Here is a 144179-nt window from a genome sequence, read left to right as displayed (position 1 = left end):
ACAATAGCACATGACATGAAAGTTTTTGGAATATCAATTTTCCTATTATTTCATTATTGAATTTCGGCTTTTCCAACTTGTAAGATCCCTAAAGCTTTACAAGGTTAAAATTCAATCATAATTTTTTTTAAAAGGTAGAATATTTCAGCTATGCAGAACAATGAATTCTGGAGATCTAAATTACAGCATGATGACCATAGTTAATATTGTACTGTATACTTGAAATTTGTTAAGTAGATCTTAAATGCTCTCACCACACCAGAACAAATGGTAACAATGTGAAGGCATGGATATGTTAATTAGCTTTATTGTGTTAATCATTTCACAACGTATACATCTATCAAAACACCACATTGTATGACTTAAATTTTTATTTGTCATGTATACCTCAATACAGTGGAAAAATACATAAAAAAAAAAAAAGACTTTTGAAAAATTGTTTACCGTAAAATGGAAGCCAGAGAAGTATTGCAGAGGTTTCCAAGAGAAGACATTAGAGAACTACCTCATCATAATTTTGTAATTTATGCATTTTGATCATAATAAAATCATCACAAACCTTGTTATGCAAAGAATAATAATAAAATAGGATCATGGCTAGGCGAATACGTCATTTAGAAATACTCTAAGTAGCTTGTTTTTTAAGAGAATATTATCAAGATGCTTAAAGTCATATCTAAAATCTAAATATTTAAAATGCATGCAGTTCATCTTACATTACTTTTAAATATAAATTTATGTATAATCTAATAAAGCTAGTACACATGACTGTGTGATTTACTTTTTACTAATATTGGAAATAATATATAGTTCATTGTGAGTTATTATGTGAGTTGCTGTGAATATGCATACAGATCTAATTTTTTTTTCTTTTTAACATTTTCCTGCTTTTAAAAAATCATGCGTGGAACATGTTGATATTTACTTTCCTCCTGAGTTTTGAGTAAAATCTTAAACCAGTCATTCTGAAAAGACAGATGTATTTAGGATTTCCAGCATTACTGTCAATATTATCTCTATTCATACAAGTTGCAAATAAGCATGTTTCCTCAGATCTATATTTTCTGAGGGATAAGATATGAATAGATGTGGCACTCATAAGAATTATTACCTTGCTAAGAAGCAGCACGTTATGTGGATGGAGACGTGAGTTGCCTGCACAGGAGCTCGAGTGGCAGCTGAACTGGCCACCTTCACAGAGATTCTCTCAATCCAGCTGCGACGATGCTGGTCTGCAACAGGCCAGGAGAGGTCACAGGCCTGTGACCCTCTGCTCTTTGCCCTACTCTGTTTGGGGAGTGTTAGTTGGGACTGCAGAGCAAAATCTAAGAAATGAAGTTCTCAGAAGGTAGCACTCACTGTACCATTCGCCTCCAAGAGCTCTTGCCTCAGAGGACCATTCTTCATAACACAAGATACCACACTCTGGCAGAAGGTAGGCAAGCAACAGCCAAGACAGGAAAAATATTTTAGGAAAGCAAGTGGAAAAAGTACACAGTGGAAGAAAACTTTAAAAAAATGATGAAGAATTGTAAACAAAGAAAACAAAAGTGGAAAATGTTTAACAGGATAGAGCAAGAATTGGGTGAAGGACAAGAAAGGTATAAGACATAAGAAGTATAGTGAACAGTGGAAAATAGAAATAAAAATAGAGGGCAAGTATGTGAAATGTAATGAAAATTGTGCAGTAGAAATAAAAATGGGTGACAATCATTCATTTATTTTGCATTATTTTGGTGAACTCCCTTGTTTTCGATTATACTCAGGTAGATGTGGATTGAGGAAAATATTTTCAGGGCAACATCCATTGTTTTTGTCATGAGAAATGAAAAGACTTGAATTTACCTTCTCTAATTTTGAGAATAACAATATCTGCCAGCTATCGATGACTTATAGAATAGACACTCTTTTATGCTTCATGCGTAATAACTCATATATTATGCATGTGTTCATCACAACAATCCTTTGAATGCCTGTCCATATGTTACAGATGAGGACACTGAATTCTTGACAGTATAACTAAGTTGCTAAATATCACACAACTTTTAAGTGTCAAAATCAGAGTTTGCCCTGGCAATCTAGCTTCAGAAATTATGTTCTTTACACATATTACATACTAAAATAACAGGCTGTCTTTGAAGAAGTAGTCATTTGTACACACCTGTAATTTTCTTGTCACTACCTCATTGTTACACAGTTAACAATTGTTTTACCAAGTTTAAAATTGCCAACTGTCTCCCGAAATATATATTTTACATTTGCAAATATTGGCACATGCAATGTCCAAAGATTAAACACTGTTAAATATTAAAGTTTGAATAAATAGATTTTAAATGGACATTTCAGTAATTTTCTTACGGAAGTCCACTGTTAATAATTCCCACTGGCAAATCTACATCAGCAAGTACTGGATTTTATTTCTTTAAATTTCACCAATTTTGAGTGGATTCTAAAGAGGAAAGAAGCGGGGTTTTTTTGTTTCTTTTTTTCTTTTTGGTATCCATTATTTGAAGAAAAGTCTTTATCATCATTGTAAGATCTGTCAAAAACAGCCTGTGTTGTGTGTTTAAAATACTTTGTTCTCTTTAACAGGGGCAGATTTTGAGCTACTAATGTATAAAGTCTTATTTTTTTAAATCCATCATTTTTATTTTGTAATTTTCAATTTTGATATAATTTCAAACTTACAGAAAATTTTGCAGAAGTAGTACAGGAACCCCACATACTCTTTACCCAGAGTCATGAACTGTTTACATTTTGCCTTGTTTGCTTTAGTATTTTATGAACACACACACACACTGTTATGTAAGTATACGGATATATACGTATACATAAAATATATGTTTTTAAACTTAGTGAAAGAAAGGTAGAAATATTATATTCCATTACTTTTAAAAATTTCAGTGTATATTTTCTAAGAAAGAGGACATTCCTTTACTTAACCACAGTATAGCTATCAAAATTAACAATTTAAAAATGTTACAATGCTAATAGCTAATCCAGAGTTCCTTCGCAAATTTCATCATTCTTTTCAGCTTAATATCCAGACCAGGATCACATAATTCATTAAATTGTCATGATACTTTAATCTCCTTTAAATTGAAAAAGTCACTCAGATTTTCTTTGTATTTCTTGAAAATTATATATATATATAAATATAATTTTGTTGTTGTTGACAGAATAGACCGGTAATTTTATAGAACAATAGAACAATTTTGGGTTATTCTGCTTGTCTTCATGATTAGAATCAGGTCAGGTGCTTTGGCAAGAATACCACCGAAGGGATATTTTGTCCTTCTTACTGAACCTTCTCCAGAGGTGCCTGATTTAGGTTTGTCCCAATATTGATGATGCTGGTTTAGATCATTCAGATGATCTAAGTATCGGTCAGGTTTCACCATTGTATAGTGACTGTTTTTTTTTTTGTTTGTTTGTTTGTTTTCTCATTTTCAATATTAAGTATTTTGTTGGGGTATACTGCAAGACTATGTACACATCCCGGTTTTCATCAAACTTTTATCCACTGGCTTTAGCGTCTATTCTTTTCAGTCATTCACTCCTTCCATATTTATTAGGTTGCATTGCATCACTATCGCGTCTGCCATTGGCTGACCCAAACAGCCCTTGCCTTGCTTTCAGTCTCTTCCTTGGTGTCCCTTCTGGTGGGCTGGCGGATTGCCCAGATTCTTCTTTCCCCGGTCCCCATTGAGAGGAGACGGAGGAAGAGAGCCGTGAAGAGAGGTGAGCACAGCCGCCGGCCCCAACCAGCCCGTGAAACAACACTCAGACTCGTCGGGGGGTTCTGTCGAGCAGTTCCGTTTAATACCACAGAAGCATTTGTTTTTATAAACATATGGCAAAGGGGGGGGGCGAAGGGGATTTCCTATCTGTAGCCTATCATTTTAAAGGTTAAGCCATCATGAGCCTGGATCCAATGCTTTGCTGTAGCGATCGCCTAGTGAGCACGAGCAAGGATGCGCGTATTTGGCCAATAAGGGCTAAGGCAAAGTTACCACGTACACTCCCACGCTACTTCCTCCAGGCGCCATCTTAGGCTGCCACGTTAAAACGCCCTTGTGGGCCCATAATGGCGCCACTTGTAATGTCACTTAAGGTGGCGTTAGTTTTTAAGGCCCGACACATCACAAGGAAGAACTTTCTTTTCTTCTATCGGTATAAAAACATGGATTCTTATTTTATTTAGTGAGCTGTGATCATTGTTCAATAATTTAACTATAGTATTCAAATATTTTACTCGAAATTGTAAACACTATTATCATAATTTGTTTTAATGCTCACATTGTGCCAGATTTGGCCAGTGCCCCTTTAATCAGCTTCAATGTCCAATTCTCATATCCCTGTGATTCTTCAGGCATTTCCTAATTTTCTGGCACAGCACAATACACTTGGCTCATCTTTTACTTTCCCTGCCCCAGCCTTTTAATCACTCATGTTTCCAGAGAGCCTTGGTTACTTTCAGTAATGAACAGTTTTTAGAAAACAAGATTTGGGTGCTAAATGTGTTCAATGTAACTGGCATTTCCTTGTTCCTAAGTACTTTCAGTGGAAAGAGCTGATATATACATACATATATCAATCACAGCACTTATATTACATAAAATGGCCACAAACACTGGATTAGCCAATACTGAACCATTGCTTCTAGGTGAAATACAGGATTAGGTTCCTGCGAACTTCTGGTTACATTTTCGTCAACTGTTTAAACATTTTCACCCTGGTTTAAATATGTGTTTCTGTTTAAAGACAACTTATTTTACACATATAGTCCTTATAAATACATTCACATGTAGCTTAAAGATGGAAATTTATTCTGAGAAATGCGTCATTAGGCAATTTCCTTGTTCTACAAACATCATAGGGTGTACTTACGGCAACCTAGATGGTGCCTCCTATGCACCTAGGGTGAATGGTATAGCCTATTGCTCTTAGGCTATGAACCTGTACAGCATGTTACTGTACTGAATACTGTAGGTAATTGTTCTAAACACCATTGTATATGTGGTCTGTCACTGATGGAAATGTTGTTATGCGGGGCATGACTGTAATTAATTCTATGCGGTATTTTTTGATAATGAAATATTAGCCAAGAAGGGTTTAACATTTTTCTGACCTTGCATAATATGGACCTTCAGTCTAACAACAACGTTGTCCACTAAGTTCTTTCTTGCTTGTCATCTCATGAATGCATGGATTTAGCTGCCATCATTTCCACAGCTTTATTCATCATACACTATAGATGTTACTTTAGCATTTTCCAGAGGGGCTTCATGTGCATATTGACAAATTTCCTTTTCCTTTTTCTAAATGTACTATGTAGTTGATTCACTAACGTTGAACCCACGGCCAACAGAACTATAATTTATGTCTGAAAGAAGCTTATCTTACTGGTGTATTGTCTCAGGAAGGCATATATAACAGTCTTCTTGTGCTTAGGCACACTACAGAGCACTTCAACACTACATTTGGGGGCCATTAAACAGTAAAATCACCAATAAAAAACACACAATGTCAAAAAACATGGCACTACACAGTCCGTGGAAAGGACACTTGACTGTATGAGCACTTAAACAAAAGCACACACTTACTCAACCTCAGCTGGAACATGTGCCTTTGGCAATTCAAATTTTTCACCACTTTGCACTTGGCCACAAATGACCTTGAAAGCATTACTAATGTTGATTTGCGGGTTGCAAATATATTTTAGCAAGTAGGTGAACTGGAAAATAGAGAAGCCCTGAATAATGAGGATATATGTATGAGTATGTTGTAAAATATAAAGCATATGATATAAACATATAAGAAATATATCAAATACATACACATAAATATGTAATGCATAAATATAAAATATGTAAAATAATCATCTTAAAAATGCATAAATGTATAAAATAAAATAATTTTGATAATATATTATTTGTTTTATAAAATTCATGTAATTTATTTGGAGGGAGACACATATACACACATCTCTCTATGTAAGTTTTTCTCTCCCTCTCTCTAAATTTCCATATATGTGTATAGATCGATCAATGTAGATGTATCGATATAGATATAGGTACAGATATAGATGACACAGTGATACCTCCAATTCCAACCCAACACCAAAGGATACATTCTAGTCCTCACTCCTGTTTGCAATGCTCTTTACAAACTGAAAATACGGCTCCCACTATCTTCAATGTATTAATTCACTCGCTCGAGTCTAAAATATACAGAAAGTAGTTTCAATATTGCTAACATAAAGCACTGCGTAAAAACACCTACTTATTAGAGTTTAATATCCATCTACAATTTTATTGTAGGTGCATATGCATGAACTTAAATGCACAAACTAAGATATTTAAAGTGAGAATTCCAAGAATGTGGAAAAAGCAGACATTTACCATTTCTTAATGACTATGCTTCCTATAATAAACTTTCAAATGGTCTTCTACATCTAAACTCTTCTGAAATTTAAATAAATAATAATAAAATAAGGCTAACTGAAAAGTGATTCCTAAAAAGACGCAACGTCTTTTAAAATTGGTGCTGGAATGGTATAGAAGGACAATTAAGTGAACTAATGTGTTAGCACTATCAAACTTTAAAAGGCCAACCATTATAAAAAAGAGAGAAAAAAGCTTGAAACTAATAGTACCCTTATCACTACAAGTAAAATTTAGGTTTGAATTTTTATTTTGAAAGAGAGAGACAACGTTTATTTTCTTCTGAAATAAAATGTAATATTTAAAAATTAAGGAAAATTTAGGAAATTGGAAAAAAAATCAAAACCATAATATCATCCTTATTTCTCACAGAGATGCTCACTGCTAACATGTAACCTTGCAGCTTATTGTCAAGGAGAATGGATGTTTAAGTCAGAACTGAATTCATATTTCAACACAACTATCTGTTAGCAATGTAATGTTAGGCTTATTATTTAATCTCTACAAACCATGGTTTTCTAATCTACAAAAAGTCATTATTTTAATTGCATAATTGTATTAATTAAGAAGGCATTTTTAATATACACAAAGTACATTTTCTATATAGCAGTACTCAGTGAAAGGTAGCTTAATATAGAAAATCATGGTCTTAATGTATATGTAGTATTATATCCTGGAATTTTGCCCATTATTATATAATAAAAATTTCCCTGTGTTATGAAAAATATTTGAAACATGATTTTTGTGGCTAAATATTTCAATATATGGATATACTATAATTTATTCAATTTCTGTCATAACTAGGAAAATAAGATTTTCACTATTATAATGATTCAGTGTATAGCTCAGTATATTCATTCTTTCATTCCATAAATGTGGAATGAGTATCCATGTGTACTGAGCTTGGTGCTAGATGTGCAATTGATGTAAAAAGAACAAAATCCCCGCCTTCATAAGGCTCACAGTCTACTGGAGAAGATATAAATAAAGAAACAAACATGTAGTTACAAAATTTGATATGCCATATAAAAATAAAGGAAGTACTAATGGGTCTCTCTCTCTCTCTCTCTCTCTTTCTCTCTTTCTCTCTCTCCCTCTCTCAATCTATGTGACAAGTGCTAGGAAAAGATATTTCCAGAGGCCTGAGCTCTAACTTGATACTGAATTCTCAGAAGGGGCTATCCATGCAAGTGATCAGGGAAAGAATATTCCCAGCAGAAGAAACAATATGTGCAAATATCCCTCTGTAAGAAAAAGTTTGATGTATTTTAGGAACCGAAAGAAGGCTTCCCACATGCCGAAGCATATTGAAAGGTCAGGTTGGAGAACTAACCAAGGGTTACGCAGTCATAACAGCCATCTTAAACAAGCATGGAACAATATTTAGGTTAATGTTAAATTTTCTTACTTCCTCCAGATCAGGCTGCTTCTGACTGGGAGCCTGCAATTACTGCAGGCTTCCTTCCAATTTGAAAGAGAGGTGTGATCGGATAATCGTGCGATCTATCACCAACTGCCCATCTGCATACATACCCTTTACCAATAATACTCTTTTCCGCAATGTTTGTCCTTTGTCCTGGGTATCCCTCAGTGCCTCCCATATTCTCTGTCCTCAGATTCCAGGCTTTTTCTATTAGGTGTCTCAAGACTACCCTGCTATGACTCTTTCTCCAAAATGGCACACACCTTCTTTCCTGGCAACACTCACTAGCTCTTGACCCTACAGTCTCTAAGATACTGTGTAGGTGCTTCTGCACAATTCTGACTGCCAAAAGGACAGTCAGCCCTGTGCTTGCTTTCTAGACTTCTAAAGCTAGCATTTATATCCATTGCTACAGTCTATCTAAACCCAAGATATAAACTATGTTTTCCCCAAGCCTCAGACAAAGCAAACACAATTTTCTTCCTTCTGTGTTTAAGAAAGGTAAATGACAACATTTCCACTAGCATCACTGGGTACTGTCCTTGGTGCTCTTTTCCCCTTTATCCTTCATTATGTCTGTACGGTCAGCCTCTCACAAACATTCACTCACACCACTGATATCTAGTTTCTGCCAACATCCTTCTTCCTCTGGATCAGCACAAGAGCCTCCTAATTAGTCCGTATCTATCAGTTTTGCTGTCATCTTATACTATTTCTTCTCTTTGCTACTGGAGTGATTTTTTTTTTTTAATTCAAATCTATTGTATTTTCCAATGTCTCTTCACTCCATACAATATAAAATACAACCTCCTTAACATAGCCTTCAGCTTAATTCTCATTACTTATTTTCTTCATTATCACATGTATGTGCACACACACATACACTGACACCTCCTAGCTGTGGGCTATCTGGTAAGACTACTGATTGAACTGTTTTCAGTCCCTCTGTGTTGCTGTATTTTCTGACCTAAATACCCCATCCCCTTCTTGCCAGTTGTATGGCTAACTCCTCCTCACACTTTAATCTTGACTTAGACTAGAAAACTCTGCCTGACCTTAAGTTATGCCATGTTCTCACAGCTACCTTTCACTTCAGTCTGATTCTCCTACCATGCACTTAAGCCAAATTTTTATATTTGCTTCTTTATGAGTTAATATTCCTTAATAAGACATCACATTCTCAACTGTAAGGAATATGCCTCATTCTCATCATGGTACCAAAGTATACAATACAATTATTGGCAAATAGTAAGTGTTAACAAAAATGTTTGGAATAAATTAATAAGTAGATGAATAAATGTGGAGGTGTATGTTTGACCAAAAACTCTTTCACAAGAGCTTTTTCTTTACCAAGATTCCAGTCCCAACACCCAGCCTCTAACCTCTTCAGTCCTGAGTCTAGGGGAAAAGAATTTGATGGGTTCATTTTAGGTCCAATATGTAGTTTCCAGTTAAGAAGGAATTAATTAAATCCAATTAAGAAGGAGCATGTGGATCATTTCTCCATGCACCAGAAGAAGGCAGTCCTCTTTCTGTGCATAGCACAGCCATGGCTCGTGGTTCCAAGAACCATCCGAAGCAGGTAGCAGCTCCAAAGCATTGGATGCTGGATAAATTGACTGGTATATTTGCTCCCCATCTGTCCACCGGTTGCCATAAGCTGAGAGAATATATCCTTCTCATCATTTTCCCAAGGAACAGACTTAAATATGCCTTGATAGGAGATGAAGTAAAGATTTGCATGCACTGGTCCATTAAGGTTGATGACAAGGTCCGAACTGATATAACCTACTCTGCTGGTTTTATGGATGCCATCAGCATTGATAAGACTGAAGAGAATTTCCATCCGATCTATGACAAAAAGCATCACTTTTCTGTTCACTGTATTATGCCTGAGGAGGCCAAGAATGACTTGAGCAAAATGAGAAGGATCTTTGTGGTCACAAAAGGAATCTCTCCTTTGGTGACCTATGATGTACGTACCATCTGCTACCTTGATCTCCTCATCAAAGTGAATGACACCATTCAGATTGATTTGGAGACTGGCAAGATCACCAGTTTCATCATCTTTGACACTGGTAGCCTGTGTATGGTGACTGGAGGGCTAACTTGGGAAGAACTGGCAAGATCACCAACAGAGAGAGACATCCTGGATCTTTCAATGTGGTTCATGTGAAAGATGCCAACTGCAACAGCTTTGCCTCCTAGTTCTCCAACATTTTCGTTATTGGCAAAGGCAACAAACCATGGATTTCTCTTCCCCAAGGAAAAGGTAGCCACCTCACCGTTGCTGAAGAGAGAGATAAGAGAATGGCGGCCAAGCGGAGCAGTAGTCTCTGGGTGACGTGTTAGAAATGTCTGTATTCTTAATTAAAGATAATACAACAAAGGTACTGCCATCTTAGATGTATGGCTTGCAAATATTTGCTTCCCTTCCCTCATTTTAATTCCAGTTTTGGCCACCCTATTTTTTCAAGCATTTTTAACTTATTTATTTATAAATTTTAAAATTGAAATGGAAGAATATTCTAGGTGTCTTCTGTAATTCTCTCTGAGAGAATAATGAAGCTTTGCTGTATAAATATAATTTAATTTTGTTTTTGCTTTTAATTGAAAGTAGATAAAGATAATTTTTTTCAATTATTTGTATATTGGTATTCTCCTGAGGTTTCCTCATTTTTTTCTAAATATTTTTGTGCCATGTAAAATGACATTAAGATTTACTAGGCAAAATTTTAACTTTTTAAAAATTTTACTAGATTTTAATAATGGAAATCATTGGCATTCAGTTATTTTCAATTTTTTTTCCATTGTAAGAACCTTATAACATTAATATATTGCTGATACTAAATTATAAATTAAAATAATCCTGACATCTCTGATATTTAAAGAATTTTTATAATATTTATAAATTAAATATAGAAACTTGCTACAAAGTGGAAATTTTAAAAAATAGCAACCTTTGAAAATCCGGTGACTGAAGATAATAATTTCTACTACATAGTCATGTCAACCAAAATATCTTTGACCCAATTACTCACGATCAAATTGTTTTTGACCCATCCTCCTGCAGCTGTTCAAGTCAGTCCCTGCACCTGTGCTTTGGATTTCAGAATTTTTTGCTTCCTCAGAGACTTGCATCATTTTCTCCATTCTCTTTTATGACAGGAAAATATCTAAGTTTGAGAAGAGAGGGTAAACATAAGTGCAGTGAGCAACACATATGAGTTTAAACATATATTTACTGCTGTCTTCGATGTTATGTTCTTCACAGGCGGACAAATCCCACAGGAGGGGATGAATAAAGGGGCTGAATTTCTTGATAATTTCCTATCTGTTTGCTTCAACATTTCTTTCTTTCTTTTTTCTTCCATACTAGTGGATTACTATTGTTACTGGCTTTTACATTATTTGGTTCATTTCGTAGAATTCATGCTAACTCTGTTGGGTTCTCAGTGTGAAAAATCTGTTAGAGTTTAGGAAAAGATATTGAAAGGACCTAGGTAAACAAAAGTAAATAGGTATTCTCTCCTAATTCTGGACCATTATTCTGAATTTGCATTTATGCTCAATCATAGTTTTGCATGTTTATTGAATATTATCCTTTTAAATAGCCTTCTCTTGTATGTGTTATACAAGTTGCCATTGCGCAATACTTCTGCCAACTATTTAAATAGCTTCTTTTGTTCTTATGCTTGCTTTTTAACCAACACATGTTAGAGTTTTTCTATCCTTTGATTTTATGACCCCCTAGTTATTCCCTCACATGATCTTCTCAAAAGATAAGTGTATATGTCCAAGTCCAATTCTTCATCTCTCAATCCATCTTTATCCCTTTGAAACCTGGCTTCCATCTTTAACACTCCATTTAGATTTTTTCTCCTCTTGTGAGTACCACAAGGAATACTCTCTTGATATCCTTTCTTGTGAATCATCCCAGACATTTTCTCTTTACAAGTACTTTGACCTCTATCATCTCCTTAACTTACTTCTCTAAATAGTGTTTCTTTATCAGGGGTCATGGGCACCTGAAGGGTGACTATCAGATAATCTCTCAAAATCATTTGTAAAATATTTTTCTTATGAATATTTCAAGACAAATGACAAAAATATATATTTTTATTTTTATCCCATGACGTTAATAACCATCGTCTTAAAAGTTCTTGTGACAGATAGAATTATTTCTTTACATTAGGGTACATGTAACTACAACCTAGGTATGCTTTGAATATTCACAATTACGTAAATCTTAGCAGATTCTAAACTGGATTTATCACCTCTCAACTAAAACTTTTGGTAACTCCAATACCAGATTGCAAAAGCACCATCTATTCCAATGTTCATAGAAAAGATCAAGTATATCTCTATATTATTTAACACATCCCCAGCTTCAAATTACCAACTCATGAACCCTTTAGATATACATCTTAAATAGCTCTCTCTACACAAATCCAGCTGTGTTTCTATGCACCAGCAATAAACAATCCAAAAAGAAAATTAAGAAAACATTTTTACTTGCAATAGTCTCCAATAGAATAAAATATTTAGTAATAAATTTAACTAAAGAGATGAAAGACACTGATAACTACAAAGCATTGCTGAAAGAAATTAATGAAGACCTAAATAAATGAAAAGACATCTTATGTTCATGGATTGGAAGATTTAATATTATTAAGATGGCTATACTACTCAAGGTTATCTATAGATTTAATCAAGTGACTTTTAAGATTGGAAACTTATCCATATCCTAAGTGTTCTTATCACTATTTCCTCCTTTGTAATTTATAGTTCTTTAGCACCAAATAATTCTGGAAGATGTATCCTATTCTCTGATGCCTTTGACTTTAGTGACAATGACTTCTTTAATTTCTTTTTCATCTTTTGTTAATATGAATCGCCTCTACTTGTCTAAGAATCAGCTTTTTCCTCATCTCCAGCTTCTCCAAAACATCTAAGTGCACCCTTTTCATTCCTGTACTCTTTGTATTTAGTTGTATTGTTGCATTTTATACATTCTGTAGAAATTACATTTTCATATGCTTGTTCTCCCTCAGGCAGAAGGATGCTAAGTTGTAGGGTTTGTTTTTATCATTATAATACTTCAAGCATCTAGCCCTTAGACCCTTAAATTTGTTTGTTAAAGTATCTTGTTTGTTATTCTGGGTTTACATTTATTTGTATGGGTTTATATCGTGTATATTTTTACATCTTGTATATTTCTCTATTACCTCTTCTATTTCATAGTTTGAGTTTTCAGTAACTAAACATTTTTATCTCAACAACCAGTAGCACACATATTGTTTGAAGATCAGAAATCACATTGAAACCACAAACTTATAATTACTCAGCAATACAAACCTAATTCTTTCCAAAGGAAACCAGAAAACCATTTCCTTTGATAAAGTACAAGGTTATTTCTTCTATTAGCATTGCTAGGACTTTAAAGGCAGGGATTCTTGAAACTTATTACATTACCTCCCAAGTTTTCTTCTAAAATATTAACTGAAAATGGGAAAGGGAGAAAATCTTCACTCAGACTTTCTTAGAGTTAGTCTTAGCCCTCAAATCTTGCACAGTTACCACCTTTGCAGCGATTGCAGTTATTCAGTAATGACAGCATAATAGATGTATGGCAAAAGTTACAATAAAGTAGTAGCTTTCTATTTTTTACCAGTTTTAAAACTAACATGATCTCTAAGTTAGTAGCACAAATTAGTTTCACAACTACAAGTGAATCTTAATATATGAATATATCCTTCTGTAAGCTATCATTATTAACAATAAAGTACAAACAGGAGACAGTTATTTATCTTTTACCCTAGCAAGGAATGGATATGAATTTTTATACAACCCTATAATCATCAGAATAAATGAGTAAAAAAGCTGCCATGTGCCTGAAAATGTCAACACTCTTAACACTTATATCTGAAAATTCAACAGAACTGCTAGTGCCTCAGCTCTGACATTAAAAAAAGCCAGTTTATGAGAATTTAGAAAATCTTATACTTTTTACACTGGTTATAATTGCATATTTACCTTTTAAGGTTGTCAGATTCTCTGAGCAACAATTCCAGTGCTCTAGGTTACAGACAAGTTGGAGATGCGGTTAGAACATAGAGAAGAGAATAAAAAACAAATTGAAAGTGTTTTCTAAGACATCAACTGTTCCTGACAAAAATCATACACTGAGCTGAATAATTCTGAATTTGGAACCACCACTTTTCGTGCCATGCCAGAATTAATTTTTTCCCCCTCAGAGCATATATCAAGGTTTTTCAAAATGCAGTATATATTCAGACACAGACAACTATGTGATATAACTACAGTAAAGCCAATTAAAAGTCAAGAGAAATAACAAAATTTCAGATTTTGTTAATCATTCAAAAACAAAACATTGTTCTTAGGAAACATGTTCTCAAATATTTTGAATTGTATATGTATATGGCATAAAGAACTGATTATAGCAGAACTGTGTCATAGGAAGTGTTTTTCTTTACTCACCTTCTTCTATATCTTACCATTCTTGTGCTATTACTCTATTTGTCATTCTCTTTTTTTTTTTTTCTGCAGTATGTACCTAAAGCAAGTGTCTTATTTTTAAAGTGTGGCTTTCTTACTGATGCGTAGTATGTATACATCCTTTCCTCTCTATAGATACAGAACTATCATTAGAGAGGTCATCAGGGACAGAACAGGAATTCTAATATTTCTGTTTAAAGTCCATACTCTATCTCATAATATTCCTCTCTATATCATAAGCTTACTTCTTCGAAGGCCTTTCAAAGCAACACAGTGTTAAACTAGTAAAACATTCTATGCTCACTCAGAAAGCCAGAAAAGATACAGGCATTTCACCCTTGCACTGAGAAACAGACAATTGGCATGTTTGCTTATTTCTGATAGTTAAGAGATGGGTAAAATACTTAGCAGAATCAGCAAAGTTTCTGTGTTTGTTTTAGGTACCCATTTTCACAAATTTGGTTTTATTAGTACAACTTGGAAAAAGCTTGATCTCAGACTACCTCAAATATACATTTATATTTATACCATAATTCAATTTCAATTTTAAATTGAGACATAAACAACTGACAAATTAATCAAAGTGCAAATCTTGCTTAGTTAATGATTTTGTAATGCATATTTAAAACATACAGGAAAGCAAAGAGAATAGTTTAATGAGTACCCATATCCAACATCAACAAGATTTAGCAACTGCTAAAATTTTGCCATATTTGATCCATCTTGTCATGCTTTTACTGAAGTATTTTAGAATAAGTTATAATTATAAACCAAACCAGACATAAATAATTCCGTTAGCATCCATACAGAATAAGGCCATTTTCCCAATATAACCATTATGTCATTATCAGACCTAACACAATAAATAATTCCCTAATATCTAAAATCTGGCTCTACTCACATTAACTCAGGTATTCACCAAATATCTTTTATGTTTGTTTCAAGAAATCAGTATTCATCACAACCATACATTACATTTGGTTATTAGATCTTTTAAGTCACTTTAATCTAAAAGACAAGACCCATGCAAAGAAACGCACATGACAAAACATACATGCTTTTTTTTCCTTCCACGGTACTAACTTGCTGAGGAGCTCCTAGAATGTTGCACCTCTTGGATTTAAGTGTTCTCGCATTCATTGTTCATTCTGAGAAGTTAGATCTAAGATCAAATAGACTCAGTTTAAATAATTTTTGCAAAAGCACTGTAGAGGTGGTGCTATAAATTTATGTTGGAAGAGGTCGGGAGGTATATATTATGTGTTTGAGTGAAAGTTAGACGGATCGCTGAGATGGGGTAATAAAAGTTGGCTCCATCCATTATTAAAGAGTAATCTTTGGAGCGATACTTTAGTATGTCACAAATACATGGTATCTCATCAATCTTTCAGTCAATGGTTTTACCATCATTGATTATTGTCTGAATCAGTGCTTTCACTGGAGATGACAAAATGGTGATTTTCTGTTTCTATCATTCTTTCTAAATTTAATAGTCATTCTTCTGTTAAAAAGATCATTTTTCTCACCAGCTAGAACTTATACCTTCCATACTCTAAAACAGGGTCAATTGTAAATCCTTTCTTTTATTAATTTCAAGAGTAAGTGGTTGGTGTTATAGTTACTTACTTAAAATTGTGGCAAATAAGGTTTTTGTTTTTGTTTTTTGTTACTGTTACTTTAAATATAATTATGGACTAACGGATTCCAACATGCAAAACGTGTTTCCTTTAATAAGTCTTTCTTGTATGTGCTTCTCAATTTAACTCACATTTTGTCAGTGAACCCAAATTTAAACTGGCTTCTTTGTCCTTTTTACACAGTTCTATTCATTTTCTTATTTTCTGGTACATCAGAATGTTTCAGATTCACATTGTAACTTCCCTACTCCAGACCTGGAATCAAATATTCCTCCAAGTAGCTCCAGTAACTTTAAGACACAAATTAGAAAAAAAAATATGTATTCTAAGTTTTCTTTTAAACATCTTTACAAGCAATGTCTACTGACTTTTTAGGGGTTCATATTAAATAATCTCGGTGGAATTTATTGGATCTCTTATGCTAACTGTTGATTAAGCATCTTTAAAACAAAAGCTATAACTGTTCAGATTACTGAGGAAGCCAGGTTTTTGCACATTTGCTCCTTATGAGTTTTCTTTCTAAAATTGGACGATGTGGTTTGCATTAGTTCTCTCACCATTTTTTTCTATCCAGTTTTTTTTTTTTTTTTTTAACACCAACAGTATAAGAATATGTGTTTTCTCCATTTTTGCCAATACTAATTTTTTAACAACTTTTTTTAGGTATCGTTGACATAACTGTACATATTGAAGTGTACTCTTTGATTGGTTTTGACATATGTATATACATATATGTGAAATCATTCCGGTGAATGATAAGGAGGGAGGATTTTCCTACATCACTGTAAATCCCCTGGAATTCAGTCTTGGGTAAGGCTAACAATAGGCTTACTCAGGGTGAACTATGATAGGAGAGGAAATTGGTAACCTTTGCACTTTTTGAATGTCAAGGGGCTCTCACTGAAAATCCCAATGGGTTCTTACTGACAGAGATCTTAACCCTGTTTCTTCTCACCAACACCAATAAAAGCATGGAATACCATTTTGAACAGATATAAACTACAGATGTACAAGAAAGTTGTGAAATCATAAATTTTCCTCACGGAAGAAGCAGATATAACTTAATGAGAAACCAAACTAAAAACTAATTCTATTCATCTTTTCTTCAACTTCGGTGTCAGACAGATCTTCCTGTTTCTCGTTACTTTGGGTAAATTACATGGGTTATTTCTACGTCTCATGTTTCTTCTTTGTAAACTGGGTGTGTTAAAAGTACCTAATTCACACACTATTATGATTTAATGAGATGATTTAAGCAAAAATTTTGGCACAATGACTGAACAGTTGTTGTGCCACATGCATGTGTGTATTGAGAAGAAGTAGCAGAAAGTAAGGTGACAGAGATGGAATAGACAGTCTTTTCATTCCAAGAGGTTTAAGATCCCTAGAGATCCAACAATCAAGTAATAAACTATAAATGCACATGGGATTGGAAAGAGAGTGTGAGGTAAGTAAGTGCTCATTAGAAGTCACAAAGTGAGCCCCAAAACCTCTATGCTAAAATCCAGGTTAACAACATTGAAACCGTAGGGTATTTAGTGGTGGTGGGGAGTGGGAAAGTTTAACACAATGTATCAGTCTCTGAGCTAATACTGCCTTTCATTTTTTTGTACTATTATAAATTATTAATATGATTCTGCTCTTGTTAGTGCATGGTAGAGGAAATATGGCTTATCTCAGTGAAAGAAAACGATCTGATGTCCAGAGAAAACAGTAAAATAGCCTTAACAATCTTATCCTGAAATAAATAAAAGAATCAATATAGGGGCTTCATTCAATGAAGTCTAATTATCATATATTTGTAATTTCTCAAAGATCTACAGTTTTTCCTGCCTCACTTTAAATGGTAATGAGAAATAAGACCTCATACATAAGGCAGTTTAGGAAAGAAACTAAAGCTGTTTTTGTGTCTCATGTTCACCAATGGTTATAACTTCCTACTTTTTGCCTCCATATTCATCAGAGAACAGTTCTGCTTTCTGACAAACAAATCTGGTCACATGTTACTGATGAAAATCAGAAATAAACTACCCGATATTTAAGAAATATCTAGTTGTTTTTAGTTTTTCTTTACTAAATACTTGTTGATAAATCATGTATTCTAATATATTTAAAAATAACTTTTTTGCTACAATTTCTGATTTTTGTTCCTATGATCAAGGAGCCTTCCAATATCAAATCCTTAACATTTTTAATGTGTCAACAATATCATGTTAAATGAAGTGATTTAGCTGAACTTTTCAAAATGGTTTACATGTGATTTTCTCTAAAATTACTTAGTTCTTCATGTTATTACACTATTTTCATCCACTCCTTACTACAAAATATGTTTTTAATCATATTGTATAAGTTCTGCTTGAAGTTCTGTTAGAAAATAATAGTAATTACCATTACTTTAAATATTATTCTTATATTTCAGATTGTGTTTATCACTCAGTATTATTAATAGAATAAAAATTTAAATGATAAACTGAATTATTTGTGCACCTTGATTAAGGTTTTTTCTTTATGTTTTCTGTAAATTAATTACTAAAACAAATAACCTATTAATATATACCTACTAATGGAGATGAAAATAGAAACATAAACACTCAAAGATATTTTTATAATAAATCATGATAATTTTAAATAATTTAAATACTTTTTAACAATTACCTATACCTAGAAATTCATAGGACTTATTAATATCTGAATTGGGTTTGAATTTGTCAATATTAATTTTTTTTTTTTAGTGAAAATAATTTTAGAAACTAAGTATAGATTATAAAAGAAAAGAAAACTATTAGGGCTCACTACCTGAAATCATCTTGTTTTTGTTGTTATTTTTTTGCAATTTTGACTTTTAATTGGAGCATTCATTTACTTTTATGTAATTACTAAAATATTATATATGTCTATCATTTTGATAATTATTTTCTGTTGTCCTGTTTGTTCTTGTACATTTATTTACTGTTTCCACTTTTCTTTTGAAATAATCAAATATTTTTATTCTGTCTTCTTTACCAGCTTTTACTTATTATGTGTAGAATTTATACAGTGTGCTATCTTATTTATTCTGGAACTATCACTGGGTATTAGGAGTGGCCAGACCTTCAAAATGGAGTTCTGAGATTCATTTGTTAACATATTTGAGGAGTGAATAGGTTACTTACTTGTGGAGGGAGATGGGATACTGGTAATGTATAGAATGAGGTAGCATCATAGTTGGTGATTACAAAGATTGTGGCTTATGAGGCTGGTGCTGAGGTTTCTTGAGAGTATAAACAAGTACAAGGTCAAAGTGAAAACCTTAAAAGTGCAACTCAGCACATTGATATAAAATCAGAAATCCTCTATGCCAGCTTTGATGGAGTCTCTTTTCTCTAGTTGAAAGAGAGAGAGTTCAGATTCAAACCTAGGGCCTGATTCTAAACGTTGAATATCAGTAAACTGCATAAATCCACTGGGGTGATTTTCCATAGAAATCCCGCAGCCACACTGGTAGAAAACTTGGTGCATATTCAGCAAGCTGACACACTGGCCACACGAACGTACATACATGTCCAGTCGACTGGTGCCTGCAGCCATAATACTATGGGCAAAAAGACAAAAAGTTTATTGGCACCAATAGAGGGAGTTCTTGTCCCTCTGGCAGAATACTTGCCAGCTTACCATTCTGGAAAAAATGGCTGCAGGAACAGGTGCTGCAGCTTTATGCAACAGAGCCTCCACAGACCCTGCAAAAGCAGGCCCTCTCATTTACATTCAAGATCCTGACTGTCAGCCATAACTGCCATATCCACTCCTTCAGGGATGGGGATTGGGCATATAGCCTTAGTCCCTTTTTCAGATGACCAGTGTACCTTTCAATCATTCCCACTGGCTGGGGATGATATGGCACATGTAACTTCCACTGAATGGACAACTGAGAAGCCCACTTCTGTACTTCATGTCCAGTAAAGTGGGTTCCATTATCACTTTCTGTGACCAGGAGCCAGTCATACATGGCCATAAGGCTATTCAGTGACTTAACAGTGTTTACGTGGTCTGGGCCCTTACAAGGCTACACAAACAGAAGACCATTAGCCATATCAATGACTGTGAAGATATACCTGTACTTCTCTGACTTTGGCAGTAATCCTACAAGATCCACCTGCCACTATGTTAGGAGTATCTTCCTCTTGGGTTTTCTGCCTGTATCTGCATGAGGCACCTGTTGAGCCATCCAGGGTAGATCTGCATTCTTTCTTGGGTTTATTTGGTACCTGGTGAGCCACTGATCACACAGTCTTGCAGCCAGCATGCTGCATTCTCCAATGTAGACCCCCAGCTACATCAGCTGCTGGAGTTCTTTCCAGCCACCTTACTTTTGCCAGTGCATCTGCTTCATCATTGCCTGGACTGGCTAAGGGGAAATGTCCTGTGACATGGAAAAGAGTTACTTCATTTCAGTGTCCTAATTCCCATAACTCTTGCCACATGGCTTGTCCCCACAGGGGTCAGTAACCTATCAGCCGCTGCTGATATTTCCAAGTACGTATCCAAAGGGTAAGACCCTCATATACGGCCCACTCATATTGTTCCAAATGGCCTAGCAGCATTGGAGCTGCCTTGGTTTAATCTGCAAGAGAATCAGAGGTTAATAAGACATCGTCTGTGTAATGTAACATTGCAACTGTGCTGGGCCTAGTCTACCTGGCTAGGTCCCCAGCTACTAAACCATGACAGATGGTTGGGCTATACAGGTAGCCTTGGGGCAACACTTAAAAAGTCCATTGCTTTCCTTCCCAGGTGAAGGAAAATTGATCTTGGCTATCAGCCAAGATCAGGATAGAGAAAAAAGTATTTGCAAGTCTAGTAAGTTTTTAGCTGAGTCATCAGCTAATCCATCGAGTCATGAACTGAAGGCACAGCTACATGCAAAGGAGGCACTTCTTTGTTCAGTTCGTGATAATCCACAGTCATTCTCCAGATACCATCAGGCTTTTTTTTCACTGGCCATACCTTAGGCTCAGGACAAATGATGCCAACCTTTTCTAACTCCAATATAGTGGCACCTATCTCCACACGTCCTCCCAGCAAGTGATACTGTTTCGTATTGACCACATGCATTGGCATGGGTAACACCTGTGGATCATACTTAACTTGTCCCTGCAGGACAGGCTTTACTGTCTGTATCCGCAGCTGGAATTTGCCAACTGTTATTCACAGGTGTAACCCATAAAGTACATCTATACCCAAGATGTGTTTGGATACAGGAGATACATACATAGGATACACACGAGGGGACAATTGTTCAATGCTCAGTGGCAAAGACACAGCTTTGACTTTAATAGTCTGTCCTCCATAACCATCAACATTCACTGTGGCCCCTGGAAACTTATCAGGGTTGCTGTGCATCAGCTACCTTCTGCACCAGTATCCAATAATGCTAACACACACTGTACATTTGCTATCCACCCCTAGGTCCTACAACTGTAGGAGCCAAGCAGCTAGGGGGTTGCCAGTTTCTGGTGCAGAACAGGTCATGAAGGAGACACACAGGTTCTCCCAACTCACCCTCAGGGTCGTCATCATCCTCAACCTCAGGAACGGGGTTGACATGTCACTGTACTTCATTCTCCAGCATGTCTGCCTTTTGCCGTGCTGCCTCATGGAGTGCCCAATCCATACTGGCTCGCAGTATAGCAAGCCACAACCAGCCCATCTGGACAGCCATTCTCCAGGACTCCTCAACTCTCACCATGGAGCTCAATACCTTGAGAGCTTCCTCTATGCTCCCGGGGGACCCACCTACTTGGTCCCATGTTTCCAGTGGAGCCCAAGTCCACAGGAATGCTGACACCAGGTACCACATACTTGAGGGCAGCCATATCTCCTCCCCTTCCTGAGGGGCTCATGGCTCCCTTTCCTGCTCATCCTGCCAGACTATGCCAATAGTCAGGCTGGATCACAGACACTTCTACTCCATCCTGTCCAGGTCCTGAGCCAGGTAGTCAAAGAAAAACTGAGTGCAACCAACAAAGTGGACATCTTTATTTTTAGACGTGAGCTCCACCAACCAGTGTTTCAGAGCTGCTGCCTTCCATACCAAAGTACACAAAAACAGCAACAAGCCGAGGGGTACACTGGCACACATGCACACTAACTCTACTCCTACGTGACTTGTTTACAAAGGATATACTGAACCATACCCAGCCAGATTTAGGCAAGGGGGCCTGACTCTACTCCACTTTCCTCACACATATTATGGCTAGATTTCTTATGTTAGTTAGGGAAACATCTGCAGAAGGAGGGAAACCTTGAGATATGGGGTGGGGACATTTGGGCAAATAAAAACAATGGTAGCTATTTGAGCCCATAAATCCTCTTGCCAGCTTTTTTGCTGGCAGTATCAGCCTCCTTTCCCAGTGAAGGGGTCAGTCTTTCTCTGCATAAAAGCCTTTTGGTGGTTACCATTTGCCTCACAAGGAGATGCCGTTATCCTCAGGATCCTCCTCCCCATTCTTCTAGAGTCTAAATGTGTAGGGAGAGACAGATCTCAAAACAGCCCGTAGGTACAAGTCTACTCGAGGATAAGTTAGTTGAGAAAAGGAAAGGGCTGCTGGTTCATTTTAACAGGAATCTGAGGAGCATAAAAACGCTTGAATTTAAAAAGTTCTGTACTGGCTCCAAGGCACCCACGCCGGAGCAGGTAGGTGCTGCCCTGGGAATCCCAGCCCCAGCTAGAGTGCATCGCCCAGAGAGGTCCTAAAGCTGCCAGGCCCACAGGGCCTGGAACCACCCACGTCTGAATAGGTAGGTGCTGCTGCAGGACTCCCAGCCCAGGCCAGTCCCTGCAGCCCTGAGAGGCCCCAGCCTCCCACCCATAGGCACTGAAGCAGCTATGCCAAATTGACAGTCCTTGCAGGATCCTAGCCAGACATTAGGGTTGAACAAGTGGACTGTGAAATCCCCTGCCACAATGACTAAATGCAAAAGGAAAGATACCAGAAATATTAAAAATCAAGAAAGTACACCACCACCAAAGGATGATAATAACTAGTCCTTGAAATGACTGACAAGGAATTTCGAGCAACAATTCTAAGGAAACTAAATGAGATACAAGAAAACTCAGTTAGACAACACGATGAAATGAGAAAAAGTATACAGGACCTGAAAGAAGTAGTGTACAAAGAAATCAATGCCCTGAAAAAGAATGTAGCAGAGATTGTAGAGCTGAAGAATTAATTCAATGAAATAAAAAACATAATAGAGAGTTTAACCAGCAGGCTAGAACAAACAGAAGAGAGAATTTCTGACCTTGAAGATGGGCTGTTGGAAATAATACAGGCAGACAAAAAAAAAGAAAGAAAGAAAGAGAAAAAGAAAAGAAAAGAAAAAAGAAAAAAAAATTAAAAACATTGAAGAAAATCTAAGAGAGATGACAGAAGACAACCTTAAGTGCTCAAATATGTGAATCATGGGTATTCCAGAAGGGGAGGAAAAGGAAATGGAATCGAAAATATACTCAATGAAATAATGGCAGAAATAATCCAAGGTATAGGGAAAGACAGATATCTTCAGATTCAGGAGGCTCAAAGATCCCCAAACATATTCAACCCAAACGGTGCTTTCCAAGACATGTTATAGTCAAATAGGCAAAACTTGAAGACAAAGAGAGAATCTTAAAAGCTGCAAGAGAGAAGCATCAAGTCACCTACAAGACAGCCCCAATTAGACTAACATCAGACGTTTCATCAGAAACCCTAAAAGCCAGAAAAGAATGGGATGAGATATTCAAAATACTAAAAGACAAAGATTGCCAGCCAAGAATACTTTACCCAGCAAGACTATCCTTCTGAAATGAAGGACAAATTGTATATTTCTCAGACAAACAAAAACTGTGGGAGTCCACTACGACACAACCAGCCTTACAAGAAATTCTCAAGGGAGCACTGGGTTTGGTATCTGAAAAACAACCACCACTGCCATAAATACTCAGGAGAAAACAAACCCACTGGTAAAACAAAAATGCTAACCATAAAGAGAAAAAAAATGTATCTACCACTCTAAGAAACCAACAAATATAGAAGACAAACAGCGAATCAGAAAGAAAGGAACAAAAGATACTTAAGACATCCAAACAAAAATCAATAAAATGCTAGGAGTAAATCAACAACTTTCAATAACAACTCTTAATGTAAAAGGATTAAATTCCCCATTCAAAAGACACAGAATGACTGGATTAAAAAGATGGACCCAACTACATACTGCCTTCAAGAGCCTCACCTCACCTATAAAGACACACATAGACTGAGAGTGAAAGGATGGAAAAAGAAATACCATGCAAATAGAAATGAAAAATGAGCTGGAGTAGCTATTCTTATAGCTGATAAAATAGACTTAAAACCAAAAACTGTAAAAAGAGATAAAGAATGCCACTATATAATGATAAAAGGATCTATTCATCAAGAAGACATAACAATCATAAATATATAGGCACCCAATATCTGAGCAGCCAGATTTATAAAGCAAACACTATTAGATCTGAAGAATGAGATAGACACTAATACCATAATAACAGGGGACCTGAGTACCCCACTCTCAATATTGGACAGATCTTCTAGGCAAAGAATCAGCAGAGAAACACAAGATCTAAACAACACTGTAGACCAATTGGACTTGGCATATATCTACAGAAGATTCCATCCAACAACCTCAGAATATTCATTCTTCTCAACAGCACATGGAACATTCTCCAGGATAGATCACATGTTTGCCCACAAAGCAAGTCTCAACAAATTCAAAAAAATTGGAATTATTCCATATATTTTTTCAGATCAAAATGGATTAAAATTAGAAATCAATAACATATGAAACTCTGGAAACTATACAAACACATGGAAATTAAACAGAATTCTACTTAATGACATATGGGTCAAAGAAGAAATTAAACAGGAAATCAAAAAATTTCTTGAAACTAATGAAAATAATGACACATCATTCCAAAACCTGTGGAATACTACAAAAGCATTACTAAGGGGGAAACTCATCACATTAAATGCTTACTTCAGAAGAATGGAAAGATGGCAAGTAAACAACCTAACACTTCATCTTAAAGAACTAAAAAAACAAGAACAATCCAAACCCAAAGTTAGCAGATGGAAAGAAATAATTAAGATCAGAGCAGAACTTAATGAAATAGAAACCCATAAAAAGAAACAAAAGATAAATGAAACAAAAGTTGGTGTTTTGAAAAGATAAATAAAATTGACAAACCATTAGCAAGGCTAACTGAAAAAAGAAGAGAGAAGACCCAAATAACGAAAATTAGAAATGAAAAAGGTGATATTACAACTGATACCTCAGAAATACCAGAAATCATTAGAGAGTACTATAAACAACAATATGCCAACAAATTTGAAAATCTGGAGGAAATGGATAAATTTCTGGACACACACAAACTATCAAAATTGAGCCAAGAATATGTAGAAACTCTGAACAGACCAATAACAATAAAAGAGATTAAAACTGTTATCAGAAGGCTCCCAGCAAAGAAAAGCCCAGGACCAGATGGGTTCACTGCAGAATTCTACCAAACCTTCAAAGAGGAATTAATACCAATTCTCTATGAGCTATTCCAAAAGACTGAAACAGAGGCCATCTTCCCAAACTAATTCTATGAAGCAAACATGACCCTGATACCAAAACCAGACAATGATACAACAACAACAAACCAAACTACAGGCCAATATCCTTGATGAATATAGATGCAAAAATCTTCCATAAAATACTAGCTAACAGAATACAGCAACACATACCCAGAATTATCCACCGTGGTCAAGTGGGACTCATCCCAGTGATGCAAAGTTGGTTCAACATACACAAATCAATAAATGTGATACACTACATCAATAAAAGCAAAGACAAAAATCATATGATAATCTCTAAAGATGCTAAAAAAGTATTTGACAAAATTCAACATTTGTTCATGATAAAGACTCTGTACAAGTTAGGTGTAGATGGAAAGTATCTCAACAAATTAAAGCCATATGTGATAAGCCCACTGCCAATATCACTCTGAACTAGACAAGGATGCCCACTCTCACCACTCTTATTTAGTGTTGGAAGTACTGGCCAGAGCAATCAGAGAAGAGAAGGCAAGAAAGGGCATCCAGATTGGAAAAGATGAAGTCAAACTGTCCCTGTTTGCAGATGACATGATCTTATATATTGAACAGCCTAAAGCCTCTACAAAAAAACTCTTAAAGTTGATAAATGATTTCAGCAAAGTTGCAGGATACAAAATCAACACACAAAAATCAGTAGTATTTCTATACTCCAACAGCAAACATGCAGAAAAAGAAATCAAGAAAGCTAGCCTATTTACAATAGCCACCAAAAAAATAAAGTATTTAGAAATAAAGATACCAAGGATGTGAAAAATCTCTATGAAGAGAACTATAAACCACTGTTGAGAGAAATTAAAGAGGACACAAGAAGATGGAAAGATATTCACGCTCTAGGATTGGAAGAATTAACACTGTGAAAATGTCCACACTACCCAAAGTGATCTAGAAATTCAATGCAATCCCCATCAAAATTCCAAAGACATTTTTCTCTGAATTGGAAAAAAAACTATCCTAACATTTATGTGTAATAATAAAAGACCACAAATAGCCAAAGCAATTCTGAGAAAAAAATATAAAGCTGGAGGTATAACACTACCTGACTTTAAACTACACTACAAAGCAATAATGACTAAAACAGCATGGTACTAGCACAAAACAGATACACAGATCAGTGGAATAGAATAGAGAATCCAGAAATCAACCCATGCACCTACTGCCATCTGATCTTTGACAAAGGCACCAAGTCTACACACTGGGGATGAGACTGCCTCTTCAGCAAATGGTGCTGGGAAAACTGGATATCCATATGCAGGGGAATGAAACTAGACCCATACCTCTCACCATATACCTAAATCAACTCAAAATGGATTAAAGAATTAAATATACATCCTGAAACAATAAAATTCCTTAAAGAAAACATAGGGGAAACACTCCAGGAAGTAGGATTGCATACAGACTTCTTGAATATGACCCCAAAAGCATAGGCAACCATAGAAAAAATAGACAAATGGTATTATATCAATGAAAAACCTTCTGCACAACAAAATAAACAATTAACAGAATTAAAAAACAATCAACAGAGTGGGAGAAAATATTTGCAAAATATATATCTGACAAAGTATTAATATCCAGAATAATACAAGGAACTCAAACAACTTTACAGCAAAAAAAACAAATAACCTAATTAAAAAATGGGCAAAGGAGCTGAATAGGCACTTCTCAAAGGAAGATATACAAATGGCCAACAGACACATGAAAAAATGCTCAATATCAATCAGCATTTGGGAAATGCAAATCAAAACCCCACTGAAATGCCATCTTACTCCAGATAGGATGGCTAATATCCAAAAGACTGAGAATGATAAATGCTGACGAGGTTGTGGAGAAAAAGGAACTCTCCTACACTGTTGGTGGGACTGCAAAGTGGTGCAGTCTTTATGGAAAATGGTTTGGAAGTTCCTCAAACAATTACAGATAGATCTACCATATGAGCCAGCTATTCTACTCCTGGGATTATACCCAGAGGAATGGAAATCATCATGTTGAAGGGATACCTGTACTCCAGTGTTTACTGCAGCACCATTTACAATAGCCAAGAGTTGGAATCAGCCCAAATGTCCATCATCATATGAGTGCATAATGAAACTGTGGTATATGTACACAATGGAATACTACTCTGCTATAAAAAGAATGAAATACTACCATTTGCAGCAATATGGATGGACTTAGAGAAAATTATATTAAGTGAAATAAGTCAGGCACAGAAAGAGAAATACCACATGTTCTCACTAACTTGTGGGAGCTAAAATAAATAAATAGACAAATACACAAACAAGTGGAGGGGTGGGGAAGAAGACACAACAATCACAATTCATTGAACTTTTTAAGACAAGAGAACAGATATGATGCTAATGAGTATAGAAGGACTGAAAGGAAAAGGAAACATGATTGACTTATCTTTTTCCTGTACCAATAGGTTCAGCATAAATCATTGGCTAATATAGAATAACAGAACTAGTGAGATATGATAGGTTCCTTGGTGTAGAGCTAGGGCTGGGTCTGGAGCTTACAGACCCCTCAAGCCTATTGTCCAGACTGGGTAACAAACCCTTCACATGCAAGTCTATGAGCTAGGTAACAGGAGAAAGGTCCTTGGAACCTTGGTTGAAGAGATAATAGTCTTTATTCAGCACACACACATCTAAGAGCTAGGCAGTTCAAAGAGAAACTGAGCAGTTGCAAGCCAAGTCTGAAGAAAAACTGAGCAGCTGCCAGCAAAGTTAATATGCTCTATTTTTAGATGCATGCTCTGCTGAGCTGCTGCTTCCCACACTGAAGAACACACAAGAATCGCAACAAGCTAAAAGTATCCCACGGGGCATGCACTAACTCCATCCTCACACAACTTGTTTACAAAGAATGTGCTGCACCACCTCCAACTGGACCTGAGGCAAGGGGGTCTGACTAAACTACTCTATTTTCCCCAAACTTGGGCATTTTTGTTTCTTACAACTCCATTGCTTTCTTTCTGCATGTGAAAGGAAATTACAGCTGATTGCCAATGAGCCAATTTTTTCAGTTGTAGCTGTAGCACCCTTACCTTGTACTGGGAGTGCAGTCTCACTGAACTCCCATGCATAATGGGTCCACCAGAAGTCTGTTCTTATAGGGCATTGCAAACATTGTATGAAAGTGGAAAGACCAAGAACAGCTGCAAGTATGCATGTTATGCATGTCTCCTCTGCTCATATGTATACTCTGTTGTCTCATCAGATTTACTCCAAACATAATTGCAGAGATAAAATTACTAACATTTCAAGATGGCAACAGCAAAACATTAAGTGTTGGAGTGTTCTGAGTTCAGGGCCCAGAGTGACCCAGAATGGGTCACATATCTGTAACGCTATCACTTTTCTACATGCCTTTTCAAGTGATCTTTGGTTATTTACCACAGTATCTGTGCACTGATTTGTAGGATATATCTAAGTCTTTCTGCAAATATTAGGAACTGGATATACAAAATGAAACTGTATTCTACTCATTATGTTTGGATCTGGGGATTGAAAGTTGATGATATAAGGATCTTGGCCTCAATCCATCTCACAGAGGTTACTGTGGGACTATGCTACAGTTTCTGATTATTTTTCTAGCCCCAGAGTTTTTAGTAGAAGTGAATATCGTTATTAAATGAGAATTCTCACACTGACTCCTTGATCTGTGAAGTGGGGACTATTTTGATAGGAAGAGCAAAGTGAAAATCCTTGGAGCAGTTTCTCTCCCCCACCCCCAGCAAGATAGTGAACCAGACAGATGCTATATTTTTCAGAGAACTGCAAGAATGAGAGCATAAAATATGTAAAAGATGTAGGGTTGGTGGTTCTTAAAACATACTCACTTAAATCATTTGTTTGGCCAGTGCCAAAGCCAAAATGACTAAAGATTGGTGCAAATTTCATCAGGTGGGATACCAATTGTTCCTACAGTTCTGGATATGATATCAATACTAGAACTAGCAGAACATGATATCAACTCTAGACCTAGAAGAACAATACACTACCTAGCACCTGATATGCATTATTGATCCAGCATACACTTTCAATCAAAACAAACAAACAAAAATTGAGGGAGTTTGCTTTTGTATAGACATGCAGTGTCAACAGTACATGTTTAAGGTTGCTACTCAGGGCAATGGCAATTCTCCTGTTTTCTGTCACAGTATATTCTGGAGAGAACTGATTATCTTGATATTCTACGGTGACTGAGAAAAAAATGACTTTCTCTCACTAAACCTGGCTTTGTTATTTTCTTTTTTTTTTAAATTTTATTTTGTCGATATACATTGTGGCTGATTATTGCTCCCCATCACCAAAACCTCCCTCCCTTCTCCCTCCCCCTCTCCCCGCCAACAATGTCCTTTCGGTTTGCTTGTTGTATCAACTTCAAGTAGTTGTGGTTGTTATATCTTCTCCCCCCCCCAGTTTGTGTGTGTGTGTGTGTGTGTGTGTGTGTGTGTGTGTGTGAATTTATATATTAATTTTTAGCTCCCACCAATAAGTGAGAACATGTGCTATTTCTCTTTCTGTGCCTGACTTGTTTCACTTAAGATAATTCTCTCAAGGTCCATCCATGTTGTTGCAAATGGCAGTATTTCATTCGTTTTTATAGCTGAGTAGTATTCCATTGTGTAGATGTACCACATTTTCCATATCCACTCATCTGATGATGGACATTTGGGCTGGTTCCAACTCTTGGCTATTGTAAAGAGTGCTGCAATGAACATTGGGGAACAGGTATACCTTCGACTTGATGATTTCCATTCCTCTGGGTATATTCCCAACAGTGGGATGGCTGGGTCGTATGGTAGATCTATCTGCAATTGTTTGAGGAACCTCCATACCATTTTCCATAGAGGCTGCACCATTTTGCAGTCCCACCAACAATGTATGAGAGTTCCTTTTTCTCCGCAACCTCGCCAGCATTTATCGTTCAGAGTCTTTTGGATTTTAGCCATCCTAACTGGGGTTAGATGGTATCTCAATGTGGTTTTGATTTGCATTTCCCGGATGCTGAGTGATGTTGAGCATTTTTTCATATGTCTGTTGGCCATTTGGATATCTTCCTTAGAGAAATGCCTACTTAGCTCTTTTGCCCATTTTTTAATTGGGTTGCTTGTTTTCTTCTTGTAAAGTTGTTCGAGTTCCTTATATATTCTGGATATTAATCCTTTGTCAGATGTATATTTTGCAAATATTTTCTCCCACTCTGTTGGTTGTCTTTTAACTCTGTTCATTGTTTCTTTTGCTGTGCAGAAGCTTTTTAGTTTGATATAGTCCCATTTGTTTATTTTTCCTTTGGTTGCCGTGCTTTTGGGGTCGTATTCATGAAGTCTGTGCCCAGTCCTATTTCCTGAAGTGTTTCTCCTATGTTTTCTTTAAGAAGTTTTATTGTTTCGGGGTGTATATTTAAATCCTTAATCCATTTTGAGTTGATTTTAGTATACGGTGAGAGGTATGGATCTAGTTTCATTCCCCTGCATATGGATATCCAGTTATCCCAGCACCATTTGCTGAAGAGGCAGTCCCTTCCCCAGTGAATAGGCTTGGTGCCTTTGTCAAAGATCAGATGGCAGTAAGTGTGTGGGTTGATTTCTGGATTCTCTATTCTATTCCATTGGTCAGTGTGTCTGTTTTTATGCCAGTACCATACTGTTTTGGTTATTATAGCTTTGTAGTATAGCTTAAAGTCAGGTAGTGTTATGCCTCCAGCTTTATTTTTTTTGCTCAGCATTGCTTTGGCTATGCGTGGTCTTTTATTGTTCCATATAAATGTCTGGATAGTTTTTTCCATTTCTGAGAAAAATGTCTTTGGAATTTTGATGGGGATTGCATTGAATTTGTATATCACTTTGTGTAGTATGGACATTTTCACTATGTTGATTCTTCCAATCCAAGAGCATGGGATATCTTTCCATCTTCTTGTATCCTCTCTAATTTCTCTCAGCAGTGGTTTGTAGTTCTTATTATAGAGATTTTTCACCTCCTTGGTTAACTCAATTCCTAAGTATTTTATTTTTTTGGTGGCTATTGTAAGTGGGCAGGCTTTCTTGATTTCTTGTTCTGCATGTTCACTATCGGAGAAAAGAAATGCTACTGATTTTTGTGTGTTGATTTTGTATCCTGCTACTGTGCTGAAATCATTTATCAATTTCAACAGTTTTTTTGTAGAGGTTTTAGGCTGTTTGATATATAAGATCATGTCATCTGCAAACAGGGACAGTTTGACTTCATCTTTTCCAATCTGGATGCCCTTTCTTGCCTTCTCTTCTCTGATTGCTCTGGCTAGTATTTCCAACACTATGTTGAATAGGAGTGGTGAGAGTGGGCATCCTTGTCTAGTTCCTGTTCTTAAAGGAAAAGCTTTCAGCTTTTCCCCATTCAGGATGATATTGGTTTTGTTATTTTCTAATAAATGCTCAGTTTACCAACAGAAGATATCGAACCTAAGTCCAGAGCAGAGGCAAACTTCTCCTCTTTAAGACATTTGGTGTCAGGTAGATTACATTGGGCTATTTCCATCATAAAAGATGATACAGCTTATCCTTTAAGAAAAAGATACATTTCAAAGATATACATTTGCCTCTTCTACAGTTCTGTCAGCATCATTTGTGGACTTAGAGATTTACTCATTGACTTGCAATCTACACACTATCTTCTCTAATTAGAACACTCATCATGGCCATGGGTATGTGTCCAGAGAATTCACTAGTCTTACAAAGTACACAACCAACCAGAAGTTTCTGGCATGATTAAACAATAGATAAGCCTGATAAAACTTGGTGCCAGGTGGGAAAGAAAAGCATTTCACGTTGGATTCTTATTATACAGGATTAAATATAAGACTCAAAGAAGTGGCCAGTATATAGGACCATCTTCTCCGTAGCCCAAATCCACAGGGTCATGGAGAAAGTGATATGGTTTTACCAAATACCATATTTAAGGAATTTTTATTCCCTGCCCCTGCCAATTTTAGTAGTTCTAGTACCCAAAGGAGAAATGTTTAACCTAGTAAATAAAGTAATGGCTTAATTAAATTAGAAAATGTGACACTTCTCCCTCACCATTTTATGCTCCATATGCCACTGAACCCACAGAAGGAAAAGAAGATTACTCTACTGGCCCAGGAAGTTGCTCCTAATTATTGCTACACAATAGCTAGGAGGAGTTTTGTATTAAGAGTACTGGGTAATTTACTAGGACACCATTTAGTACTCTCTTGTCTAATAGTCCTGGTCATTTGAAAGTTTTAGCAATTTAGTAAAGTCAGAATCACCAAGGACTTAAATCATATAAAAATGAAAGTTTAGGTCATTCTACAAGGTCAAAATCTTGTCCAGCTAAGGTTCTAGAAGAAGGTAAGGGAAAACTGGAAGGAGTGCTTGAAGAAGAAACTCTAATAATTATCCTCCTAACCAGATTCAGAACGAGAGATTGTACTATGTTTTGCTAATTATTCTTTCTCCACCCACATGTTTTCCTTCGCATATGAAGTACAACAAGGGTGGACATTATTTAGGGTTTCAAGTGTGATGGTGAATGAATTAACATCACCCCATGACAAGATAGCAGTTGTGATTTTCTGTTTTTTTATTTTTTATTTTATTTTTTTCTGTTGAGGACCAAGCATTGTATATACAAAAGACAGTAATGAATGCTGAGAAACAAAATGTAGTCTAGTCTTGATATACTCTTTTGCCTCTCCAAATCTACTTGCCTCCCTTCCCTACTTTGCTTTATGACCCATGAAGCTGTTTTTTTGTGGACTCTGTCAGGTGGGTTACCCTGCCATCCAGCTTTTAGTTGGGATTGGTTAATGTGAGTCACCTGCAGAAAATCAGAGAGCTGGGCAGAGCAATGTTGGGGTACTTATCCCACTCTGCCTCTCAGAGACATAATGAAGGTTGACTGCATCCCTCTACTAAAAACTCTGGCACCCTTTGGGGGACCGCTTCCTACTGGTCAAACTACTATCTCTGAGGGCCTTTAATCATTTCCTCCTGTCCCCTCAGGTGTAAGGATTGTAAGTTTCCCTGCTCCTCTTGGTGCCTGACCACATCATTGATATCAGTCCCTTCATCAAATTATAATCATTTTTTGGTTCCTTTGTTTGATTGTGATATGAACTTTAGGCCAAAATCCCAACCGATTTTGAATTTTATTGAATTCAAAGGTAAATACATGATGCAGAACCATTTTATAGAAGCATTATTTCGTTTCTTTAATGTGACAAAGAACGGGTAACATATAATAAAATTACTTAGAATGCATTTAAATTTTAAAACAATTTTTTTTTAAAAAAAGCGATATTCCTAGTAGAATTTCAAAGACAATTACACAATACATTATTATTTTGTGTCACATGCTGAGATTATGATTAAAGTTAATCTATATTTTATTTTTTAAATATTTTAAAAGTATTAAAAAACTTAAAAAATTTTATAATATAGATATTTTAATACATTTTATTCCATTTCTTTTTAAGTAAAACATCTTAAGAATATTTCCTATTCTGAAGGAAATTATACCTGCTTGTTTTATTTCTCATACTTCTTTTTTCTGTCTTTAAAAAATAGATATAAGAAAATGACCATTTTAAAAGAATGCATATTAAACATATAGGTTATCCAATGATTTCCAAAATATCTAATTTTTAAATTCTTATTTAAAATAAAGTAAATGTGGAGACTAAGTCTGATACCTTCATTGTTTCTTCCTTTTAAGGAATAGCTATAGCAGTGAAGCTGTTTCCTTTATATTGACATGCATTGAAAACCCCTGAGTAGACAATACCAGGGTGTTCACACATCCTGCATGTCTGGCACAGACACAGGTCATGCATTTCCCCATGTAGTTATTAACAGGGCACTTTCAAAATGATTGGTTTGGATGATAAATTATGTGGTTGCTCAAGACAGTCCTATACACAGCAATTTTTACTTGCCGGTCTTTGTTCTTCATTTTATTTCTTTTCAGGGTTTTTAAACATCCATATTCAAGAAACTACTTTTTATAATACCTGTTAGTTTATCAATGCTTTCTCTGAAACCTATTTAACATTTAGAGGGAAATCAAATAAAAGTTCTTGCAATCCCCAATGACTCACTGTCTAACTCTGACTTTCAAAGGAATTAGCCCTTATAATTCTCTGTTCATGAATGCCTGAAGAATTAGTATGGAGCATTAGCTGGGAAAAGCTTAATGATAAACACCCCGCACACTAATACAGAGAGGAAACAAAAGGTTGTTATTTTTTCACAGATTTAAAAAGAACATGTTCTAAGGAATCCAATTCATATCTATGTGGTCTAGAGCAGTATTGACTTGCAAGATTTTAAAATAAAAATACTTAATAAAATAAATGTATGTGGATGAATTTTTAATTATGTAAAATATGATTTGAAAGAACATCACACCTGCAGCATGTCAAAAAAGACCAAGTAAAACAAAGCAAACTAAGCAATACATCCTTACCTTATTTTCTTTCCCATATATATTCCCAAGCATTCTTTTTAGTACCAATCTAAGTCTGAAATGAATATTTAACATTTAATTAATCTATGTTTCCCTCTTGGACGATACATATTTGGATAATCTTCATGTAAACATCCATATTATGTCACTGTACTCAACACATTGATTATAATCTTTATTTATTCAAATTATGATTATTTATCTTCAATTATATTTAATGAGTATTAGTTGAGTGCCTACTACAAGGTAACACTAATCTCTTAGAGCATTGAAGAAATAAATAACAATTAATTTTGATAAAGTTAAAATAACACACACACACCAGGTTAGTGACTTATATAAGCTTATTTGATTTAAAATTCTGTAACCATAGAGTCAAAGTACATATCCAAGTGGATGAAATGAAATAAAATGAATGCTTTCCCAATTTTCCCTTGTGTCAGTGATGAATAAGAAAGAATGGTGAAAACCCTTGGCTCTCGGCAGCCCAAATCTTTCCTACAACAGAGGGAATGCCTTATCTAACACAAAGTTCACTGTTATATCAGCATCTGGACTATCTTTAGCGGTTTCTTTCTCCCTATTTCCCTGTTGTTAGGAATTAATTAGTAAAGGGCATGATTTAGTGGAGCTGTGCATATCCTATTGCATTAAGCATGAGTCATGATTCATGGTTATTCAATTTTTAATAATGATAAAATTGATCAGTGCATTCACTAGATGCCAGTGTTAGTTTTCTTTTATTATTTATACATTTAGTTTTTGCATTTATTAATGGTCATTGTATGTATCCATTATTCCATTAGGCTTTCAAATAATGACTTTCTTATTCTATCATTCCTTCTGTAGTTACTGACTAAAATGTTTTTGTAAATAACTTTTCTTCTCAGCTATGTGATTATACTGGAATATCATCGATAAGGGAAAGACATGATATGTCCTTTATTTTTTCCCTTTATTTATCAATTTACTGCAATCTGTCAGTACCCTAACATTATCAGGAAAGACAAAAAAGAATGATTTCAGTCCTTCAGTTTACTTATAGACTGGAGCTCTAGTCCCTAAAAATGAAAACATGAAATCTACACTAATCAGAGGACACTGGTGACCCCAATCAGATTTGAAGATGTTATCTTTCTTCCCTCAAAAGTTTAAAAGTGCACAGTGAATAGAATTATTAACTTTTATCTTTGAAGACCTAAGAGGTCTGATTATGATATCCATAAGTAAAAGAAAGTACATTAATTACCAGAGGTGAAACAAATTGAAAGAACTGAAAATTGAAGAAAAACCTTTTTACCTTTTGTTCAGTCAAAATATTTATATTTATATTTAGACTAAGGTTTCCAATTATTTAATTAGCATTTTAGTTAAGATTAACATTGAAAACAAAATTACTGTTTTACTTTAAATGGGGAATAACAAAGTAGGAGAAAGATCATATAATTTTATTCCTAGAATATAAAGTCTATAGCGGAGGAGCTTTTCAATTTTGTTCTTTGATGCGTTAACAGCACCTGCCTGATGTTAGCAGTTGCTTAATAAATACTTGCTGAATAAGTAAATAACTTCACATAATTGTCTTCAAAGTGATCTGAGAGTGAAGGCAACCATGGAGTTTTATTCACAAATGAAGAAGGCATTTTAGCCTAATGAACTAAAATCAGAATTGATTGGATGTTTTTTTCTTAGCTCAAAATTTCTACCCTTGTTTCTTAATTGCAAAGAAATAGATAGGAGATATAACACTGCATATATTAAGATATGTCCAATAGCTGAATAAAAAGAAACACATAATAATTTAATGAATTTTAATCTCTCTCATAGTGGTTGGGGTTATCCTTAAAAATGTAATATTAACATCAGTGTTTGTTTTTTCTTTCATCACAGGAAAAGCTTATAAAATTTGATTTGTGTCCAACTTTAAATGACATTTGATTCTCTATAATGTGTACAGTCAATTTGCTAGCCTTTGACATTTTGTAGAAAACCCTTAGGCTTAAAAGTGCATGTATTTAATATTAATATTTTCTAACCACCGATTCTAAATTTCAAATTTCTGAAGTAGTTAACTGTCTTGCAATTCTTTACCTAGGAAAATTGGTTATATTTAAAAGGTATAGGTTTATGCTTCAAATACAGAAAGATGGAATGCTTATTACCTTTTATATAGCACAAGTTGTATCGTTGCTCTTTTTATTGTTACTGAAGTTTTTTTCTTGTTTTGTTTAAGCCAAAGACAAACCTTATACTCTGAGAAATATTCCAATGAAGTAATAAAATAGAAAGAAACTTTTGTCAAACTTCAGTACATATTTATTAAGGGTCTATTAATACAATTAAAAACTTCATAGGCACAAATAAATTTTTTTTTAATTTTTGGCAAAACACACTCATAGAATAAATATAACAAAGTATGTTTTTTACTTATATATTTAAATATCCTTTGTTGCTTAATTTATAAAATGTTCCAAACATTTCCACAGGTTACTACAAAAAAGATATTTAGTAGTAGAGATTTCATTAAATGATGTTCCATATATTGGCATTGAGTTGGCAGATTTATAAGTTAAAAGAGTATTTTTTAGTACTAAGAGAAAAACGATTGTTTTTTTTTTAGAAGTTTAATACTAATTGTAGCTATTGTTATGCACTTATGAGCCAAGCATTGTATAAGCACTCCATATGCATTTTTGTCAATTTTCAAAACAATTATATTAAGTAATAGCTATTTTTATCCCCATTTTACAGAGTACATGTCTGAGCTGAGTGGAATCAAATGATATAAGTTTCTAAGATGTGAAGTGATAATTTCTGTAAGGATTTTGGATTTTTCCAACAGCTTTTTTTTAATGTTGAAAAGACTATATGGAAGTTCACTTTTTTAATATGAAAATTTAAATCATTAAATTTTTAAAAAACTTTTTAAGTCTTTAAGTTCAGCATATAGATTTTGTTTTGTTTTTACAATTAGTGAGTATTAACAATCACTTTTTGTTGGTTTTGAGTAATAACTAATCCAATTTGCATACTTAATTAAGAATCTTAAAATATCATAACTGCTTTTTAAAATTAATATATTTTATTTTCTTCATAAGTACTTCAATTGTCTGACTTAGCAAACAGACCTTTTCTGAATAAAAACCAGTCCTCAATGTTTAATAAATTAAACATATAAATATGGGTAAATTAAAATTCTCTTAAATGCTGTAATACTATACAAAATTTGTAGGATTTCAATTTGATAGCAAAAGTACAAATCACTTAGTTACACTCTTTAAGTTGAAGTTATAAGGTTATCACTCAGACCAAATTTGTTGCACTTCTTATATAAAATATTACTGTATTTTTTTTCAAAGTAGACTCTACAGTGAATTCTAAATTTTCCTGAGTTGAAAGATATTTATTCACAAAGAAAAGGTTATCATCCTCATTACCTGAGATTACTGAAGACTAATTATTTTTGGTCTTGTGTGAAACTTGGACCTGCAGACATCCAGAGTTTTTCTCACTATTAATAAAGAAAGCCATTATACCTTCCTGAGTAATTTTAGGAATGCCTTTTTCAGTACTCTTGAATTACTACAAATAATGGATATTGACTGATGTGCTTACTAGATTTGTGTAGGTGACATTGGTGCTTCACATAAAATCCTATTTAAAGAGTTTTTTTGTTAAAGATTTAAGCACACCAAGGATAGATTCATATAGTTCAACTCCTGTGACTAAGAATATAAACATCAATAGATTCTTTTCTACTTACAGAATCTGTAAATCCTACCAAATTTGATCATTAAGCTGGAATTTGCATTTCTATGGCTAAGATATATGTATCCTCTTTTTTTCCCCTCATATTCTAAAAGCGTTTGAATTTAATAATATTCTAAAATACATAAGTATATTTTCTGTGTAATGATAAAGAGCTGAAACTTTATGAACTCTTGCATTCTTTCATGTTTATTAGCTACAACAACTCTTACAAATATTTAAAAGATAAATAAGTTTGACTTTTGGCTATCTTTCATGACTTTGCTAAACAGTGGCCCAATTTATAAAGATAATGCTACTGACACTTGCAAGAGACATACATTTCCCTGGATAATCAGAAAATTTTAAATTTTCACTAACTCTCAGAATTGAAAACATGGTTTCTTGTATTTAAGGCTGTTCCTATCTCTCAGCATTATTTTCTATAGTTTAGTTTAAGGTCATATGTATTCTCTTCAAAGTTGTAAAGATACATCTTATTTTTCTACATTGAACTGATTTGAAACCATATATGTGCTCCTCAATTGAATTTTTGCAATACAATAATTTCTAACTCAAGAACTTTTGTAGATCTGAGTATAAAATATTTTGAGACATTGAAAGTGAAAAAAAGAAAAAAAGAGTCAGAGGAGAGAAGGGAAGAGTTGAAGAAATAGACATTTTAATAGCATCACCTATATGTCATGCACTCAATGAGATAATACATTTATCTCATTTAGTTCTCATAGCAGTACTTCATGAGAGATATTATGTTATGATTGATACAGATGAAAAAACTGAGTTAGGCTGAAAACTCAGATTTGTCTCCAAGCAAAAGTACTTCCCGCTGAAATCACCTCACTGCAGCACCACTTTAGAGATGATCTATAGACTCAACCTTTTTATATAGAGGATTCAACTTAGTCCTGCAGCTTAAAGTGCCTTGCACAGATTCATTTACAGTAAGGAATACACCCTAGTGTTCTTGAAATTGTATAATACTTTTTGCTTTCTATCACGCTAACCCTTTCACCCACTCAACAGATCGTTTTTAGTATTAAATATAAGAAAGCCCCTCTTGAAAAATAGTGGCTTCCTCCAAAATATGAAATAAAAAATTTCTAAAAGTGTGCTAATTTGTTGTAGAGCTAACTACATGCTTACTAGATCAAATATCAGATATCTTGAATGAATATTCCAGGGAACTGGGGAGGAGTAGAAACCTCTATTAACAGAGTTCTCTAAACAAACCCTACAATGAAGATATTGAATGAAGGTGTAACTTGAAAAGAGTTCTTTTAGGTGTGATGTTTTGACATTTTAATTGTTTTATCTAAAATATATTAAGTAATTAGAAGTCATCCACTAAAAACACCTGAAATAGAGCATGATGGCATGCTCTTTCATAGCATACTGATAAATTTTTGTCAGCTTCATCCTAAAAACAGCCTCCAGAAAGCATTTCCTTATTTGTCTTTAACAATTTTGCTTGCTTTTATTTGGTTTGAGAAAGGGTCTGCAATTACAATAACCGAGAGCCCCTTCTTAGGATTAATTTTTTTTAAGGAAGGAAATTATTTTTATGTATTTTATATAATTATCAGGAAAATAAAACTGTTCTCTGTATTCAAAAGCTCCAAATTATGACAATGAAATTACTCACATGTATTGAAGACAGTATGTGGGATTCAGTATCTAAATTTTTTATATCCCTTATAAAATTTTATTACTTATGAGTATTGAAAAGTTACTGGAAAATCATTCAGCATTGCTGAGCTGTCACTCGATGATCCTAAACTTGGTAATATTGTAAAAGAAGCATAAAATGCCAACATGAAATAAAAGGAGGTTAAAAAAAGAGCAATAGTAAAAACTACAGTGCAGGATATTAATTGTGTTGGATCGTGTGAGTTTCTGACAGATAATAAACCAGTGATTGATGTGATCTCTAAAATTGCATGTGTATCATGTGCTGAACCCTCCTTCTAATGTAGGGTCATTGGATTTTACAATCTCATAAGCTTCCAGGACTTTGCCTGGCACATCAAAACAACTGCTTAATGTGCGATAAATTCTACAGCTAGCCATCTGCTTACCCTCTTGACCTTTCAAATTTTATAGAAACCCAAGTCCATAATTTCTCACTTCATGAACCACCAGATTTTTGGAATATGCTCATTTCCAGGGTTACTTTTTGATGAAACAAAAGAGACTTAATATATTGGATAATATTTGGCAGCAACATGCCTTTTCCACTGAAATCGCTGTAAGAGCAATCACCAGAGTTAATAAAATTTATGCTATTTCTACCCATTGTGTAGTTGGATATGCTCATTTAAACAAATTGTGTGCTAGTGATGGAGATTAAACTAAACAATAGTGCAAACTACAGTAACGACTCTAAAAAAGTTAAAATATCAGAAAGTTAATTCCAAAATATTTATTTTCATTGATGATATATAACTTTGTATTTGCATGAATATTCTATTATTTTTACATTTTTGGTTTAGCTCATGAACAATTTACCTAATCTAGTGATGGAGAATTTCTCATTGAAGAGGCATAACAATATATTATGCACTTTAACAAACATTTAAGGAACTTCTCTAGTTTTGAGATTATAAACCCTTAGGGTCAGAGGATTAGAAATCTGAGACAAAAGCAGATCATGTAATTCACTCTAGTTTCCATAATTAGTGGCGGAGCTGAGAAAGATCGCAGAGCTTCTAATCCCTTTTTCAAAACCCCTACTGTGTGCTGAGCAAGGCCCACCTCTTAGCTTTGAGAAGATGATGAAAAAAATGAAGACAAATGTTTAATGAACAGAAATCTAGGTGCTAAAGAGCCTTTAGCCTTTAGGGATTTCTCTAAGAATCCTTTTTTATCAAGTCACTTATGACGGTTATATGTTTTCATATATGATTTGGGGATCCTGGAACAATCAAAAAATCACAAGGCCTTGGTCACTCCAGACACACCCCCTCTCCAGCCAGCTTCCCTCCCTCTTCTCTCTCATCTTCTTCTGGAATGGCCTTTCTCCCCTTATTTTCAGCAATGCAGTTCTGTCACCTTCCGGTCTCCTCACGGTTTAACTTTTTCTTTAAGCAAGCTTCCCAGTAATTTCTACTGAACAAATATAATATTTGGATACAAGGAAATGACATGAAGTGGTTAAGTCTGAGAGATCTGAAATGAGAAAGATTGGGTTCAAATCCCAGTTGTTAGTTGTGGGATAAAAGAACACCTCTCTCTATGGTGGCTTGCCTATGCCCTCTGTAAAATAATGATGAAAATAATTTATAACCTCATAGGGACTATATATGTAGTCTCATTAATCCTTTCAAATATTAAAGTTCATGTTTTTTGTGTTAGTTTGTTTTTTGTTACTTAGAATACCTAAAACTGGGTAATTTATAAAGAAATGAAATTTATTCTTAGAGTTTTGGAGACCAGTAAGTCCAGGTGACACTTCTGGTGAGGGCTTCCTTCTGGGTTGGAACTCTCTACACTGTTTTGTGGTGACACAGACAATCACATGGTAAGGATGGCAAGGTCTCTTTTATGTGCTCTCCTTATAAAACCACCAGTCCACACCCACGACAAACCATTAAACGATCAACCATTACTCCATAAATGAATGAATTCCTTCACAAGGGCTCAGGTCTCATGATCCAGTCACTCAAAGGCCACACCCTCGAAGAGCATAATCGGATTTCCCACCCTCTTAACACATCTGACCCATAGCATTTTTTATTAAAGTAATATTAATTAATTTATTTTTGTTAGAGTTTTAGTGTGAAATCTCTTACCTCATTACAAAACTGGTAATTTTTTTTCAACTCAACGAATGCCAGGTAGATAAAATGGATAGACACCGTTTATTGAATGATCCCTCTATGTTTTGCAAGATGTATTTCACTTAAATTTCACAACTTTACATTTTTTAAGTATTCATGCATTGTCACCTATATGTATATACACACACGCACACACACAATCACCTATACACATGCACACACATATAAATGAGAATAGAAAAATATACATTGGTATATTATTTTATAAGTTCTGGCTTTGGAGATAAAATATAGAGGCTGAGGTTGATAATTTTAATAAACCTGAAATTTGGTCCAGGCTGATGCATAAAGAACAAATAAGAGATAACCTCCCAATTTCTTATCCACTGCTTTATGATTACTCTGTGCTTTGGACTGAAAAATGTCCATTGGGATTTGCAAAGATATTATCATGACACAGCCAATTCCAAAACCAAGAAATATAAGACGTGGTCTTCTTTTCTTCCTTCCTTCCTTCTTTCCTCCCTTCCGTTTCCTTCTTTCTTCCCTTCCTTTTCCTTCTTTCTTCTCTTCCTCTTTCTTTCTCTCCTTTACTTTCTCTCTTTTACTTAATCAAAGAGAAAATCAATTTTTCTCCCAAGGAAAACATTGAACAAATTTTGAGAGGATGAGAAATTTTTTTTTCACTTTCTCAAGCAATTCCAATTCTGCCAATCATTGCATGTATTTCAAAAATTTAAAAGGAAATTCTTTAGACACTTAGGTAAGTGTGAAAGCAAGTAAAATCCAAGGAACTTCATATATTTAGTCTGTTATCATGAGATAGTTTCTCATAGAGTTATAACATCTGACACCTATCCTAAACTGATATGGTATATTATTTACTCTTTTAAGAAAAATGTCTTCTTTACAAAACTGTCAATTGTTGGTGGCTCTTGTCTATAGTGTATGAAAAATTCTGTAAGTGCAAAGCACTTGCAAAGCTTTAGAAATATTTTTCACAGCAAAGGGAAGTAACATTTAACTGAAACAGTGAAGCAAAACTGAGAATCCTTCATATTTAAACAACTGAAAATATGGGTTCAATTATTGCTTATTAACATTTCCCAGCTATCATTTGTCATACACACAGAAACACATAAACATACCTACACACACACGAATATATGTAGACCTAGCACTGCCTTCTTTTGTTAAAATCATTCCTATAAATAAATAAATGGGTATTACTGGGCAACAGGCTTGGAGAAATATTATGCATTGTATTCCTGCTTTAATTTTTAAGTATTTTTCTCCCATTTGATTAAAGGCTCTGACTACTTTTCTTGGAATGTACAAGGCTGAAAGAAGTTTAAAATCAATTATTCTTGAGAGAACTTGCAGTGACCAAGAAAGGCATCCACTGCATACTCACTAGATACCAACCTGGAATTCAGAGAATACACCATCTTTTTGGAAAAAGGAGTCCTATGCTGTGATAAAGAATCCAGAGAAACTCAGAGAACCTCAGAAACTATCACTGAAAATAGCCTTACTTCATCTTTATGTAAATAAACATGTTCTATTTCAAGTTACTTTAATATTCCACAATTACAGAAAAGCCGTGGAGGAAGGCACTGCAATGATCTCTAACCAGGCATAAAATAACTCATTTTCCAATCAAGTTCTGCAAGACAAGAAAGTAAAAGGAGAGAAACATTCTTCTGTTTTGTGTGTGTGTGTGGGGGGGTGCGCTTATGTATCAAGTGAAGAATAAGATATAAGGTAAATCTATTTTCAAATAAATAACCCAAATTTATAAATGCTACCTCACAAATTCAGTAGTGAAGCCTAAACATTGTACTGAGAAATTACTTGTGTTTAACATGTCATCATGTAGATAAGCATTACAAGATGTCATCAGGCAGTAAAACAGTAAGATTTATAAATAATTGTCCTTTACAAGGAAAACATGTCTAAATGTTTCAACTCAATACTATAATTGATTAGAATTTGGTGCACTAATTTTTGCTTTGACATTTTATGTATTTCTAAACCAGTTTTTAAAAAAGTGTATATTTGTTTCTGCCCGTCATAATATCAGAAATATTTCAGATAGTCAATGTCTGTTAGTTTCATTCATTCACCCATGGATTCATTCAAAATTCCACATTACCTATACACAGGGAAGGTATTGTGCTAAATGGAAAAAGTGTTCCTTCTCAAAAGCAATATTTGTAAACCCATCCAGTTAATGTTAAAAGGTGCTATATGTAATTGTGGTAGGCAGGGTACTCTAGTGCAAATAGCATGAGTTTGGGATCCAGACAAAACTAAATTTAAATTTGGGATGGGGAAGGAAGTGCAGATTTCAGCCTCTCTGTGTCTTGAGAATTGTAATTGGAATGACAATATGGATAGTGATTTTGTTCAAGATTATTCAAACAAAAGGTCTAGCATATGGTAAACTTCCAGTATATATTCAATAATAGGGAGATCAAAAAGAAAGCATGAAAGGCAGACCTCAACCATTTGTTCAATTCAGACTATAAAAAAGACTATATATTCTTAGAAAGTTAGTGTCTATTAGTGTCAGACTTCTTGCATTTTATTTGTATATAGAACACTATTGTACTATCACTACAAGGAAGATCAAGCACCGTTTCAAACAACTTAATTGTAATTATAAATTGCTTTTGTCTCTCTATTGTTTTGGACAGCCTCATCAAAGATGTTCTTAAATGCATAATAATAGAAGTCTAGGAGTTTCTCTCAACTGTGACATTTAAATAAGAACATAATAAAGAAAGGGAAGAAAATACTATATGCAAAATATGTGATATATACTAGGTGATTTTAATATGTTATCTCAATAAACACACCCACAAACTCACTAATTTAAGTATTTTTAAGTCAAGAAAATAAACCACCAAAAGTAAAGTAATTTGCACAGTGTCTGCTATTATTTCAGGTGTTGTTGGTTGTCTGTGTATTCTCCTGTCTTACCATGTTCCCCCTCCCTCACTACCATTTTTTAACACACCATAGTGTAGTTTTCCATGAGGATCTTTGAAACTGCTATTCCTCCAGATTAGAATTTTCTTTCTCTAGAACTTCCTAAGGCTTATGCTCTCACTTCTCACATCATTTAAGTCTGAGAAAATGCCATCTCCTTAAATAGGCCCCTTCTGACCATCCTATCTGAAGTAGCCTTTCTGCTTAACGTCCTCTCATTTTATACTATTATTTTAATTTTTTCTGTATAAAACTTATCATTGCATGAAATTATAATATATGTTTGTTTCCTTGTTACTAACAGTCTTTTTCACTAGAGGGCAAGTTCAACAAGGGTAGAATCTTGCTGGCTTTTTCTGAAGAGTCCCCAGTGCCAGAAATAAGATGTAGCATATTGAAGTCCAAAGTTTATATTAAATATTTGTTCAATAGGTAAACAAATTGATAAATCAATGCTTAGATTAAATAATAACACCAAAAATGGACAGGAGGAAATAATTAATGAAAAGATACAAGAAAAAAATATCAAACAGCTAAGGTTTAGGAAATTGAAAACTCAGGCAGTGGGAGCTCAGCAGACATGCATAGACTCTTTTCTCATGCCCCGCTGTTTCTGTGAGGCTGCAAATTGGCTTCTTTTTCCTAATCTGAGATTTCAAGCTCCCCTTAGAGAGAAGTTGATTGGCTCAGCCTAGGTCAGTTAACTACAGCTAGATTAAACCACTACAGCCAGGGTGGCAGAGTCACAATATATAGGTGCCATCATTAAAGGCCCATTTTTGTATTTTGTTGCTATTCTTAGAGAAGAGAGAAAGCTGTGAGCTCAACAGACAACCAAAGAAAAGAGTGTCACTTAATTATCATAAGAAATGAATGTATTTTCAAAATTTCTCTATTTATAATAGTTTTTTCCATGACTGAGTGAGAAAACATTTTAAATTTCAACTTAGTTTAACAATTTTCTCTATTACTAAATCTTTATTCTTTAGAAGGTTTGGAGATTAGCCATTTATTCCTTAGTCAAAATTCTGTCAAACAGTTTTATTAACTCGAGAATTTGAGGGAAGTAAATATTGTTGAAAGAGAAATGAGTGTATACTTTAGTACCTTTTGTTGATTATAAGAAAGAGGAGAAAAACAGTTTGAGATAATAAAGCATAGTATAAGAAGTTTAACATCACATAATGTGTTTCATAAGGCAGAAGAGGTATGTGAAGGGTTTTTGTTTTTCTTGTTAACTTGATTCAACTGAAAGAGTTCACATGCTCTTGACATCAATGTATACTGCATCAGTGTCTCCATGCCCTTTCCAGCATGGCTCCATGAAGTTTAACGTACAACAGAAAAGCTATTTACTTATTTTGAATTTTTGCCATAGCTTAACCAGTTTAGTTTTATTATGTAGCTCAGCCTCTACTTTTATTGTAAAATTGTTAGACGTATAAAATGAGTAGTGAAACATTGATGAAAATTTACATTTTCTATTTGTTTATTTTATTTTATTATTTTTTAAAAATTTATCAATATACAGTGTCGTTGACTTTTGTGAAAATTTAAAAAGACAGGGCACAATATTATTATGTTGAAGTGGATAATGACATGGAATTGAAATTGGATAGAAGTGGGTTTGAATCTTTGCCCTATCTGTGTAGAATTTGGACCTGGAGAGTCTCAAGCCCATAAGTAGGTAATTACTTAAATCTCTGAGTCTGTAAATACTATGTATAAAATGAGAAGAATAATACCTCATAGAAATATCTGAAAATTTTAAGAGATGATATATTGAAAATACCACCAAATTTTCATAAAATACTGTTTAAATATCATAAAAAAATAAACAATGGTACTTAAATGTAACTGACTATCCTATAGCCACTGGAAAGAACACAGAAGTTCCTTATGAAACGATACAATGTTAGATGGACAAAAGCAAGAGAGAATAGTGTCCATTTTATGCCTTGTTTGTTTGAAAAGCTGGAGGATATATTTTACATATATAATATGCTATATCATACATATAATATATGCTAGGGTACTTCAAAATTTTGCTGAAAATGAAATTTAAACATAATATGAATCTTTCCATGAACTTTTTGAAGACTTCTCATAGTGTATTACATGTATTTATTATGTATATGTAATAAGTACAAAACTAGCTTGGAAAAGATACATGAGAAACTGATATTGCTGGTGGACTCTGGGGAGAAGAATTGAATGAATTTGCCAAGAATGAGAAAAAGAATCTTCTTTGCATAAATTTGTGTCCTCTTTGGATTATGAGCCATTGGAACGTATTCTCAATACAAAGAGGAAAAGATGACGTTGAAAGTTACATTTTTCTTTCTGACCATTTAGAGAGACTACAGGTATAGAACATTTAATGCACAAGTAAAAAAGTCTTGGCAGCTAAGATTGATTATTTTAAAAATATCAAGTATTGAATAAAGTCAATTATTTTAGATTATAAAAACACTTTTTCATCTTCACTATTTAGTCCCTTTTGATTTGGGTTAGGATTAAAGTGTTAAGTTGATTGTTAATGAAACCATACTCAGCTGAAAATTGTCTATTTTTTACTGTTATTATATATTAGCCTACCTGAAAAACTAAAAATACTAGGAAAAATATGTGTACTATATAAAATGTTTTTATCATATAAATATAATCGCTATATGCTTTGATCTTTACATTTAATGAATATGTGGGAAAAAGGGTTTTTCTATTCTCTCACTAAGCAACCATCACCATCAACACAGAAGACCCGACTTTTGTGGCCAAATATGTAGGTATTTTTCCCCCACACACCAAGCAAGTAATCAGTTTCACAGGGGACACCAGCTGGGTGTCCTGTACTTCAATTCAATTTCAAAACGATCTACCTGGAGGTAGCATCAGATCAGGGAAACACGTATTTATGTTTACCGGCTTACTGTAAAGGATACTACAAGGGATACAGATGAAGAGATGCAGAGGGTGCCCTGTGGGGGAAGGGGCACGGAGCTTCCACACCCGCCCCAGGTGCGCCACCTTCCAGCAACCTCCATGTGTTCAGCTACCGGGAAGTTCTCCAAACCCCGTGCTCTTGGGTTTTTATGGAAGCTTCATTACTAGGCATGACTGAAGCACGGACAGCCACGTAGAAATGTGACTGAACAAAGAGGATATGATCTAACATTAACAGACTGGGTGGGGAAACCCAGCCGGGCCTGTTTGTTCAGATCCTTCTTGTCCTCTCTGGTCAGCATGCCTTGCTCCCTGGTACGGGGCAGGTCCCCTCCTGAAATAGGGGTCTTATGACCTCCACATGACCTACAGTCAGAGGAGGTAAGTCAGAGAATTTCTTCATGGCCAGCTCCAACACAGAAAGGTGTGGGAAGGTTAGAACAAACTAGGAACTGTGGATGAAAACCAGCATATACATTTCGTAATACCATGAGTCTTGTGTTTACCCTATCTTTACTTAATCTTATTATTGGCATAAATATTCATTTCTGAAACAGTTCAGAAAATTAGGAAAAACAAATATTAAGCATGTTCTAGTTTATTCTCTAGCAAGTACCTACTGCTCTATACCTGTTAAACCTTTTATCTACATACTAGTCACATTTCTTTTGAAAGCAAATGTGCCAGATACTCGGGTTAATCTTTGCATGTTAAAAAATATATATATATTCTTCAGGATATTGCTTCCTATATGTCAAATAATTTTAAAACAATTATTCAAAATGAGGAGGCAGGGAAAATTCATTTTAGGATGTTGTGAACTGAAGTGCAATAGTATTTTTAGTTATAAAATAATAACACCTCCTACCTGTGTGGTGCTCTACAGCTTCATGTGCAACATCTGATTTGATGTGTGCATCTTTATATGGAGTATGGATCTTTAACAATGCCAATAGTGATTCATTGTTTTCCCATTGCTGAACATGATATAGGATAAAAATAAACTTTGTCATGAACAAAACATGCAATTCAGTAGAACATGGAGTTTAAAACAGATATTTTCCCCCTACTAAAAATCAAATCTGCCACAGACTTTATGGCATATTGCCCAAAGGGTAGTGTTAGAAATCCTATGCAAAGTTAAAAATTATGTCTATGTTTTACTGGCACTTATTTCAAGTATACTTGTCTTATCACATTTTAAAACCGGCAAAATTCCATTATGACAGATGGACAGAAGCAATAAGTGCCAATTCTCAGTGTGGCAGAATCATTTACAAAAAGCTTGAGAAGAAGGTGAAGAGAACAGAAGAAGTGTTCTAAAATTCATCTTTTCCTTATTAAAAATAAAACATTGTTACTTCGGTTAAGGTTTTTGGCATTTAGGATGACCAGCAATCATACCTTCACCATTATGGCAATTATGGCTAACAATAATAACAAAAGCTGCATTGATTAGAAGAATGCAGGGATGGAATAAGATGCTTTAGAATATAGACAGTGTTACAAAAGAGAGAGCAGAAACAAATTGAAAAAGATGCTGAGGAAGGGATAAAAGCACTAAAGGTATTGTTAGATAACTTAGAGTCTTATTCAATGCTGCAGTTCAGTCTACATTACTTATTTCTTTCTCTGCAATTTTATAGGCAATGGGTAGAACCAAATGAAACCTTCATGTAATCCCTAAAGTGATTTGGCATTCTAAAGGTGCAAAGGATGACTTCAATTTGATTTAGGCTTTTATTCAAAAAATAGACATCCGCTGATTTTCATTAGAAATATGTAGACTTCAGGGGGATTTTTGCAATGGGCAAATTAATGCCTAAGAAATTAAAGCCACATTAATTGGGGTAATACAACAGTGTAGCATTTTTTGGCTATACTTCAAGCACTATTTGATTAAAGATAATATATGTGGACTTTCAGCATCCTAGATGTGTTAGTTTCTATTTCTGTTGCTGTAATAACAAATTACGACAAACTTAGTGGTTTAAAATGAGAACAGTTCTGTAGGTTAGAAGTTGCACACAGATCTCACCGAGCTAAAATCAAAGTGTTGGCAGAGCAGCATTGTTTCCTGGTGGCTCTCGGGAAGAATCTGTTTCCTGGCTTTTCCTGGCTTCTAGAGACAGCCCACATTCGTTGGCTCATGGCCTCCTTCCTCTATCTGCAAAGCCAGCAACTTTGCATCCCTTATTCCTCTATATCCCGTTTCCCTCTCACTTTCTTCTTTTGTCTCCCTCTTTCACTTTTAAGTAGCCTGTGATTACATTAAACCCTCCTAGATAATCCATGCAATTTTCCTACTTTTAGGTCGATTTATTAGCAACCTTAATTCTATCAACCTTAATTCCTCTTTGTCAGGTAATTTAGCATATTCACAGGTTCCAGGGATTTAGATGCAAACACCTTATGTGGGGGACACTACTGTGCATCTCACAGTATGCCATTAACTGCTCACCGAGGTGTCCAAAAAGTCTTAACCCATTAGAGCATAAACTCAAAGTCCAAAATCTAGTGTTCATCTCATTAGCTAAAAAATTCTAAATTCTATTATCTAAATCATCTACATTTGGTTTGGGTGAGGGTTTGTATATAATTCATCCTACAGCAAAATTTTTTTCTACCTGTGGACCTGGAAAACTAGAAAACATGTTATCTGCTTCTAAAATACAGTGGTGAGAATGGCATAGGATAACAGTGAAACATATTCTCATTTAAAAAGGGAGAAAAGGGAAGGAAAAAAAGAAATTGCCAGTCCCAAGCATTATTGAAATCCAGCTGAGCAAACTCCATTTGATTCCAAAGCCTGGGAATAAGGTGGGACTCTGCCCTCTGAGCTCCCCGGCTCTACTCTCTGAGCTGTTCTTTCCTTTTTGTGAAACATAGCCCATGTTTGCAATTAAGTAGTTTTACCAGATTCTCCTGTCTTTAAACTTTTGGGGGTCTAACACATTTTTTTTTTTTTTGCTTTGTTCTCTCTGTCCGTTCAGGTTCAAAATAACAACATTCCTGCTGGTATAAAATTCTCAAGAATTTTGTGGCTGTCCTGTATAAATGTCAGGGCAATTCATTCCACTATACAAAAGGCTCCTTCACAAATTGTTCTTAGATAACTCCGTATCTATTTATGGCTCTGCTGAGATGGTTGTGAGGATCTATGAATTGCACACAATCTCTTCAAATTGTCTTTTCCATGACTAAGTGTTCTGCCTTTTTGCTCTTTCTGAGATATTAGCAAAAGGTTGTGAGGAGTCTGGCTATAGGCCACCATCCTATATGGAATCTTTGGGTACAATCATAGGCAATTATAGGCTTTGCCTGGCTCGCCGCATGAGGGTAAGCTATTCTCCCACACTCGACTTGGTGCACAGCAAAAGCATTGCATCTTCTGGAGAGAGTTGCAGTCAAGTACTCAATTCTGACCTCCCTTTCCCCAAGCCCACCATGCTCATATGCATATCTACTTTGCAAACCCAGGCGGCTCTATTCAGAAGATTCCTTGTTAGGAGGCTTGGCTGAGTAAATTCCCAGACACCTCTGCCAACATCTCATTATTATAGGCTTCGACTGAGGCACTTTTCTCAATGTTGTCTCAGTATCTTTCCACTCCTAGCCCTTCCCTCTCTACTCACTTTCTAGCCCACAGTTCAGAAATGGGCAGTAATCTTTTGTTCAGGGATCTTGAGGTAATTTCCCCTGTCTATTATGTATCCACTTAATTCTCTCTCAGTGTTGTTTCATGGAGAAAAATAGAACATTAGCAAGCCAGTGCCTCCTTATTACTCTTGTTTTCATTGTCACAGTAGTGAATAAAGGTTTAATTGCTACTTTGAGTTTGACTTGTTGTTCAAATTGACCACCTCATCTGTGACTGCTCACAGGTTCTACCAGCACATCTTCATCATTTTCGTCACATCTTCATCATTAGGAGATTAAGAGTAAAAATCTTTAATTCTTTCCTATCTGGGAAGGCTGAAAATTTCCCAAATCATCAAGTTTTGCTTTCCTTTTGTTTAACAGCTCTTCCGCTAATCTATCCTTTTTTCTCTCTCATTTTATTATGAGCAGTAAGAAGAAAACAGGTCCTACTTTTAACACTTTGCTTGCAATTCTTTCAGCTAAATGTCTATTTTCCTCACTTACAAGTTTAGCTTTTCATATAACTGTGGGACATGATTCCTCAAATTTCCTGTAACATGTTCCCCGTTTCCTTTGGAACCCTTACTTATTAGGCTTTTAGATATCAAATTCATAAAAATGAATATTGCACCCAGCAGTAAAGCAAGCAATGCTTTATTTTAAAAGAGAAGATAGACTTATGTATAAGGGCAATAGCTACAGAGAAGTTAGCTCTCTGAGGGTTGCTGTTCAGGGTCCTTTATAGGGCAAGGGGACACATGCTGAGTTGGAGCTTTGGTCCTTGTACCTCCTCAGTAGTCCAAGATGGTGGTGTTGCTCATTATCACCACCACAGGAAGGTCCTTGCAGCAGTCACCTTTAAGCTTTGTGTGCATGCAGGAGCTGGGCTAGCTGCCTAGGGAAAGTTCAGGAAGGGATTTTTTTTAAAGGCAAGCAGTTCCTCAATTGATGTCAGAATCATGCTTTTAGAATTTCTGGTATTTTTATGGTTGTTATGAGGCAGGTTGGTTCTAGGAGCATCTTGCAAGTAACTCCTAAAGAGGTCTCAAGGTTAATCTATAACTTAACTTTTATCATTATGGGAAAAGAAAGAATGGGTAGTTAATGATAAGTTTTAAACAAAGCTAACAGTTATATTTAAACAAGCTTTGTTTGGAGAAGGGGTTTTGCAACTCAGTAAATATATGTTCCCCTCTTATCTCAGTTTATCAGGGCAGTTATGCCCAACTGGTTTCTTTAGGTCACTTTTATCAGGACCATGAGGTAACTATGTGCCCTGGGGGTCTAATTACTGAGGAGTGGAAAAGTAACAAAATGTCCTCTGCAGGGAAAATGGAGTCAGTTTTGTTCACTGGCCGAGGCCTATCCTATTTCATTACTAACAATGCCTTTAATGTCCATATTTCTATAGTCCACTCACTACTGCTGAGGAAATATCTTTTTCTAAATCTTCCCTAGCAGCATTGTTAACAGCCGTATCACTACTAAATATCTGCTCAAAGCAACCTAGGCTTTTCGTATCATGCTCCTCAAAATTCTTCCAGCTTCTTTTCAGTGCTCAATTCTAAAGCAATTTCCACATTTTTAGGTATTTATTACAACAGCTAACCTCTTCTAGGTACCAAAAACTTAAATATTTTTCTGTAGCTATTGTAGCAAATTACCACAAGTCTAGTGCTTAAAATAGCATAAATGTATTGTATTACAGCTCTGTAGGTGAGAAGTCCAACATGGTTCTTATGGGGCTCAATTCAAGGTGTCAGCAAGACTACACTCTCTTTTGAAGACTCTGTCAGGGTCTGGGGGATCCATTTTTTTTTGTCCAGCTTAGAGTCCACCTGCATTCACTGGAGCATAGCCTCCTTCCTCATCTTCCAAGCCAGCAATGTTGCATTTCTCCGACAATTGTTCATGGTTAAATCTCCCCCGTTTCTCTTCTTCTGTCTCCTACTGTCACTTTTAAGAAAACTTGTCATTACATTGGGCCCATCTAGATAATCTAGGAGAATCTCCTTATTTCGTGATTAGCTGATTAGCAATCTCAATGCCATTTGCAACCTTAATTCCCCATTGCCATATAACCAAACTTATTCACAGGTTCCAGGAATTAGGATGTGGACATCTCTGGCAGGTTATTTTTCTGCTTTCCACACTAGGATTAAGAAAAACATCATAAATTAATTTATATTGACTATAAGAAAAACAGAGTCACATGCTAAAATTCATGACATTTCAGCAAAATGGTACATATGCGGGAGACTTTTTTAATGCCCGTACACAGAAATTCTTATTCTTTCATTGTAAGGTGGGATGAATAAAATGGTATTAAAAAAATCTTTTCATACGGTAATTATGATCAGCCAAGTTTGCACTGAAATTTTAAGGTCTTAATCAATCTGAGATATCCAGTGACATATTCTCTCTTAGAACTCATAAACACTGCCAGAAAAAAGCAATCCAAATATAACCTGGATGTCAATCCAGATGCCTAGGTTTCAGGTTGGTTTATATCATTACAAGTATATAAAACCTGTCCAGTCCGCCGCCGGCAGACCCGAACAGCTCTAGCCTCGTTCCTTTTGGTGGGCGAGCGAATGGCTCGGATTCCTCTTTCCCTCTGGTCCCCATTAGGAGGAGACAGGGGAAAAGAGCTGTGAAGAGAGGTGAGCACACTGCCGGCCCCAACCAGCCTGGTTAAAGGACACTCAGACGCGGCGGGGGTTCTGTTCTGTTTATTATCACACAAGCACTTGCTTTTAAAGGCAAATGGGGAAGGGAGATTTTTTTACATAATCCTATCAGCTTAAAGGTCAAGAGCTTGCATCCTGTCTCAATGCCTAGCTATTGCAATCACGCAGTGTTCACGAGCCGGAAGGGCGTATTTGGCCAATAAGGGCTAAGGCAAGATTCCCGCAGACACTCCCACCCTACTTCCTCCTGGCTCCCTCTTAGGCTGCCACGTTAATACACCCTTCTGGGCCCATAATGGCGCTGCTTGTAATGTCACTTAAGGTGGCGTTAGTTTTTAAGGTCCGACAAAAACCTTGATTTCTCTGACATAAATTTTATTGTCTGAAATGTGGAGAATCTTCAATAAGACACTGACTAAAGTGTTTTGCTAACGAATTTTTTTTATTATGTCTCTCTTTTAAACAAGAGAAGTTCAAAATTTAACAGCATGAACTTCTTTCAAAAATGACTGCCATTGTGTTTATTCTGGCCTCACAACATATCCACAATGATGCTGAAATGGTCTTCAGTCTAATTTTTATCAACCAGCTAATGCTTCATGCTTTTATTAAATTTTTGGAGTTGGGGTAAAGATAATTAAATTATGCTTTAAATACATCCTTTTCTTAACTATAAAGACACCTTGTCCTAATCTCAGAGATACTTTCCCAGATCTAAGGGTGTTCAATTTTAGGAGCAGACATTGAAATTATTTATTGCTTTAAGTGTGTTCTTACACTAGATGAATAATATCGTGATACTTGTTTATTTATTTGCTTTTGATTCAGTAGATGTACTTGCTTTAAATGTGACATAATTGCTGTATTATTACCAACTGCTATTTTCTGTTATTAAGGTCTACAATCAAATATATTATATCCATATATAAAGAATTTTTTTTAACACAAATGGATTTTCATCCACAAAAACCAAAAAACAAAACAACAAAAAAATTAGCAATAAAATATAAAATTATTTTATAACAATAACTTAGACAGTTATATATTTAGTTATTTACCATGAGCTAGACACAAAATGTCACCAAATAAGCAAAAGAACCAGCAAACTAATTTACCGACAGATTCCCTGATCGCTATCTTGCATTTCACCCTGGGTGCTAATGGTTTGCACTATCCGTCTCTCTTCCCCAATTAACATTTGAAATTAAGCTTCTCTCAGAGGAAAGAAAAGTCAAGAAGTAAGACACCTTCAAATTCAATCTTGGTAATTATTCTAGCTGAATTTAGCGGGTATAAAATCCCTTTCAATATCTTCCCAGTGTTGCCGAACCACATGGAGTTCACTTGCCCGCACAAGGGAAAGCCAAATACCACAGCACAGGCGGGTCTTTACAGCAGAAAAAAAATGGTTTATTCACAGGATGGCCATGTGAGAACACAGGAGATATATATCTCAAATCCATCTCGTCCACATTGGGAAAAGACGTATACTTATAGGGAAGTGGTAATGGGTTGTGCGAGGCGTGGGGGCAGGCTAAATGGTTTGAGGGAGTTCGCCAGTGATCTGCACAACAGCAAGCCCTCTGCATGTCTCTGCATATCCAGAAAATGGCAGACTGAGCAGAATCTGGAGGTGGAGTCTTCAGCCTTCTGACCTCAAAAGGCCGCCCATCAGACATTTGCGCAGGCTCGGCAGAGAGGTCGGCTCACTCAGCCAGCCTAGTCCTGTGGGTGCTGTGCCCAGCCAACTCCAAGGATCCTGAAAAACACCTTAGGCACACAGCTAGTGACTTCTACGTCAGGCGTTGTCTTAAAAAGGCAGATAGGAAGAAACACAATGAGAGGTTAGTTATGACATTTTACTGAAAGAATGAGCAGTTTATACAGGGAATTAATTTTAAGTGAAAAGCCATGGCTACACCAGGGCCAAATTTGATGTAAAAACTAAAATGCCAATACTATAATATAATTATTATACTATTTACTTTTGGTGTAATCATATATCATTCACAGACTTTGAAACCTTTTTTGAAAGATGTGAATATTAATAAACATTCAGCCCTCTGTATCCCTGGGTTCCCCATCCACGGATTCAACCAACCACAGATAGAAAATATTTGGCCGGGGGTGTGTGTGGGGGAACAAAGCAAAAAACAGAAAACAAAAACCGTAATACTATGATGGAGCTAATACAAATAAAAATACATTACAATACAACACCTAGTAACACGGCATTTACATTCTATTATAAGTTATTATAAGTAATCTACAGATGATTTAAAGTATAGGGGAGGATGTGCACAGGTTATATGCAAAGAGTAGGCCATTTTATATAAGTGACTTGAGCATCTGAGGATTTGGGTATCGGAGGGCGGTTCTGGAACCAATCCTCTTCTCCCTTGTGGATACTAAGTAACAACTGTATTGTATTTTTAGGAAGACCTTTTTTGTGATCTGTTCTCAAAAAACATTTAAGAAATAATAATTATTCTTGCCTACCCAGGGATGCAAAAAAAAAAAAAGAAAGAAAAGAAAAAAATGATTAAAATATTTTATCTAAAAATTAGCATTTAATAAAAATAAACTGTTGTTGTCATTCCTCTGAGATTGGTGAAAAGAGATTGACAATCATATACAGAGGGGTTAAACGATTTCCGATATTCCAGAGTGACACTGCAATGTAAGAAGCTCAGAGTCAGTTCAAAACTTTTTCTAATATAGGAGCTCTAATCCTTGCTTTAAGAAAAAATGATAATTAATCATATAATCAAATATTATAATAAGACACACAAAAACCTTAAATAGTTATGAAATAAATTCAGGATTTAAACAAAAACTAATTCTTTTCTTCAAAGCTTCCTTTCAAGAATCATAGGACTGAAACACAAAAAGAGAGAATGAACTTTGTTTGAACTCTGCAGACTAACGTTTTTTATTGTTGTTAATATTTTTCACTTACATTAACAGATCTCTATGAGTTCCCTCTTCTGGCTAATCTAAAATATAAAAAAGCCCGTTTTCTTCATTTACCTATGATGGCACTGCATTAGAGAGATAAAATGCAATAACTGCCAGCTATATGAGAGATTTGTGTTTCAAATTCTTTTCTGGAGTAGTTTCTTAAATCTGTTGATGATTAAAATACATATTTCATGCCACTTTTATAGGAAGAAATATATCTTCACCAATTATTTTTCCTAGTTATTTCCAAACATATCAGAAGAATTGTAAACTAAATTATAACTCAAATATTGTCCCAGGAAATAATAAAATGTTTTCTATGTATATACAAATACAGAACATGCATGAAGCATTGTCTCAACAGGGAAATACTGTTATAAGTCTTTTGTCTTCCATGAATATTTTGGGGACTTAAAATAGCCTCTTTTTTATGCTTTAGAGTTTTCGCTTGTGTGTCCTCATAAACATTTTATCTCTACCATTCGTACTGCATGATTTTCTATCTTATAATACAGTCATTTGTGTTCATGTTTAGTTTATCTTTGTTAATGTATTGTAATCATCTTGAAAATAAGACATGTCTGATTTAACTCTGCACATCCTTCAAACTTTTGGTCCAGTGCCCTAATAAAAAGTAAAGTAAATAATGATGAATTCTCATAATGATGAGTTTTATTGAATATGTAATTACGGCTATTTGAATAATTATGAGTAATACAAACATATTCAATTAAAAACAGGCAGATTGTCTATATTTATAAAATAATTTGATAAAATACTTTTATTTACTTTTTATTTACATTTAAAACTGGTGATTTGCTATCATATGTATAGAAATGTCATAATAGGTCAATAATCTGTTAAGTTGCTGCACTAGACTAAATATGAGGCTTCCTTAAGATAAAAACGAACTATGAATTATGACTTCTAAGAATTACAAACTCATAGGTTGTTAGCAAAAGCTATGTTGATTAGACATTAGTGTAGATTATTGAGATTTAAATAATGCAATTTTCTCTTGGAAGATTATTTCAAAATAATAGTTTCTCTAATACTAATAAATATTTATTTTATCAACATTAATACTGGCCTTCATTAGCAGATTAAATCTATGCATAGCATGTCCTTAGTACAAATGTCTGTCACTCAATTGACCTGTTCCAAATAGACACGTTTTGTTGATTGATTGCTGTGCTTGTGTTTTCATCACTAAAGTTTACGGACTGATGGAACAGAAATTTATTTCTTACACTTCTGGAGACTGGAAGTCTGAGATCAGAATGCCAGCATAGTCAGGTTCTGTTTAAGGTCATCTTTTGGGTCTCAGACGATAATCCTTATTTTTTTATTTTTAATTATTTATTTATTTATTACGAATATTTATGAGATACAAAGCTGGTGTCCCCACTCCTGCCCATGGTGTGAGGGCCAGATTCATACTGGGGGCATACCCATTACCAGAAATTACTTTTGTACCCTTTGTCCACTCCCAATTGTCCGCAAACCTCCCTCCCCCACCCCCTCTCCTCTCTACTTTAATTTGTAGCACAGGAATGTTCCCTCCCTCTGTTGGATCACAGCACTACTGTGGTCTTTCTTTCCTGCCTTCCTTTCTTTCTTAGTTCCCACATGAGTGAGCACATGTGGTATTTATCCATCTGTTCTTTGCTCATTTCACTTAACATAAGTTTCTCCAGGTTCATCCATTTTGTTGCAAATGGGAGAATTTCATGCTTTTATATGGCAGAGTAGTATTCCATAGTGTATATATACCACAGTTTCCTTATCCAGTCATCTATTAATGGACATTTAGATTGGTTCCATATCTTGGCTCTTGTAAACAGAGCTGCAGTAAACATGGTAGTGCAGGTATCTCTTCAACATGATGATTTCCATTCCTCTGGATATATACCCAGAAGAGGCATTGCTGGATCATATGGAAGATCTTTCTGTAGTTGTTTGAGAAAAATCCAAATTGTTTTCCAAAATGGTTGTACTAATTTACAGTACCACCAAAATTGCAGGAGTGTTCCCTTCTCTCCACACTTTCACTAGCATTTGTTATTCACCATCTTTTTGATCATAGCCAGTCTAACTGGAGTGAGGTGGTATCTCAATGTGGTTTAAATTTGTATTTCCCTGATGACCAGTGATGTTGAGCATTTTTTTAAGTATCTTTTGGCCATTTGTATGTCTTCCTTCGAAAAATGTCTGTTAAGCTCCTTTGCCCATTTTTTAATTGGGTCGTTTATTTTTTTACGGTATAATTGCTTAAGTTCTATGTAAATCCAGGATATTAGTCCCTTGTCAGATGCATAGTAAGCAAAAATTATCTCCCACTCTGTAGGTTGTCTTTTCACTCTGTTGATTGTTTCCTTTGCTGTGCAGAAACTTTTTAGCTTGATATAGTTGCATATGTTTATTTTTTCTTCTGCTGCTTGTGCTTTCAGGCTCATGTTCATAAAGCCTGTGCCCACACCTAATTGCTGAAGTGTTTCACCTATAGTTAACCTTAGTGATTTTACAGTTTCACGTCTTATACCTAGGTCTTTAATCCATTTTGAGGTGATTTTAATGTATGGTGAGAGATGCATATCTAGTTCCATTCTTCTGCATATGGATATCCAGTTTACCCAGCACCACTTGTTGAAGAGGCAATCTTTTCCCTAATGTAGGTTTTTGTTGCCTTTGTCTACTAGCAGAAGGCTGTAAGCCTGGGGGTGACTTCTGGGCTCTCTATTCTACTTCACGGGTCAGAATGTCTACTTTTGTACCAGTACCATGCTGTTTTGGTTACAAAGGCTTTGTAGTATAATTTGAAGTCAGGCAGAATTATGCCTCTGGCTTTATTATTTTTTTTATTATTATTATTTTTTTTTTTGCTCAGGATTGCCTTGGCTGTTTGGGGTCTTTTATTTTTCAATATGAAAGGTAAGATTGTTTTTTCCATTTCTGTGAAGAATGTCATTGGTATTTTGATGGGGATTGCATCGAATCTGTAGATGGCATTGGGTAGTATAGACATTTTCACAATGTTAATTATTCCAATCCAAGAGCATGGAATATCTTTCCATCTTTTTGTGTCTTCTTTAATTCTTTCAGAAGTGGTTTGTAATTCTCATTGTAGAGGTCTTTCACCTCCATGGTTAAATTGATCCCTACGTATCATATTTTTTTGGTGACAACTGTAAATGGGCTTACTTTCCTTATTTCTCATTCTGCTAATTCATTATTTGAGTATATAAATGCTACTGATTTGGGGCATTTATTTTGTATTCTGCAACTTTACTGAATTTATTGACCAGCTCTAGGACTTTTTAGATAGAGTCTTTAGGTTTTTTCTACATATAGTATCATGTCATCTGCAAACAGGGACTGTTTGACTTCATCTTTTCCAATCTGGATGCCCTTTATTTCTTTCCCTTACCTGATTGCTCTAGCTAGTACCTCCAGTTCTATTTTGAATAGAAGTGGTGAAGGTGGACATCCTGTCTTGTTCCTGTCCTTAAGGGGAAGGCCTTCGGTTTTTCCCCATTCAGAATAATACTAGTGGTGGGCTTGTCATAAATTGCTTTTATTGTTTTAAGATATTTTCCTTCTATACCTACTTGGTTGAGAGTCTTTATCATGAAGGAATGTTGAATTTTGTCAAATGCTTTTTCAGCATCTATTGAGATAATCATATGGTTTTTGTCTGTGAGCTTGTTGATGTGATGTGTCACATTTATTGACTTTCATATGTTGAACCATCCTTGCATCCCTGGGATGAATCCCACTTGATCATAGTGTATAATTTTTTTTAATATGTTGCTGTATTCTAATTGCTGGTATTTTGTTGAGGATTTTAGCATCTAGGTTCATCAAGGATATTGGCGTGTAATATTCTTTTTTTGTTTTGTCTTTATCTGGTTTTGTATCAGAATTATGTTGGCCTCATAGAATGAGTTTGGAAGAGTAGTGTCTGTTTCAAATGTTGGGATAAGTTTCATGTGAATTAGTATTAACTCCTCTTTAAAAGTTTGATAGAATTCAGCTGTAAAGCCATCTATGCCACACTTTTTTTTTGATGGAAGACTGTAATTACCACTCTATTCTCCTTGCTTGTTATAGGTCTGTTAAGATTTTCAAACTCTTTGGTTCAGTCTTGGTAATTTACATGTGTCTAGAACCTTATTCATACCTTCCAAATTTTTTAATTTGTTGTCATACAGTTGTTTATAATAGTCTCTAATGATTCTTTGTATTTCTGTGATATCACTTGTAATGTCTCCCTTTTCATTTTTGATTTTTGTTATTTGGGTCTTCTCTCTCCTTTTTTTGTTAATCTAGCTAATGGCTGTCTATTTTGTTTATTTTCTCAAAAAACCAATTTTTTTTTTGTTGTTGTTGATATTTTCTATTGTTTTTTGGGTCTCTATTTCATTTAGTTTTGCTCTATTTCTTTCTGTCTACTTCCTTTAGGTTTAGATTGTTGTTGTTTTTTAAGTTCTTTTAGGCATAGTGTTAGGTCATTTATTTGAAGTCTTTCCATTTTTTTTTTTTTGATATAAGCATTTACTGCAATAAGTTTGCCTTTTAGTACTGCTTTTGCAGTATCCCACAAGTTTTAGTATGATGTATCTTGATTTTCATTAGTTTCTAGAAATTTTTTGATGTCCTGTTTAATTTCTTCCTGGACCCATATGTCATTCAGGAGCCTATTGTTTATTTTCCATGTACTTGTATAGCTTCTAGTGTTTTGCTTATTGTTTATCTCCAGTTTAGTCCATTGTGGTCTGAAAAGATTGTTGGAATCATTTCAATTTTTAAAAATTTGCTGAGTCTAGATTTGTGACCTCATATGTGGTCTATCCTGGAGAATGTACCATGAGCTGATTAGAAGAAAGTGTATTCTTTAGTTGTTGGGTGAAATGTTCTGCATATTTCTGCCAAGTCCAGTTGGTCTAGGGGGTAGATTAAATCTTGTGTCTCTTTGTTGACTTGTTGCCTGGAAATCCTGTCCCATATGGAGAGACAAATGTTCAGACCACCCACTATTAATGTATTAGGTCCTATATCCTTCTTTAGCTCTAAGAGTGTTTACTTAATATATCTGGGTGCTCCGGTATTGGGTACATACATATTTATGATTCCTATGTCTTTTAGCTGGATAGTTCCCGTTATCATTATTTAGTGGCCTTCTTTGTCTTTTTTTAATGTTTTTTGGTGTAAAGTCTATTTTGTCTGATGTGAGAATAGCTACTTCTGCTTATTTTGGGATTCCTTTTGCATGGTATATCTTTTTCCATCCCTTCACTTTTAATCTATGAGTGTCTTTACAGGTGAGGTGGATCTTTTGTAGACAGCATATACTGGGATCTATCTTTTTAATCCTGTCAGTTAGTCTGTGTCTTTTAAATGAGGAGTTTAGTCTATTCACATTTAGAGTAGTTATTGAGAAGTTTTGTTTCATTCCTGTCATTTAATTGCTACTTGTTTAGGTGGGTTATGTATCTTTTAATCATTATTTCCCCTTTTATTTCTCTTCTTCAATGTGAGTTGGGAATTTAAGGAGGAATGATTTAGCTTCTTTCTCTTTCTTGCTGGCATTTTTGTGTTAACTGTGAGTTTTGCTCTTTCTTGTGTACTCATGATGGTTGTCACCATTATTCAGATTCCAGATGAATGACTCCCTTCAGAATTTCTTGCAGGATTGGTCATATGGTGGTGAACTTCCACAACTTTGTTTGCCTGGGAAATACACTATTTCTCCCTCATTTCTAAAGGAGAGACATGCTGGGTAAAGAATTCTTGGCTGGTAGTTTTTTTCTTTTATTATTTTGAATATATCCTTCCACTTTCTTCTGGCCTGTAGGGTTTCAGTTGAGAAGTCTGCTGTTAGTTTGATGGGGGTTCCCTATAAGTGACCTGATGCTTTTCTCTTGCTGCCTATAGAATTCTCTCTTTGTCTTTGAGCTTTGCAAATTTAACTCTAATATGCCTTGGGGAGGATCTTTTGGGTTTTCATCTGTTTGGGGACCTTTGAGCTTCCTGGATCTAAAGGTCTGTATCTTGTCCTATCCCTGGGAAGTTTTCTGTTACTATTTCCTTGAGTAGGTTTTCAAAACCTTTTCCTTTCTCCTGCCCTTCAGGAATACCCACAATTCAGATGTTAGAGTGCTTGAGGTTGTCTGCTATCTCTCTTATGTTTTCCTCATTATTTTGAATTCTTTTTTCCTTTTTTTTTTTTTTTTTTTTTTGTCTGTCTGGGCTATTTCAAAAAGACCATCTTGTAGTTCTGAAATTCTTTCTTCTGCTTTCTCTACCCTGCTGCTCCTAGCTCTCTGTTGTGTTTTTTATTTCACTGAGTGAATCTTTCATTTCTAGAAATTCTGCTTCACTCTTTTTTATGGTACTATTCTCTTTGCAGATTTCCTCCTTCATATTCTGGGTGTTTTTCCTTGTTTCATTGTGTTTTCTAATTGAGTCTTCCTTTATTTCTTCAATTTTTCTTATGATCATTGCTCGAAATTCTTTTTCAGACATTTGAAGGATTCCCTGTTCCATGGAGTCTGACTTTGGGGCATTACTGTATCCTTTTGGTGGTTTCACTTCTTCTCGATTGTTTGTACTTCTAGTATTTTTTGCTGATGCTTGGTCATTTGATAGGGGGTTTACTTCTACTATTATACTGAGGTTGGCTGTGTAGTGGCCCTGGTTGCTACTGTGGGGGGTGAATTGTGTTTTCTTGACTGTAGGTGTGGTGGTGGGTATGTTAGACCACCTGGGTTCCCTTTCGAGACTCTGTTGTCACTGAATGAGCCCCTAGCTCCATGGAGTTCTGCTGGGCCAAACTCAGTGGGTCAGATCCATTGGCTGGTGATCCCCACTGAGTCTGAGGCAGGGTGAGGGGGCCACGTGGAGCCGCACAGTTCTGCTTGCTGGGGCTGGTGTTGCTGCCGGCCACTACTGGTGGGCTCACCTGCGCTATGTCAGTTCAGGGTGTGGGGGTGGGTTCTGGAGATACCCCCGGCCTGGGTCTAAGGTGGCAGGGTGAGGTTGCTGTGTCGAGCTGTGCAGTTCCACTGGCTGGTATGGAGGGGCTCACTTGTGTGATGCTGGTTCAGAGCACGGGAGCGTTGCCTGGAGCTCCCCACCTGCCTGGGTCCCAGTCAGTGGGGTGAAGGAGCCATGAGGAGCAACAAGGTTCTGCTGCCTGGTACCAGCGGGCTCACCTGCACAATGCCGGTTCAGAGCACAGAGGCAGGGCCTGGAGCTCCGCCCCCCTGCCTGGGTCCGAGGCTGCGGGTTGATGGAGCCATGAGGAGCTCCACAGTTCTGCTGGCTGGTAGGATAGTTTTTAAAGAGACATTATTTTTGTGAACAATAGTGATACACACTTGCAGAGGGGAATAGTCATATTGTGCCTTGGTGTGAATCCCTGGGACATCTGCTAACTTTCTTGAGGTCCAAGTCAAATTTATTTTGTACAACATTAAGAACATTTTTACAAGTGAAATTAGGAAAATTTTGTTTTTGTTAAAGCGAAAAGGTGCAACATGAGACCTATGTTTTTCTTTCTTTCTTCTATTGTTATTGGATACGTTCTATGTATCAGAGCCTGTGTTCAGCATCAGAGATGAAATACTAAAGCAAAGAGATATGGTATCAGCCATCACTGGGCTTATGCTTTATTGTAAAAACTATCACACTATAATAGAGCACTATTATTACAAGTGTGTAAGTAACATAAAAGAAAATTTCATAAAAGGGGATTAGGTCATGGTTAATTAACACAACAGAAAAGGCTCTTGGATGTTAGAGAGTGAAGAGTAGTCCCAAAGGAGGCCCTAGTGGCAGAGTTCTCATCTCTGACTGAACATAGCAATTGTCTGGATAGGCCCCATGCCCAGAGATTCTATTTAAATGGTCTGGGGTAGGGCCTTGATATCAATAGTTTTTAAAAGCACCCTGGTGATTTTTCTGTACAAACATATTTGAAAGCCTCGGGTGTAGATTTCAGCATGGTTCCAATGATATAGGTTTTGCTAAGGATTGAAATTCATACTTAGACAGGTCAAAATCATCACAGATTTTAAGCAGGGCAGCCATATATTCTCATTTGGTTGCTGTATGAGGAGTAAATTATGTAGAAGAAAGAGTGGAAATGAAAAGCCAGCCAGAGAAGAACTGGTCCCAAAGAGAGAAAACAGTAGTCTAGAGTAGTTTGACAGCAGAGGACAAAAAGCAAAATATAGGCAGTTAACGCAGTGGTTAAGGTAAAGACTCCTGAGCCACTTCTGCTCCACCCTTAGTAGCAGTATGACCTAAGTGGCTACTTTCCTCTATAAGCCTCTGCTTTATTATTTATAAAATGGGAGTGGTAATGTTAAATTCAGTGTGTAGCTATTAGAATTAAATGAATTAACCTAGTAAGATGTTGTGCCATATAGAATACGGGCTACTATATATTAGCTATTATTCTCTTTAACTGGACTGGCTTGGGAGAGAATTTGGACAACAGTGATACTATAATAATAGTATCCTATAACAACTGTTAAGGATATTGGAATAAAAACATAGTCATGCCCCGCATAATGATATTCTGATTGATGACAGACCATGTATGTGATGGCGGTCTCACAAGATTACCTGTAATGGTTGCACCATATAGCCTAGGTGTGTAGTAAGTACACTCTGTGATGTTCATATATGTTTCTCAGAACGTATCCCTATTGTTAAACCACTCATGACTGTAATAATCTTGTTACAGTTTTCGTCCTGACTTGGAATTTTTCTCCCTTGACTTCTATAAATTCACTTTTTACTTTTAAAACAGCAATAAATTATATATTATCAAAATAATTTATTGGAAAATTAAAGAGTTAAGAGTTAGCGCCCTCTGTCCGTGGGTCCCACATCCCCAGATGCAACCAACCACTGACCGAAAATATTGCGGGAAAAAAAAAATGCAAATATTACAAATAAAAATACAGTACAACTATTTACATAGCACTTGCATTGTATTATGTATTGTAAGTAATCTAGAGATAATTTAAGGTATATGAGAGGAGATGCATAGGTTATATGCAAATACTACATCATTTTATTTTATATAAGGGATTTGAGCCTCTATGGACTTTAGTATTAGCAGGGGTCTGGGAACCAATCCCCTTCTCCCTTGTGGATACTGAGCAACAACTGTATTTCATTTCTAGGAAGACTTTTTGTGATCTATTCTCAAAAGACATTTTAAGAACTAATAATTATTTGCACCTACTCAAGACATTTAGGAGATAATAATTAGTTGCATCCACCCAAGGATGCAAAAAAAAAAAAAAAAAAAGAAGAAGAGGAAAGAAAGAAAGGCGATTAAAACATTTTACCTAAAAATTGGTATTTAATTAAATTAAATGGGCTATACATTCAAAATCAATCAGATAATGTCAACAATTATTCTAATAGGCTCTCAATAAACTAGTTCTTGTTATTTAATGAATATCCAGAGTCCTCAAAATATGTCTAAGTATTTGTTGAATAAAGAACATTGTCATTGCATTAATAAAAATTCAAATTATTTTTAGTTTCAGGTTATATTGTTTCATTGCTTTCACCACTAGCACAGGTATATGTATATACATTCACATGTTTCTAAATTTATGACATATTTGTTGAGGACTTATTATATATAAGGTACTATTCTAGGATTTGGGAATACAACAGTGATATATATATATGTGTGTGTGTATATATATATTTTTTTTAATGAAAAATAAAACAAGAACCTATACCCATGAAACTTACATTCTAGTCACAAATGAATGACAATATGAAACGGTAATAAGTAAAAGTCTTAAAGTGGAACGTTACTCTACCTGACTTTTTTGATTACAAGGACTTATATTCTGATGATTTGGCTAGTCAGCCCCGCTGTTGAAAGCATTCTATCAATTGCCCAGTGTAATCATGTTCTCCATACTCTGCATGGACCTTTCAGGAAAACCTATGATAAACATTTAGTAACAATAAATAGTTATAGATATAGTTTTTTTTTTTTCCTTCAGGTTGTGAGTGCATGTCTTAAATTAATAATCAATCTCTATCAATTTCAATGGTTAATATAATTAACACAATTAACATTAATTATTATAACGTACCACAGAAAGTTATTTTTGATAAAGGTGCATAGAAACTTAACTCCAGCCCTTTTTACATGTTGCAACTATTGTGTGCAATATACTACTGAAATTTATTGCTAGATAACTCTCTTTGTGGTTACTAATACTTAACTCCCTTATCTCTCTTAGATCTTATATCTAGTCATTTAATAGGAATGTCTAATTGAGCACCAAACATTCCTATGATCAATCTAATGATCTTCTTCTCCTTGGCCAAAGCTCTAGATCATTGCTATCCCTATTTTGTATTAGAAATCATTAAATTTTCTCCCCAGCTTCTCTCTGTCTTACTTTACAGCTTCTTTTAAGAGGAATTATCAAACCCTTTGGCTTTGCTCATGTGTCGGGCCTTAAACACTAATGCCACCTTAAGTGACATTGCAAGCGGTGCCATTATAGGCCCACAAGGGCGTATTAATGTGGCAGCCTAAGATGGCGCCAGGAGGAAGTAGGGTGGGGGTGTCTGCAGGAACCTTGCCTTAGCCCTTATTGGCCAAATACTTGCTTCTGCGCTCGTGAACACTGCGTGGTTGCAATAGCTAGGCATTGAGACAGGATGCATGCCCTTGACCTTTAAGCTGATAGGATTATGTAAAAACCTCCCCTCCCCATCTGCCTATAAAAGCAAGTGCTTGTGTGATAATAAATGGAACTGCTTGACAGAACCCCCGCTGCGTCTGAGTGTCCTTTAACTGGGCTGGGTTGGGGCCGGCGGTGTGCTCACCTCTCTTCACGGCTCTCTTCCCCCATCTCCTTCCAAAGGGGACAGGAGGGAAAGAGGAATCCTGGGCTGTTCGCTCACCCACTGAAAAGAACGAGGCTAGGGCTGTTCGGGTCGGCCGGCAGCGAACCCGACAGAGTGGTGCCCCGTGTGAGGCACGAACTCACGACCTTCAGATTAAAAAACTCGTGAGTGAAAGGCGAGCGAGTGAGGCCCCCGGCTGCTCGGTCCTGAAAGAAAGTCGGCGAAGGGTGATCAACCAGCGGAGTGGTCCCCGCAACCGCGGTAGTCGCCGTGAAGTAATCCGCCTGCCTGTCAGGGTGAGTACCATAACAGGAGGAAGTCCCTGCACTTCTCTGCCCTGTTGCTCCCTTTGTCCCTTCCTCACGGGCAACATGGGAGGTGTGTGTGGAAAGAGTGACAAGACAGCCAGCAAGGCTCTAAAGTACATGTTAAAAAGCAGAGACCTAGAAATATCTGACTCCACGGCCACCAATGCCTGGCGTCATGTGGTGAAGGTAGCCCCTTGGGCACCTTTGTCCAACTTGTTCTCGTATGAGACTCGGGACCGGGTTCAGACCCTGGCCAGATAGAATGAGATTAGTCACGGGCTAGACCCCCCCCCTTAGGGTTCTGCCCAACCATCTCTGCCCTAAACTTTGCTTCTGTCCCGAGCATCAGGAAGGGGCAGAAAGGGATTGGGCGCAGTTCGATGAGGAGAGAAAAAAGGAAGCAAAGCTGCCAATGCAAGGCCTTGAGCAAAGTTCAGCCCAAGGAGAGAAAGTGGCACCTGAAGAAGTGGAGGAGGCTGGTCCACCTTTAAAAACATCCCCGGCAGAGCCGCAGGTTTTTCTTGTCATGGCTCGCTGGGAATGCCCAGCCGTCTGCAGCCCAAGAGGTGGAAGCGGCCCCTCAGGCCTATCTGGTCAACGTTGTAAAAGGGAAAAAAAAAAAAATGGCTGTTGAGGCCAGGACTTTATCCTCAGCCTTGCAGGCTCAGACACAAAACTCAACCGAAGCCTTCAAGGCGTTTACCGCCCTAATCCTCTGAGGAAACAATACTTCCTCACCCTTCATGGGACAATGTTCTGGTTGCGGAAGACAAGGTCATTTTAAAAGCCAATGTACCAAGGCTAAAGGCAAAAAAACCCCCTTCATGCTCCCACCCGAGTGCCATCAATATCAAAACCGGCTGGCACTGGCTCTAGAAAGGTATCTTGGGGTTGTTGATTGCCACTATGGCAATAATACATGGGTCTCTGCCTTCAAAGAGCTGTCATGGACTAACCCACAGCTTTTTGTCACCAAACCCCTGGTAGACGCCTACAATGTCTTCATGGACGGTGGCAAATCAAAGGCTGCTGTAATTATTTACAACCCCCCATGCACCACATCACAGGCGGCCCCCGCTACTCATCTTCACCCCTGTGATGGGTCAGCACAATACAAAGAGCTGCTCGCTATACTCCTTGCCCTGCAAAAGGTGCCAGACCCCATGAACCTTTTTACAGACAGCTTATATGCGGCCAATCTTCTCCCTGGCCTCAGGGAGCCCACATTCGCTTAGATTGTAATCCCATCTCCTCCCTTATGATACAAGTAAGGAGTACCTTACAAGGCCGCAATAACCCTATTTTTGTTCAACACCTTCAGGGTCATCAAGGGATGCCAGGATTTCTAGCCACTGGAAATGCCCAGGCAGACACTCTTGCCTCTCAGGGCCCTAAAATATATACAATAGATAGTGCCAGCCAACTGCACACTTTAACTCATGTAAACTGGCAAGGTCTACATGCCAGGTTTCCAAATATACCTATTTCACAGATAAAAAGGATTGTACACACATGCAAGTCATGCCTTCCTTATCTGCAAGTACCCCCCTTACAACCGCCAGGGGTCAATCCTAGGGGACTCAAGCCTAATGTGCTGTGGCAAACTGATGTAACTCACTTCCCACCTTTTGGGAAACTCAAATATATTTTTGTGTCCGTTGACACCTATTCACACGCGTGTTGGGCCACAGCACACGCAGGTGAAGCTGCCAAGCATGCAAAAAATCACCTGCTGCAGTGTTTTGCCACCTTAGGGCTGCCAGCACAAATTAAAACAGATAATGGCCCTTGTTTTTCTAGCAAAGCCTTACAAGAATTCTTAATACAATGGAACATTAAACATACTACAGGAATTCCCTATAACCCCCAAGGACAAGCCATTGTTGAACGGCATCACCAATGCCTAAAAAATCAATTATTAAAACAAAAAGGGGGAGTCACCAGCCCTCATCAGCAGTTGGGGCAGGCATTCCTAACTTTAAACATCCTAAATTTTTCCAAAAATAAACCCCTGTCTGCCTTCCAGAAACAGTGGTCCGCTCAACCACCATGCCTGGAAGTCCAAGTGTGGTGGAAAGACCCCTTAACAGGCCAGTGGAGGGGCCCTGACCCATTTCTAACTATGGGTCGAGGGTTTGGTTGTGTCTTCCCCCTCAGTGAGTCAACCCCTATATGGGTCCCAGCCAAAAATCTTAAATTCTTGCCAGACACCCAGGGTACTGAGGACCCTGAGGAGTTTATTGTTTGTATGTTTCAGACTGCATTATGAACCCTTTGTGGATGCTCCAAGTGGCCGCCCTCCTCGGGTCAACAAGGACAAGGGCCTCTGCCACCGGGGGAGGTCCCCACGAGCCAGCCAACCAAACCTGGGAGGTCATACAAGCCACTACAGAACCGATGCGGATTGGATCTGCTATTTCTACAACAAGGAGGGCTATGTGCCGCCCTCAAAGAAGAGTGCTGCTTCTACGCCGACCACTCTGGAGTGGTCAAAGATTCCGTAGCTAAGCTTAGAGAAGGATTAGAAAAGCGCAAAAAAAGAACGTGAAACTAATAGTAATTGGTTCCAAAGCTGGCTTTCAGGTTCCCCGTGGCTCACCACCCTCCTGTCCTCCCTGGCAGGCGCCCTAGCATCTTGGGGCCTTACGCCATTTGCCAGGTTGTGTCCCTTATAAGGCGCAACACCACTTCTCTCATAATGCTCACCCAGGTGGTAGAGGAGGTGGCCCATAGTGAAAGCCCTGACAGCCCTTGGGTCAATATGGCCCTTCAAGAAATCAATGCCAATCTCTAAGGCTCCGCCCCGCCCCCGCTTGGCTGGATAGTCAATGACGGGTAAGATTTCCAGAGGGAAACAACCTAAGACAGGCACAGCCACCAGAGGGAATGGAGGCGAGGCTGGGAAGGTTAGCCACCTTCAGCTGCCTTATTAAAACAAAAAAGGGGGAATTGTCGGGCCTTAAAAACTAACGGCCACCTTAAGTGACATTGCAAGTGGTGCCATTATAGGCCCACAAGGCTGTATTAATGTGGCAGCCTAAGATGGCGCCAGGAGGAAGTAGGGTGGGGGTGTCTGCGGGAAACTTGCCTTAGCCCTTATTGGCCAAATACTTGCTTCTGCGCTCGTGAACACTGCGTGGTTGCAATAGCTAGGCATTGAGACAGGATGCATGCCCTTGACCTTTAAGTTGATAGGATTATGTTAAAACCTCCCCTCCCCATCTGCCTATAAAAGCAAGTGCTTGTGTGATAATAAATGGAACTGCTTGACAGAACCCCTGCCACATCTGAGTGTCCTTTAACCGGGCTGTTTTTGGGGGGCCAGTGGTGTGCTCACCTCTCTTCACGGCTCTCTTCCCCCGTCTCCTTCCAAAGGGGACAGGAGGGAAAGAGGAATCTGGGCCATTTGCTCACCCACCAAAAGGAACGAGGCTAAGGGCTGTTCGGGTCAGCTAGCAGCGGACCCGACACTCATGGTGCAAACTTAAGTTTCCATAAGAGCTGATATCATAAGTAGTTATGTTTATCTAATAGAAATGGCCATTGATTTTAAAGCAATTGTGTTATAAATTTTTCATCATTGTTAAAAAATGGCAAGTTATGCATATTAATCTCGATTTTTCAATGTCTCTTAGTCTCTTAGTATCTTGGTCCCTCTCTTTCTCTTTGGAGTCCAATCTGGGAAATAGTAAGTAGTTCAGTTAATCCTGGGAACTGCAGCTAAAACATGTATAGATAGAAGCCATCAGGTACATTAGAGGTCACAAATATAACCTGATCAAAGCAATGAAAAAAATAGAAGCTATGTGCAAAAAGAAAAGATGGTATAGAAAAGATACAGGGTTTATAAACAATCATCCAGCAAATTAACCGAAAAAATGAGACTGAAGAAAATGGGTGTACTAGAGAAGATCTATATCCTCTTTCTACTGAGGTTTTCCGAGTTGCCCATATTTCTCAGTCTCCACAAGACCTTCTTCCACTGCCATCCTTGTTCATCCTTTTCTATGAGATTCTTTTCCCTTTTGCTGCTGGATGTTTATCTCTACAATTACATTCCCTCCCCTTGTTTGAGTTGATGTCAGGAACTATCTATTCCTTATAATCTAGAAGGTCTGGCTAGAACACCACAGTCCAAATTGCAGCCAGAGCCCCCATCTTTTAATAATACTAATCTCAACCTGTGTGTTCCATAGCATGACTTACAAGCCCTACATGATATGACTCAGACTATCAAACCTGACTTCTGAACCCTTGCACTCTGTACTCTAGTCACACTATACTTCCTTGTCCTGCTTTTTCATCTGTTACATTCTCATTAATTTGTCAAGTATCAAATTATGTAACACTATCTCTGGAAATTTCTACTTAATTCATGACAAAAAAATCTGCATCATGTGTTCCTTTTATATATTTATGTAGGTTCCTGAGCTTTTCCCCTTAAAATTTATCACTTTTTAAATTGTAGTCTACTGTTTACTTGTCTATGTAAGGATCTGCAGAGTTTTATGCATGAGAATTCTAGTAGGTCTGTTCCTCAGACTCAGGAAAAGTGTATAGTCAGAAATGACCTTATACTACACTTTCCTGGATGCTATGCAGGCAAATAGCCATTTGCATGGGCATGGGGATTTTGAAAAGGAGCAGTGAGTGAATAGAGTGTGAGAAAAAAGGAAGAATTAAGGGTAGCATTACATTGAAGGGCCTGTGTAAAGGTAAGAGGGAAATGTTTTAAAAGCAGCTGTGAGTGTGGAATTTTGAAGATGTAATAAAATTTAATGAGAAAATGCATATAATATTGTTTTGTAATGTCCCTTCCTTTCTGTAAATGTGTATTTCATGTTTTCAACAAATTGACAGTAGAAATTTTGATTACTTTTCATTTTTATTGAAGTCCAACTGATATGTGTGTGTATCTATACACATATATAAGTACCTATATACATATATATATACACATGCGAAACCCCCTCAACACACACACAAATATATAAACTCCTAATGTGACATCATCTTGAGATAGCACTCTAATGCTTTTTGGCTTTGCCCTAATGTCTATGCATTTGGCATTATGACCAAAAGTCCAAGTTTTGAGGCCTAAGATAAAGTAGCTGCTTTCAGGTTAACACCCTACTCAGTGTTTTAAGGAAAGAGCACACATTTACTAGGACCACTCACCTTGTGGAATTATGATATCACATCTTTGCAAAGCTGAGTTTTCAGAAAAGCTATAATAGTCAGCAAGTACTGCAGAAGTATCCATGTGGACCAAGAAATGAAAATAGTGGTGTCTAATTTGGTCTCAAGGTTTGAGAAGTTCTGCAGTATCCACGGGGCACTCACATTCTATTAGTAAATTGTAGTTATTTAAGAATAAAATAATTTTGTTTTATTTTCTGTGTACTTTTCTCAAAGGGATACTAAGTTGTTAGACCATAAATCCTGATGACATTGCTTGGATCTAACTTCTCAATAGAGTGTAGCTGCTGTGTACTAGGATTTCTTTTGTCTCAGGACACTGGGAAAAATCTTACTCATACACTAATGGAAACATGAAATAAAAAAGTTTAGAATGATTTGTATCTGCTGATGAAGGCCCCAGGAATTTAGTCTTTTTGACTTTCTTGTACCTTGGCTTCCTTATTTTTATTTTCTTATCTCCATTCTGTTTTATCTTATTTATACCTATTTATTTCTTCTTGTGTTTAGCAAGGTGTTGGACATTTGACAAGTCTGGTCCTCCACCTTTAGAAAAAACTTTGCCGCTTGTCTCACATGCTTTAAAATTCATATCTGTATCAAAGTGGTCTTATCGAAACTCTGAAATTTTTGTAATAAGATGTACAGGAATGATTAAAATCCATTCAATGCAAACATAAATTAAGTGTAATATAAAGAAGTTTGCTTTGTACTCTGTGTTTAACCACACTGGGTTTCATTTTGGGCTCTGCTGCTTTGGGATTTTTTTTCTTTTTTGCAAATATGTATAGAAAAAAAAGAGTAGGAAAGAAAGATGCATCAATCTAGAATATTCATATAGAAAAGGCTTAAGGTACTAACAAATTATAGCTGATTTTCAGAACACAACTTATTTGAAAAGCATGCAAATTTTATTGAGCTATTTTAGTGAGTTCACTCAAGTACAATCTTACTCTTTGTTCCTCTATTTTATAATCTAGGTCACACCACACAGTATGGAACACATTTTCTGAATTAATTTACATTGCCAAGAAATTGAAGGCAGCAATTTATAGGAAGCAAAACATATTATACCAGATGCTTTTTTATTTGAGTATATTCCTTTCTAATACTATAACTCTTACTTGATATTCTGTGTCATAGACTCTCAAGCTGTCTTTTTTATTGAGAGTGGTTCATGTTGTAATTGACTAACTTTTCCATAAACCATGATTTTACATGCAAAATTAAATTTAATCCAAATTTATTTATAATTATTTAACCATAAATAACATTACCACTGCTTCTTGGAACAGGCTTGAATTATAAAAGTCTTTTAATGTATTCCTTCTCCATACATTAACCTGCTGTAAAGTAATATGCTGATAATATTTCCATAATAATGAAAGCATCTCCATTTGTGTTCAAGCAATAAAGATTCCTAAGTATATCTTCAGACTCACCAAAGATGGTGATTCATTCTGATGTCTGAAACACTAAATATAAATTATTCATATACTAATATAATATTTACATAAAAATATATGATTTCTTAGATAATTTTTGTTTTGATATCTTTAAGATAAAGGATTTAAAGAAAAATTTCTGAAAACATTTTATCCTTGTAATTTACAGAAAATCAATTCTGTTTAATAGTCCCCTTGTTTGGTGAAAATTAGACTTTATGCTTAATTTTATATGTGTTGCTAAATTTGGAAATCTACTTTTTAAAAAGACAATCAGTTGTAAAGTATGTGCCCATTAATTTTGACTTGAGAGGTTTTTAAAGCAGTTTACTACAAAATTTAATAACCATTTTCAAGATAAATTGCAGTTTCTAAAATAGCATGACTAGAATATTTGGAAAATGTATTAAAGAGAACACACCTTTGAAGTAGAAACCATTTCTCATCCCTATGCTTCTGTAGAAGCACTTTTAGCCATACAGTTAGGCTACATCATACCATGACCACCGTAACAGAAGTTTCTTATGCAACCAGTCATAATATTGTACTTCCCTTATTCATTCATTTATCCTTATGCACATTTTTTGTACTTTTCTCCTTTCTCTTCAAAATTCCACTGAACTATCCTCAGTCCTCATTCTTTCAAATAACTACCTGGCTATCTACTTAATTGAGAAAATAAGGATTTTGTTATCTAGCTTAATAAGGAACATTGGTCTAGAATTCTCTCTCTATCTCTATCTCTCTCTCTCTCTCTCTTTGTTTTTTCTTGGTAATATCTGCTAAATATTTTTTGTGTGTGTGGTTATGCTAGCCTCTTAATAATACAAGTCAGGCAATGATTTCTCTTTCTTTGTATTCTAAATATTTATTTATTTATTTATTTATTTATTATTTTTTAGTTTGGCTGGGTATATTTATTGTAACTTGTAAGGTCAGATACATTTATATATCCATTCTCAGTCATTGCTTCCTTTCCACTGTACTCCCATTTTATTGTTTAAATAAAAGCAATTTAACTTTAAGCCAGTGTTGGAGGAGTGGGGGGGAGACAGGAAAACTCCATGAACATATTACATTTTTTAGCAACCTTTTTGATGCTTATCCTGGTTCAGAAGGTCCCATAATATTTGCCTAAATTAGCTCTCCAGTTCATATGCCACTTGGAAGACTGTTAGAGAGACAGGTTATTAAGGAATAAAGACTATCAGAATGTTTTTTTGAACTATTGTTGAGAGAGCAGAAATAATCTATTTCTAGACACAATTACATATTTAGATAACCCCATTATTCACATGAGCTTTTCATAAGTAGAAAATCAGAGTGGATCAGATAATTGATAAAGAGAAATAACAGAGTAGGAGCATGTCAACCTCTACCTCTTTTTAAACTTGAACATTTTCTTTCTCCGAAGCTAGGAACTCTCCAAGTAACATGCCTATCTCATTCTTAAACCTTTGCATATCTTGCTGTAATTCCTCATTTGCATATACTTTAAAAAAAAATTTTGAACAATAGTTTTATTGTTGCCATTTTATTTAGATAATTTATTATAAATACAGTTGGGGTACAATGTTGATTTTCAATAATTGTGTACAATATGTGATCAGGATAGTTAGCTTATTCATCATTATGATACTCAATCATTCTTTTTGTCCATTGACTCTGAAACATTTTCTATAAATTTTTGTTATTTCTCCTATCAGGTTTTATGGAATTTACCACTCAAACCATTGGATCTGCAGTATTCTTTGGGGATTGTGGCAGGGTGATAATAAATTAAATTTATCAAGTCTAAGTTGTTTTCTATTTTTTTGTGTGTCAGTTTTGATAAGTTACATTTTTATGAAATTTACTCATTTTATTTGAGTAGTTGAATTTGATTTTTTAATTAATTTTTTATGTTTTTATTTTCGTTGCATTTTGATCAAAATATTGGTTGCATTTCTTCATGGAACTTGATATTTTCTTTATGTTCTAATATATGATCAACATTTGTGAATCTTATAATTACTTGAGATAAAATTATATTCTCTAATATTGGGTTTTAAATGCTGGTACATATACATTAGATCTATGATCTTTTTATAATACTGTTTAGATCTTTTAAATCTTTTCTTACTATTTGTGTTCTTGATTTGTTTTCTGTTTTTTGGACTTATAATGGTGTGCTAAAGGCCTTCTTTATAAATATATTTCTTTTTACTTCTTCTTGACTCTCATGTAATTTTTGATTTATGAAGTTGGTTTCTTTCTTATTTTGCTGTGTTGTGTAGATAGTCATAACTGTTATATACTGTGAATGTCGCTTTCAGAATTTAAAATTGTTCCGTGTTGCCATATTTAATATCTTGGGCCCGAATTCTGCCTTCTTTGGTATCAGAATAGGAAAGCCTCCTTTCTTGTTTTCTTTTTCATTGATGGTATATATTTCTTATCCTTTAAATTTTACTCTTTCAGAATCATTTTGCTTTAGGTATGAATAGTATCGAGATGGGTTTTGCTTAGTGAACCAATCTAATTATTTATTTATTTTTAATGGGTGGCAATCCCATTCACATTTAGTGATATAACAGATGTGCTTAGTTTTAATTCTGTCAAGATATTTTTTGTTTTGATAGTTTTGGCGCTTATGTTATATTTATTGTGTTCCTCTATGTGGTTTATTTCCTTTTTCAAGTGTTCTTCTTGTTCTAACATGTAGGAAATTTATATTTTTGTTCTAGTAGCTATGTGTATACTAATGTTTATAGTGATCTTATTCTTTTTCTTTGCTTAAACATTTTACATTTTGTTTTGGAACTATAAAAAATATCCTTGGATTCCCTATGCCATTTGTATTATTTATACCTTTTCAATATGCATGTCAGTTATATATTGGTTGCCACCTTTATCCCAAACTTTTAGTCTTTGACCTATAATTAAATGTATAAATAAATATGTAAATATACTTGATATGTATGTATAAATTTATGCAAATATTTATATAAACAATATGTTGGTAAATATAGACAAATGCATATAAAATCTATAATATGTAAATATGTATATTCAATCTATAACTACTTATAAATACATTTTGCTAAAATTTCCAGTATCATTTCTTAATTGGATGAGGCTCATTTTCTAGTAGATTTCACAGGAAGATTTTTTTTTTCTTAAATCTTTATTGTCTAACCATTTCGAAAGGACACATCTTGGAGTTGGTGTTTCCAGGTCAAAATTCACAAAGCACGAACTCTTTTAATATGCAGTTTCAATTATACTTCTATTTTTAGTATGAGTTCTTAGATTATGCTTTACATATTATTTGGTTATATTGCTTTGTTTTGTTTTTCACAGTCCATAGATATACATAAATATGTATGCATGTGTTGTGTGTGTGTGTGTGTGTGTGTGTGCATGCGCGCGTGTGCGTGTGCGTGTGCGTGTGTGTGTGGACAGAGAAAGACAGAGAAAGAACCAAGAGAACAAAAAATTTAAAAAAAGAAAGAATAAAGTCAATCTGAGAGAAAATGTTAGATAAAAGAACTTCAAAAACTACTTTAACATATTTGAAAATCATTTCATAGGTTATCTAATACAAATTGTTTATTTTGAAGTGTCGCATTTGCTATGTAGTTGCTTTTGGTGAGGGTGGAGGAAATTTTTATTAGGTGATTTTTTTTCCAACCGTGAGTTCCACAGTTTCAGTCCAACATAACTGAGTTCACTTTAGCCTTATACCTTTACTTATTTATAGCTTCTTTTTTCCAATCACGAAAAACATGGTTCCCATAATCTATAATGGATTTCCTAATTTGTTCAACTCTAGTATACATATTAAGCCATATATTGAAAATATTAGACACTGAGCAGAAACTAAGCTGATATTTCAAGAGTCAGAGAGAAGCAAATAAGGCAAAAGTTTGATAAGGCAGAGAGAGGCAAAAGCTGAGTTCAGAAAATTGTCTGGGGCCTAGATTTAACTGTATGCAATAATCTGGATAAAGAAACACATTAAGGCTGTTAACCATGCTTTGCTTACTCAAGACTGCAACAGTCATGAACAAAAGCTTGAATAATTAGAATCCAATATTAGATTTGCTTTCAAATATCACCTAGGTTGATATCATCAACTCAGGAAAGAGGATACCCAAAGTATGTTTTGGCACTCTTCCTGGCAGTCAGAATATGCATTCACTTCCATTACACATTTCCATGGCAGAGTTACCTAGTGTATTTTCCAAAGAACATGAGAAGTGTTTTTGAAGATGTTCTATATAAAGAATTAAATGTGATTAAAAAAACATTTAACTTCTATTCAGCTGTACATTTCCAGAATTTATTCGACCACCATTTTACTTTAAGTAATTCCCATTGAATGCTTCAGTTCAGTTCCAGGAGTACACTTGGAGAACCACTACTTTAAGCAAATAAGAAGCTGCAGATTTATTGTAACCTATTTAAGGGATAAAAACACAAAGGCTTGTTGAGGAGAACAATATTAGCACCAGATTTGAATAGAGAAACATCTTTGGTGGGTGGGATATGCATTCTTCAGTAAAATTGTCCCTCTTTAGTGAAGAATAGACCCAGAATTGGGAGAAATTCATCTCGCTCATATTTAAAGGCCACTTTTTAAAAATGGTATTCATGTATATAAACTGGGCATAATATTTCTAAAAATGGAATGATTAAGAATATTATAAGCTCTGAATATCTCCAGTGAATCGAAGTTACCAAAGGAACTGCATTTAAAAAACTTGGTTACAGAGGACAGAGAAGACATGAAATATGTTATTTGATTTCTTTTCTTCTACTAGAATTTTAAAGCCAAAATAAAATGTAGCATTATGAAATCTGAAAGACTTCCTCTGAGATAAAACAGAAGTCATAATTTAAAAAAGAATATCAAATAAGTTTTGAAAATAAAATGGAAATTCTGATTTGGTCAATCTATACTTCTTCACTGCTCTACAGATTTCAGTCTTAATTTTTGATTCTAAAATGGTAGTAAGTTTTCATTTGCAGAAGTATGTTAGTACAGTGAATTGGTATATAAAAGTGGCACTCTTTAAAGTTGTCTTATATTGCATGCAAGTTATAAATGATTTTCTGTGACTTGGTCTACTTACCAAATGAATGGAAGTAGGATGTAGCCTGATATACAAATTTAGACCTACATAAATTTGAATAAGGTATGGAAGCAAATTATGCTTGCTCAATTGGTTGCATAAAAAAAGAATAGTCATATTTATATTCAAAAAGGAGGCTTAGTAATTGTGCACAAGACTTGAATATTTGAGTTAGAGCAACCGAGAGAGCCACATGCTATTGTTATCAAGCATCTTGAATAATTTTAAAACTTCTGTTTAAACTCCTGTTTAAGAAATCCTGCTTAAAACTTACATTGTGCAATTTTTAAATGATGTAAATATCAGTAAGAAGCAATGAAGTTTCATTTTTGCTGCTTGTTTGCTGAGTCCATATAATTAACGAGTAGAAAAGAAAACAACTGGCATAAATAGATAAGTGCTGCAATATTATTCTTTGTGTTAGAATCTTTCTCCATCCATACAAAAACCCTACCTTAAGGTTGTGTGTGTGTATGTAAACAGATTTGGGGTTTTGTAGGGAGACAGATCTGGAGTTTGAATTGTCACTTTCTTATTCTAGCTGCATGCACTTAGTAAGTTTACCCATATTGAACATCACAATTTTCACATCTTTAAAAGATGAGTGTTACCTCAAAGTGTTGCAGAATATCCTTCCAGCAAATAGAGTTGTGTGCTGGAACTAGCTCACACTGGCTTTCAAAAGCCAAATGTAGATATCTTTTTCTAACTCCTGGTCAATGACATCATATTGGTAGCTTGAAAGCAGCCATCACCGGAGTATTTACACCAAGGAAATTAACAAACAACATATATCACCACCCCCATGGAAATTAACAAACAACGTATATCACCATCCCCATCCCCAGGAAGCAGTTTTAATGGCACATCACTGAACAGCACATAATATATACACAATTCTGTAATTATTATTAATCTATTTAAATAGTAGCTGTATCTGGACTCATAAAAAATGAGACTACACAAATATCTAAGAGACTTTGATTACAGGTAACCCTAATCTAAAGTTTGGGGTTTGGTAATATATAGCAATAACAATAACAACAAAAATCTTGAAATCTTAAATTGTTAAATTAACCCTCAGTGGGTCTCTTAATATACAGACACATTTACTTAGAATTGGACAATTTTTCTAGAACTTTGTGGTTAACATAATTTATTTCATTGTTGCTGTCATTCCAAATGACTTATTTATTTATGTTTTCTTTTGGAGTTCAGAAAGCTTTTTGGGATTTCATCTTGACATGTGTACTTTGTTAGCAGAGTCTATGATTTTATACTACTGTGAAAATAAAATTCTCTAAATTCTTAAAACACAAATAAAATGTTTTTTTAATATCACATTATAGTGATTTTTTTCTGGACAAAAATACAAAGTGAATCAATTTTTGTGTTTGGCATCGGGAGGAAAATACCTAGATTCCCATTAAGTCTAATCCTATAATGTTGGTAACATTTTTTTTAAAGCTCTGCTTTGTATCATGCTGTGAATTTCAATAGAAATATTGGTTCCAAATTTCCTTAATGGATTTTTTGCCTACAGTATGTGCATTTAGGTATGAGTGCTTATCTCCATGGGCCAGCTTTCAGAAAAGGATAAAATATAGTAGATTATTGTTATTATATCAATGAGTAATCGTTCTTGGAGATAGAATTGGGAATGCATTGGAAGTACACAAAAGAAAAAAATAGTCAAATAAAATATATAAGATTGTTCAAAGTAAGGTCCATTCTCATAAAACAAAAATCTATACCTTTCTCCGATAATTTTTCTCTTTTGTTAAAAAGTAGGTTGCTTGTATCCATGTGTGATTAAATTATAAAATGCATCTCCTATGCATTCCCTTTCCTTGGGTATTTCTCCATATTTCCCACAATGTGGGAATCAGTTTTTGGCCTCAAATAAAGAGTTTGCAATGGCAATGCTAACTTATTTATCTAGAAATGTAGAAGGTTGGATCTGCAACGAAACTTGTAACTCCAATTATTTTGGCTCAATGTAAAGGAACACTTTTCACCCAAAAAAAAAAAAAAAAAAAAGGGTAACAGTAAAGCATTTTAGAAAGGTTTTTTTTTGTTTGTTTGTTTGTTTGTTTTTCATTATTACACTTTTAAAGCAACCACTTTTGATGTCCTGGTTGTAGAGATTTAGAATACGACAGTACTTCTACCTCTGTAAGTATTACTAACATAAATGTCAAGCTGGATTCAGGTTTTGAAACCATTTCATTTGCTTTGAGTTTCTTAAACTAGTTAATTATCAAACAAAGGAGTAACAGTTTTTTAAAAAATTTTTTTGTTGTTGTAACATAGTTGAATGTGCATATCTGTGGAGTACAGAGCTGAATATCAATACTCATGAGCAAATAAGAATAATTATTATATTCAATAATACACACTGTCATTGCTCTTCATGGCCCTTTACCAATTCCTCCCTCCCCCTCCCACTTCTAGTAACATCAGTTCTCTTTTTGAAAGTTCAGTGTATTATTGTGAATGTTGTACATTTCTTTCTTTTATTTTTTTTGTTTATTATTTTACCTCCCACTTATGAGTGAGAACATACAGTATTTCTCTTTCTGTGCCTGGCTTATTTCACTTAATATAATTTTCTCTGAGTTCATATTGCTGCAAATGGCAGAATTTCATTCTTTTTTATGGCATAATAATATTCTGTTGTGTACATATACCACATCTTCCTTATCCAGTTGTTTGTGGATAAACATTTAAGTTGGTTCACCTCTTGGTTATTGTAAATAGAGCTGCGATAAACATGAGGGTGCAAGCATATCCCTTTGACATGATGCTTTCCATTCCTCTGAGTATAGACCCAGCAATAGAATAGCTGGATCACATGGCAATTCTATCTGAAGTTGTTTAAGGAATCTCCATACCATCTTCCATAATGGCTGCACCAATTTACTGTCCTATCAACAGTGTAGGAGGGTTCCCCTTCCTCCACAGCCTCATCAACATTTGTTCTTCTCCGTCTTTTTTAGGATAGCCAGTCTGACTGGGGTGAGATGGTATCTTAATGTGGTTTTCACTCACACTTCTCTGATGCTGAATGATGTTGAATATTTTCACATGTGTCTGTAGGCCATTCATATATCTTCCTTTGAGAAAACCCTATTCAGTTCCTTTCCCCATTTTTTTAACCAAGTTATTTGCTTTTTCACTGTTAAGTAGTCCACAGCCAACCTCAGTGTAATAGAAGAAGCAAACCTCCTACCAAATGACCAAGCATCAGCAAAAAAACCCAAAATACTACAAGTACAAACAATCAAGAAGAAATGACACCAACGAGAGGATACAGTAATGCCCCAAGGTCAGACTCCATGGAAAAGGGAATCCTTCAAATGTCTGAAAAAGAATTTCGAGCAATGATCATAAGAAAACTTGAAGAAATAAAGGAAGACTCAATTAGAAAACACAATGAAACAAGGAAAAACACCCAGAATATGAAGGAGGAAATCTACAAAGAGAATAGTACCATAAAAAAGAGTGTAGCAGAATTTCTAGAAATGAAAGATTCACTCAGTGAAATAAAAAACACAACAGAGAGCTTGAGCAGCAGGGTAGAGAAAGCAGAAGAAAGAATTTCAGAACTTCAAGATGGTCTTTTTGAAATAGCCCAGACAGACAAAAAAAAAAAAAGAAAGAAAAAAGGAAAAAAGAATTAAAAATAATGAGGAAAACATAAGAGAGATAGCAGACAACTTCAAGCACTCTAACATCTGAATTGTGGGTATTCCTGAAGGGCAGGAGAAAGGAAAAGGTTTCGAAAACCTACTCAAGGAACTAGTAACAGAAAACTTCCCAGGGGTAGGACAAGATACAGACCTTCAGATCCAGGAAGCTCAAAGGTCCCCAAACAGATGCAAACCCAAAAGATCCTCCCCAAGGCATATTAGAGTTAAATTTGCAAAGCTCAAAGACAAAGAGAGAATTCTACAAGCAGCAAGAGAAAAGCATCAGGTCACTTTTAGGGAACCCCCATCAAACTAACAGCAGACTTCTCAACTGAAACCCTAGAGGCCAGAAGAAAGTGGAATGATATATTCAAAATAATAAAAGAAAAAAACTACCAGCCAAGAATTCTTTACCCAGCATGTCTCTCCTTCAGAAATGAGGGAGAAATAGTGTATTTCCCAGGCAAACAAAGTTGTGGAAGTTCACCACCATATGACCAATCCTGCAAGAAATTCTGAAGGGAGTCATTCATCTGGAATCTGAATAATGGTGACCACCATCATGAGTACACAAGAAAGAACAAAACTCACAGTTAACACAAAAATGCCAGCAAGAAAGAGAAAGAAGCTAAATCATTCCTCCTTAAATTCCCAACTCACATTGAAGAAGAGAAATAAAAGGGGAAATAATGATCAAAAGATACATAATCCACCTAAACAAGTAACAGTTAAATGACAGGAATGAAACAAAACTTCTCAATAACTACTCTAAATGTGAATGGACTAAACTCCCTATTCAAAAGACACAGAGTAACTGACTGGATTAAAAAGTTGTATCCAAGTAGATGCCATCTTCAAAAGATCCACCTCACCTTTAAAGACACTTATAGACCAAAAGTGAAGGGATGGAAAAAGATATACCATGCAAAAGGAAACCCAAAACAAGCAGGAATAGCTATTCTTATATCAGACAAAATAGACTTTACACCAAAAAACTTTAATAGAAGACAAAGAAAGCCATTAAATAATGATAAAGGGAACTATCCAGCTAGAAGACATAGCGATCACAAACTTGTATGAACCCAATCCCAGATCAGCCACGTATATTAAGCAAACACTCTTAGACCTAAAGAAGGAGATAGGACCTAATACATTAATAGTGGGTGGTCTGAACATTCCTCTCTCCGTATGGGACAGGATTTCCAGGCAACAAGTCCACAAAGAGACACAGGATTTAATCTACCTGCTACACCAACCGGACTTGGCCAAAATATCCAGAACATTTCACCCAACAACTAAAGAATACACTTTCTTCTAATCAGCTCATGGTACATTCTCCAGGATAGACCACATATGAGGTCACAAATCTATTCTCAGCAAATTTAAGATAATTCAAATCATTCCAACAATCTTTTCAGACCACAATGGACTAAAACTGGAGATAAAAAATAAGGAAAACACTGGAAGGTATACAAGTACATGGAAAATAAATAATAGGCTCCTGAATGACCTATGGGTCCAAGAAGAAATTAAACAGGAAATCAAAAAATTTCTGGAAACTAATGAAAATCAAGATACATCACACTGGGCTGGCCCTGTGGCTGACTCAAGAGAATGCTGTGCTGGTAGCACCAAGGCTGCGGGTTTGGATCCTATATGGGATGGCCAGTGCGCTCACTGGTTGAGCATGTTGCAGATGACACCAAGCCAAGGGTTACGATCCCCTTACTAGTCCAAAAAATAGAAAAAAAAAAAGATACATCATACCAAAGCTTATGGGATACATCTGCAAAGGCAGTACTGAGGGGCAAACTTATTGCAGTAAATGCTTATGTCAAAAAAATGGAAAGATTTCAAAAAAAGGACCTAAAACTATACCTCAAAGTGCTTGAAAAACAACAATTGAAACCTGAAGGGAGTAGATGTATAGAAATAATTAAGATCAGAGCAGAACTAAATGAATTAGAGATGCAAAAAACAATAGAAAAGATCGACAAAACTAAAAGTTGATTATTCGAGAAGATAAACAAAATAGACACACGATTAGTGAGATTAACAAGAAAAAGGAGAGGGAAAATCCAAATAATAAAATCAGATATGAAAAGGGAGACATTACAAGTGATACCACAGAAATAAAAAAATCATTAGAGACTATTATAAACAACTGTATGACAACAAATTTAAAAATCTGGATGATAGGATAAGTTTCTAGACACATATAAATGATCATGACTGATCCAAGAAGAGACAGAAAACCTGAACAGACGAATAACAAGCAAGGAGATTGAAGCATTAATTAGCAATCTTCCGACAAAAAAAAATTCCAGGTCTGGATGGCTTTACAGCTGAATTCTATCAAACTTTTAAAGAGGAGTTAATACTAATTCACATGAAACTTATCCCAACATTTGAAACAGACACTACTCTTCCAAACTCATTCTATGAGGCCAACATAATTCTGATACAAAACCAGATAAAGACAAAACAAAAAAAGAATATTACACGCCAATATCCTTGATGAACCTAGATGCTAAAATCCTCAACAAAATATCAGCAATTAGAATAAAGCAACATATTAAAAAAATTATACACTATGATCAAGTGGGATTCATTCCAGAGATGCAAGAATCATTCAACATATGAAAGTCAATAAATGTGATACATCACATCAACAATCTCACAGACAAAAACCATATGATTATATCAATAGATGCTGAAAAAGCATTTGACAAAATTCAACATTCCTTCATGATAAAGACTCTCAACCAAGTAGGTATAGAAGGAAAATATCTTAACACAATAAAAGCAATTTATGACAAGCCCACCACCAGTATTGTTCTGAATGGGGAAAAATTGAAGGCCTTCCCCTTAAGGACAAGAAGAAGATAGGATGTCCACTTTAACCACTTCTATTTATCATAGAACTGGAGGTACTAGCTAGAGCAATCAGGCAAGTGAAAGAAATAAAGGGAATCCAGATTGGAAAAGCTGAAGTCAAACAGTCCCTGTTTGCAGATGACATGATACTATATGTAGAAAAACCTAAAGACTCTATCAAAAATGTCCTAGAGCTGGTCAATAAATTCAGTAAAGTAGCAGGATATAAAATAAATGCCCCAAATCAGTAGCATTTATATACTCAAATAATGAATTAGCAGAATGAGAAATAAAGAAATTAAGCCCATTTACAATTGTCACCAAAAAAATTTGATACCTAGGGATCAATTTAACCATGAAGGTGAAAGACCTCTACAATGAGAATTACAAACCACTTCTGAAAGAAATTAAAGAAGACACAAAAAGATGGAAAGATATTCCATGCTCTTGGATTGGAATAATTAACATTGTGAAAATGTCTATACTACCCAATGCCATCTACAGATTCGATGCAATCCCCATGAAAATACCAATGACATTCTTCACAGAAATGGAAACAATCTTACCTTTCATATGGAAAAACAAAAGACCCCAAACAGCCAAGGCAATCCTGAGCAAAAAATAATAATAATAAAAAAAATAATAAAGCCAGAGGCATAATTCTGCCTGACTTCAAATTATACTACAAAGCTGTTGTAACCAAAACAGCATGGTACTGGTACAAAAGTAGACATTCTGACCAGTGAAGTCGAATAGAGAACCCAGAAGTCACCCCCAGGCTTACAACCTTCTGCTAGTAGACAAAGGCAACAAAAACCTTCATTAGGGAAAAGATTGCCTCTTCAACAAGTGGTGCTGGGTAAACTGGATATCCATATGCAGAAGAATGGAACTAGATATGCATCTCTCACCATACATTAAAATCACCTCAAAATGGATTAAAGACCTAGATATAAGACCTGAAACTGTAAAATCACTAAGGTTAACTATAGGTGAAACACTTCAGCAATTAGGTGTGGGTACAGGCTTTATGAACATGAGCCTAAAAGCACGTGTAGCAGAAGAAAAAATAAACATATGCAACTATATCAAGCTAAAAAGTTTCTGCACAGCAAAGGACAATCAACAGAGTGAAAAGACAACCTACAGAGTGAGAGATAATTTTCACTAACTATGCATCTGACAATGGACTAATATCCAAAATTTGCATAGAAACCAAGCAATTATACAGTAAAAAAATAAAGGACCCAATTAAAAAATGGCAAAGGAGCTTAATAAACATTTTTCAAAGAAAGACATACAAATGGCCAACAGATACTTGAAAAAATGCTCAACATCACTAGTCATCAGGGAAATACAAATTAAAACCACATTGAGATACCACCTCACTCCAGTTAGACTGGCTATGATCAAAAAGATGGTGAATAGCAAAGCTGGTGAGGGTTTGGAGAGAAGGGAACACTCCTGCACTGTTGGTGGGAATGTAAATTAGTACAACCATTTTCGAAAACAATTTGGAGGTTTCTCAAACAACTACAGAAAGATCTTCCATATGATCCAGCAGTGCCTCTTCTGGGTATATATCCAGAGGAATGGAAATCATCAGCTCTGTTTATAAGAGCCAAGATATGGAACCAACCTAAGTGTCCATTAATAGATGATTGGATAAGGAAACCATGGTACACACACACACACACACACACACACACACACACACACACACACACACACACACACACTATGGAATACTACTCTGCCATAAAAAAGAATGAAATTCTCCCATTTGCAACAACATGGATGAACCTGGAGAAACTTATGTTGAGTGAAATGAGCAAAGCACAGACAGATAAATACCCCATGTGCTCACTCATATGTGGGAGCTAAGAGAGAGAGGAAGGCAGGAATAAAGACCATAGTAGTGCTGTGATACAACAGAGTGAGGAAACATTCCTAGGGCTCCAAATTGGAGTAGAGGGGGAGGGGGGAAGGGGAGGGAGGTTGAGGGACAATTGGGAGTGGACAAAGGGCACAAAAGTAATTTCTGGTAATGGGTATGCCCCTAGTATGAATCTGGCCCTCACATCATGGGCAGGAGTGGGGACAAACAGCTTTGTATCTCATGAATATTTGTAATAAATAAATATATAAAATTAAAAAAAAATAAATTCGTAGAACTTCACAGTTGACCAGTTGAGAAATAAGTGACAAGTCACAAAAAACTAATATGCCACATTTATTATTCATACAAGTGTAAAGTGATAGTAGATCTTGATGAAAAAGCCAAGATAGCCTCCTGATAAAGCTGCACAGAATAGCAGTGCCAGGGTAGGGCAGATGTCCCTCTACAAAATGCAGACCTATTCCTGGCACAACAGAGCAAAATGTGTGTTTTCTATGGTTAGGCAAAATTTAAGAAGTGTAAGAAAAGAGCCAAGCTGAGTGTACATGCTCTCTTGTGAAGATTCCAAACTGGATAAGCCAATGCACCTTTCCTAAGACAGATTTTAAAATATGGGCAGAGAGAAGCTGAGAGTGTTGCAGTAATGAGCTTCCTCAACATGAAGGAAAATATCAGCAGTAGGTGAGAAGTACTACCTGCTTGAACAGAATTTTCAAAAAGCCTACATTAAAGTGTCACTCCAAATTCAGGTACTTTCGTGATCTCTCTATTTAAATATTATCAAAATATTGTGAAATATAATAATTAGTAGTAAGAATTCAACTGAATAATACAGATGAGATTATCATAATTAGTATTTATACTAGGAAATACTCTACACAATATTCTGAATATAAATAATTCAGACAAAATGTTAGTGCACCATCTAAAAGATACAGATGTTAATCGCACGTTTTATTTTTCCATAAAATATCGTAAAGAAGCTACACGTATTAAATCAGAGAAATGAATTTCAAAAAAATAACTAGAGTGGGTTTTTTGTTAAGTCTTTTTGTAATAGAAAGTGCTTTGGAAAGCAATAGTTTATTATACTAATCCGTGAAGGTTCTGTGGCATTTTGACAGGATTTTATCTGGAGTGCAGTGTGCATAGTACTCCAGAGATTTCCCCAGACACACAGAAAAATATGGTAAATCAAATTCCCTGTTAACTAAACGTGTTGGCAAGTGGTGGGACAACCGTAAGTAACCTGTCTTGAAACTTGAGGTCAGTCTTCAGAAAATGAAAGGGAGATACGAGGAAAACTTTTGTCAAGAGAAAAAAGCATCTTAGAATGAACATATTATGAACAATTGAACTTAAGACAAAACACGTGTTTGGAAGATCAATACTGACTCCTCAAGAGCTGCCGCTTGCTGCTGTCAGTCTCCAGCATTTGCCCTCTCATTATTGTCTTCTCTGTCTTCCACACTGCAGCCGTGGGTGCTCCTTGAGACACTCAACCACCAAAATGTCTAATGCTTTGTGTTTTTTCTGTGTTTCATCAGGGAAATGTTCAAAGATGATATTTAACTGTGTCAAGGGTCAAACTAAGCGCATAAAAATGTATGTTTTGTTGAAAATAACTGGAATAGAAAAAGATAGAGATGGAAATGAACCTAGTGTTCAAAACTGATAAGGCTAAATGGGAAACAATAAAAATCACGGAGAACAAAGGAAGTAAATGAGGCATAAAAAAGATTGTCTGAGAATTTAAGGATAAAGTTGAGAAGGTTCAAGCATGCTAAACCTGATATACAGGGAACTTAAATTAATCACTGACTTCATTATTCAATGGAGAAAAATAAAGAATGTTGCAATTAACTTTTCTTTTTTTGTCATAAGTTTATACATATGTATATACATGTATATATGTAGCATGCACACATTATTCTTTGCACAAATTTATTTCTATAGTATCCTTGGCTAATTACATTTTATTAACCATTGGTATTACTTGGAAGAGCAGAAATTCTTAATATTTACTGACAACTTTAATAAAATATTGGATTTTAAAATCCACTGCAATACAGAAATATTTTCTTAATGTAATTCCTTTCAATATGATCTCTCTATTTAAAAAACTTTTATAAATGTGAAATATTTCTCTTTTAAAATATTTCAATGCTTTTAATTTTTTTCCCTGAAGATACCAATTGCAATTAGATGATGTAGTATTATCCAGTGGTACACTTGACTGCACAGGGTAGGTTGAGCAACAAGTGTTCAGTCATTTGTTTTGCCTTCACAGATAGCTTTAGGCATAATGTTATATTTTAAAGCCAGACAAAAGAGGCTGAGTTAACATTTATTTGATTTTATTGCTCACAGTTCAGGCGTTATGAGGTTTTGGAACCCAGCATTAGCCTGGATGATGCTCAAGGCTATCAAAGCTTTGATTACAGCTTGAAATAGCCATCTCCATGCTAATGTTAGGTTTTGGGCAGAGGAAGCACAAATGGCTACATAATGTATTTTTCCAAGACCTCTAAAGATGTATAATGAATGGAACTTTTATTCATTTGCACATAAAATCAGTTTTCCACTTTGGCCATTATACTTTGCTCAATCATTGGTCCAAATAATCACGTATCAATCACTAACAGCGTTTGGTATTTGCTATGGACTGAATTTTGTCTCTCGCCAAAATTCATATGTTGAATCTCTAACCCCTGATGTGACCATACTTGGGGATAGGGCCATTAATGAGGTGATTAAGGTTAAACGAGGTCATAATTGTGAAGTCCTAATCCAATATGATAGGTGTCTTTATAAGAGGAAAAGACACACCAGGCATGCACATGAACAGAGAAAAAAACATTGTGAGGATTCAATGAGAAGATGGTGGTCTACAGGCCAAGAAGAGAGATTTCAGGGGAAACCAAAATGCTGATGCCTTCAGCTTGGACTTCTAGCCTCTAGAACTATGAGAAAATAAGCTCTTGTGGTTTAAGACATCCAGTTTGTGATGTTTAGTTATGGCAGCTCTAGCTAACTAATATACTACTACCTCTTTACCTGGGCTAATTGATTTAATCTTCACAACATCCACATCAACAGATGTACTGAAATTAAGCATCTCCCTTGTATAGAAGAGAAAAACAAGACATAAACATTATGTAAATCTCCCTAATTCATATAGCTAGTAAATGACATAACTATTACTTGAATGCTGATAGTTGGACTTCATAACCTTTGAGTTTAACCATTTGACTATGGCTGCTCTCTGAATCTAGCTCTCCAGATATCTATGCTTCTGTTAATCTAATATCTATCCATTCATCCATCCATTTATCATTCTACATATTCACCTACCACTCTACATGTATATTCAAAACATTTCTAGATTTTCTTTTGGAATTATTCATGTGTTGAAACCGCATATCATGTATAAATAGGTAAAATTTAATAATACATATACTAAAAAATGGCATAAATAAATTCTTTTTTGACAGTTTTTTTATTGAAAGATAATTGATTATAGATATTTGTGGGGTAAATAATCAAATTTCAATACATGTGTACAATATGGGGTGATCAAATCAGGACAATTAGTATACTCATGTTTACAAAACATAATCAATCTTTGTGACCCTTAACTAGTTTCTTGCCAACTCCCCTCCCTCTCCCTCTTTCCCACCACTAATAACCACAGTTCTGTTCTTTTTTTGCTTTTTGGAAGTTTAATGTAATATTTCCTTCCTTCCTTCCTTCCTTCCTTCCTTCCTTCCTTCCTTCCTTCCTTCCTTCCTTCCTTCCTTCCTTCCTTCCTTCCTCCCTCCCTCCCTCCCTCCCTCCCTCCCTCCCTCCCTCCCTCCCTTCCTTCCTTCCTTTTCCCACTTATGAGGGAAGGACAAGATATTTTTCTTTCTGTGCTTAGCTTATTTCTCTTCTTTATTAAAAAATAAGTTGATTTTTTTTTTGAGTTGTGTGTGTTCCTTTTATTTTTGGATATTAACCTCCTACGAGATATATGGTTCTCAAGTATGTTCTCACAATCAATGGGCTGTGTTTTCATTTTGTGGGCTGTTTTCTTTGCTACGTGTAATCTTTTTATATTGTTGCAGTCCCATTCATTTATTTTTGCTTTTGTTAACTGAACTTTTTGTGTGATATCCAAAAAAAAAATCATTCCCAAGGACAATGTTAAGGGGCTTTTCCCCTATGTTTTCTTCTAAAGGCTTTACAGTTTCAGGTCTAACATTTAGATCTTTAATCGACTTTCAGTTGATTTTTGCTCATGGTTTAAGACAGGGTCTAATTTCATTCTTTTGTATGTGGAGATCCAGTTTTCCCAGCAGCATTTATTAGAAACTGTCATTAGTTTATTGTGCCTTCTTGGTGAATTGTCAAAACTTAGTTCACTATATATGCTTGGGTTTAATTCTGGGCTCTCTATTCTGTTTCTTTGGTCTATGCATCTGTTTTTATGCTATTACCATACTGTTTTGATCACTACTAAATTTGAAATTAGGAAGTGTGATGCTTCCAACTTTTCCTTTCTAAGGACTACTTTGGCTACTCAGAGTCTCTTGCGGTTTTAAATAAATTTTAGAATTATTTTTTCCATTCCTGTGAAAAGTGCCACTGGAATTTTGATAGGGATTATGTTGAATATGTACATCACTTTAAGTAGAATGGATATTTTAGCAATATCAATTCTTTCAATCCATAAACATGAGATATCATTCCACTTATTTGTGTCTTCAGTTTCTTTCACCAATATTTTATAGTTTTCAGTATACAGCTATTTCACCTCCTTGGTTAAATTTAAATCAAAGTGTGTGTTTTTTTTTAATGCTATTGTAAATGGGATTGTTTTCTTGATTTCTTTTCCAGTCAGGTGTCTAGTGTAAATAAACGCAGCTTATTTCTATATGTTGATTTTGTATCCTAAAACATTATCCAAAACCCAAATAACCCATTACCCATTACCCATTAACCATATAGGAAAAGGACTTGAAAAGACAGTTATCCAAAGAAAATATAAAAATGGCCAATGAATATATGAAAAGGTGCTCAATTACTAATCATCAGAAATATGAAAATCAAAACCACAAATATCACCTCACACATGTTAGGATGGCTATTGTTAAAATGACAATAGATAAGTATTGGCAATGGGGTGAAGAAATGGGAACTCCTGTACACTATTGGAAGAGATGTAAATTGATGCGCCCCTTATAAGAAATAGTATAGAGGTTTCTCAAAAAATGAAAAAATAGAGCTATCAGATGTCCAAGCAATCCTGTAGGAATATACCAAAGGAAATGAAATTAACACCTTGAAAAGATACTTGTACTCCCATGTTCATTGCAACATTTTTTAAAATGGACAAGATAGTGGAAACAACTTATGTTGGTTAATGGATGAATGGATAAAGAAATTGTGATATATACATAAATATATACATATTTAACATTTAAAAAGATGGAGATCCTGCCATTTACAACAATATGGGAAAACCTGGAGGACACTGAGAGTAAAATAAGCCAGCCACAGAATGACAATATTTCATGATCTCACTTATATGTGGAAACTAAAAAATAAAATTGAATATATAGAAACAGTAGAATGATGGCTACTAAGGGTAGGTGGCAAGGAAAAATGGAGAGATGTAGGTCAACGTTGCAGTTATGTAGGATGAATAAATCTAGAGATCTAAATGTGTAGCATGAGGACTGCAGTTAATAATATTGTATTATATACTGGAAATTTGCTAAGAGGAGAGATTTTAAGTAATCTCATCACACAAAAAGATAGCTATATGAGATAATGAATATTAATTTTCTTGACTGTATTAATCATTTCACTATGTATAAGCATATCAAAACATCATGTTGCACACCTTAAATATACACAACAAAAATAAATATATAAAAAACACACACACACAAAAAAGAGACACATATAAAAACTCAGTTGAAATCTTTTAACCTTACTTGGCTGTCAGGTGATGCATAATTATGGCAAAACTAGAAATTAATAGTTTTTAAAGAATCCTAGTTGAAAAACCCTTCCAATAAGCATGAAAAACGGATAGCAATTTCACTTCTAGTGACCCAAGGGATGGGAATTCCTAAAAGATACATGATTTCCTGATGAATGCATATGTGATCATTTTCACTTACCATTTTTGTAGATTTTAACTCCTGATGTGTTATGAAAAAAATAGTTTTGAGGCTTCCTTAATGTTTAGTACTCCAAATATTCTGTCATCCCCTTCGTTGCGCCACTCTGCATTGAAACCTAATGAAAAATAATGACCTAAACAACTTTGTACTTGTTCAATAATTATCCATTGACTTCTTAAAACAGATGTCATCCTGTGATCATTTAAAAATTTTGTCTCTTGAAAATAACAATTTTAAGTTTCAGTCTATGTAGATTTCTAATATTTCATTAAAATACTAGAATATCATTAATATTTTATAACATAGAGAATGTAAAGGGAATTTTGTTTAAAATACCATAAATATTTTGATTATTCTGAGCATTTTAAATATAACTAAATTTGAACAAAACAGTACCTTTAGATTTAGATATGTACAGTGACAGTTCAGCTTTAAACAATAAATATATACTAAAATACACTGCCTGAATTTCACACACATACACAAACAACATGTAAAATAATTATAACTGACCTATTTAAACTCAAGTCAACCACAAAAAGTATATTTGAAATAGAAATATTTTCATCATTTTCTCCTACAGAACCAAAATTGTCACGTTATTTTGATACATACTTTGGGGGGGGGGATTTTTTTTTCTTGGATAATAAGATAATGTTGCACATCAAAGTCACTAAATATAAGAAGTTAGGCCTGAGAAATTCGGGGCACACACACAGGGAACTTAGAAAAAAGTAACAGTGTCAATTGGCAGATGAATATTTTATCGAAGTCTTTATTTCTTTAATTTATAAATGATCTGACACCTTTCTGTCTAAATACTGTGAGAGGATAGCTGGAGTTCTTAAAATATAACAGACATGGGTGTCATGAAATTAAATCATCTTTTCACATTTGGTCACATCCTTGTGGTCCATCCAACTTTCAGAGGCAGTAACTGAGATAGCTACTGAAGCTCAAAGACTCCAAGTGAAGACCAAGAGAAAAGCGTCAAATCACCTGTAAGGGATTCTCCATCAGGCCAACAGCAGACTTCTCTACAGAAACCCTACAGGCAAGGAGAGAGTGCAATGACTTATTGAAAGTGATATGGCCAGCCCAGAAAAGCTCGAACCCATGCGTGCACTTCTGCTTTGCCTTCTGCTTCTGTAACACCGCCCGCTTCTTGCATCAGCCTAACCCCTGCCAAGTGGTTTCCGAGAAAATGAAACCTAAAAACTCCGGAACAACGGATCTATATAAGCTCCTGTAAAACCTAATTCGGGGCTCAGACTTCGGAGTGTGAACTCCTCTGCGCCCACCAGCCCAATAAAACTTTGAGTTGTCCAACCCTCTGAGTGACGCTTGGTTTCTGGGCAGCCTGTTTACCTCCGTTCCCGTAACAAAAGCATTAAAAGAAAAGAAATTGCTAACCAAGAATACTATATCCAGCAAAGTATCTGAAAAGGGATTAATATCCAGAATATATAAGGAACCTCAACTTAACGGTAAGAAAACAAATAACCTAATTTAAAAAATGGGCAAAGGAGCTGAATAGGCATTTCTCAAAAGAGGATATACAAATGGCCAACAGACACATGACGAAAATGCTCAACATCACCAAACATCAGAGAAATGCAAATCAAAACCAGATTGAGACATTATATGACCCCAGTTACACCAGCTATTAAAAAAAGACAGAGCGTAACAGATGCTGGGGGAGATGCAGAGAAAGGGAACCCTCCTACACTGTTGGTGAGACTGTAAATGAGTGCAGCCATTGTGGAAAATAGTTTGGAGGTTCCTCAAAGAACTACAGAGAGAACTGCCATACAATCCAGCAATCCTACTGCTGGGTATATATCCAAAGGAATGGAAATCATCATGTTGAAGGGATACCTGCATTCTCATTTTTATTGCAGCTCTACTTTCAATAGCGAAGGGTTGGCACTAACCTAAATATCCATCAACGATGACTGGATAAGGAAAATGTGGTGCATATACTCCATGGAATATTACTCTGCCATAAAAAAAGAATGGAATTCTGCCATTTGCAGCAACATGTATGAGCTTGGAGAAAATCATGTTGAGTGAAATAAGGCAGGAACAGAAAGACAAATATCACATGTCCTCACTCATATGTAGGAGCTAAAAGATATAAATGAATAAAGAAATTTAAAAAGAAAGAAGCTAAGAAAGAAACAACAATCACAATAATACATCAAACTTTCAGAAGAAGATAACAGATCTATGATCATTAGAGACAGAAATGGAGGAGAGGAAGGGATGTTAGGGAGAGATTGGGTAATGGACACAAAGAATAACTGCAAATTGTAATGATGAACATACTAATTATACTAATTTGATCATCACATATTGCACAGAAATACTGATAGTCAACTCTGTACCCCATAAGTATGTATAATCAATTATGTTTAAAGTACAAAATAAAAAACATAAACAGAACACAACAATGTGACAACCCCAAATCCAACAATTGAATCCTTTAAAGTGTTTCTGTATCCTACAATGTCAAATAGATGCTAGAGCATTTAAATTTTCCAAAATCAGAAATGAATTAAAATTCTGGTAAGCATGATGTCAGAAGAAATAAAAAAGGCTCAATTAGGTAACAGAAAGGAGGGAATGTACATTCAACAGCTTCTGTTATTTTTTAAAAATTGGTTATGAATATTCATGAGATACGAAGCTGATTGTCTACCCTAGTGCCCTAGATGTGAAGGCCAGATCCATACTGGCACCATGCCCATTACCACAAATTGTGATTGTACCCCACATCCCCCACCCAATTATCCCCAACCTCCCTCCCCATACCCTTTTCCCCCAATCCACTTTGTATCCCTAGGTATGCTCTCTCCCTCTGCAAGTCCATCACATCACTGTGGTCTTTCTTTCCTTCCTTCTTTCTCTCTCAGCTCCCACATATGAGTGAGCACATATGTGGTATTTATCCCTCTGTGCTTTGCTTATTTCACTCAACATAAGTTTCTCCAAACTCATCCATGTTGTTGCAAAAAGGAGAATTTCATTCTTTTTTATGGCAGAGTAGTATTTCATGGTGTGTATATACCACAGTTTCTTTACCAATCATCCATCGATGGACATTTAGGTTGGTTATTAAGACAAAACAACAATTAGAAATATCAGTGTGAGCCTAGTGCAAGTCCAGGATTTGTTGGCCCTCTGGGCACATATATACTTTTTATAAGTCTATTTTCTGTAGCCCTTGCCAGTTGCTATTTCTAGCATGTTTATATTAAAAATGATATTGCAAAGGTCAAAACCTAGTGTTTTTATGTGCATAATGCAAGACTTCAAGCCCACTGGAAATAACCCTTTCTCCTCAGGCCACATTTTGGGTTACATGTGCTTATTAGCTGTCCATCTTCTTCTTTGCATGTACCTCCTCACACTGCTACTTAAGAAATTTCCCAAAGGCAATTCTTCCCAACTGCATCTGTTGCTGCTGCACTTTCCTGGTGTTCCCATCTCTGCAAACTTTCTATATCCAAGAAGGTGCTGAAATCCTTTATCCTCCTAGTGTCACAGTTTTACACTGTTATGAGCAGCCACCTATTTCCCAATTCTTCATATTCGAGTTATACTTTATTCTCTTTTCTCATCTTATTCTCCATCATATAATACATTACATGAGTAACTTTAACTTTTATTTTTTAATTGGGACATTTTTGTTATACAGAAAGTTGTTGGACTAGTGCCAAAAATTCTCCTATATCCTGCACCCAGATTTTTCCCTCCACTCTCCTTCATTATCTTTCTCTATCTGTTGAGATCTCTCCCTTTCTTTTTTTCTCTCTCTATTATGTTTGAGAGTAAGTTTCTGATACTATGCCTCTTCCTCTAAATATTTCATTGACTATAGCACATTTAACAAAATCATGAAATTAACATTGATACAACATTATTATCAAATTTCAAGACATTATTCATATCTTGGGAATTTTTACAATAATTCCATTTATATCAAATAAACCTTTTTTAAAATTTATTGAAACATAATTGATTATACATATCTGTGGGGTGCAACATTGAATATCAATCTGTGTGCAATATGTGATGCTCAAATCAGGATAATTAATATATTCAGCATTACACAATGTAATCATTTTTGTGGCCCTTTACCAATTTCTCACTGGATTATGCAATGCATTCAGTTTTCATGTCTCTTTAGTTTGCTTTACTTTGGGATATTAAGTTTTTACTTTTAGAGAACAGGTCAATGTCTTTGAATAATATGCACCTCAATTTGGGTTGTCTGATGTTTCTAGATTCAGGTTATGGATGTTCTGTCAGGAACACCATGGAATCAATGTATTATTCTCACTGCCTCATGTCAATTAGCATACGGTATCACCATGTCTCATTACTGGTTATGTTAACTTGATCACTTTATCTAGATGCTCCTGTATGTTTTTTCCACTACCTTGTGAGGAGTTATGTGGAAATGATGTGAATATTTTGTGAGTCCTCTTAATTTTACTCATTACTTCTAGTATCCACTATGAATCTTTCCTGAATTAATTTTCATATTGATGGTTCACAAGTGGTGATATTTTTCTTCCATACCTACTATAGGAAAGGGCTTTTCATATAAATATAGACACATAATAACTTATTCAAAATGGCATAATAATAGGTTAATCTATTCAAGAGGTTATAGTCATTTACTGCCATTATTTAATTTCAAGCTGAATTGCATCATATTTGTCATCCAGCTCCTTTAAGTTGGTTTTTGTGTTCTTTTATGTGTCATTTTTTATTTATTGACATTCAGAAACATTAACATTCTCCAGGATCTGCTTGTAGTTTTCCCACCCCAGACTAGAATCAGGAATTTCTCCAAAGACTCCTAGATCCTGTTAGTGGAGAGGTAGTATTTAGAAGGCATAATTTGGCTCTACCACTGTGATTGTAACTCGATTGCCATTGCTTCTAAGGCTCCTAAGAAGACATAACCAGGAATGAGGAAATTCAAGTTTTTGATGCATATTAATTGAAAAACCCTCCAGTAGGCATGTGTTGCTTTGCCTCACACGGATTTGTCACCTCTCTTCCCCTGGGTAACAGAGTCGCAAAAGGATTACTCAAAGCCCATCTCTTCCGAGTGGTGAGAAACCCCAAAGGGGTTAATCTCCCAGAACACTCAAGAAAGAGGCATTCCTTCTTTTGGGAAATTGACAATGAATTGGGGTTCTCTCCCTGCATTTATTTTCTAGACCAGGAAGTTACAGGAAAAGAACATAGGTGGGGTTTTAGCTAAGTATAGTTTAACAATATAGGCTGATAACATCCAATGAAACAAGCAAAGTGACATTCCATAATGAAATTTGCAAAAGGTTAAGTCAATCCACCAACAAATGCTTGATCATAGCAAACATTCTCTTTCCCTACAGAAATTTTCTAGTATCTTTACATATCAATCACTATCTCATCTGTCTGTGAGCCAGCAGCCTTGTTATGGCACAACTCTCCATCCACGTCAGAGACCCTAGCCTGAGGAAAGTTTCCTGTCTTTTGCAAGGTTAATATTTCTATATGTAATTTCAAAAGGTTAGGCTAAATCTGAAACTACAGGGAACTAGGCCCTGTGAAATATATTTGTTTTATACTACACTCCACAGGCATCAAACAAGCAATTTCATTTCCAGTGATTCAAGGGATGTAAAATCCTAAAAGATAGAGAGTTCCCCTGATGAATGTTCACAAAATCATTTTTTGTATTCATACATAATAAATTTTTTCTTTGTCTTTAATTATAAATGGATTTTCTTTACAATCCTTCCATTTTAATCACTTTTCTGGACCCCTTTTGCTTTATTTTTTTTTTTCCAATGTTTTTTCCTTTGGATACCCTGTCTTCATTTCTGATGTAGATTGGATAGAGCAGGGTCTGAATACCCAGGTATATTTCCAAAAGCTTAGAACATGATTCCTTCATGAATGGTGGAAAATGGATTCAAGCTCAGGTGTTGTGACACATAGCTAAGCATTTACTCAATCTGCTTAAAACAAAAAGGCATTTCAAAACTCAGCCACTCTTACGGGTTGAATAATAAAACTGTGTTGAAGTCCTAAACCCCTGTGTCTGTGAATGTGGCCTTATTTGGAAATAGGGTCTTTGCAGATGATTAACACAAGTTTGTTTATCACGGAGCCTTTTTCTTGAACACTCATTGCCCGTTGGTGTATCCTAATCTAATATGATTGTATTCTTATGAAAAGGGGAAGTTTCAACATAGAGACAGACAGCACATGCACATGCACACACATGCACACACATGCACACACACACACACACACACATTCACACATTCACACTACTGTGAAGGTGAAGGCAGCAATCAGGGTGAAATATCCACATGCAAGCCAAGAAACACCAACCAGTGCCAGTAAGCCACAAGAAACTAGGAGAAAAGCATGAAACAGATTCTTCCTCACAGCCCTCAGAAGGAACCAAACCCGTGACACCTTGGTCTCAGACTTAAAGCCTCCAGAACCATGAGACAATAACCTTCTGTTTTTTTAGCCACCCAGTTTTTGATACTTTGTTATGGATGCCCAGCAAATTAATATACCCACATAAGTAGGGTATTATCAAATTTACACATCATACTAGATATCAATATAGATCATAGTGTTAAATTTTTCTCCTTCTACTTAATTTGTTAGGAAGAGTGAAAAAAAATAAATGGAATAATTCATTATGTACTTAATTGTCCAGACATTTCAAATATCAGCTATCAATATCAGACATTAGAATCAAAACAAAGTTCTTGAGAAACTAAATAAAGAGTAGGACATCTAGGACGTTATTAGAAGAGTAGGACATTATAAGAAAATAGGTTATATTGTACTTGGATAAAAAATATTCATCTTCGGATTGAGCAATTTCTACTAAGTAAAGAAGGTTTTTAATGACATAATGTAAATACTTGTCTGACTAATGAGAAAAACTTGACAAGAAAAGGGTTTAGAAGTACATACCTTAATTATTTTGAAGGTAAGAGTTTCTAAATTTATTTTCGAATTTAATTTGGTTTAATTAAGCAAAAGGACTCTGTTAGCTCTCTGGACATACTGGTGGGAATCAATGGAAGTTCTTTCTTTTGGTTCAACTCATAAAATTTTTATGCTGAGGTTGCGTCTATATTTTAAAGATGAACACTAAAAGTAAAAACTGTTCTAAAGTATAGAAAGAGAATAAAATGTGCTTTAATTCCTTAAGGAATTTTTTTCCTATTGCTGTATTTTTTCCCATTTTTAATAAAATATAACACCTTTCATAATCTAAATCAAAGATTTTATGCTGAAAATAAGAAATCTTTTCTTAAATTCACTTGTAAAAACTAACCTTTGAAAATTTGTTGAGATATCACAAATCCTAAAGCACTAATGTTTGCTGAAAGACTACCAAGGAATACATTCTGAAAAAGATCCGATAAAAGTATCTGCTAACTTTCATCAACATTATTCTTAGATATTTCACCTTGTGGAAAATAAAACTTAGGAGGTTTCAATTTTTTCATAACAAAATTTATCTAAGGTTATAAAGCCGTGTTTATTCCACTTTTAAGGGAGGAGTATAACTACATATAAAGTGGTATATCGAAAATTATTTCATGAACTGTAAACTTTAAATGTGAGTTATATAATTATTTTAGCTAAACGAAATGCCTTGAAGAAAATTCTCTCCACAATGTCATCTATAAACAAGTGTCTGTTGATACTTTTCAGGATAGGCCTTGCAATGGGTTAAATATCCTTTCCAAAATTCATGTTGACATTTAATTGTCATTGTAATGGTATTAAGAGGTGGGACCCTTAAGAGGTCATTAGGCCATGTGGGCTACTCCCTCATGAATGGATCAATGCCATTATCATGGATGTAGGTTCCTCATAAAAGGGTAAGTGTGGCCCTTACACTCTTTCTGCCCTCTCTCGCCCTGTCGTTTTCCACCATGCGATGGTGCAGCAAGAAAATCCCCACCAGATGCTGGCATCTTGATGTTGAACCTCTTAGCCTCCAAAACTGAGAGCAAATACATGTTCTTTATAAATCACACAGTCTCAGATACTCTGCTATAGCAACACAAAACAGATTGAGGCAGGCCTCATGCTTCCATGACTTCTTCTCTTTCTCTAGAATTAACTTTCCTGTTTTTTAGTTACTTGCCAAATATCTCTTGCTCCATTGTTATGCAGCTTAAATTTTACTTTTTTTGACACTTTACTGGTAACTTCTTTTCCTACCTCCCCAAACAGAGCTAAATACTCAATTTCTGAGTGCCTGTTATATTCTGCCTATATCTTATTTGCAATGTTTGTGTTATAACCATCTGCAAACATGTCCTTTGCCATCAATAAATGCATGCTATTTTTAGGGTAAGAAATTTTATCTTGATTATGTTTTTAGCCTTAAGATGTATCATAATGCTAGCTGCATGCAAATCTGTGGGAAAATATTTACTGATTAATTTACAGAAGCATGTGTTACACATTAGCCAAAAGTTGCAAGCTATTATATCTCACTCACCCTTCAGTTTTATAATTTCTCATGGGTATATCATTTGCATGTATTGGGTTTCCCAGGACAGTCATGGTTTATACTTATTTTCCTGGCATCCTCTCTGGTTGAGGTTCTCCCAGATTTATCATTTTTTAAAATGAATAGTATTATTAATTGTTCCTTCAAAATAAGTTAGATGGGTTGAGTGGGGCTCCAATTTGTACTTCCAATTTAACTCATACTCTCATATTAGAATAGTGTATGAGATATATCACAGTGAATAGTGATCTTCATTTAACCAGTTGTTACATCTGAATGATGAGCAGCAATAATTCCCTTCTACCTTTGAGACAAAACAACCAATACCTCTTTTTAAGAACAACACTCTGATAAAATGGAGTGTGCTGTAAAAAAAAAGGCAAGTTTGGAGAGCTAACTTTTTCTGGTGTGTGGAGGCTGGGGACTACTGGATGTTGTTGCTTCTGCTGGCCACTTGATTTACCAGTATGGTGCAGTAGGATGTGCCATGGTCATTCATGGCCAGTGCTGGGTTATTTGAAAGGTCCGTGTGAAGGAGTGACTTCTGATCAAGCTTGATGCAGTGGCTTAAACGATTTTCTTGTTTTCTCTCTGAGCTTGTCTTGACTTTCTTTTCAGTAAGTTGGCTCAATTACCCTTAGACTTTTTCTGGAAGCAAGATAATTACATCACCTAAATTCTTAGTTCATGAGAAAAAATAAATTTTATATATAAATCTCCACTATTCCTGGAATTCATTCTGAATAGACAGGCTCTTGGCATTCACCATTTTATGTGCTGTTTGGCTTGGGTCATGCCTTCCTCTGGAAGGATCCAGTGGCAAATTCCAGGGAAGATCTTATGAACTGAACTTAAGTAGTATCTGGAGGGAGGATGGATATAAGGTAGCAATAAAAATACCAGCTACAATGAGACCTTGAAATGTACTAGATGTTCTATAACTATTAGTTCTGTTTTCTTCATAAGCAAGGCCAATTGTGTAGGTCTGCTCTCAAAGTCGGTTTTAATCTTTCTCACTGAGCTAGTTATACAGGTCAAAATTTCAGAACAGTTTGATTGAATATCTGCTACCAGGCTTGTCCTATTTATCAGGTCTAACATCTGACTGTCTTTAGTGCCTTCTGGGATTCCACAGGCATTATTTGTGGTTAAAAATAAGAATACACTATTGTGGACATTCAGAAAAAGAAAAGTGTGTTTTTCTCATGCTCTTTGAAAGTTTATAAATGTACCCTGTCATATTTCATCTTCTATTAAGTTAAATAAATATTACACTCTAATACATGAGAATTTGTTAAAAAGATTAAATAAAAGGGGAAATAAAATACTAAATTATTAAGTAATACTTATTTTTACTTAAGAATGTCAAGTGCCTGAATAAATTGTAAGAAGCTTACTGTCTGCAGTGTTTTTCCATTCTGGAGAGAGATTTGATTGAGAATGATAACTGGCAGAAGATGTTCTGCTGACCCTTAACTCAGAGCCAGAGTTAAATAATTCTTCATTTCAAGTTATAGAAAACAAGAGAGTTTGCTGGGAAACAATGGGGAGATGCTGCTAGTTTTCTTTCCATGATTTCCTTTTTATATACTTTTTTAATCTTTGGAGAAACATTTGTAGTCCTGCTGCCTGTAAAAGTGATGTTTGAATGCATTCTGCAAAACTTGCAAAGCCAGTAACTCATAAAATATTCCTGAAGTTGGCAAGTTTCACAAGATGAAAGGTTCACACAGCTCTAACAAGCAACTAAAAAGGAGACTATTGTAGTATGCACCAGCACAGCAGTTTGAGGCCCCATGCTGCATCCTGGGCTGCAGTTAGAATTCTTGTCATGGACCAGGGGAGATAACACACCCACCATGCTTATTCATTTGATGCGTTTAAACTTAATAAGACTTTCTACAAAATAATGAAAAATATGAATAAAACACAGATCTATCCCTTCCTCTTTTTTCTTCCTTAAAGGAAGATTACGATTTTCCTTATAATAAGTTTTTAACGTTTATATTTAGCTCATTTTGCTCTAGTTTGAAAAACAGGTCTCTAGTTTCTACCAGCCTTTGTAACCAAGGAGAATGATTACCACATGCAGGTGTCACTGATTGGTTGGAACCGAAAGCTGCACAGACTGACTTGGAGGCCTGAACCCATATCTCAGTCCTCTAGTCTCAGTTCCTTCTGCCAAATGACATTAGAGAGCAATCATATCTGTTTTGAATGACAGTGTAGCTAACAAGTAGGAACATTTTCAATATACCATTGGTTTTGGGGAAAAAATTATGTATATATACATATATATCTGTATATATATAAATAGATAAACATAATTGTCTACAAGTTTCATTTCTACAAATATATATATTTTTAAGAGACTACTAATAAACATATTTTAGGCAACTAAATGGATCTACTGATAAGAATTTTTTTCTATTCTTAATTTCCCAAGCTACTTTGCAGTAGTGTCTTAAATAAAGAAAGGAAGTAAATGAAAAGAAAAAATCTTCTAATGAATAGGCATTATGATTTATGGCATGAGGTTTTAAAAATACTTAAAAATAATAGTAAGCACTCATAGATAATATATAAAAGCTTTTTTAATTAGGTAGACTGTGTCCTCATTATGAAACGTACCAAAACTCTGTTAGCATATCTTCACATAACCAATCTTTTATATTGATTAAAGTTTTCCATTTCCTTTTGAAAATGCACAGGCTGGACTACCATGGTTAGTCAGTACTTCTCTCCTCTGCTACACTTCACCTAATGAAACCAAGGCTATATATTGTAGATGAGGCCTCAGGATGCCTTTTTAGTAAAATGTTGGAACACAAATCAGCAAAGTCTCAAAGAAAGGGCTTTGTCCTTCCATCATAAAGTGCCTGCATATGTTTTAACCTGAAATAAAATTTTTAAAGTATGTCTACTTTTTCTGTTGTTCTCTTATGGATTCATCCTTTAACCTACTTTTTCAATTAACTAAATGGCCTCAATCAAGTAATATAAAATACTATTATAAAAGTATTATGTGTTCAGCATGAAACATAGATCTTTTTATAATACAGCATAGTGATAACTCTGAAAATTGTATTTTGATCTCAGAGTATTTTAAACATGTATCTTCATTTGCTCTAATTCATAAGTCCTCTAACTTAGAAACTAAATAAAGAGAAAATCCCAAGTGCAAATAGTAGGAGGGCAGGAAAGATTGACCTTAAATTTGCCACATACTTGTAGGCATATTAAAACCTTTACCTACCATTGCTCATTGCCTCAAATGATTCTATTCTCCCAATAATTTGATTTGAAAACAAATCTACAAATAAAGATTGATTCCATTATTTTGCAAGTCTTTTGTCATAAAGAAAGAACAAATGAATCAGTGAATAAATAACTCTAAGGGAGTCTCATAATTTCTTGATATTTTCTTTTTACATTTTATAATTTACTGTGTTACATTCTACTAACATTCTTTAATAGATACAATGAGAAAGTAAAAGAACAAGGGCCGAGCCCATGGCGCACTCAGGAGAGTGCAGTGCTGGGAGCGCGGCGACGCTCGCATTGCGAGTTCGGATCCTATATAGGACTGGCCAGTGCACTCACTGGCTGAGTGCCGGTCACGAAAAAGACACACACACACAAAAAAGAACAACCCTGACTTTCAGGATGTGGCCTGATACTCTAAACTAGGTCTTCAGGTCTCCAGTTGAATATAAACTATTTCATAAAACCACCAAATCTGTTAAGACCTCTTTGTGACCATTATAGATAAAGACAAAATCAAGGACACTCCATAATCATGTCTGAGCATAGACAAACCATGAGCACTGTCTAAGCTACAGTGTACCACCCTCTTCCTGGCTAATATGAGTGACTACTATTTCTTTATCAATTACAGCATTAGCCTCACTCTAGTCAATCTTCCCTATGGAACACACCAATTCTTGATAGTAGACAATTCAGGACAAAGGCCTGTGTATTAGTCTGTTTCTATTGCTTGTAACAAAGTACTTGAAACTGGGCAATTTATAAGAAAATGAAATTTATTACTTACAGTTTCTGAGGCTGGGAAGTCCAAAGTCCATCTGGTGGTGGCAACAGTGACCCAGGGATCTCACATTGCTAGATGATGGAAGCAGAGACGCCAGAGAGAGGAAGACAGACTCTCCTTTTCTTTTACCCTCAGAACCATGCCCCTGACCACCATTTTTAATCCATTCACGATGGCATGGTCCTATAATTCAATCACCTCTCTTCAAGGCTCCAACTTGCAATTACCATAATAGGATTTCCCACCCTCTTAACAGTCACAGTGGGAATGAAATTTCTAATACATAAAACATGAGGGACACAATTCAAACGTCAGTGAGTTTGGGGGTACATAATTCAATCCACTACAGTCTGCTTCCTTAAACTCTTCCCCAATAACTCAGCCAAAACCAAAATCATACAAAAGGCTCTTCTTAATACCCTCTAACTGAAATTACTCCACATTTTCCCATTGTATTAGGTCCTTCTTGCTGCAAACAAGAATAAACTCTGCTATGTTCCTGGTGGTCTTTGGCTATAGGATACAGACACAAGGAACAGAAAATAGATTGCAAGGGTTTGAAGACTTGTTTTGGGTGGGGAGAGGTATTACCTAATGTCTTGGAAGAATGCAGTGCAGGAAGATAGCGACAATAGGAAGCAAAGATCACATTTCTTTGCTCTTAGCATTTTACACAGCTTCACACTAGAGGGTATTGTAGCTTATTGATTAAATTATCCAGTTCAATAAAAGTCTGGTGAAAAGATGCAGGAAAGCTGTTTTTGTATGCTACGTTTAAATTACAATTAAGTTTCCAGCCGGAGATCTCCAAAATATAGTAGAACTCTCCCAGGGATGCTATTGCCTTATTCTATTTTGAGATTCCTTAGCAATATCACCTTATAGCAACAGCTGTTCAGAGCACTGGGATTGGTATAAATTTTTCTTCTACTGCCTGCCAAGTTGAAAAGCTGTAAAATATTTTCAGTTCATTTCAGGTTCAGGTATCCCTAGGAGCAATTGCCTTCATACAATCAGAAGGAAAGGTCCTAAGATTGCAAAACAGAGATTCAGAAACTAAATGCAAACTCCTGTTGGTTGGAAACTCTGACTGGGACTTTATTGCCAAACACCAGACATTAGAAGATCAGTAGCTAAATTAGCCAGAGTAAACATCCTGAGGTGCAAAACTAGTGCCAGCTCACTGAGCTAACAAGACAAGTGAGTTGGCAGTGGAGCTGAGGAAAGACCTGAGTAAATATAGATAAGTTCAGTATCTGTTCATATACTCATGGACATGATTTGAAAAAAAAATCTGTCGGAACAATAATTTAGTTATAAAGATGTAGAATGGAAATTTTGGAGGTTTTATGCTCTTGAAATGTGTTTTAAAAAATAAATAGCTACATTAGGATTTGAGTGCTAGTACTCGAATTTGAGTACTAGTATAAGAATGTCATGAAAGTCATTAAGACAGAGTAATTATAATTTAATAATCATATATTGAAAATTTAGATCTTAATGTCATTATTAAAATGAGCACATATAGTAATGTATTTTCCCTTCTCTTTTCCTTTTCCTTACCATTTATTTTTCTTCTTAAATTCTCAAACAACTTAAAAAATATTGTTATAATAATGTACATAACAAAATTGCACAAACCTAAATGTTACACTTAACTTTTTTCAAACTAAACTGACCCATATAACCAGCCCTCGGATCAAAAGACAGGAAGAATATTACTAGCACCCTAGTTCCCATCTAGGCACTGTTTTAATATCTACAATGAAATTAGCCTTTACAGAAAGGGCATCTTCTACCAAAATTGAGATGGATAACTATAATTTGTTGTCATTGTTGTTATTATTAGTATTTGCCAAACTGAGATCCTGATGTTCTCCCCCAAACCGTTTCCTCCTTCATCTCCCCATCTCAGTTGATGGCAAAAGGATTCACTACAACACTTCCAGTTTTTCAGCTCAAAAATATTGGAGTCATCCTTGACTTGACTCTTTCTCACCACCTATATTTTACTCATCAGTATTGCTTTTTTTTTTTTTTTTTTTTTGCTCAACCTTCAATGGATGTTCAGGATTCCACATTCTCACCAGACTCTTTGCTACCATACTGCTTCAGGCCACCATCCTAGCTCTTCTGGATTATTCAAACAACCTTATAACTTGCCTTCTTCTGCCCCCAATGCACCTTCTTTCTATTCTCAATGTGGTAACAAAGATGAATTTCTTAAAACATGTCATATGATGTCACTTCTCAGCTTGGAACCTTCTAATTTGTTCTCTTCTCGTACAGGATTGAAGCCAAATTCCTTGCTTAGAATAAAAAGGCCTATATTACATTATTTTCTAGTAATTTTGCTTTAGTTCATCCATCACAGCCACATAGGCATGCTTGCTCTTTCTCATACAAACTTGTCATGCTCTCGCCTCGAGATCTTTGAACTTGATTTTTTCTATTTCTTCTTATCCGGGATATTCAAAATAAACACATGCTTAGTTCCCACAGTTCTTTCAGGTTGCTATGTAAAGTCATCTGTTAAGTAAAGCCTTTGCTGGTCACTTTACGTAAGGTTGCACGACCCCTTAACCATTTTATTTCCTCCTTCTACACTTCATTTTTCCTCCACAGGATTTAAAAATATCTGACCCACTACATATACTTTATTTACTTTTACTTTCCTACACCCACCCACCTGCTCATCCACCCTCACACACACATATATATTTGTAAGCAGGAATTTTTGTCTCTTACAACTGCAGCTCTAACATCTAAATAATGGTTAATGTATATTTGTTGAATATATAGATATTGAAAATTGAAGTAAAAATAAAATGGGGCAATTTTGTTAATTTTGTTATCTATATTTAGTGAATATTAATCACTATTTATATAGATTTGGAGCTTACTTTAGTAATCTTAAGACTAGGAAGCCTCTAATATTAATATGAATGTTGGAAGGACATAAAAATATACACCGTGTGTGTATCAGTGCTAAGTTCTTGGTTTTGGTATTGTGCTATAGCTATGTGCGATGTAATCATTGGAGAAAATTAGGTGCACCTTCACAGGGCGAATCTGTACTTATTTCAAAATAAAAAGTTTAAAAAGGTATTGTGTTAGGCAACTCTAACTATTACTTGTGAATTACTTTTAATTGTTTTGTGTTTATTTTCAGAGAAATGTCATTATGTTTCTTTTGGTTTGCTTAATTCCTAGTAAAATATACCTTTAAAAAAGTCATTGCAGAGTAAAATTTCTGCTGCGTTCTTTTACTCTCCCTCTACTTTTTTTTAAATAAAGCTAACGTGGCCGTCACATTGAAACAGCCCTCACAGCAGTGTGCTTTGGACTCACACATTGGCCTTTCCTCATCAAGCTATTCAAGGGCCTTTTTCTCATAAAACATGCATGTTTTGCTTAAAGTTACTTTGCTTTTGAACACTTTTAAACATTTTGAGTCATTTAAACCTTTTCAAATGTAACTGACTTTTCCAAACATTTTTCTATTGACTAAAACCAATTATGCTTTATCCCATAATATAGTAACTCACTCAGTGGTTTCCTGGGTGTCTAGGAATGAATATTTCTAGATGACTTTTCACCCTAATTGCCTATATTTCTTTTTCTTTTACTGTCTCTAATTTTCTCCTATTATGTTTACATTCTTTCTTCTTTTCCTTCTGCTGTTTCCAGCTATTAGTGCCGATAGAGAGGGCATCTTTATACTCATTAAATAATTTTTATTGCTTTTTCTTAGGAAGATGTGAATGTTCATTTCATCTGCATCAAAAATAGCACAACTTTCATATACTTGATAATATTCAGAAGTATTTTCTTCTTTTTTAATAGAACAAATTCCATTGAAGATCATCTTTAACAAAATTATATGAGCTGGAATAACATTCGCTTGTCCTGTCTCTTCTGTAGCTTGGCACAGTTCTTCAATCTTTCTTTGTTTTTTTCTGATTTTTGACATTATTTTGAGAAGTAAAGGTCAGTTATTTTTTTACATGTTCTTCAATCAGGATTTATCTGATATTTTTTCACGGTTAAGTTCATTTTATACGTTCTTGGCAGGAATGCTCGGGAAGTGATTTTTTTCTTTTGTCCACAGTAAATGAGATCAAGAGGAATATGATGCTGGTTCATCTCAGTATTACTGATGCTGTATTTGATCCTGTTTCTAAGGTGGCATCTTCTTGGTTTCTCCACTGTAAAGTTATTACTTTTTACTTTGTGATTTATAAGAAAAAACAGTAGAGAGGTATTTTGGAACGATGTAAATATACTCATGCTCATCAAATTTTCACTCACTAGTATTAGCAACCATTGATTATTTTCTAATTCCACTATATCTATCTATATCTAGATAGCTATAGATAGATGTAGATATAATTAGCTTCCTATTGTAATGAAGAGCTCTCTCTTTTCTTTTTCTATTTATTTTGGTTTATATTAATTTGGATTCATAAATTATTATTTTATTCAATGAGTTAAAAGCAAGTTTGCTATTTATTTTGATATGAAAATTGTCCATTTAATGAATCTATCTGTCCAAAGTGTGTCAGATGGTAATGCTATATTTAATGTATGCATATTTAAAATTAAAGAAAAAATAAGTTTCACTATCCCTTGGGAATAGAGGTCAGAATTTCTGTAGTTTTATAAAACAGTAAGTTACATACATATGTAATATATGTTCCTCAAAAAATCTGGGTGAATATATATTTTGACTGTGAAATATATGACTATTCAAGCTAAATGTGATTAATAAAGACTACATCTAGCACCACAGTCAACTTAAGTCAGGTTTTGCCATTAAATAATTGAGACAACATTTTGGTGTTAAAAGATTTAGGGATTTAGAATCCTAAATGAGACATTGTGGATTCTTGCCTGGTTTTCCTTCTGTTCTAAATACCATATTTACATTGTGTAATATGCATGCTAGCTGTAAAATCTAGAATTTGAGTATGATTTTTGAGATTCTCTTAAGATTTAGGAAAATTACATTAACCTTAGTTTAGGTATTAATGGAAAATGTATAAAGAGTTATTCAGGAAAATTTGTTAATAAATTTTAAAAAATATTTTAGATATTTATAGAAACCAAGTAAGAATTTTTTAATATTTATAGCTGTTTACTTCATATAGCAAAGTTTTCTTTAGATTTACCCACTCGGCCACGACTACTGCTTGTAAGTTTTCTTTAGATTTACATGTTGTCTAATCTGTTGTACCATGATCCAGTATTAATACCATTCTAGGGATTATATCATTTGTATAAGAATATATAAACTTGGAAAGCCTTGCATATCAATCAACTAAAAATTATCTGAAAGGTGGTTCAGATACAATAACAAACAAATATCAGAATTTTAAATTAAAAACTTACTCTAAGAAATTCTCTCTTCAAAAAAGATTTTGTAGCAGAAAAAAAATATCAAAAAGAAGGGCATACATTAGGCTATCTGTAACTAATTAGCTGACCCCATTAACGTAGGTTACTCCTTTGTTCAAAGATGAAACTTGATAGCTTCCTTCTCCTCACCGCTTGCTTTTCAGTGAGGTGACAGGCAACCACAAAATGAATGGAGAAGTTTTCTTGCCAGGGAAACCTTTTTTAGGTGTTGTGTGGGCCTCGTGTAGTTGTCCTTTTTATTCTCACAGCAGCAGTTTATTGACGATGGAAGAAAAAGTTTGGGACTAACAATCATTCCTAAAATAACATATTTCACATAAAATATTAGCACCCTAAATCAATCTATTACTATCTTTTAATCTCCAATAATATGTAAAATAACTTTAATTAAGAGAAAAAATTAGATCTTTTTTTTATCTTTGAGTGTATTATTTAATTTTATTGTTGCCCTCAAGGCTTTCATTAAATGTATCATGTCTTAGATATATAAAGTCTAAATTAGTAGAGCACTATTATGATTTCTATCTGTTCTGTTTTTAGTGGCCTACTGTGCCAATGCTATCTATAATAGTTCCTCTACATTACTTTTAATTTATTCCAGAAAAAATGAACACCTACATAGTTTGTCTAAAAGCATTTTTCCCTGGGATTAAAAGGATTGCCATTTTTACATGCTGACCCGAAGTGAAAAGGAATAAAAATGAGAGCTATTTTCACTTTCCAAACATAGTTTTTGAAGTTTTCAAAGTGAATCTTGATAGAGAATAAGGCCAGATAAAAAGGCTACTACTGCTCTAGCCTCAGGAAGAAAAAAATCAAAACAGAAATTTCCCATGGTGATTCCCTTTCCAGAGAACTGATCATTAAACCATCATGCTGTTTGACATTCTTTACAGAAGTATGGCATTGCTTCAATTGGAGCTTAATTTGAGGAATTACCTCTTCTTATTTTTTAATCCTGTACCTTTAGAAAGAGTGAAATCAAGACATTCCTCCTATCATGATGAGTGCCTTCTGTACACCTGAAAAGGTTGTTTTCCCTTAGATCCTAATGGACTAAATCTGGATTTGAGACCACCAGAGAGTTATATACTTGGATGACAGTGTCTTGGTCTCTTGTAGAATTGCTTTTACTGAATTGCACGTAGGCATTTTACCACCAGTTTATATTCTGGACATTAAAAGAAACAATCACAAGAACCTTGCTAGCTTTCTTTTCGTGTCAATGTTATTGAGTGCACCAGTCAATGTATGTAATAGCTTGCCAAAGGAGGAATCAGTATCAGTGGAAGGTGTATTTCTTTTAAACAACTGGCTCCCTTTCTCACCCTCTTCTTAATATTAGAGAAACTATGTCTCTGAATTTTATCCTGATTACTTTGATTAGTAGGAAGTTTAATGTCAACATTCTGGTATATCTCTGTACCTCCTTGGGACATTATGGTCGACAGTTCCATTGGCTGAACTTTACCCTGACTTGGTAATTTTCTGTCCCATGATTTACTTTCTTCTATTACTCAACTACTTGTTTTTATCTTTTTATATTATAGTCATTTTAAATATAAAATACAAAAAACAATGAGTAAGTGAGATATGTGTTTAAAAAGATGTTTTGGCATTTTGTATGTAACTGAAACTTAAATGCTTTCTTTACAACTAATGATGTTTGATATAACTCTAATAGGATTAAATGTATTTTTCTATTATAGATGGAGATGTGTGGGTTGGTGAGACAAAGGAGACAAGCTATGCTCTTCAATGTCCCTACCAGTACTTCTAAATTTCTTGCTGTGTAGTTTAAACTTGATATTTCAAATAGTAAGCTGCCAGAAATTTACTTAAGGTATACAAACTAGTTGGTTATAGTAATCAGCGAGTCTCTGAGAGGTGTTTCATCTTGGTATGGAAGGGCATAAGCAGTGCATACTATTGAATTTAACATAGAACCACTTCCAGAATACATTTTTATCACATGTTATTTCAACACATTTTTATGCTCAAGAAAGAATCTCATAGAAATTTCCAAATATTAGTTTGATTAGTTGTCACCTCTCTGAGGGTGATGGAGATGCAAAGGATTACTCAAAGCCCATTTCTTCTGAGCAGTGAGAAGCCCGAAAGGATTACTTCGAGAACCTTCAAGAGAGAAGCATTCCTCGGAAATAACCCTGAATCAGGTTTTCTCTCCATTTTTATTCTCCAGGCAAGAAAGTTACAGAAAAGGAACACAGGTGCTTACAAAAAGAACAACGAGATAATTGTCATGGCAACACTCATTAGGTTTAGCTTCACCAAGGACACCTTAAAACAAGCACTTTTGCTGCTGTGTTACAATTTTTTATCTACAGCAGAGACTTTAGACCTACGCATTCCTCTCCAGAGTGGAAGAGGCCTAACAGGCTTAACTGAAAAGAGAAATAAACATCTATATGTTTGCCTAGAAGCCTAAAGCCCTAAATTAACAAATTAAGTTTAATGCAGAAACCTAGTAATTGTGCCCTGCGTGTGTCATGATGTAGAGATTTTCTCTCTACTAACTTATTTGACATTAAACATCACAATTGGACATATGTTGTATGATCTTACCTTAAGGTCCTTGTACCAGCCCTTGTTTCTGCCTACATTGTGTTTTCCCCCATCTCTCATTTTTTTCCTCAAATATGACCATCCTATGGAGGCCCATTCCAATTATCCTACTTAAAATTGTGCTTTCCCTCAACCTTGGTCTCTTTTTACTGCTCTATCATTTCCATCATACTTATTACTTTCTAATATAGTATGTTATTGTTTATTACATCTCCCTCCAATAAGAGGTAAGCACCATGGGCTGTTTTGCTTGATGACTTATCATAGCGGCTTAATATGGCATGAAGTAGGTGTTTATATAGTGTGTGTTCAATGATTTAATACATTTCTTTACAGGAGTAGGGTTAAAAAGAATGCAGAGTGTAAAGTTTATGGCAAGAAGACATTTTATTGCATGAGATTTTAAATTAGTCAGTTTAATAAGAGGTGAAAGTATTGTGAACAGTGAAAAGTAACTTCATGTATGGATTAAATCTTTATTGTCAAAATATAAATAAAGACACATAATTTGGTGTTAAAATTGTGAAATACTTTTTAGAAAGAGCTAAAGAATAACAAGATTTTTTTTGTTTAACTTCATTTTGGAGAGCGCTTAATTTGACCAATGGGTATGTACCTCAAGAAATTGCATAAATATACATCAAGAAATCACATAAATATACATCAAAAGCTATGAAACACTTTTTTTGAGCATCTTAACCTTCATTTGTCTATGAATTGATTTATGCCATTAAATAAGTCGTGAAGCAATATAGCACTTAATTGGTCATCCAGGCAGTATATAATCTAGCCCTTCTCTAAGTTCATGTAGATTGTTTTGCCTTTCTTAGTCACTCTTTGAGACATTTTATAAAAATATGTTTGTATTACTCGTAGAACTGAAGATCTTTATGATCTCTCCTGTGTATAATTTTTATATTCCTCAGTTGGCTTCACACAGTGGCTTATGTATGCCATTAACAAATATTTGTTAAGTTAACAGATATATGATAGCAAGTTAAGGTTGAAGACTAGATGTCTTGGATATAGGACCAAATTTTTCTTTTCAAAGGGGAAACTTCTTTACAGCATGGCATCGTACAGATGAATTTTTTGGAGGGTTATATCAATTATCATCTCATTATAACTGACAAGATAATCATGCAAGATAATTTAGTGATAAGCACTTTTTTAAATTATCTCTTTGGGTTTGACTACAAATTATGGTACTAGATTCCAAGACACATTCATGTGCTTCAGGAAAGTAATAACATTGGGAATTTGTTTTTAAATACTTGGATATATGGCATTGTGTAGTAAAACTCTTTAATTATTAAAATTTTTTATTATTACATTTTATTTGATATATTCTGGGAAATTTTTTGTTTCAGTAGAATTTCATTACAAACCATTTTATATAAATGGATGAAAACCTCTGCTTTATGCTAAAAGTCTCTTGACTAATAACTGGATAATGTGCCAGCTACCACATTCTAACACAATAATAGAGGAAGGCCTCCTAGGCAATATGTTCATCTGGTGCTGTCACACACAGTAGCCTGGCACACCAATAGAAGTCTGTCTTCTCACTTCCTCTTCTTTACAGCAGGATTAATTATCTTAGCTACACATACACATTATTGAGGTGCTTTAAGTTGTGAAGCATAACATTCTCACAGTTTTATTCTCTTCAGCGTGACTCATTGTGAATCACTATTAGTGAGACTATATATTTATTGAAGAAAAGCACCTTAAAAGTGAGATGACTATCATATACAGTAGAGAAAAAAGTGGGAGGGATCTGATATTTCTATTGTGTACACATACGTAAATAGACAATTTATATACATTTCATATACTTATGTGCCTAATGAAGTTGTTATATTTCCATATTCTGAAATAAAGAAACCGAGGCTCAGAAAGAAGAAATAGCTCCCAATAGGGGATACAGCTGTAAAGTGGCAGATTCAAGATTCTATGAACCAGTATTAAATCCCCAAAATTAATTTCTTTCTACTGCGCTCAAACTTTCCTGCTGATGAAAATCATCTGAAGCTGTTACTGAAATCAATATCCCAAGCCCTCTCCTTTGAGATTATATTCTATTTGCCCATGGTAGTTTCCAGTAATCTGCATTTTAACAAGGGCTTCATATAATTCTTATCATCAAGTAATTTTTGTAAACACTGCTTTACAAGTTACTTTTTTTGCAGTTGAAAAAAATGTCTTTTTTATATCTAAGGATGCATAGCTTTGTTATATTTATGCAGTTTCAATACTGTATATTCTTCTAAAGTCTTTACAACATTTTGAAAATGCAAAGAAATTACCAGAAAATGTGATCGAAGGCCAGGGTTGTGATGAGAGTAACTCACGAAATATTGAGGCAGGTTTAATTTTTTAAATATTTTTCCTAAGGCATGGACTTACTAGACCCAAACCAATCTATGCAGATGGGCACATTTTCTACTACCTGGATTGGCCCCAAAAGCATTAACTGTGGAAAAACCTTATTGTTTAATTGCACACTTATGTAAGGCTGTGTGGAATCTGGGCATCAATGTTAAATTACATTTCTCAGTAGCTTCAAGGCTCTGTATCTGTAATTAGTGGCTTCTGTTCTTTATTATACTGATAGGTAATGCAGCTCTATTCATCACCACAGTCTCAGTTAATTATTCTTGCTAACAGTTTTCATGGTGTAAAGAATCTACAGGACCGATTTGTAAAGATATTTTGCACTGAGATTATTGGATGGTATGACACCATACTGAGCTGATAAACTGTCGGAAGGATATTGCCATGGGAGATAGTTACTCTCTTTCTACTGCATTTGCTTTGATTGGGGAGAACTTACAGAAGAGGGATGCAGTGTAATTTTTTATTTACAGATTATAATGCTTTAGGTGTGCAAGGAGGTGGGGAAGGAGTCAACCAGAACAAAAAAAGAAAATTAAACTTCTTCTTTATGCTTGAGCCCGTGGTAATGCTAAGTTAGTGGCTGGTCCGTCTAGCACTGAAACTATCACATTTCATGTTTGATGAAATGAAACTGCTACTTCATCGTGCACTTAAATTTTAAAATATTTGATGTAAAGTCTATGTCACAGTTTTATTTTTCCTATTCCTTTTGTATTATTATCAGGAATTTTAGAAAAAAAATTACAGATCTCTGGTAGGTATAATATATTAATATTGAAGAACTTTTTAAAAAAAAAACCCACGTCATTGTAAACTTACCTAAAGATACTTAATTTTAAAAAGAAGTCAAAAGTTTGTTAGCATTATAATACATACCGAAATTTGCTGTTGATTAGAAACAATTTCATAAGGTAATCTGTATCATTTTTAGAGAAAATAAAACGTCTTTAAATTTTTCTAATGTTCTTTTTTGTGCAAATCATGCCATACATATATCAAAAGATCATCCACCTCCTTTTAAAAGTAATTCTCGTACAATAAAAAATGAGTTTTGAAAAATCGAGGAACAAAATGATGAAATAAATTATTGAATAAAGAATGTCACTGAGAGTTGCATTCATCAAAGTTAGATACATTTTTTATTAAGTTTATTTTGATTATACAAATCACTTGTTACAAAAATAAAGTTTCTATTTGTTTCAAGAGCTCTTTTTTCATTCAAATTGTTTTTTTTTTATATAATCTAAACTAATTTTATGATTGTCTTCAGATACGAATGGTGGGAGAGAAAGCCTCTAAAACAATATGTTAGACCAGGTATTTTTTGCCAGCTTACAAGCTAAAATAAATGTTACAATATTTTTTATGCCCATAAAAAGGGAATGAAATTTAATAGTAAACTATATAAAAAATTATTTGATTATATAGATTAATAACCTCTATCAAATCTAATTCCCAAAAAATTTAATAATTTTAAAGAAAGCACCGTAAAAATAAATTTGGTGTCAGCTGTTAAAATGTATGGCAGTATTAAGACTGAGTATAATAACAGAACAAATTAGTTTAAAAAATTCTTAACTACTGAATCATCTTGACGAAATTTTAGGTATTTGCTCATTTACATTTTTTTTTTGTTGTGACTGTTGTCATCTGGAAACTATAGCCTGAATCATTGTGAGAAAATTCATAGTATATAATGATTCAATAACAACCAGATTTCAATAGACCAAAAATTCCTAACTGATAGAAATTCTCAAAGCACAGGGACTGGCTTCTCAAAATCTGAAGAGACATTTTGATAACAAAAGAAATCAGAAGATATCATGAAACCACTTAATAACATTGCAGCCAATAGAATTATCCCACCAAATGCACAAAATGTTTTATATTAAAAAATCTCTATATATACCTATTTTTCTATCATCTACCATGTATCTCTGCAATCTACCTTTACTCTCTCTCTCTCATCTATCATCTGTCTATATTATCAGTCTTTCAGTGGCTTCTGCTTATGAAGAGAGGCAAAACACTATGCCATACTCTTTGAAAACAAGAGGGCAGGCAAAGACAGCCCTAGGTTCCAGAAGTTGATGTTCTCCCTCCACCAATTCTACCCTGCTCTCCAGAGAAGCACTGTAGGAAAGTGAACTTTCAGGATTAGTGTCACAACAAATGTCACCAATACCTCTATAATATCTCAGGCTCCCTGACCAATTCTAACATACTGATGTCTCAGAACTCTGGTGTGACCTGGACGGTCATATATAGTTCTGAACGGAACTGTCCACACATGAGCTGGCCAGAACATGCTAACTTTGGACCGATCACTTAAGTTCTCTGAGATTCATTTTAATCAAATGTAAATTGGGTAGAATAATGACACACACCTCATAGGGTTTTATAAAGATTAATTCAACTCTACCAGATAAACATTCCATGACAAGGAAAGGACACAAGAATTGACTTTCCATTCATATTCCCATCTTGTTAATATCTAGTTCAGAGGAGCACACAGCTGGTGGCTCCTTGGCGCTGAGGAACTGGACACAGCAAGAATGTCATCAAGCTTTGGTGTTTGTGTCGCTCAGTTCTAAAATCTTGAAGAAACTCCGCACCAAGGAAAATCAAAGTAGCAGTCTTTGCCAATTAGGGAATAGACAGTTTGGGTTTCTTCAGCAATGATCCCTCTGAAAAACCCTCTTGCCAAGGCTGCGCCTCCTATCACATGTAGCCTCACGTCAAGTGTGCTGACTGTGGCCCACCTCCTTTTTTTCTCTGCATAAAGTATTTCACTAGAGGATTTGAATACAAGACACATGAAAGTGATCATACTTATGAAATAATGACCTCAGATTTTCCTGTTCTTGATCCCAGCTGGACTGCTCGAGAAGAAATGGCCTTTTGATTAGCTGTGATGGACTGGGGCTTTGGAAATCTTGTGGGATTGGAAAGATGTTGCCAATAGAATGTGTACCAAGACCAAGGAGGAACGTGAGAAGCACTATGTGAAGCCTTCCTTCAATAACCCTCTGTTTCCATCTATCCTGCTGAAGCTGAGACAGGTAGAGAAGGCAAAAACTGCTGACACAGCTGTTCCGTTTCACATTACAGATGCTCCTCCCTCACCTGCCTTTGACCTCTTGCTTTCTCGGGACCTGGCGGAGTACATGCCAGTTTGAGCAGGTTTTATTGAGGAGTTTGACAATTATGCAGAATGGGACTTGAGAAACATTGATTTTGTTGAAGATGACTTGGATATTTTAAATGCTCTGAAGATGGTTGTGGTAGATATCCATCATTCTCAGTTAAAGAAGAGACAAAGACGAAAAAAAATTTGTAAGAGATCATGGATTAATCAACCTCAGAAAGTTTCGATTAATGGAACAGCAGTATCCCAAGGAGGTCCAAGACGTTTATGAAACAATGAGGTGATTTGCAAGGATTTGGGGGCCAGTGGAATATGACGAATTCGTTGAAAGCCATGCACTGGAATTTGAACTCTGAAGGGGAAATCAAGAGGCTCCAGGAATATAGGACAGCAGGCATTACCAAATTTTGCAGTGCCAGAACCTACTATCACCTCAAGAAGACATGAGAGGAGAAGTGCCTTAAATGCACCATGATCTAGGAAATTCTCCAGTATATCCAGGACAATAGCACTTGCCAGCAGTGGCTCCAATGGCAAGCTGACATTGATTCTGGCCTGAGTCCTTCCATTCCAATAGCTTTGAATTCTGGTAGACGGAGTGCACCTCCCTTGAACCTCACTGGCCTCCCTAACATGGAAAAAGTGAATGAAAAGGAAAAGGATCTCTGTCAGATGGTGAGGTTGGTCCCTGGAAGCCTATTTAGAACACAAATCTGCTCTATTGAATGAATGTAAAAAGCAAAGAGGCTTGAGACTGGCATAAGCAAGAGCACTTATCACGACAGATGTGAACAAAACCCGGAAAATCTGCTATTTCTTCATTCATGAAGGATATATCACTAAAACCTTCGGCTCTAAGGGACTGGTATCAGAAGTCAGAAGTTTGGAATGTGGTGGGCCAAAGGATAGTGTGGGCATTCTGGAGAGATTTGCTTTTGAGCTGAATTCTCATGGTACAAAGAGCAGAAAAACAAAGGAAACTTTAAGATGTATTAATGTCTACTTTCTTCTCCACCCTGTTTTAAAACACTCCTGTTGTTGGAATGTGCTGCAGCGTTGTATGCTAGATAAGCTATTAAATGTGAGTGGGCACTTGTCTGGCTGGATCACAGATCTCTCTAGCCCATCCCATACAGGCTCTGAGCCAGGTAGTTGAAAGAAAAATCGAGTAGCCGCCGACAAAGTGGACATGCTTTATTCTTCAGGCGCAAGCTCCAATGACCAGCGGTTAGGAGCCGCTGCCTTTTATACAGAAAGTACACAATAGCAGCAGTGAGCCAAAGGGTACATGGGCACACACGTGCACTAACGCTACTCTTACGTTACTTGTTTATAATGGATATGCTGAGGGGAGGGGACCTGACTAAACTAACTCCATTTTCCTCACAACATTTATTCCTAATATCTCTTGTAGTGAAAACAAGAACCATAATACCTCACATCACAATGTTGGTAGGAATAGAACTAAACCACACTCTTTAGTACCAAGAGTTCAGCTCAGATGCTTGTACTTCAGAGGTAAGTTTGCTGATTTGTTTTGTCTTTAAACATGGTAGACGTTTAAAAATAAAGAGAAAGGTTTTAGAGCATGAGAAAACTTTCTTTCCTTACAAGGATTTTTTAAGCTGACAAGTTTATGAGCAAAGGGGAAGAAAATCTTGAAGGTCTTGTCCCAAACTGCATCTTTAACTGTAAAGTCTGGCTTTGTACTTTGCAGTCTGGCTGACTGATCTTCAATAGACTTTTGAGGAGGTGGCACCAGATATAAAATGTCTTTGTTATTTTTAGATTTAATGGATTAAAATGTTTTGCTGTTTAAAAAAAATATATCTAGTGTATACATTTTTATCATTTTTCCTACTACTTGTTTTTTTATTAAATTTGTTATGAGTTAAGAATATCAATCATATACTAAATGAATTGCATTTATTTTTTCCATTACATCATTCATCTTTGGCTTTTGTTTATGACAGTGTATTCCTTAGAGGATTTTAAAATATATAACTAGACATATCAACTTTCATATATTGTTTCTGGTTTTGGTCCTGCTTAATAAAAGATCCTTACTTAATCTAATATAATTTGGGGGGATGAAGAGGAAGAGAAAGGATGATATTCTTAGTATATTCAATAGCTATGAGGCACCACAACTGGAGGTAGAAAGACCTATTAAGATGAAATTGCTTAAGGAATGGAAATCATCATGTTGGAGGGATACGTACACTCCCATGTTTATTATAGGTCCATTACAATAGCCCAGAGTTGGAACCAACCTAAATGTCCATCGACAGGTGACTAGATAAGGAAACTGTGATATATATACACTATGGAATACTATTCTGCATAAAAAAGAATGAAATACTCCCATTTGCAACAACATGGATGAACCTGGAGAAAATTGTCTTAAGTTAAATCAGCCAGGTACAGATAAAGAAATACCACATGTCCTCACTCATAAGTAGGAGCTAAAAAGACAAATTTTAAAAAAAGAAAGAAACGATCACAATAATACATTGAATTTTCAAAAGGAGAGAACAGAACTGAGGTTACCAGAGATGGGAAAGGGATGTGGGGCAGGGGGGCGGTTAGTGAGAAATTGGTAAAGGATCACAAAAAGTGATTACATTGTGTAATGTTGAATATACTAATTATCCCCCCCCAAAAAATAAATTTTTTAAAAAGATGAAATTGCTTCAGGTTTTACATGTTAAGATAATGGCCTGATGTGAGTCAATACTGATGATTACGAAGAGAAGAGCAAAGTTTACAAATATACATATTTAAGCAAAACTGGTAGGACTGTGTGCTTAAGGTGTAGACTAATAAACAGTGACTAGTTCAAACTGAGTTACTAATTAGTTTTGTGACCTGAGGCAAGTCACTTTACTTGTCTGGATCTCAGTTTTCTTATCTATAATATAAAAATACTGAATTCAATTTTCTTTAAAGTCCATTCCATGTCTGAAATTCTAAAATTTGGGGAAAAAATGTCTCTGGAGACTCAGGGCAATAAATAATATCCCTGTCTAGCAAAAGGAAAAACACATGCAGACGAATACAAAAAATGCTCACAAATAAAACTGGGACTTTACTTAATTGAAAACTCAGCTCTCTGGAATACAAATAAAGTTATAAATGAAATAAAAATAAGTCTGAGCAGCCAAAATGTACATTATAATGTGTAGTGCACATCACCCATGGTGGATAGCAAATAATTAGTGGAGAAAATAAAAAGCATTTCCTGTGAATCAAAAACTTTTCATCTTAGCTGTACCTGTGAAAGTTTTGAAATGAAAAATGCAGGGTTTAGGTTTTCTGAAGGATGAGAGTACTTTTATCATTTTGGAGCTCAGGAGCTAGTTTCTCCAGGAAAATATAGGTTTCCTGAAGGTTTTAAAATCACAGCTTCCCAATACACGAGAAAGCCATCTCTCATTCAGCAAATAGTGAAGACAGTAGTATGTCAATGAAAAAAATCAGATTTATTCAAATACTCTAAATACTCATATTTATTCATCTATCCATAATCCTCTGTTTTATACTCTAAAGATTGTTTCTTTTCAATAGATATATCAGAAAGAGATGTTAAATTAACCCAGCTCTTTCAGATGCTGTACCTTAACATTCAAGTCATACATATATGAATTATTTTAGAATGGTTTCTCCATAGATATTCTAAGGAAATCAAAGTATACATAAAAGGGAAAATGAGAAATATTCTAAAAATAAAATTAGGCTATCAATGCCTTTATAAAATTAGACACACTTCCTTATATTTTGTACTGTGATTAAAAGTACAGATTACAAGCTGGAAAAGTGAAAACTGAATTTATTCTGTGCTTTTTATGTGCTGGACATTATGTTAAGTATTCCACATGGATTTTCCCATTTAACTCTCACAGCAACTCAATGAAATACTCAATAAAAGGTTATTAACACCATTTTACAAATGGGCAAACCATCTGTATAATGGAGCAAAGAATTAAACTCCAGAGTGAAAACTTTTATAAATTCATAGATGAAAGATAATTTTCAAGAATATGATTAAGTAAAAACCCAAACTAAGTAAGTTTCCACAGTGGCAATGCTTTTGTTTTATTTTACTTTTTCTAGCAATGCATTCTTTTAGTGCAACACTGCAAACTATATCAAGCTTGAGGTGAACCTGCCAAAGAATAAAAAGAATCTATGTTAATGTCTGATACCCAAATCGCTCCACTTTCAAAATATCAATTTGCTTGTAATTGCATATTTATTTTCTTCAGGAAGAAATTTTAAGTTTCTACTCATGGTTGGCTAAAGTTGTTTTTATTGTCATACATCTCTTAAAAAATATTTTCCATATGATCCAGCAATGTCAGTCTTGGGGATGTATCCAGAGCATTGGAAAACATCAGGTTGAAGGAATACCTGCACTCTGATATTTATTGCAGCTCTGTTTACAATAGCTAGGCAATGGAATCAACCTAAATGTCCATCAATGGATGACTGATAAGGAAATTGTGGCATATATACACAATGGACTACTACTCAGCCATAAAAAAGAATGAAATTCTACCATTTGCAGCAACATGCATGAACCTGGAGAAAATTATTCTAAGTCAAACAACCCAGGTACAGAAAGAGAAGTACTACATGTTCTCACTCATAAGTGTGAGCTGAACCCATACATAAACAAATGATTAAAGAGACAGAAAGAAAGAAAGAAAGAAAGAAAGAAAGAAAGAAAGAAAGAAAGAAAGAAAGAAAGAGAGAGAGAAAAAAAGAGAGAAAGAGAAAGAGAGAAAGAAAGAGAAAGAAAGAGAAAGAAAGAAAGAAAAAGAAACAACAGTCACAGTAATATGCTGAACTTTTAGAAAACTAGAGGTGGAAAAGGGGAGAGGAAGGGAGGGGGAGAGGGAAGGAGGCTAATGAGGAACTGGTCAATAGACAAAGAATGATTGCATATTGTAATGATGAATAAGCTAATTACACTCATCTAACCACCACAAATGCTACACAATTATTGAAAATCAATGTTGTACCCCACATGTATGTATAATAAAAAAGAAAAATAAATAAAAATGAGAAAAATCTCAAAAAAAAAATTTTTTAAAGTGTCTCAGAGGGGGAGAAAAATATTCACATAATTCACACAACTTTAAACTAAAGGATGTTTGCTAAGCCCATGAGTAACGAAAGCTCCTAAGTGGAATAGATAAAATTAAATATTTTATTCATCCTCAGTACTCATGGTATAATTTACATATGAAATAGGATATATTTTTATTATAAATTACTTATATTGGTTTGAATTATTTTATGTAGGTATGTTATTTTTCCTAAATGTTATAGTATCCTATTTTATAGCACCATAACTTATTAAAATTCTATGCGGCAGAAGACTATGTGAAAGGAAGCACTGCACATATTCTCTGAAAATTTATGAACTAAAAAGTCAATATATAGGAATATTTTAAAGGAAATTACCCTAAATTGTGTTAATCCATTCTATATTGTAAAAATGGTAGACTTGGGATTCCTTGATGTCAGTATATTCTTTTAAAACTTTATATGTCAACCTATGTATTAAGCAATATAAGAGGACATTCATATATACCTTAGTTGAAAACAAATATCCAAATGTTTTGATGACCTTTAATATCACTTTAACTATTCAAACTATTTCAATAATAAAATATTATTTAACTTTCTTTTTAGTGATTTCCAATAGAAATATGAGTCATGTATTAATTTAAAACTTTCTAACACCCACCTTAGAAAACTGAGTAAAATCAATGAATAATACTTTTTACTTTAACCCAATATATCCAGAATATTATAATTTCAATATTTACTTAGTATGAAATATTGATGAGATTTAACTTTGTTTTTTGGTGGGGAGAGCACTAAGCCTTGAAATCCAATGAGCATTTACTACAGCACATATTGGGGTTTTGTAGTCACATGTGGCTAGTAGTCATCATAATGAATAGTGTAGTTCTTGAAAATAACCTGTAGGACAAAAAGCACCCTAAATAAGTAAATAACTTTTCAGTAATAACATTATTATTACTAATATTCTTCCTTTATTAAAATACTGATTGATCATTTATTTTCCTTTATCATTAAGGTTCCTTTGAGCAGCTTGATGTAAAAAAAGTAGCCTCAGAGTGACATTAAAACAGGAATATGTTTATTATGTTAGAGGGTGATGTCATGAGAGAGTGTAGGAGATTTTGAAACATTAGGGATTGATACTGAAATGAAAGAACAATACAGAAAAGCAATTATCAGTTTATGTGGAGTATACTAACATTTATAAAGCAAATGTATTTCACAGGGCCTAGTTTCAAAGCCCTGTAGTTTCAGGTTTAACCTAACTTTTTAGAATTACATATAGAAATGTTAACCTTGCAAAAGACAGGAAACTTTCCCCAGGCTAAAGTCTCTGTTTTAGATATAGAATTGTAACACAGCAAAATTGCTGGCTCAAAGGGTAGATGTCCTTGGTGCAGGTTAACCTTATTTGATTGTTATGTAAACATACTCAGGAAATTGCTGTAGGGAAAGAAAATGTTTGCTAAGAACAAGCTTTTGTTGGTGGATCAACTTAACCTTTTGCAAATTGCATTATGGAATGTTACTTTGTTATTTCACTGATGTTACCAGCCTCTATTGTTAAATTATACTTAGCCATAACTCCATCTCTGTTCCCTTTCTGTGACTTTGTGGCCTGGAGAATAAATACTGAGACAGAACTCCAGTTCAGGGTTAATTTCCCAAAAGAGGAATGCCTCTCTCTTGAGGGTTCCAGGAAATTAACACCTTCAGGGTGTCTCACTGCTCAGAAGAAATGAGCTTTGAGTGGTCCTTTTGCATCTCTGTCACCCCATGTGAGGCAAAGCAACAAGTTTATATTTTCAAGATCCTTCAATATTAATTATTATAATATGGAGTAAAAGAAATCATAGGAATATTGTCTCTGTATTTCGTATACAAGGAGAGTTTAGGTCAGAATCTGACTTCTTAACTATTTCATAAAACTATTATTTGGTAGTGATCAAATTTATATTTTTTTATTGTTAATCATCATTGTATTATAGAATATTAAATTGTACTGATACACATATAGCCTAGTTGGTTTTTAGTCAGTTTGTGTAATCAATTTGTTCAGACTTTTCAAATCAATTTACCAAAACTTTTAGCTTGAATAAGGTCTAAAGAACCAATTTGATAAATTCATATTTTCCCTCTTAATAGACAGGGATAGCATTTATCACTTTGGGTCCCCAGAGACTTTTTTTTTTCACATTCTTATAGAATTTCAGAGAGGGAATGGATTTTAGAGATAATTGAATCCAACACTTTCATATTACAGATAAGAAAACTGAGATCCAGAGAGGTTAAATGACTTACTACAGGTCACAAAACTAATTAGTGACTCAGTTTGAACTAGTCACTATTTTCTGACTTACAGGCTAATGCACTTCTTTGCTCCTCACATTCTCTGCAAAGTACTCCATAAACACAATAAATCTTGCTATCTTTCAAACAACCCCTCCCCTTACATGTTCTGTTGAGAACAAATTTTCTAATATATAAATTAACATATTTCTGGATAAGTATATTTGCCCTTTCTCACATCTTCATAATTAAAATGTCTGTTCATCCAGCTGGTGTAACTTATATTTAAATAAGAATAGAAGTGATGTGTAAGAAAAAATGTCTTTAATGAGGAACTTGAGAATAAGATATTTTAAAATGAAGAATTCTTGTTGGAATAAGTAGAAAATATATTTGGTTATATTCCAATAAGGGTTCTTTCTCTCATTGCCCACCATCACCACTATTCTGGCATGGCCTCTGGAAGTTTTCAAGTCACAAACTATAGAATGTAGAGGCATAGAAGTACATGCTTTTGTGAAAATACATATATCACCCTTTGAAAGTGGATGTGCTATTTTCTGGTAGATATACAATATTTTGAAAGGAGTTAGGCATTTATTCTTTAGTTTTGGTTAAGATTGTATCTTTTGAGTCACTCATTCTTTCATTCATTTCCTCAATTAACACATACTTATTATTCACTATGTGCTAGACAAACTCATGTGTCCTGAAGCTGATATTCTATTTACAGAAGTGGTCCTGAAGCTTATATTCCATTTACAGAAATGGTCCTGAAACTTATATTTTATTTGCAGAAATAAAAAAATAATAATAAATATATAATTATTTGTGCTACAAGAAGAGAAAGGGTTAACAAGTGGGAATATGCCTATTAAATAGATAGATGAGGGTGGACTTCTGTAGAAGATAAGCAGATGTACAAATAAGGTAAGAGAGCATGCCACGTGATGTCTAGAGGAATATCAGTCCAGAACGGAGGAACAGAAAAAACAAGTTATATTCTGATAGAGAACATGCTTTCCATTCTCAAGAAAGGGAAAGAAAGCCAGTGTGGCAGGAATAATCTAAGTGTGCAGAAAGCTGATAGGATTTAGGTCAGAGTCATTCAAATGTTTGAGACCATAAGTGTCATAATCTTATTTATGTGTTATGGTTTGAATGTATACCCTGAAATTTTCTGTGTTGGAAACCTAATCCCTCTGCCCTAATGAACAGATTAATGAATTAATGAGGGCTCTTATTTCATATTAATGTCACTATCATAGGAGTGTCTTTGTTATACGAGCAAATTCTCTCTGGCTCTCATGCTCTTGCCCTCTCACCATGTGATGTTGTCCACAATGTTATGATGCAGCAAGAAGACCCTCACCAGATGCTGGTGTCATGCTCTTGAACTTCTCAGCCTCCAGAACCATGAGTTAAATAAATTTCTTTATAAATTTCCCAGTCTATGGTATTCTGTAATAGCAACAGAAAATGGACTAAAACATTACGGTTCAAAAGAGTTATTATGGTGCTGTTTAGCAGTTTGCCTATGACAGAACAAAAGAGGAAGCAGGAAGGTCAGGTAGCATGCTAATGCTGTGATACAGAGTCGAGATGATGGTGACTTGGATAGGTTGGTATCTAGTGGTGGAGGTGAGAAGTTAGGTTTGGGATATATTTAAGATGCTAAAGGTAACCCTAAAGTTATGGACAAAGAAACTAGGAAAGGATAATACCCATTATTGAGAATACAATCACTTGTGGTATGTCATGTTCAGGAGAAAATTAAGTTAATAATCAAACTTTACATGTGATAGCCTTCTAATGTGTAGATATGTAAGTGGAGATGAAATGTAGGCAAACCTGCAGTTCAAAGGAAAAATTAAGGATTTAAATTTTAGAGTCTTAATAAAATTATTTCAAAGAAACTGGACTGAATGATACAGCATAAGAAGAAGATTTATAGTGAAGAAAAGGAAAGGATGAACAATAGACACTAGTTTACTTCACTAGTTAGAAGTCAGGAAGAAAATAAACAACCAGCAAAAAAGACTGAGAACAACTGGCCGGTGAGTTGGACAGCAATTAAAGAGATATTTCTATCCTGGAAACAAAGTGACGATGAGTGTGCAATCAGTAGTGTCAAATAATGCTTATGGGTTTAGCACGATGAGGTCTTATCATTGACTGTGTTTATTTGACCACATGGGGAGCCATGCTCAAAATCTAGTTAGATAGCTTCAGAAGAGTATGGAATATGAAGAAAAAGAGACAGTGAAACTAGCCAATAGACAAATGAGGCAGTAATTAGAGAAAACAGCAAATTAAGGATGTATTTAAAGCTGGGAAATATATAGCATGTTTTTGTGCTGATATTCACTTGCAGGCAAACATCAACGAGCCATATCATGTGTGGCATCTGTCATTTTTTCATGAACTTAGGATAAGTCAGATTAAACAAACAAACAAACAAACAGGTCTTTTGCTCTCCAGGGCCTTATGTTATAAATGGGAGAAGGCATATATTATGCAGATATATAATACCTAGGGGAATGGTAAGTCCTGTCCAGCAAAATAAAGGAAGATCATAGACATAGGGAATGCTCGAGGTATAGGAGGTATTTTACATATGACAATCAATGGAAGCAAAAGACTTAATACTCTGAGAACACAGCAACTGAAATGGCCTGAAGATAAAGGAAACCATTTGCTTCATGTGTTAAAGTAACAGCAAGGAGATGGATCAGGGACTCAAGGTGAGATCAAGGAGAAAGAATGCTAGGAGCTGAGATAATGGAGGTAGCCAGGCATAGATAACAGAAATCCTGCAGGCCCTGGCTACAGGTTTGAAGTTAAATCCAGCAAAATGAAAATCCTTCTGGATATTGAGCAAAGGAGCAACATGATCCAACTTATGTTTAAAGTGACCATTATGACTGCTATATTGAGAAGAGACTAAGGAGGTGCAAAAATTGAAGCATGGAGATCAGTTAGAATTGAGAAGTCCAGGTAAAACGTGATAGTTTCTTGAATTAGAGAGTAGTCGTGTAGATGGTTGCAAATCATCATATATTAGACATATTTTGGAGGAAGAGCCTGTATGACTTGCTAAGATATTGTGTACGGAGTTTGATATTTAATGAAGTAGGGATGACGATGGGAGGAGTATTTTTTGCAGGTGAAATAAAAGTTTGATTTTTGTCATATTAAGTTGGGATTGTTATTAAAATTGAAGCAGTTATGCTTGGTAGGCAATTAGAAGTTATAGGGTTAGTGCTGGAACTATAAATTTGGGTGTCAATTTATATATGGAATTAAAATGCTTTAACACCCCAAATACTGACCATCCCTGAATTTTAAATTACAGCAAAGTAGATTTTAGATAGGAAGGCAAATTGATCAGCATAAAATATCATCTCATTAATTCTTGTCTTCTTTGAATATTGTGATATAAGTACTTGAAGCACAATGAAACATTGTAATTTAATGTAATATTGAAACATTAGATGACAACACAGTTTTATTAAGTTTTGCTTATCTTGATTAGGCAAAGGTTAGAAGATACAAAACGGTCCCAAATAATGTCTAATGTAAGCACTTCAAATATATAGTCCAGGATATATCAAACATATTATTGTAGTGCAACTCTGTATGACAATGTGTATCTTGCTAGTAGATAGGTATGTATGACATGATTTTCAGAAGTCTTCTAAATTCTGAGTAAAATAAAATGCTTCAGAGTTAGTAAAACTATCACAGGGCAGCCCTCATAGGTTTTGATCTGTATCGTAAGTCCTCATCTTGGTTCCTTTGTTGACATTGTCTTTTATTCTAAATGGATCATCAGAAAAATTACAGTTAATTCTCTGAACATTTGGTGTGAAAATTGAACCTGTAGAAGTAAAGATATTAGCAGTATTGGAGTAATTGTTTCATTATTCCTTTTCATTTTGGATGGTCTTCAAGCATCTAAGGCAAAAATAACTCAACTGATATTTGAGGTATTTGCTCAGTGAACACCAAGCAGAATTAATACAAAGATAATGGCACCTAGACACACAGTCAAGTTACTGAAACACAAATTAAATTAAAAAAACTTTCAAAACAGTCAGAGGAAAAAAGATACATCTTACACAGAACCATAATTATTAGAATAATTGCTGAATACTCTTCAGAAATAATAGATGCTAGAAAATGATAAACAACATATCAAAAACACTGAAAGAAAATAAACATAATTGTCACATCTGAATTCTATAGCCAGCAAAAATATCACTCAAGAATACAGTCAAGATAAATATATTTCTAGACAAATAAAAACTAAGAGAATTTGTCTACAGCAAATTTGCACTATCAGAAATGTTAAAGGAAGTTGGTTAAGCTGAAGGAAAATGAAATCGCATAGAAACTCACATCATTAGAGAGAAATGAAGGGCATCAGAATTGGAAAATATTTGGGTAAATATGCTTTACAATTTTTTTATTCTCTTATAAAAATATATAATTACTCAAAGCAATTATTATAACATTGTATTGTACAATATATTTGACAATTCTAATAAAAAAATGAGTGAAGGTAGGAAATATGTCTGTTATTTTAACTCTAACTAAGCTGTGAATAGTTAAGATGTATATTATTAGAGTACTGGTCTCATCCCCAGGGGATGTTTGGTAATAAGTGGAGACTTTTTCATTGTCGCTTCCGGGGGTGGGGGTTGGGGGGCTAGGGGTGGTAATTTTATTAGCATCAGATGGATACAGGCTAGGGGTTCTATTTAATTTTCTGTAATACTCAAGACAACTCCCATAATGACCCAAAATGTCAATAATGCCAAGGTTGAGAAAACGTGTTCAAGTAACCACTAAAGAATAAAAATGCAATAAGATAATGCAAAGTGTTACAATTTTTTTAAAGTTAAAATTAAAATAATAATAGTAATAAAAAAAAGTTCAATTAAGAGAAGGCCTGAGAGTTGGAACTGCAGAACACAACCAAAAGTGGGAAAACGGTGTATTGAAATTCAGCCAGATGAGTAATGAATAATTACACTAAAAGTTAGCAATTAAACCCTCCAATTAAATAGGAGTTATGTCAGAATTTCATTCTTTTTTGTGGCAGTGTAGTATTCCATTGTGTAAATATACCAAATTTTCCTCGTCCAGTGGTCATCAATCGACATTTAGGTTGGTTCCAACTCTTGGCTATTGTCAACAGAGCTGCAATAACATGGGAATGCAGGTATCACTTCAACTTGATGATTTCCATTCCTTTGGGTATATACACAGCGGTTGGATTGTTGGGTCATATGGCAGTTCTATCTGTAGTTGTTTGAGGAACCTCCATACTGTTTTCCATAATAGCTGCACTAATTTTCAGTTCCACCAACAATGTAGGAGGGTTCTCCTTTCTCTGCATCCATTTTCTCTGCATACCAACATTTTTCATTCCCTGTCTTTTTGATAATAGCCACTCTAACTAGGATGAGATAATATCTCATTGTCATTAGAGAAAATTATGTTAAGTGAAATTGAGCTGGGCATAGAACAAGAAATACCACGTCCTCCCTCATAAGTGGGAGCTAAAAAAAAAAAAACAGATAAATAAAACAAAAAGAAAGAAAGATACAACAATCACAATAATTCATCGTACTTTCAAAAGGAGAGAACAGAACTAAGGCCACCAGAGGTGAGAAAGGGGTGCGGGTTAGTGAGAAATTGGGAAGGGGCTAAAAATGATTACGTTATGCAATGTTGATTATACTAATTACCCTGATTTGAGCATCACATACTGCACATAAGTATTGATATTCAGTGCTATTCCCCACAGATATGTACAATCAGTTGTTTCAATAAAAAAAAAAATTAATAAATAAATAAGTAAACTACATAGGCGTTATGTGACTTACCATTCCACTCTCATTGTAATCAACTGGGTGTGATTTGTGGTGTCTACTGATGAAAAATAGTTCACGTTTGTCATTTGTTCTTTTGATATTTCATGTTATGTAAATAAATATTGAGAAATATGTTTGAGAAAAGTGTGTGTGATGGGAAGTTAGCAATGCCCAGTTTCTTCGTCTTCTGTATTGTCCTTAGCAAAATCACTTAAGCCATGTGATCTTGCCTCTGTCATAACAGTTAGGTAATGCTTGATCTTAGAGGAACAAATCTATATTTTGGACTGAACAGATCAGACATTTCACATGAAAAATTGACCTAAGTTTTAGAGGCTATGTGGTTGCATCTGGCTAGCATTTTATTTTATTGGAAAACAGGATGAGGCATGAACTCCTTTGCTGAGGTGTCAGAGTTTTCCTCTTTGTTGCCCTTCCAAAGATCTACATAGGCATTGTTCTCCTTAAGTGTTATTAGATTCTGTTAACACATCTTTTAGCTTATGCTATATTTATAACACCTCAGTTTCTTGAGCAAAATATAGAGTTTCAGGATTGTTAAAGAGATGGTATGAAAATTGTTTTAAATATCTTATCTGTTGACAAATAACTATATTCATCACCATGAGGAAAAGCAAAAACAATTTGTGTTCTGATTTGCGGGACACAAAATATTTCAACTTTAAATTTGAAAGTAAAGTGTAATACCAATATTACATGGGTTGATTTCTCAACCTTTATTACGTAATTAAGCCAGCTGATTTCTACAGAACAGTGATGCTTTAGTTATTACTTTAAAAACTAGTCTACATGTAGCAGATCTAGAACTCAAAGACGGTTGGCAACAATTCACTTTTAAAATCTTTTTGCTGACTTGGATTTACCAACAGAAATGGCAATGCTCACTGAAGAATTACATATATTTAAGTAATCAATAAACTTTTTCTTAGTATACCTACTTTCATGAAAATACTCTCAGGTGGCTTTATTTTTACACCGTGGCTATGAGATAAAACTCTAAAGTATTATAATTTAGGAACAGGATCTCTCATGAGCTAAATATTCTAGGCCAGGTGTTGCAAACAAATTTTGCTTACATTGTCTCAACATCCTAAGACTAAAAGAAGCCAACTTTATAAATAGAAAACCGGCAAACAGTTGAGACAAGTTAGTATCATCAGAGCCAGGAAAAAATAATGCACACTCTCCTTTGGAACCTGGTGTTGTCTGCAGAATAAAACAAAAGATTCTATAGCATTCCAATGTTAAATAAGCAAAGATAAATACAGTATTTGAAAGTAATGGATAAACATTTGGAAAAGTTATTAATTTATTATGGTGGTTTTTATTGTAAGAGAGTTTAAATTATGTAATTTAATGTTTTAAAGGTCGAATAATAGCGATTATGTACATGTTATAGAAAGCCTTAGAACTATTGCTATAGTCACATTTGTACCCTTCATATGTTGATTTTATCCTTTTGTGAAAATTCCCTTTTTTTTCCATCAAGTTGAAATTAGTAATTTCTATAATAAAACTACTTTTTACTTAGAGTTACTTAGAGTTTTATTCAGCTATCCTGAAATTTTAAAAAGTACGTAGCACCAGTAAATCATAAACAAATTAATCATCTGCATACAGTTTTTCCCTGAACTGCAAATTCACAAAGCTGCCTTAAAATATCAATCTAATAAATATGTAACTCTTTTGTTGTGAATTTACAAAAGAAAATAGGTTAGTGAATTATCATGAATGAAAACTAATAAATCAGTTAACCAACCAAAACCAAATACCAAAACAAAGAAAAAAGCAAATTGCTCAAATTTTCAGTTTATAAAGTAGATGATTGTAAGTCACTCTATCAAGGTGAATGCTATGCTATATTCACATTGGTATTTAATATGTCCAAATCTTGGAGCACAATATGTTAGTACATTCACTTGTTTTATTCTTGGTAGAGGTATCAGCTGAAATTCATGTGGGACATACAGGTATGAACTTAATATTTGCTTACAGCCAGCAACTGAGCTAATTGGTTGGTCCCCATGTTGTATTATTTCCTAATCATTTTTCAGAACAGTTTTGTTTTTAGTAACATTCCTTTATAACTCATAAAATGAAGTTATTTTTTAAGTGGCTGTTTTAATTATAGGAGAATTGAGAGATTTTCATGCTAATTCATAGCAGAGAGGCTGTTTTTTATTTTTGTGTTTTTCTTTGTCTTGTTACTGGGTATTGATTGGTTTAACTTCTCTGTTCTATCTGATGAATACTTAATCAGTTTCCACTGCCTTCTGGCATTCAGTTTTAATGGTTGTACAAATAAGAAATATGATGTCACTCCAGTTCTCATTCATTTTTAAGCAACTGATTCACCCAATTGAAGTGCTAGTAGCTTTTTTTTTTTTGTCTTTAATTTTAGCCATTTTCTTTGAATATTTCCATATTCTTTCCTTCCTTCTCTCTCTCACTTTCCTTCTCACTCTAACTCAAGGTATTTCTCACTTACGAATTAAATAACCATGCCAGGAACTTGGAATTCGTATTGGGGTAACATCTCCCACAATTAATCACAATGTCAACTAGGTCATTTAACTAGCTAGCTAGCCTGAAATAAATAAAACAAACAAAAACAAAAAACTTACTTAGTCATTTATTTTTTGATAAGGTTATTACTTGTATTATTTCCATTACTGTATATTACAATCTGTCCCATTATCTCCTTGTTGTTTTCTATTACTGGTGTGTGATACACTCTGATCTAGTCTTCATGACATTCTTTTTATGCTCATAAGTAATTTTTATGTTTTTGTACTTTTTTGGATTTAAAAAAATGTTTATTTTATTGTGGTAAGAACACTTGACATAAGATCTGCACTCTTTACATTAAGTGTACAATACAGTATTGTTTCCTATAGGTGGAATGTTGTACAGCAGATCTTTAGAGCTTATTCATCGTGCATAATTGAAGCTTTATGCCCATTGACTAGCAATTTTTTCATTTCCCCATCCTCACCCAGCCCCTGAGACCCACCATTCTACTCTCTTATTCTGTGAGTTTTGATTATCTTAGACACCTCATGTAGGTGGAATCACACAGTATTTATCCTTCTGTGACTGGCTTTTTTCGCTTAGCATAATGTCTTCACAGTTTACCATTTTGTCTCGCATGGCAAAGTAGTCTTCTTTTAAAGCCAGATAATATTGCAATGTATGTATAAACCACATTTTTTAATTTATTCATCAGTGGATGGATACTGAGTTTGTTTACACATCTTTGTTATTGTGACTAATGCTGCAATCAGGTGCTAATATCATCTTGAGATCCTGATTTCAATACTTTTTAATAAATATCAAGAGGTGGAATTGAGGTGGAACTGCTGGATCATAATGGCAGTTCTATTTTTAATTTTTTGAAAAGCCTTCATACTGTTTTCCATAAAGGCTGCACCATTTGCATTCCACCAATGGTGTACAAAGTTCCCAATTTTTCCACACCCTCACCAACACTTTTTTGTTTTTTTGACAAAAGTTATCCTAAGGGGTATGAGGTGACAACTTATTATGTTTTGATTTGTATTTTTCTCATTGTTAGCAAAATTGTGCTTCTTTTCTTATACCTGTTGTCCATTTGTATGTCTTCTTTAGAAATATAACTCAAGTCTTTAGCCATTTTTTAATGCAGGTTTCTTTTTTTTATTTTTGCTGTTGAGTGGTAGAAGTTTCTTATAAATTTTAGAAGTTAACTCCTTATCCAATGCAAGGTTTGCAAATATCTTATCTTGTTACATAGGTCACCTTTTCACACTGTTGATTGTGACCTTCGATGTGCAGAAGGTTTTCAGTTTGATATAGTCCCACTTCTCTACTTTTGCTATTTTTGCCTATGTTTTTAGTGTCATATCAATGAATTTGTAGACAAGACCAACATCATGAAACTTTTCCCCAGTGTTTTTTTCTAGAAGTTTTACAGTTTCAGGTTTTTTGTTTAAGTATTAATCCAGGTTGAGGTAATTTTTGTGTACAGTGTAGACACGTGTTCAAATTCATTCTTTTGCATGTGGATATCCAGTTTCCCCAATGCCACTTCATGACATGGCTATCTTTTTCACATTGTTCATTCTTGATACCCTGATTGAAGATCAATGGACTGTACATGCATGAATTTATTTCTGGGCTTTCTATCCTGTTCCATTGGTCTATATGTCTGTCTTTATGCCAGTACTGCCCTGTTTTAATTAATCTCATCTGTAGGCCTCTCAAACCTTCTTGCTAGTCCAACCTTCTTCCTTTGTTGTTAGTGACTCCTCAGGCATCTAGAGGTGCCAGTTCTGGGACAAGTGAGACTGCAGTCAGTTCCTCAGGCACTCCCCAGGTAAATTGCGTCATTGGTCACATGGTACATTTCTTTCTCTCCCCAGTTAGAAACTAGGAGCTGATGTTTTACACTGCTTGTTCTGTTCTGAGCTGAGGGCAGTGGCTATGGTGACTGATAGCTATAACCATTGTCTTCATTCTCACTGAACCCAGACATCTTGAGTACACTGTCCCATTAGCACTTCGAGACAGGCTAGAGAGAAACAGATTTCTGGGAAAAGTCGGTGGGGGGATTGGACCTATGATGTACTGCTTTCTCTCCCTGGGAGAGGCCTGGGGAGAGACTGGTTTCTGGGAAGTTTTGTTATAATTGCATGGCCCTTCGTTGCTGGAAGGGACTATGGAAAGAGGGTACTATGAATTTTCCTACCATCTTTGAAGCTGCTGGTTTCATGCTCACCTGGCATGCAGGAGCCTCATAACTAGTATCTGGATTTCTTACAAAGGGAATCTGTGCATGAATTTTTGTTGAATTGGTGTGTTCGTTGGGGAAAGGAAGGTTCAGGGTTTCCCGTTCTGCCATCTTGCTAACATTACCCCTTGTGTATGTATTTTTATTATGTCAGACTTTCTTACTCAGATATTCCAAATCACTAGTGGGATTTTAATAGTATCTTTTTTTTTTTTTCAGTTTCTCTGCTTAATTTTTTAACTATGGAGTTATAATTTATGTTTCTAACTTTTATCTACTGTATGATCAGTTACTGTAATTATTTTTTGTCTAATTAAGTTTTCTCACGTTTCTTTTTTTTTTTTTTTAAACTTCTCTGTGTTGTTTGCTCTTTTTCCATTAAACTATTGAGCGATCTTTCACTGCCACATACTTTAGTTGGGATGGACTCTCCTAGTCATCATATAGCTCAGGACATTGAGGGCTGTTGGCACTTATGGGATGGCAGGCAGCGAGGGTGAGAGGTGATTAAAGGTTGAGCTAAAGAAATGACTAATTTTGCAATAATGGATATGCTTATTACCTGATTAGATCATCACACAGTTTCTATAAAAATCTAATAAAATAAATTAATGAATATAGTTTGAACTATAGAAAGTATGTTGGCAAGTTGTGAGTCTCTTCTTTTGACAGGGAGGCCTTAAATTTGTCAAGATTCTTCAGGGGTAAATGGTGAGCAGTACAGAAAGGGGAAACATTGGCCCATGTATGGGGCTGAGCTAGATCAGCAATCTCTGCGCCAGGCTGTACCAAAGAAGCATTGGCCCCCTGCACTTCTGAGTTTATAGCCATCCCTCCCCTTTCTGCCTTCATCTGTGGTGCTACAATGCATGGTGCACTACTTTCACTTTCAGCTGGGCAGTCCGTCTATGATAGGCTATTTTCTTTAGTTTTGAAAAATAATGACTTTCTCTGTTCTTATTAAAAGTAAACACACTATTCTCTTACTGAAAAATATCAGGCAACAAAAAGCTCAAAAGAATAATTTATTTTTTAAAAAAATCTCTCTCTCATCCAGAAATACTCATTAACATTTGATGGTCATCATTACAGTCAGGTCTTGTTTTGTGTTTGTGTATGATGTGTGTGTGTGTGTGTGTGTGTATGTACATATATAAACAAATATGTGTATACATATCTTGTGCAAATGTATTCTGAGTATATGACCATGAAGTGAGTTGTAGGACACAGCATCCAGAGGAAACACACAAAAGCCAAGATAACTACTGCTGCTGTAACATCACCCCCTCTTTTGGAATGTTGACCAGATTGCAGGAAAACCAAACAACCCCTTTAAGTAGAAAGCAAATACATTAAGAAAGCAACCAGATGGCTTAACATGCTGTTGCTGACTTTTTTTTTCTTCCCTTCCCTTCGTTTTTCCTAGTATAAAAGACTACACAGCATACTTGCAAGCTCAGGGATATACCTCGTCTTGAACCCATCTGACTGCCTCGAATGTAAGTTCTTCCTTTGACTATCCACCAGCCTGGAGGGTTCTGACCATTTCTTTGGTCCGAGCTTGCCCTCTGCTTATGGAGGGAGGTTCTCTGGTCAGGGGGTTTTCCAACAGCACATATATGTGTATGTATACACACATACGCAGGCACGCATATGGAGAGAGAGAAAGAGAGAGACAGAGTAAAGAGCTCTTGTCCAGATTTTCTCACATTGGAGCAATCACCGTCTTGAAATGAGATTAGAACAAGAGAGAGTGCTGAATCACATACTGTCTCTTCTACACATGTCATTGGACAACACAATCACTTGGTCACACCTAATTTCAAATGTGGGGTGCAACACAGCCATGTGCCTGAAAGAGAAAAAATGTCTAGTTAACAGCACTAATGAATATCTCAGTTCTCGTCACTAAATATTTTGTTAAATCCAGTAACAATGGCAAAAAATAAAATTCCAGGGAATCTTATAATAGCAAATTCCAGATTCAGCATGGGTATTGTAACTTTTGATTACTAGACCTATGAACCTAAATATACTTTAATTCCTCCCAAACACACATCCATTTTATTTCTTTTTATTCTTGACTTTCCAGCAGCAAAATCTTTTGAAACCTCTCTTTTCTAATAGTGCCTTGTCAAATACAGTTAAAAAGCATAAAAACACCCCTAAACATTTATATATTCAATTTCTTCTTAGAGATACAATGGCATAAATTGGGGACATAATCTTTTTTTCTAAATTATATTACCTACTATTTCATTGATCATTATCTTTTTAATCTTCTATATCTGTTTTCTTGCTTCCAGCTGCTCAATTCATGTGTTAGTCAGGGTTCTCCAGAGGAACAGAACCAATAGGATATATAGATACAGAAAGAGATTTTGTAATAAAGAAAATATTAACTATTAAACTCCTGGCATCATTTCTTCTCTTTGAAAGCAGGGTTTCCTGATTCTTGTTGTTGTTGTTAATCTAAGTCTACAAGAGGTGTTAAATAAAATTATTAAATTATAAAATAATAAGTAGCATATAATGGAAAGTATTGTTTGCATATACAGTCATGTTAAACAGAATGGCATCTATGAACTAGAAAAAAATGAATTTTACCATGGTCTTTTGTATTTAATATAAAAATGGAATGTACAATCCAAATTCGTGCTTTACCCCATAGCTAAATGTGTTAAGTCAGTGGAAAGGACATCCTCGTTATGAAAAGGCTTAACAGTTTGATTCCAATACATATTATAATGATAGGATCAACACCCCCTGTTCTGATTTCTTCAACATCAAGAAAGAAAGTGTCATATTATAACAGTGACTCTAGAAGTTTTTTTTTTTGGTTGTTGTTTGTTTGTTTTTACAGAAGCAGATTATTTTTATCAGAAAGTTCAACCTGCTTTAGAGTTATATTTGACATTGTAACATAAAAATAATTCGGCATCTTAGTTCATACAATGATCTCTTTTGAGTTATATGGTTTGAGAGCATTTCACAGAGGCCCTTATTTGGTTAACAAAACAAAATTCCAAAATTGCTAAGCTAAAAACACAAGAAGTAATTGCAATTTGAGGTGGGGGGCGTGCTGACACTATTGATCTGATCATCACATCTTTGGCACAGGTGCTGATGGTCAGGTTTGTACCCCATGAATATGTATAATCAATTAAAAGATAAATAAATAAATTATAAGTGAACCAAATTTTTATACAAGTGGGCTTTTTCAAATATTCTTTTCTTCCATGATGCAATTCCCTTAAATTTCTGACAAATGAGAAGTAGACACTTCATAAAATAATGATTGATGCACACAGGTAAAATGATGATAATAAGAAAATTCCAGTTAAAAACATGAATTGTGGATTTCCTCATAATGTGCACTATTCTTTATCATTATTCTTGAATGCTGAAAAAAGAAGTTTTTTTGTGGAAATGCCATAAACTTAAACATATTATCACCACCAAGACAGCAACCTAGTTGCCGTACTGTGTTCTAAATTTTCTAATATAAATTAACTGAAAGAAACTGAAGGCCATTTACAATTTATTGCACAATACTTTAGGTAATGTCAGTATTTTAACAAATTATACTTTAATAAACTTCTGAAAAGTTTTATTTAATAAAACAACAATACAAGACATTAACAACTTCATTTTTTTTGCCTCAAAATATTCTCAGGAAATAATTTAGTGTCATTTTCAGAAAAGGAATATTGTTCAAAAAGCATTTATTTCATTTTTCTTTGCTCAGAACTTCTGCTCTTTGGCATGTAGCTATATATATTCTAATCTGGAATATATTTTTTCTCTTCTCTATTTCACTATTACAATTTTTTCTAGAACTGCCAATCTGTTTTTATAAAGAATGCCAAGTGCCCCCTCCCTCTTTTTTTAAGCTCTTTGGTCAAAAATAAGCCAAATTTGTAGTTGGTGATTATTTGGTACTTTTCGTCTAATTAACACATTGGTTAACAAATCTAATTATAGGAAATCTGAAAATAGTTTCTTACCTAATAAAAATACTTCCCACACTTTTTTTCCTGCAACTTTTATGAGAAAATAATTGTGAAAATTCTTTTGCAAAAGAGGACATTTTATAGGATTTAATGGTTATGAAATTCTTAAAGTAAATTTTTCAACCTGTGTTAAATGTCTAAATGCAGATTTAACATGAATGACTCTCCTCTTTACAATTTCAATTTTAAACCTATATATTTTATTGCATATAGAAATAATTTTAACAACAATTAGCCACTTGCCCATCACTTTAGAGCAAGCAAGGATTACCAAATGTGCAATTAGCAAATTACACAATTACATTGCTTTCTATTATAAACAGAAAAATAAATTCTAGCAGATTTCTCCATATTAAAGGAACTCTGTGTCAATGGCTCATTTGTAGTATGGAATACAGCATGCCAATA

The 144179-nt window shown here is 35.0% G+C and overlaps 2 pseudogenes; both read left to right on the top strand.

The window, feature by feature from the left end:
- Positions 1-9418: 9418 nt before the first annotated feature.
- On the top strand, positions 9419-10221 carry LOC134369596 (small ribosomal subunit protein eS4, X isoform-like; annotated as a pseudogene).
- A 54868-nt stretch (positions 10222-65089) lies between these two features.
- On the top strand, positions 65090-122857 carry LOC134369583 (transcriptional adapter 2-alpha-like; annotated as a pseudogene).
- The last annotated feature ends 21322 nt before the right edge of the window (positions 122858-144179 follow it).

The sequence above is a fragment of the Cynocephalus volans genome, chromosome 1 (genome assembly GCF_027409185.1).
Source record: "Cynocephalus volans isolate mCynVol1 chromosome 1, mCynVol1.pri, whole genome shotgun sequence".
NCBI classification, from domain to species: Eukaryota; Metazoa; Chordata; class Mammalia; order Dermoptera; family Cynocephalidae; genus Cynocephalus; species Cynocephalus volans.
The sequence above is the reverse complement of the archived record's forward strand: the minus strand, read 5'-3'. Positions and strand labels throughout refer to the sequence as shown.